The sequence below is a fragment of the Tenrec ecaudatus genome, chromosome 11, assembly GCF_050624435.1.
Source record: "Tenrec ecaudatus isolate mTenEca1 chromosome 11, mTenEca1.hap1, whole genome shotgun sequence".
NCBI lineage: Eukaryota > Metazoa > Chordata > Mammalia > Afrosoricida > Tenrecidae > Tenrec > Tenrec ecaudatus.
In genome coordinates, this window is record NC_134540.1 from 6,368,619 (window position 1) to 6,512,797 (window position 144,179).

Sequence of the window (144,179 nt, forward strand, 5' to 3'; positions counted from 1 at the left end):
CGTTTGCCTCGGTGAAGATCAGTTTTGGAAACCCCATGGGGCAGTTCTACTCTGTCCTACAGGGTCGCTATGAGTCAGAATCAATCCAATGGTGGTAGGTTTAGGTCACCTCCCTTCTGAATGCCATCTTTACGCCTCTCACGCAATGCTCGCCCTTGCCTCCCCTCTCTCTACCCCCACAGCAAAGGCCGCTCCTGTTCTGCCTCTTCCTGCTATCTTCCCAACTGCACCTTCCACCAGGAGGCCCTCCCGGCTGGGGCGCCAAAGCCACCGACCAAGGGCTGCGGAATTCGCTATCTCTGAGGGGCAGCAGTGGAGCCTGGGAAAGTCAGGGTGAGGGCTGGGGGGCTGGGGAGGGTGGAGGTCATCCACACTGCACACCAACAGTGGTGGGTGGTGATGGCAGATCAGCTCACTCCATTCAGCACTTCCCATGTCATCCATGTGCCGTTTCCCCATGCCAAGGCTGGATCGACACCCACCACTCCCCACGGGGAGGTTAGATTTTAGATCAAAGACGCACAGGGTATGAGCTCTTTATAAAACACACTGGCAATTTGCCTTGGCAGGAACTGGGGCGTATTGCGGCACCAAACGACTCCTGCTGCTCCATGGACGCTGCACGCCGAAGTTAAATCAATTTCCTCAAGCCCGATGTTAGGAACCGCCGATGGTGTATTGGTTAGACACTTGGATGCTAACCAAGAGGTTGACAGTTCAAACCTACCCAGCCCCTCCATGGGAGAGAGACCTGGCTATCTGCTCCCGTGGAGATTCCAGCCTAGGAAACCCGGTATGGGCTGGACAGTCTTCTCCATCATCAAGACCCCTCCCTGGATGGGTTGGGACCAACCCAGTGGTACCCAACAACACTGGGGACCAAAGTGTCTGGGAAGAAACCGGATATAAAACAAAGGTCATTTTTAAGCCAAGACTGGCCCCTGAGGGAGGTTGTGTGTCTCCATTTTCCAGATGGGGGGTTTCTTTTGCCTTTAGCCAAACAGCAGTTCGGAATTTTCTCACAGGAGGATCAAGTGAGGCGAGTCTGGCAGGGAAATCTTGTGGGGTGGGGGTGGGTGGGGTGGGTGCTTGCATGAATCGCCTCAGGAGGCTTCAGTTTTCCCACCAGTAAACCAGCTGGTTGGGCGATGCCTCCTCATGGCCATGGGTTCCTCATTGGAAATTTCCAAACAGGAAGGAGTGAAAATGGCTGATGGAAAACCATAGCGCACCAGAGTGGCATGTGACCGTGCACGTGGTACAGCGTCAGGGATGGAGGTGATGCTCTTGTTCCTCTCCACCCACCGCCACGTGACTCCTAGAGGGAAGCGTGGCCTCTCCTGCCCAATGGCAAAGGCTCTGTCCACATGGCTTCTTTGGGCCGATGGAACATGAGTGGAACTGGTGTCTGCCGCGTCTCCTTTGGTTCAAAAGGAATGTGGAAGGGATGACTACCCTGGGGTCCCCAATCCAACCGACGGCCTTCAAGTTGAATCTGACTCAGAGAGACCCTATAGGCCAGAGTAGAGTGTCCCCTGGGGGTTCCAGCCTTGTTCTCTTGATGGGAGCCAACTGTCTGTCTTTCTCCTGAGGAACAGCTGGTATGTTACAGTCCCATGCTTCAGAAAATGCACCACCGGGATTCATCTAGAAGATAACCATTTCTCTCGGAGGAGAAAGTCAGAGGCGAACACCTACGTATGGTTCTGTGCATGAACGTTGACTAAGTGTTATGGATTGAATTCTGTCCTCCCAGTAAGATAGATTGAAGTGTTAGCGCCTATCCCTGTGAAGACAACCTTGTTTAGTGCGTATGTGTGTGGGGGGAGGGGTTCTTTGAAGATATCAGTTAAATCATCTACCAGTGTAATGGGCTGGGATGGCCCTAATCTTACTCTCCCCCAAGTGACGTGTTTTGAAAGGGAAAACAAGCGTTTCAGACGAGGGAGAACCCCATGTAAGAATGTGTCCCAAAGTGAAGGAACACTAAGCGTTGCTACCAGCAGCCACTAGGAGCTGGGAGAGGAACTGTCCCCCAAGCCCTCAGGAATCAGCTGGGGTCACAAGCAAGGAAGCTCATCCCCTAGGTGGACAGAGAGCTCAGTCTCATTGTTGCTCTGAATTGGGACTTAAAAGCTTCCAAAATCTAAAGAAGTTTTGTTCTTTAAAAGCACTTCTTGGGGTGATGGTGTTGTTGTTGTTGTTAGGGTCACCCTAGGAGACACGACCCCATGGTCCCTTCCTGTTCTTCTCCCAATGTCTTGAGAATATGGCTGCTCCTTCATCACGGATCCACTAATGGAAGGGTGCTGAAAGCAGGGCCACAGCCAGTGTGGACAGAAATGTGAGCAAGAACTAACCCTCTGTGTTAGACAGGGTTCTCTGGAGAAACAAGACCAGGACACTGAGAATTTTAGATAAGTAGATAGAACAAAAGAAACAGCTAATTAGTCCACAGAGCAGTACAAATGGCTCAGTGCAACTCACTTCCATGAGACAGCTAATACACTGCAGTCCTTCGACTCATGAGGGTTGCTGGGTGCAAGTCAAGGAAGCTGACAGCTGAGTCTTCTGTAGAGCAACTCAAGTAATCTGGCCACAGGCAGCAAACAGCAGGGCAGGTCACCAACAGTCAGCGAGATGACAGGGTCTGACAGTCCCCAGGTCAAGTGATGTATACACCAGCAGTGTGGTGAAGCAGGTCTTGAAGGATCCTCAAACTACAGCGACACAGTCCATGGGCTGGGTGTCCCACAGGTAGTGTAGCTCACAAGTTGAGGCAGAGAACCAGCTAAGACACCCACACATTGGTCCAATCATCACAGAACAATAGACAGAAAGGTGAGGCTCACCGAGTCACTGATCTCTTAGCCCTTCAATTACCTTGCAACCTTATTAATCCCACATGTGTTTATTGGCCAGGTTGGCACAATAAAGCTACCTATCACACACTCTGTTACTGCAACCCACTGCATCTCAGTCTCCTCACTTTACCTCCCTCTTAACAAGAAAATTATGGCCCTCCACAAGACACACATGCATGTCCCGGGGTTGGCAGATGGCTTGACAAATGTACTCCAATCCATCTGGGGATAATGGTCATGCCCTAGACAACGATGTCCTAGACAGCAGAACTGTACAACAATTCAAAGATGTCATGACACCTGCCTCCCTCAGGAGATGATGGCTGGCAGGGAACAGTCATCATGGCCATCCCTTGAGTCCTCATGTATGTATGGACATACAGATTTCGATTTGGAGAAAAGGAACTGTGGTCTATCACCCAGAGTCCCTAGGGCCCCTTTCTGATGGGTGAGGACATTTTAAAATTTTACTTTATTCATTTTACAGCTCTTATAACAATCCATACATCAATTGTATCAAGCACATTTATACATATGTTGCCATCATCATTTCCAAAACATGTTCTTTCTACTGGCACCCTTGGTATCAATCATCTCTTCTTTTTGCCCCAGGACAGTTTTTTATATCTGCAATAAATCTGCATCACATGCCTGAGGCCAGGTCATGTGACCTTCAACATCTCCCACATTTCCCTAATAAGAGAAGTCATCTCCTCTGGTCAGACTGTGCTTGTGGTCACTGTTTTTCTTGGGGGTGGGGGGTGGGGGGGGTTAGCCGTTCACCTAAATAACAAACTTATTCTTATTATTTAAATTTTCCTAAGGAATATTTAAAATACTGCTAAAAGGACAAACCTGTGTTGGAAAAAGTACATCCAGAGCGCTTCCTAGAGGCAGAGATGGCAAGGCTTCGTCTTCCGTATTTTGGACATGTGTCAGGAGAGACCAGTCCTTGGAGATGGACATATGCTTGGTAAAGTGCCTTAATGAGATGGACTCACACCATGGCTGCAGCAACGGGCTCAAACACGGCAGCGACTGTGAGGAAGATGCAAGGCCAGGCAGGGTTTGGTTCTGTTGTGCACGGGTCTCTACAGCTCGGAACCAGCTCGATGGCACCCAACAACAAGTTTCCTGTAGAGCAGATGGAGCCTCCAGTTCGGCCCGAGAACCTCAGGGTTAAATGACTGGGAAGGGCTCTGAAATAAATTATTCTTAAGGTTTCTCCTATCCTGGTTATCGTTTCCCCCTCATTTCACGGGTGGATACAATATCTATGAATGATGCACAGCAATTTGCAATAAATTAGGGCCAAAAAGAGATGAATTTTCCAAGTGAACTGACAGGAACATTCAGGTAAGATGAACTTCTACCTCTCAGTCTTTGTTCAGAGAGCAATAGGATGAGGGGCCGGGGGAGTAGGAGGAGACTTCAAAGGGCCCATGGAAAAAGCTCCATTATCTTTTAATTCAATTTGTCTATGAACTTTCTGACGCCCCTCTCGTTTCAGAACGGGGAGGGGGAGGGGGGAGCCCAGTGAACTAATTAGATGTACAATCTGTGAACTGCGTCAAAAGCAGCAACTCAAACCTATTTTATATTCTTATACAGCCTGAGGGCAATCGCCAAAAGACATTACTATTAAGTGTGAGTAATGCAAAGTAGATTGTGCGAATTTCAATCTGGAACGTGTGAATTTAATATACGACTGCAAATTAGAAAGTGCCTTTTGATTTGCAAAGTAAGCTGGGCCCACCAGTGGAACAAGTTCCACCCTACACAGGCAATGCCAAGATGCACAAGATGCACGACAGGACAGCGTGAGGCTCAGGAAGAACAGAAGGGGGGGCGGGGGATGTGGCTCTAAGAAGGGCCCTGAGGGCTAGAGCAGTCCCCTCATCTAGGCACAGCAAAGCGAGCCCCCGGAGGAAAGCAAAAACATGGCGACCCTGTAAGACAGGGTATGCCTGCCCTTGTGGGTTTCCAAGACTGGAACCCTTTATGGGAGCAGAAAGCCTGGTCGTTCTCCCACAGAGCTGGCTGGGGCTTTGAAATGCTGACCTTGTGTGTGCCCAGCATGTAACCACCACACCACCAAGGTTCTTAGCAAAAGACTGAGCGCCTATAAAATCAACATACACAAAGCTCAAGGTGACTCTTCCCAGCAGGCATGTTCTAGCTGCAACCAGGGAAGGCTCTGGTGACCTAGTGGTTATGATGTGTTGGGCTGTTACCCCAAGGTCAGCAGTTCAAAACTAACAGGTGCTCTGAGGGAGAAAACGAGGTTTTCTGTGCCTATGAAGAGTTACAGCCTCGGAAACCCACTGGGGCAGTTCGACTCTGTCCTAAACATCGCCGAGTTAGAACTGACTGGATGTCCGTGAGCTATGCTTACTTTTGTGTTTCTATTGAAAGTAGGGAGAATCCTGGTCCTCAGAGGTGGTTCGAACGGGGTGCCACCGCCAACCTAACACTTAGCGGTTCAGGACAGACCATAAACAAGGTGTCCCTTGGGTCTCCCTTCATCTTTGATGAGAATGGCAGTCAAGTTAAACCTTACAAATTTTGTTTGCTTGTTTGTTAGGTGCCTTCCAGCTGGTTCTGACCCATAGCAACCTTATGCAGAAGGAAACACTGCTGGGTCCTGCACCATCCTCTCAGCTGATCCTGTGCCGGAACCCATGGTTGCAGCCGTTGCGTCAATCCATCTCTGTGAGGGCCTTCCTCTTTTCCACCGACCCTCCACTTCACCAAACAAGCTGTACTTCTCCAGGGATTAGTCTCTCCTGACAATACGTCCAGAGGAAATTGGGTAAAGTCTTGTCTCTAACGAGCACTTTGGCTGTACTTCTTCCAAGACATATCAGTTAGTCCTTTTAGCAATCATGGTATATGTTAGTCCGGGTAGACTAGAGCAGTGGTTCTCACCTGTGGTTTGCAACCCCTTTGGCAGTTGAGTGACCCTTTTACAGGGGTCACCTGATTCATAGCAGTAACAAAATTACAGTTATGAAGTAGCAACAAAAATAATTTTATGGTTGGGGGGGTCACCACAATGTGAGGAACTGTATTAAAGGGTCGTGGAATTAGAAAGGTGGAGAACCACTGGACTAGAGAAACAAATTCATGGACGCTTCTATGTGTATAAGAAAGAGCTTTATATACAAGAGCAGTTGAATATTGAGAAAACAGCCCAGATCAAGTCCATAAGTCCGATATTAGGCCATATGTCCAATACCAATCTATAAAGTCAAATTCAGGAAGATCACAGGCCAGTGGGTGGGAAGTCTTGTGGATCCAGTGGCGCTGTAAGCAATTCAGTGCTTGCAGGGGTCTCCACGTGGCTTCTACAACTCCAGAGGTCTGGCTCCATCAGCCTCTCTTCATGTGTCTTCTCCACAGAGATGTCTTGCAGGGAGTGGAGAGAGGGGGGAGGGGAAGAGAGAGCGAGAGAAGAGAGGATAGGAAGAGATGGGGAGGGAGAGAGAGAGAGAGAGAGAGAATCTCCCACCTCCAAGAAGAAATACAGGAGTTCCCAGAATCCTCAGAAGGCCATGCCCACACAGAGGCCTCATTGGTTATACGATGGTTGACAGGCTAGACCCCACCCTTTCACTCATAAGTCTCAAGTTGACAACAGACTATATAGCTACTACAGTGGCACTTTCAATAATCTTCTCCTGCACAATTCAGATGCATCGATTCTTTTTCAGTCTTCCTTATTTTCTGTCCAACCTTGACCTGCCTAGGATGCAATGGGAAAGGCCATGGCTTGGATCCAGCAGGTGTTAGTCCTCAAAGTAACACCCTTGCTTTCCAATATTCTTAAGAGTCGTCTAATGCCACTCATCCTTTGATCTATTTGCCTGCTGCTTCCATGAGCACTGACTGTGGGCCCAAGTAGGACGGATCCTTGACAGCTCCACCCCTTTCTCTGTTTATCATGATGTTACCTATCGGTCCAGTTCTGAGGGTTTTGGTCTCTGTAACACCAAAGGCTGCAATCCTTGATCTTCATCAGCAAGTGTTTCAAGCCCTCCTCAGTTGCAGCAAGCAGGTAAGTAACTGTGAGAACATGTATGTGCGGGTAGCGTCAGGCAACCCATGCTAATGTGAGGGGCTCAGAACCACAGGGACAATTGAAGTCTCCGCCTTTGGCAAAGTCTGGAATCCGTGTGGGCGCAGACAGTATCTGTCAAAGGTAAAGAGCAGTGAGATGTTATTTCTGGCAGCCCTGAGTTTCTGGAACACCCTACTGTCAGGATCAGGCACAGCCTCGTGGAGGGCACCGCACCCAATGCTGGCACACTCACCAAGCTCCATTCTCTCTCTGAGTCAATGCTGGCTCTCTGGAAGTCAAGTGCACTGTACGTCATGACTAGCAAGTGTTGGGAATGTTACTCAGCCCTGTGTCGACCTGCTCCAGAAGGAGTGACACAGCACAGGGCGAGGCATCCTGAGATGACAGGGAAACAGCAAACCAAAAGAAAACACAAAAATGAGAACTGTTAACCACTGCCTTGCTGGTGGACTGGCTGTCCAACAGCCTCTGGAAGTAGGGAGGAACTCCTGACTTGTACCATATGCCAATTTCTGTGGTATAAATACTAGTATTTGTGTTTTCTTTGGCGAATAATTCTAGCCAAAGGGTAGGAATGATGACTGAGCCACAGTGCACATCAGGCCAAATGCTTGGGGCTCGTGTTCACCCTCTTAATTTAACCAACTCAACGTGCTGCCTTCGAGTCGATGCAGACTCATAGCGACCTTACAGGACAGGGAAGAAATACCCCTGTGAGTTTCTGAGACTCTAACTCTTTAAGGGAGTAGAAAGCCCTGTCTTTTTCCTTCAGGGCAGCTGGTCTCGAACTACTGAGCTTTGGGATTGCAGCCCAACGTGCAACCATTACACCACCGGGCTCCTTTTCCTCTAGGCACTGGGGAGAATGTAGCAAGAGGAATTCTTTCCCTTGGACACACCACCCACCTGCACGTCCTTCAGTCCTTGCTCCAATCTGAATCTCCTACCACGAGGCCCTCCCTTTAATAACGAAAACGTCTATTCTTGGGCCATCCTCGAACGCTTCCATGGCCTCAGAAGCATGCCAAAGCTGGAAAATGAGTAAGGGAGACTGAGGAATGGATGTTTGCGGAGTGTGCACTAGCAAGGAATAGTGAACATGTGATGGACTGCCAGCAGAACCACCAAATAAATGTGTGTCGAAGGAAGGACAGCTCAGATGCTCCTTAGAAGGGACGGTGGCAAGAATGCTCTTGTGCTGGTCATGTTATCGGGAGGGACAAGTCCCTGAACGAGCATCTTGCTTGGTAAAGCAGAGTGTCGATGAAAAAGAGGAAGACAGGCCAGCTGCTCCCAGGGAGAAAGACAGGGCTTTCTACTCCAGTAAAGAGCCAGTCTCGGAGAGCACAGGAGCAGTGCCCCCTTGTCCCACGGGGTTGCTATGAGTCGGCACTGACTCAATGGCAATGAGCTGAGGAGCTGACTTGATAAAGAGGATCGGCATGAGCCCCAAGCATTTGGCCTGATTTGTGCTATGGCTAAGCCATCCTTCCAGACGCCATGTCAACCCTTACTAGTGTGAGAATGGTGCAGGACAGCACTGAACAACAACATTCTTCCTCCAGGAGCAAGAACAGGTCAGCTGTACTGACTTAAGGAGCTGGCATTTATGTCCATGTCCCACATTGGACGATGGAGAATCACTGTGCACACTGACAACTGACTTCCTAAAAATAAAAGAAATGGGTAGCAACCTAATGATAGCATGTTATTAGTGGGCACTATTGAGCCAATGCCACTTCGTAGTGACCCTGCAGGACACAGTGGAACTGTCCCATGCGTCTCCAGGCCTGGAATGTCTATGGCAACAGCCTGCCACACCATCTTCTCCTGCACAGTGGCCAGTGGGTTTGCAGCCCCCACGTTTAACCAAGGTGCCTTCAGGTCTCCATCACCTCAGTCTGAGACTAAGAAGAAACAAAAGCTCACAAGAGGCATTAAGCTTGTCCCAAGTCAGCCAAGGATTCTCCTGTCTAGCTTAAACAAAAGCAGGAGAACAAGAAGTGAGCAGAGGGGCTGGATTCCTAGGTATAAGAGATTTCTTACTCCAGACTTAAAATTCTAGCAAAATAGCATGCCTGTCATGATCCAACAAATCCATGTCTTAAATAGCTAATAATTCAAGCCAAGGGGCATGAATGATGGTGTAGCCAGAGTGGGGCCATGAAAGTGGTCAATATTTCTATGCCCCCCCCACACACACACACAAAAAAGGTCTAAGGGGCTTATTGAAGGGCACTTAGTGACGAAGCAGGTTACACACTGAGCTGCTAATTGTAAGGTCAGTAGTTTGAACCCACCAGCCACTCTGAGAAGGAAAGAGGAGGCATTCTGCACCCATGAAGATTCACGGCCTCAGAAACCCACCGCGCTGGTTTACTCCATTCTACCGGGTTGCTGTAAGTCTGAATGACTCCATGGCAGTGGGTGGGTAGAGAGGTTATTTCTTGTCATTAGCCAATATGAAGGGGCGTCAAAAAATGCCATGAAGTTCCCTGTTTTTCCATTTTGTGCCCCCCCACCCCCGAATGTATTGCACATAGTGCCCTAATTAGAACCAACTAAAACATTGTCTAACTTTTAAAATGAAGATTTCAGATTGGATTGGAGCCGCCCTGGTCTGTGGCATTCAGGACAATTCGTTTTCAGCAGATTCTCCTTCACCGTCATCCCAATGGCATTCTTTCCCACAAACACTTCATACACTCAACTGGCTCAAGTGAAACTGCACAACGTTATTCTCAAAGATCAGCTGTCAAGCAGCCCCCCTCCTGGTGCAAGAAATACCGGGCAGAGAGTGTTTCTGAAGAACAATAACAGTCACATGAAAAGAGGCTGGTCATGTAATCCAGCACAAAGTAATGCCGTGCTAGACAGTACATGTGAATAGTGGTAAATGTTGGTTGTCAGCCTCCCAGAACCTAAATGGGTATTTTCACATGTTGTCAGGTGCCGTCCAGTTGGTTCTGTCTCATAGCAACCGTATGGCCCGCTGTACTACAGAATGAAACGTCGCCCAGTCGTATGCCAGCCTCTCAATTGTTCTTAGGTTTGAGTCCACTGCTGCAGCCACGGCGTCCCTCCAGCTCCTCGAGGGGCTTCCTCTTCCTGCTGCCCCTCCCCCTTAATAACTCTGATGTCCTTCTCCAGGGACTGCTCTCTCCTGACATGTCCAAAGTACGCGAGACAGTCTCCCCAGCTGTAGCTCTAAGGAGCCCTCTGGCTGCACCACTTCCTGGGTAGATTTGTCTGTTCTTTGTCACGGCCTGCGGTAATTTTCATAGTCTTTGCCAGCGCAGAATGCAAATGCATCAAGTCTCCTGGGGTTTTCCATAGTCAGTGTCCAACTTCCATAGGTGTACGAAGTGACTGACCATACCTGGACTTAGGCTGGGCATATAGGTGTAAGTGTGCATGTGCAGCACGTGTACATGTATATACACACATACATACATGGTTTCAACAACTTTGTAGAAAAATGGAATTAAGACTGTGGTAGTTACATAACCTGTTGTCAATTTGAGAGGATTAAGAGGGAAGGGGTGGAGTCTAGCCTGTCAATCAGGTGGCAGCTTGATGACCTCATTTGGAGGTACTAAGGAGATAAATAACTCACTGGAGGCGGGACACACGCTCACTCTCTGAGAGACTCTCTACTGACAAGAAACGTGGATCTATGCTAATGGTAGTGGGTGGGCCCTGAACCTGGAGGAGCCGCATGGAGACCCACACCAGGGCTGAGATGCTTCTACTGCCACTGGATCCACAAGACTCTCCACCCACTGGCCTCTGATCTTCCTGCATTGTGTCACTGCATGTGTTTCATGAGTCTGAAGAGGACTTTACAGATTATTATCGGACATAGGGGCTAATATTGGACTTATGGACTTGATCTGGACTGGGCTGCGATGTTTTCTTAATGTATAATTACTCCTTATATAAATATCCTTCTTATACACATGAGGGTTTATGAATTTGTTTCTCTAGTTACCCAGACTAGCACAAAGATAATGGAACTTTTCCAGGAAAATGGCAATACTAAAAACCGAAAACCAAACTCACTCACTGCCATCAAGTCGATGACAACTCATAGTGACCCTATAAGACAGGGCAGAACTGCCCCTGTAGATTTCTGAGACTGTAATGCTTTATGGAAGTAGAAAGCCTTGTGGTTCTCTAGCGGTGGGCTGGTGGATTTGAACTGCTGACCTTGTGGTTAACAGCACATGTAACCACTATACCACCAGGGATAGAGGTATGAATTCAACAGCAGCAGCAGTCCATTGAGTTGATTCAGGCTCATAGCAGCTGCATTTCTTTATGGGAGCAGGCAGCCTCCTCTTTCTCTTGTGGAGTAACTGGTGGGGTTGAACCAATGACCTCTAGATTATCAGTGCAACCTTTACCCCGCTCCTTCTCGGTAAGAACAGGAGGTAAATCTGCAAAAGCCAGAAGCTGTGTGAGGCAGAAACCTATCCCAGGAGGAAATCGCAAGTATTTTCTGCTGCTCGAGAAGCGACAGAAGGGCCCAAAGTAGAACCCTGGAGAGACCCGATCCAAGCAGGCAGTCAAAGCACGCAGCCCCCACAGGGGTCACTGGGAAGGTGGCTTCCAAAGGTTTATGGGGAAATGGACTGAAAAGACAACGGCATTTTCTCACAAGTTTTTGGAAGCCCCCGGGCATGTAGCTTCACCACGTGGGAGGGCCCCAAACCTAACTCACTGCCATGGGGTTGATGCCAACTCATGGTGGCCCTGTAGGACAGGGTAGAACTGCCCCCCCCCCCAAATGGGTTGCCCAGGCTGTCACCCTTTATGGGAGGAGAAAGCCTGTCTTTCTCCCAGCACCAGTTTAGGTTTGAAATGCGGACACTCCCCTCTAAACCTAATGGAGAGGCTGCATTCTTGTTGTTTTATTATGGGGTGGGTGGTGGGTGGGGTAGGGAGTGGGGAGAAAAAGCAATGTTTTGATTGGGGAAATGGCTTTTCTAGTCCCATTCCCGAGGCAGCTTCCCAAGGCTTCTTGGAAACCAAATGGCTCCTAAAAAGAAACAACTGTGATGGGCTAAGTGCAAATGAATCCTGAGACATATGGGTGAGATTTCCCTCACAATACACAAGGGCTTCAGACTGAGAGGAAACGTGCTTGATAAAGGGGGGAAAGAAAGGAAGAGAAAAAAACAACTGTGAGAAATGTCGCAAAACACATTTCAGGATGTTTGAAAAAATATAGCCGGCGGCCTTTCATGCGCCCCAAAGAAAGCTTGATTCATCCACCTCTAATTATATCATAATAAAGCAATCGCTAAATATAGTGGGTGAGCTAGGCGGTGGAAGGCGGCAGTCACACCACGGTTAGCTGGTTGCTTTTCTGAAAAATGGTTTGAGATGCACGCACTGACAGCTATTTTGAGCAGCCTGCACCGAACCTGGCTCTGGGTGAGTGATTCGGGGATGGGGGCCCAGCCCAGGGCCCATCACGGGGGCTGCTGTTGAGGTTACCAATGACAACATCCATTCACTCATGCGTGCGCTCTGGGCCTCCGTCAGCCGGGCAGCTGTGGAATCTGAAAGCTCCCTGAAGTCACGGAGTCGCGATCCAAACCCGGGGGAACTCATGCAGTGATCGGCTTGGTGAGTGGGGCCTCGACCTGCCATCGGCGGCACACCCTGGAATGCTCGTCCAGCAAATGGCAGCCATTGTCGGTATTCATCCTGACCTCCACCCCTGGCCCCCACTTCCTCTCCATCAGTATTAGCAACAGAAGTGCGGGGTCTCGGAAAGTCTCTTGGTAAAAGCGCATTAAGGGCAAGATGGTAAAGCGATGAATCACCGCATGTCTGGGTGCAACGGCGTGGGCATGTGGCTGCTGTTTAGGAGAGCCATCTTGGACAATGGCCCTTGAATGGGATCTGACCCTAAAGAGAACTAGACTAGCTTCCAGGCTGGCTCCTCACCTTGGGAGCCATGCGTCTACATCCTGGGCCTCAGATGTCTCTACTGGCAAAGGAGAGCAAGAGTAAATCCATTTAAGGGCCAACATATGAATTTCCTAAAACAACAAACAATATTTGGCACAGAGTGGACAGGTCCGCTTTAGTTCCAATCCCATGATGCTATTGAATACTTACTGTCCGCCGTCAAGAGCAGCGATGGATGACGTATTGGGAGCATGGTGCATGGTCTTTTCCTCACCGCCAGCAAGTCCATTCCGACTCACAGGACAGTGTCAGGACCCCAGGCCAGTTTCAAGGCTGCGATGTTGACGGGAGCAGACTGCTCCTCTTTCTCCCAAAGAATGACAGGTGGGCTCAGACTGTCCAGACAGCTGAGCAGTAGCAGCTGAGCACTCTAACCACGGCGCCACCAGGGTACCCTTCCAGTGTTCACAGGCCCCTAATGAATGCTTTGCTCTCTTTCTTTCAAGTTTTCCCTGCAGAAGAGTTGATGAGCGTGACTTGCAGATGTAGACGGCCACATGGCCTACTCAAAGGAGAGACTGATCTGCCTTGGAAGAAGTAAGGCCAGGGTACTCCTGAGAGGCAAGGGTGGCGAGACAGCTTTGCCTCCTCTCCTGACTCGTTGTCAGGAGCGACCAGTCCCCTGGAGAAGGACATCACGGAGGGCCACTGCAAAGAGATGAAGGCCCTCCGCGAGATGGACAGAAGCCCAAGAGCCAGTGTGAGGACCGGGCAGGCCCGGGCAGGGTTCCACCTGCTGTGCATATTGTCACTGGGTGCCGGCACAGACTCCATGGCACCTAATAAGATTCTTTTCGAGGTCAGAAATAATCTGAGCGGTCCCATTTCCTGGTCTGACTGTCCTCTTGGTCACGGCCTCTTCAGATCTTTCTGGTTCATTTCTTTCACTGACCCTAGCATGCCAGCAAACCTCCCAAAACGTTTGTGGAAGATCCTGAAAAGATGCTGGGGAAAGTGGCGAGCAGAGTTGGCCTTATCTCCTGGGAGCGGGGAAGGGAGGCACTCTGGACAGGCAGCTCTCATCGTGCCCCTGTCATCGTGTTCCAGGTGTCGTGGAAGCGATGGCTGACACCAAAGGCCAGAGGGAGCCTCACATGAATCCACATGTCTATCTGGGCCAGGTGCAACTGACCAGCAATGTGCAGGCCAGCGCCAGATCAACGTGATCCCATGTTGCCCTTCCTTATGCACCTCCCTCCACCGTCCCGAATCAGCAGAGGCTGAGAGGGAAGGAGCCAGGCAATGCTACCATGTTCCCTCGCATTTCCTGCACTGTGGCTAGCTTCTCTAGGCCCCCAGGCCCACTCATCACGCCACATCACCAGGTAACAAGGCTAGATGCTCAGGAGAGCAGCCAGCAGGGAGAGAGACAGGTGTCTCCAGTGTTGTCCCTCCCCACTCCTTCCCTCAGACCTCATACCAAGGAACGGAGGCGGGCCACGGGATTAAACGATTTCTACGTGTCTTCCGATTGTGAATAATTAGATAACTGCAAGATGCCTTGACCATGTCCTGGCAGGCACCTACTTCACATTTGGTCTACCCAGCACAGTCCTGGGAGCCAAAGGGAGAGGTGAAAGGTCACACAGGGCCCACAGAATGTCCCAGTGCACAGGAGCCCAAAGACCAGTCCACCACTCCTGAGCTATGCTCCTAATGATCCCGAGAACAGCAGGCCCAACAGCTGACTCAATGGGAGGAGTCATGGGTCTGGAGGCAGCAACTCGGAAGAGGAATAAAGGCTGACGCTCACAGCAGAGAAGAGCCAACACCGAAGCTCCGAGACCAAGCACTGAGGGGCAAGAAAACCCTGCTGTGCTTCTCCCAAGGAGCCCTGGTGGTGCAGTGCTGAAGCACTCGGTTGCAAACTGAAGGAGCAGCCGCTGGAGTCCATCCAGGGGCTCCAGAGTACCAACCAGCTGCTCCTAGGAGACGCACAGCACACTTCTTGTAGGAATCCCTGGATGGCGCACGTGGCTCATGTGCTGGGAGAACTGGGAGGTTCGAGGTCTGAGCCCACTCAGAGGAACCTTAGAGGCAGGCATGTTGTTGTTAGGTGCCATCGAGTCGGCAGCGACACTGCCAATCCAGCGCCATCCTCCTAATTGCTCCTATGCTTGAGCCCATTGCTGCAGCCGCCGTGTCAGTCCATCAAGGGCCTTCCTCTTTTTCGCTGCCCCTCTGCCTGACCAAGCATGATGTCCCTCTTCAGGGATGGGTTCCTCCTGCTGACCTGTCCAAAGGACGTGGGACAAAGTCTAGCCCAGCCTGCTTCTAAGGAGCATTCTGGGTGTACTTGCCTCTAACAATTTCTTCTGAATACTCAATATTCCTCACCAAATCGCAATTGAGAGGCCTTCGATTCTTCTTTGGTCTTCCTTAGACACATGTCGGAGAATGGCTAAAATTGGAAGCAGTGACAGCCATCCTACTGGGGCGGATGTGGGCCAACAGCTGGTGGGATTGCACGATGGCACAGCCACTTGAGCAGATCAACTGGTAGATTCTTACAAAGCTAAACACAGGTCCGCCACCCATTCCAACAGTTGCACGTCTAGGCATTTACCCAAAATGGAGTGAAACATTACGACCACACGAACACCTGCGCGCAAATGTTGACAGCAGCTTTACTCAGAGTTGCCCAAGGTTGGAAACCACCAGGATGTCCCTTAATGGGAGAATGCATTAAAACAAGCAAACAAAAGCCTGCAGTGCATCCACACAATGGAATGGAATTCATGGTCACAGAAAAGGAGGTAACAAGCCATGAACCGACATGGAAGAAACACATGCATGCGTATTGCTCAGTGAAAGAAACCAGTCTGGAAACTGTATGATGCAAACTTAAAAAAAAAATTTTTTTTTTAAAGCAATCTGCCCTGGAGTTGATTCTGACTCAATGCGACCCTCGAGGACAGGGTAGAGCTGCCCCTGCAGGTTTCCCAGATGATCACTCTTCACAGGAGTAGTCCTTTCTCCCAGTGAGCAACTGGTGGTTTCCAAGCGCTGATCTGGAAATGAGTCGCCTGCGCCACAACCACTGTGCCAGCAGAGCACCTCTGGTCCAAACTAGAGGCGGTTCAGTCACAAGGCTGTGCTACAAAACCACAGTAACTTTTTATTAACAAAAATTTCAAAATGCAAAGCTGTTATTCTAGACCTATTGTTCATCATTATGTTTGCAAACGCACTGTCCTACAGCTACCTTTTCAGGGCAAAAAATGAGTCGGCACGAGAAACGTTCGTACTAGAGCCTACCATGGGGGCAAAGGGCAGGTACCTGGCTTTGCATGCCTGGTGGCTTTTGGGTTACACGTTGGGCTTCTAAGGGCAAGCTCAGTCGTTGGAAACCGCCGGTCACTCAGAAGGAGAAAGGGCCGTCTACTCCTGCAGAGAATGAGTCTGACACCACAGGGGCATTTCTACCCTGTCCTATGGGATCACTATGAGTTGGCGTCTACTCGATGTCAGTCAGTTTGGTTTTGAGTTTGGAATGTTCCAGAACCCTGATGGTATGGTGGGTTAATTCCTGGGCTGCTAACCGCAAGGCCAGCAGTTTAAAAGCACTGGTCTATCTACAGAAGAAAGGTGAGACTTTCTGAACTCTTGGCAGTTACAGTCTCGGGAACCCACGGGAGCAGTTCTATCTGTTCCTACCTGCAGGGTCCTTGTAAGTCAGAACTGGCTGCAGGTTGAGTGAGCGAGCTCTGGGGAGTGTTCCCGTGCCCTCTGGGGCCAGTATTACCCACTTTGGGAAACAGGAATCTAGGTCTGTCTACTTCTTAAGCAGTCTTTTCAGGTAGCATAGTCCGTTCCACACTGAGCTAGCCACAAGGTCAGCAGTTGGAACCCACCAGTCACTCCACAGAAGAAAGTTGAGGCTACCTACTTCTGTAAAAAGTTACAGCTTCTGAAACCCACGATGGCAGTTCTGCCCTGTCCCACTGGGTCGCTAAGAGTCAGTGAGGTGTTTGAGAACCTTTCCCTTTCGGGGAATTCAGTGCTCTTGAGTAGACACCAAGTGAAAGCAACGGTTGGGGCATCTGTGAGAAACTCAAACGTCCCTTCATGTGGGGAACAAAAAGAAGTCTGAGAGGGGCAGGATCCAAGCTGGAGGGAAGATGGAGTAAAGTTCCTCAAGGAAATCTCATAGGGCAGCCCTTATTTCCCTTGGAGAATGAGCAGGTGCATGGTCACAATGGGGGTAAATTCCTCAGGGCCACCTTCCTGGCCCTTTTCCCCACCAATCCAGTTTTCAATGTTCCTCAGACTCCTACATAATGGACTCCTGTGATTACCCAGTGTCCTTTGAGAAAATCTCACAGGGACACACCCCCCGCCCCCATTGGGAATCACCAAGACAGGAAAGAGTCGCCATACCTTCCTGACCCACCCGCTCTGCCTTGACTTTTGCTGGCCCAGCAGAAGCCACTGCTGTCTGGACCTTTTCTTTGAAGGTGCTCCACTGAGACTAAGACGTGTGAGCTCCTGAGAGGGCTTATCTACAGCCAGCCATCCGCCGATCACAGAAACGTTCCAATAAACCCGAGCATTGTGCACTAGATCCCTGATGGCAATATTTCTTGACTCGACCCTCCTATCATATTCTGGGGAAGGCAAACCGAGTAAAACTCGAAGTAGTTGCCAGAGGTTCAGCAGTTTAGGGGTGCAGGGACGGGCAGGGTGGACTAGTTGGGAGGGCGGATGACTGTTAGGGACAATACCACACAATTCTAGTGGTCCTGTAATGTGGACACATGACATTACATTTTCATCCAAGGCCACAGGACTGAACCACACATAAAACTGAGCCAGAATGTAGCCTGTGGGATTTAGTCAGTGATGACTTATCAGTTGCTGTTAAAGTCCCATCTGGTCCGTTCCGACTTATAACTCCTCTATGTACAAGAGCATGAACCACGACCTGGTGCTGGTCCATCATCGCCATGTGCACACCCATCATTGCGGTCACCATGTCCATCTAACAAGTTGAAGGGCTGCCGCGCTTCCGCTGCCTCCCACTTTACCAAACATGATGCCCTTTCCTGGGGATGGACCTCACTCAAGAAGATGCCCAAAGTATGTGTGACACAGTCTTGCCATCTTCACTCCTAGGGAGCATTCTGGCTGTATCGGTACTTTATCAATATGAGGTTGTAAAATTAAAAAAAAACTACCAGATGAACACAGATGCTGATTGTTGGGGAAACTGTGTGTGCCTGTGTGTGCGTGCGTGCATGTGTGTGTGTGCATGTTGGAAGCGGGCAGTTGGTAAGAACTCAATACTCTGCTCAATTTCCCTGCCAATGTACACTGCTCTGAAAAGATAGATGCTGAGTTGAAACCCAGTCACCTGGGCAGGCTCTCCTGACACAGCGGTCCATTGTGTGGGAGACAGTGCGTGGAGATTCTTCTGTGATGGTGTGCTACCAACACAACTTGGAACTTGGGTGTTGATTAAACCAGTTTGGATTCATTGAGAAGCCACTCTCTCCCACCTGCACCAACTTTACCTGCACCCACTTTGAAAGTCTGAGTTTAAGGAACATCTAACATAAAACATCTGCCCTCATGGGGGGTCATTGGGCAAGAACTCCCAATCAGGGCGAGGCCCTTCCTTATCAGGGAGGGTGTGCTGCTCCCCCTGGCGGGGGCAGCCGCCCCAGTGGCTGTAGATCAAGTGTGGACCGCAAAGAACACACGGGTATCCGGCACACACTGGGGTTGTTATCAAGACACTGCCTCTGCACACACACACACACACACACACACACACACACACACACACACACTCCTTGGCTTGGGAGATCTGGAAAAGGCAGTGAATCAATACAGCTTACGTTCCAAACACTGGGAGGTGAACACTGAAAAATGGTTTTAACTGCCCACCTGCAGACCACTGGATCCTGGGGCAGCTTGCGGGAACATTGTCTAGGGTAGTGCTGACCATGGGCCACCCGGCCACTGTCGCCCCATCTCTGTGTGTCTTTACAGAGCTCTTGGGTTCTCAGAGAACAGTCGGGGCCCAGGGTCTTTCCCGTGGTTGCCTTGGTGTAAATGTAGGGAATGAGGAGAAGATACGGTGAACCTATGAAAACTGGGGGCTGGGTAAGGCGGAAACCTGTCAGAGATGGTTAACTCAAAAATGTCCCACTCAGAGTGACAGAGAAGCCATGAGAATGCAGCTGCCAATGGCAGACAAAACACGTCAGTGCCATCGCCCCCACCCCTGCAGGTTGCACGGCATTAGCGTGTGTATGGTGTTTGGGAACTGCCCCTAGTGAGGCTGCTGATGATACCGATGCGGGCTGGGTACTCACTCAGGACAACATGGATTTGCTCGAGGAAGAAAGGGAAGTGACTTTTAAAGACAAATCCCGGGACTGAAAACAGACAGTCAATGGTCGCCGGACAAAGTGGGAGGGAAAGGGCTGCTCGGTGCCTTTACTTCCTTCCCCACCAAGAAGCAGCCTGGTGATCGGAGGCAGACTCTGGGGACACAAGCCATATCAATCCATTTCCCAGAGAGCAGTCTGTCACTTCTGAGGCAAAGAAATAAAAGTGTATTTTACAGATCTGTACACAATAGCAAATGGGGACCCTTTTAAGGGGGTGTCTTTATGTTCATTCCAACTTGTTGTGCCAAATTTCCAAATGTATAAAAACCTACACACTGGTGACAACGACGAAGCCACGTGTATTCAGGTTTACATGCATACGTGTGTATGTGAATGTATAAATACTCATCAAGACAGAGGACCGTCCATCAAAAAATGAGAAAGTAAAACAATAACTTTTACCATATGACCTTAATATTTTTCTTGTTTTTATTAACAAGTCACCTGTAAATTCAGAAATACCATTAAAACTAAAGATTAGTCTAGAGCCAAAATACCTCATTTAAATTCAAAGAATGATTTTTAATCAGGTGAATATTTAATTTTTTTAAAAGCATCTCTTAGGGATTTGATGTTTTAAATACTCACGTTTCCACATAAAGAAAACAACATTAAAAGAAAATATCTTAAGAAACAAAATAAATAAGCACAAAGACCTTGGCTAACTTAAGTAAATGTTAACTAAGCAAATGCTCGGTTTTCCTGCAGACATCTTCAGCAGAAACAACTAGTGAGACCAGAACAGTTGGGGATTTTCATGCCTGTAACGTGCTCCCCAACTGTAATTCCTACTTCTCTCTCTTGCGACAGACTCCTAGATGCACATAAATAATGTGTGCTTTACAAGTTAACTGTGTGTAAAAAAAAAAATCAATCAAAAGCGCTAAAGGACACCAAGAAGGTCAGAGGGGCAATGCCCCCTCTGTCCTCGTGCAGGTCCAGGTCACGTCCCCTGTCCCCTGTCTCGCACAGCAGGTACACCCTCCGGTGGGGGGGGGGTATCATAAGAGGCAGGGCAGGGGGAACAAACACTCAACCACCGAGCCAAACGTGGAGCGGCCACGCCGCCAACCAGGACAAGGGTCAGCCGCGAGCCCGAGCCCTTGCCTGCGCCGGGAGACAGAGGGGCACGAAGCCGGACAACGAGTCGCTTTTCTGCCTTGCCCCAGGGGGAGGGGAACCCACACCTGCAGGGGGGAGACCGCGCCCAAACGGCAGCACCTCGGGCCCCCGCCCCACGGGGTCCACTCACCGCGCAGCTGGGCCGAGGAGCGCGGCCGGGCGCTGTGCCGGTTCCTCGGGGTCGGTCACTGAGCGCAGGGCGCCGAGGGTGACTCCGCTCCCGTGATGACAGCCAGAGGAGGAGACTCTGGAATCTCTAGGTGCTGTGGACGGAGCACGTGGTGGAAAGTGACCACGGAGGAAAGGCTGCGCATGAATCTAGGTCGTTCCGAGCCTTCCCCGGGCCGGGCCGGTGCGTCCGGCTGCGCGGTGGCCGGTGTCTCGGGAGCCCTCTCCCGCACGGCGCTCTCGGGCTACGCGTGACGGACCGCCAAGCATTTGCTCCTTGTCTGGCCTCAGTGGCCTCGGCCTCGCTCTTGGCCGTCCAACGTCCTGTCCCCGGACGGACGGCAGGCAGTCCCGGTGGCTTTCCCGAGGCCATGAGTCCGCGCTGCGCCTCCTCCACGTGTGTGCTCGCGGCGTTTCCATTCTGCAAACGACGACAAGCCACGGTCCGAGGGAGGTGTCTTCGCTTTCTACTCGGGTCCATTACCTCAGGACTCCTGTCCGCCCCGCAGGGACTCGGAGCACATGTGCTCTACGAAGCACGGCGCTCGGAAAGTCACCGATGGTTCAGGGAACCGGCCAGGTCTGTAGGGCTGAGGTTGGAGCAGTGCCACGTGCTCTCGTTTATGGGACAATCAGGAGGGGCGGAGGGGAAAGCAGGCCCGTCCACACGGGGTCTTTCCACGGCTACTTCCCAGGCCTTCAGAGCGCCAGCGACGCCAACCCTCTGACGCGAGGGGGCGGGGCCACAACCCACTGACGCGAGGGGGAGGGACCACAACCCTCTGACGCGAGGGGGCGGGGCCACAACCCTCTGACGCGAGGGGGCGGGGCCACAACCCACTGACGCGAGGGGGCGGGAAACACAACCCACTGACGCGGGGAGGGACCACAACCCACTACCGCGAGGGGCGGGGCCACAACCCACTGACGCGAGGGGGAGGGACCACAACCCACAGACTGAGGGGGCGGGGCCACAACCCTCTGACGTGAGGGGGCGGGGCCACAACCCTCTGACGTGAGGGGGCGGGGCCACAACCCACTGACGCGAGGGGCGGGGCCACAACCCACTGACGCGAGGGGGCGGGGCCAGGCAGCCCCAGCGAAAGGAGGCCAGGTCTGCAAAATCTCAAGTGCGCATGCTCCCTGAGGCACCGAAGAAGCCCATCTTTCTCACCTGGTGCACACACTGGCGTCTGCCGTCAAGAACGCGCACGTGGGTGCGTGAGTGAGTGTGCCGTGGCCCGTGAAAGGCCGCAAACAGCGTCCTGAGGAGTGTAAGGTCCCCAGCGCAGCCACCACCCAGAGCAACAGAGCCGGGGGCCCTCCTGGGAGCCCCTGCCGCACCTGGCACCTACCAGCACCCCCAAGCCAACCGACAGGAAACCCACAGCGAACAGCCCAGCGGGTTGAGGAGAACCCGATGGCAAGTTTTCATCATAAAAACCCGGAACGCTGTCATGGCTGCCTCTGAGACATGTGGGGGAAAGAAAAAGGCCTTCCCTGGATGCTGGACAGCAACTGCTTGTGAACTCAGCGTATTCTTTGTGGGCTTTCTTCAGTTAAAAACAAATAAATTCACGAGCCGAAGCAAAGTTCTCCCATATCAATTTCTGAGATGCATTAAGCCAATTAAAATCCTCCCAGGGTGTCTTCGGGTTTTAACTTCTGTCATCTACGCTCAGAAGAGAGGCGGGGGGGGGGGGGGGGGGGGGTGATTTACAGCACTGGACAGTCAGCGGATTTGACTTGAGTTGTTGGGGGAGGGGGCAAATGTAGACGTTTCCCTCAGGCAGGATGCTAAGAGGCTTTCTGCAGTGTCTAACAAGCTGCATCACACGTCGTCCGAAACCAGCCACAGCCGGTGGGTTGCAACATAGAGAATCGGGGACATCGTCAAATAAAAATTTGGCTCTACTATTTAAGCCTAGGTGACCCAATCAACATCAGACACGTCATTTGAAAAGGCCAACGCCAAGATAGGCTATGAGTGGTCCCATAGATAACTCTGCTCTTCCTTTTCCAGGCTGCTTCCTTCTGCTTCCTCCCTGCTGAGCTGGGTGCCCACGCAGGACTTCAATCCTAATCTTACTGGGTAGCTGATAAAGCCTCTAGCTCAAAGGCTGTAGCTAATGTTCAGCATGCACAATGCGATTTTTCTTCAGCGCCCCAGCTGAAAACACACGGAGTTCTGTGGTCGGCGTCCATCAAGGGCATGCCCAAGTATTTATTTAGACTATGCTAACAGCAGTGGGGCTGAGAGAAACAAAAGCTGTCATGTAAACAATTCAACAGCTCACAGCAGAGATGGTGGTGGTAGTGACAGTGACAGTGTGGGGAGATGATACTAAAAACTCTAATCATCGAGTGGGCTCCTTCCAGTACATGGTAGTTGAATCCTACAGTGTTCCACTAGCAGATTCAATATTTCACCCAAACTCTGCGGACAAAATAACGAGTACGACGCAAATCCATGTTTGGCGTGAAACTGACGCTGGTCCCTCAGGTTACAAAGACTTGAAGGAGGAGAAGACAAACAGCAACAGATGGGAGTGAGGAGTGGAGTACCATTTTGATAGTCTCGGATGCACTCTCTCTGCCCCCCGCTATCCTGGCCGGAGAGGGAGAGAGTGAACAAGTGATATGAGTGTGTGTAGTGGCCAGGGACACAGGGTTCTTCTCCTCAGTGACATCTAATATCCTTTGAGATTGGTTGAATTTCCCACCCCCTTAAAGTGAAAATCTGTCCAATAAAAAATTCCAAACCTATTTTGAAAAAAAAAAGTGCAGCGCATCTTCACATTTTATAAACAGAACACGAAAACGAGCAAGGTGGCGAGACGTTCAGGCGGATCCAAATTCCACCATCCACTTCTCGTACTTCTCCAGATCGGCCGCTGAGACGGACTTGGCGATCTTCTTGAGGGCCAGCTCGAAGTCCCCTGTGGTGACCGGCATCTGCAGCTCCTCCTTGGACAGCGCACGGATCTCCTCGGGGGTCAGCCCATTGATCCGCCGCCTCATGGCCATCAGCGAGGCGTCCCTGAAAGCACATGCCCGCCCCCGGTCAATACAGGCTGGTGGTGCCAACGCCTTTCAACACTCTCGACTGCAACCACGCTGGGACAGGCATCCATCCCACCGCGAACCCCTCAAAGATCACTGCATCTGTTTTCAGGATGCTGCTTAGAATCTTCCAGAGACTTCCTGAGAGTTCCAGAGTCTAAGTCGGGATGCAAAGGACGTAAACACAAAAGGTAGGCTTAGTGGACCTGGCAGGCTGGGTCAGGCTGCCACAGGGCTGGGTTTTCTGCACCTCTCAGAACGCATTACCCTCGAGTCAATTCTGACTCATAGCAACCCTACAGGGTCGAGTGGAGCTGCCTCTTCGGGTTTCCAAGGTTGAGAATCCTTATGGGAGTAGAAAGCCTCATCTTTGCCCTTGGGGCAGCTCAGACCTCATGGTTAGCAGCCCAACATGTAACCCACTAGAGCTCTTTCTTCTGCCCCTGGACCCCATGAAAGGGGGCCAAGATGTTTGGGAAGCTAACATTGAAATGCGCATCAGGTTTATGCTAGGAGAATCCGGAACAGCGCATCAGTTTGTTGCCAGCCCCAGGGGTGAGGGAAGAGCTGGGAATGTAAACAGCTCCGTGGGGTGTGGACATGGAACTCCTAGACCAGGGACTATGTGGAGCTCTTGGCATAGTGGTTACGTGCTGCACGGCTTTCTGCTCCGTCGGCAGTTACAGTCTCGGAACCCCCCAGGGGCAGTCTAGCCTGTCCTACAGGGTCACTAAGGATCCGCATTGACTCGATGGCAGTGAGTTTTTTAGTTGAGAGGGTTAAACCCTGCTTTCTCTCAATCCCATTTTCAGCTCTGTTCTAATCCGCTGCAAATGATGATAATTCAGAAGAGAAGGGAAATTCAATTAGTGTCCCAACCAAAACCAAACCAACCAAAATAGTAAGTATTTTAATTCTTTATAATCAGAGTGTCGAAATACTGCCAGCTTACTGTATGTCCCTGAATAGAGACACACATAGAAAACTCCGAGAGGGAAACCTCAGGGAAGTAGTGTTCCAGCTTTAAAGAAAAGCTTGCTGTCGTCATTGCTGTGTGCCAGCAAGTCAGTCTGTCAGGTTGTGACCCTCCATGACAGAGTGGAAGTGTCTCCGTAAGGCTTGCTGGCTGTCATATTTGCGGGAGTCGACTGCAAGCTTTTTCCCCCTCGGAGTCATTGGGTGAGTTCGAACTGCTGACCTTTCAGTTAGCAGCTGATTGGTTAACCACTGTGCCAAAAGGTTAAAAAAAAAAGTGAGCTAGGTAAGAACTGAAAGGAAAAAATATTCTTCTTAGCACTAAATGATGTGAATTGGCTAAAAACGATCTCAGTAAATTGAAAGGGAAAGGAAAATGTGTAAGTAAGTTATGAGGGGTGTGATAATTGGGTTTTGTGTTAACGTGGCAGGGTCAAGATTCTCAGTGGCTTGACAGTCCCACGATGTGACCTAGTAAGACGCATTCAGCTCCAGGGTGAGAGCTGCTCTGGGTGGCCAAGCAGTTGTGAGACTAGCTAGGTGTAAGGCAACCCACTTACTCGGGTCGCATCCGTGATGCAGTTGAAAAGGGTGTGGTTTACTTCCCACATAAGGATGCTGTGGGAAAGTCTGTTAGGTTTTGGCTGGATCTGGATTCTGCCCTGGGCTTGTCAATCTACAATTCTTGGACTTGCACCAAAGGCCCGCCATATTGCCTGTCAATCCCAGGAGCCATCGACCTGCCATCTGACCTTGGGTTCATTCACCTACCTCTCCAGTCACGAGCTTGACCTGCTGTCCTTTGATTCATCTGTTTTTACAGCCTGTAGTGTTCCTACCAATCCTAGGTGCATCAGCCCCTGCAGCCTATCAGCCCGGACAGAACCCCAGCCTAACAGCTGACTCACAGACTTGAAACTGGATTGGACTTACTTGCTTCCGCAACTATGTGATTTGTTCTCTTCAGACACACACACACACACACACTCATGATTCTGCTTGTCATGAGAATCCAGCCTAATCCAATCCAAGGGGGTTTCAAAAAGTTCATGAAAACTGACCCTGAGACCTGAAGAACTAGAAGGTGCCTGGCTACCACTACCAACTGCTCTGAAAAGGATCACATTAAAAGGTTCTGGATAGAGTGGGAGGAAGATGTGGAATAAAATTCAAAATGATAAAAAAAAAAGGCTTACTGGTTGGACAGACACTGGCAGAACCCTTGAGACTAGGACCCCTTGGTCACCCTTCAGCTCTGGGACTGAACTCCTCCTGGTGGCTCAATGGTTAGCCAAATAGCAGACATGTCTAAAGGGTCAACGGTAACCTTAGGGGGGATACAGTCCTCAGCATTCTCCACCACTGGAAATCGTGGGGCAAGCATCTGCCCAAGGGCAAAGTTAGCCGGGCTCAGTGAGGAGGAGATGGGGTGGGTGCAGAGCACACAGGAGGAAGTGGGGGAGTGGTGTTGCGTTGAGGGGCTCGCTATGAAGGAGATGAATTGTCCCATGTAAAACTCATGATCTGCCTGTAAATCTCCACCCAGTTCACAGGGGAAAGTTTTCTTTTTAAAGTTTGAGAGAAAAACAGAACTAAATGATAATGGAATTTCTTGCACAATTTTTTGAAGCCCCTCACACTGCTTTCATGAATTTTGTTCATCAAAATAATGCCAACCGGTCCTAACGATCGCACTTTATGGCTCCAATATAGTCCTGACTCACCAGAGGCCATCAGAATTTCTATTCCCTGGAAAAGTATCATAGTTTCTTAAAAATCAAAGGGCCAAACAGGACTAAAGTGATAGAAGTCAGTCATCTAAAGTAACCAGTGAGTTTGCACAGGGAAGAAAGAAGCCCAGTAGGAAAATCACTTCCAGGCATCAAGACACCACCTTAACGGTAACTACACAAACTTGAAGCCCCATCCTCAGGCCAAATCTATAGTGTCTGTGGCAGTTACATCATCTGCCAACTTATGAAGGGGCAGAGTCCAGCCTGTCAATCAGGTCATAGCCAGTGAGGGCTCTGTGTGGGCATGGCTTTCTCCTGAGAATTCTGGGAATTCCTGTCTTCCTCCCTGGAGGCAGGAGACTCTCCCTTGCTTGACTTCCTGCTGATAAGCCACATGCAGACCCCTGATGGAACCAGAGCCCTGGAGCTGGAGAAGCCACGTGGAGACCCACGCCGGCACTGAGATGTTTCCACCGCCACTGGATCCACAAGACTTTCCACCCACTGGCGGTGATCTTCCTGCATTTGGCTTCATTTCATGTGTTGAATGAGTCTGAAGAGGAAATTATACACTGGTATCAGGCATATGGGCTGATATCAGACTTAGGGACTTGATGTGGACTGGGCTGGGATGTTTTAATAAACAACGATTCTGATATAAACTTCTCTCTTACACGGATATGTGTGTCTTGATTCATTTCTCTAGTCAACCCGGGCTCACACAGTGGCTATCTCCGATCAGTCAGAGGCTACCTGCACACGTTCGTTATATCCGCGCCAGAATACCCCTCGATCTTCTCTGCGATGTCGTCCAGTTGAATGTCAGGATCCAGCTCAACCTCTCGAAGATTGATCTTCAGGAGCTCAGCTCTTCCTTCTGCTGTTGGGAGAGTTTGGGTTACACGAGTTACTTCACAAATCATGTCCCCGAGAAACTGCAGATCCACAGTCAGGGCAAGGGTGATGGGTGGAGAAGAGTGGACCAGCATTAGCAGGGTGTCATGGCAGACGCAAGGACCCACTAGGTCCCTTCCCCTGCACCCTGGCTGCTGTAACTGAAAGCAGACCCAAAGCTGAAGCTTCCTTATTGAACGAGAGGGGGCCTGCGATGGGAGCCGAGGAGCTGAGAGCCTTTCTTAACAACAGCAACACTGACATCGCACCATCGTAGATGTTTCCAGAAGAAAGTACTGGTCTAGTTTTATGAAACGGGATGCACCTCAAGGAAGTATCTGTGAATTCTTTGGCTCACCTTCTTGTTTGGCTCAGAAGCCTTTCAGAACTCTGTAATGGGTCATTTTTAAGAGTCGAGTGTCGTCACCTTGTGTTTGTTGGTTTTTCTAGAAATAGGCAATTGGTACAAACGCTTATTAATGCATTCTCTACTCAGAGAGCCAGCCTGTGGGCACTTGCTGTCCAGGATGAATGAACTGTATACTGTGTGAAGTTAAGTCCACTAGATAACTTTGTAAATAACCAACAGTGTTTGGCTAGTTCCCTAAGTTTTAGTGGCAAATTGGCTTCCGGGGGCACCCTAAAGTAACATACAATTGTCTTAACTTTCTCCCATTCCCTGAGACATGAAAAAAAAAAGCCCAATTAGTGTTCCCATTTTTTATTGTGTAAATTTTTGTACCTACAAAAAAGGGGAGTGTACAAATAATCAGTGAACACCCATTTACCTTTCATCTGGATCAGCGGTTCTCAACCTGTGGGTCAAGACCCCTTTGGGGGGTCGAATGACCCTTTCACAGGGGTTGCCTGATTCCTACCAGTAGCAAGATTACAGTTATAAAGTAGTAATGAAAATAATTTTAAGTTGGAGGGGGGGTCACCACAACATGAGGAACCTGGGTCACGACATTAGGAAGGTTGAGAACCACTGATCTAGATCAATGTTTTCCAAACGGGGCAGTACTACCCCCAGCAAGGGGTAGGGGATGGGGGGTGCTGAAAAGATCCGGGGGAAGCTGTAATGCAGAAATTTACCCTTTATCCTAGGTTATGGGTTATAATGTGAAGAGTGTTCAACTGACAGGTCGCCGAGTACTTTTCCTGGCGAGGAGGCCGCAGGCCAGAGATGTTGGGAACCTGTGATCTTACGGAGCCTGTGCCGAGAAACAGCGACTTCACACGCTGAGACTTTCGTTTAATGATTCTATCACAAAACTTCTTTCCTTGCCCTCATTCCCTCGCATATTGAGGATAAAATAAAGCAGATGAACCTAGATGTATATACTTTAGTAACTTAAGTACATAGAAAATTATTTCATATGAGAACAAACCACTGAGATTTTCATTTGAGTGAAAATTGACGCAATTTTAAGATTTAAAATTGACTCAATTGCTGCTTGACATTCAGGAGCAATATTTTAAAATAGTTTATAGGTTTAAACCTAGTAATCTTCATAGCTACTTTAAATAGGTTTATTATGTTATGATCTCTATTAATAACACCCAAACCCAGAGCCGTCACGTAGATTCCAACCATAGTGACACTGGCTTCCTAAGCTGCAGCCTTTCCAGGAGTAGACAGTCTCATCGTTCTCCCTCAGAGCGGATGGTGGGTTTGAACCACCAACCTTGTAGTCAGCAGCCTAATGCTTAATACACTGCATCAGCAATGAGTTCTATAGAGAAAGCCCTATTCTAGAAATGAATGGAAATTTCTGTGGGAGTATCAAAACCTTCATGGAAATATTCCATCTTCTAATTCCATTTTTCCCATTAACTTGTGGATGCCCCTTCATATATTAAAATGAACAGGATACATGTTTTGCTGTTAGATGCCATTGTGTCGGTTCAGATTCAGAACAGCCCTAAAGCAGAGAGAATTGACCCCAGAGCATTTCCAAAACTTTAAATCTTTACAGAAACAGACTGGCAGTTCTATGATTAAGTGGTGTGTGGGTTCAAACCACCGACCCTCTGGTTGACAGTCAAGTGCTTCACCACTGCGATAGGAGGACTCCTTGCTAGGATGTAGGGCAGGCAATATAAGACAACATCCATAGCCTAGAAATCTATTAAGTGTGTTATACAGTCAATGTATAGTCACAAGAGTGAGCAAGAGACATGGTAGAAATTGGTTTAGAAGTGATGAAACAACTAGTACCAGACTTTCCTCCTCTGGTGAACAAACATAAACCTAGACAAAATATAAGAAGCAACTGTTTTCCCTCGTTAAACAACAGGGGACAAAGAATTATAAGATGGCCTTTTCTTAATTGTGCTAATAACGTGCCTTCCACAATAAAATCCTTTAAAGGAAAACCGCACAGCCCAAACTCCCAACAACAGGGAGCTGACAATAGACACTGCTAGACAGGTGACGCAGAAAACAGCACCAATGATCAAGGAAGGGAAAAAATAGTCGAGAGAAACAGAACCTCAGGTGATCCAGATGTTAGAAGTGGCTGACAAAAACCATAAAAGCTTATCAGTGATCTATTCTGTTGCTAAGTAATGAATTGTAAAACTTAGTGGCTGAAAACCCAATTGATTGTCAACCCAGTTTCTGTACACGAGGAATTGGGCAGTGGCTCACCTGGCCCCTTCTGGGTTGGTGTTTCTCAAGCGACTGACTCTTCATGCGAGCTGGGATTTGGTTACAGGTGCCACACTCACCTGGAGGAGGTGGTGCTGATTGGTCGTAGGGGACTCTAGCTGCTCCCAACGTTGGCTTCTCACAGCATGACCGCTGGCTCCCCCCAAAACGGATGAGCTGAAAGCCAGGCGGAAGCTACCCCTTCTTTATGACCTAGACTTAGTGGGTAGACAGCCTCATTTCTGCCTTACTCTACTTCTCAGAAGTACATCTATCCTATGGTGCGATTAATTCCTGTATTTGGCCTCTGGCCTTGGTTTGTGGATCAATCACCTTAACAGATTCCCTAAGGAATAGCCAAGTACGCACACTGGACTTCGACATCAGTGGTTGACACCACTGGGTCCTTCGTGGAAGAAAGAAGAGGGCCTGCTCTTGTGAAGATTTACAGCCTCAGAAACCCGACGGACAGAGGTCTGCTATGAATTGGGTTGACTCCGTGGGGGAGGGTTGGATCTGGTTGGGTCCAACTAGAGGATCCCTGGTGGCCCAGTGGCTTAAGCATGAGGCTGTCAGTTCCTGTAAAGATTGATAGCCTAAGGTTCTCCTGTGTCCTACAGGCTCTCTGAGACTGGATCAAGTCGATGGCAATGGGTTTGGGCTTTTGGTCTGGTTAAGGAGCTACATATTAGGCTACATATTAGGCTGCTAATCCCAAGGTCAAACAGTTCAAAAGCACTCGCCGCTCGTAGGGGGAAAGATGAGGCTCGTACTCCCAGAAAGATTGACAGTCTCAAACGCCGGCAGAGGCAGCTCTACTCTGTCCTGCAAGGGTCTCAGTAAGTCAGAATTGATTCGATGGCAGTGACTGTGATTGGTTTAAGGAACCCACTCGTAATCAACAGTGAACAGTCTTGCTGATGAAAATCCTGAAGCCTGGCACCTTAGGGAGCTTTTCTGTCGCCAGAGAAAGCCAGGTACAGAGCTGCAGGATTGAGAACGAGGCCCGAGGTGGATCCTGCGTTGCAGCCTCTTACCCATTATACACCACGTAAACTGTTCAGTACAGCCTGTGAGCGCTGAGAGACATTACTGCAGATGACTGAACCCAGGAGAGAGAGAGTGCCGTGGACAGTGGGGGACAGTGAGGCTCAAAGATAATGGAGAAGCTGGAACGTGGAGATGTTCCTGACACCTCCGCCTCGGAATAAGCTTCATGATGGCTCTTAGTCATGAAGTTACCCACCGATTTATTCCCGGAAAAATCCATTAAACATTGTCTGCCGAAGGGTGGACTTCGAAAAAGATAAATAAAATCAAGAGATGGGGAGTCCTGGCAAAGCACTGAAAACTATTTCTAAAAATGAATGTTCTTTGTACAGTATCAAAATACATGTGCACAACATCTGAAACGGTCTAATTCTGGACGGGCTACCTACCGGCAGATTGGAGATGGCAGCGGGGGGATCAGTGCGCGGGCATGAAGCTAGATGCGTGGAAACGCTCCCACTGAAGGGAAAGGATGAAAGGGCAGTGAGAAGAATCCCAGTGGCCCGTGGGACCGTAGCAAAAGGCCTACCAGACACGCCACATGGATCAAAGGGAACCCTGGCAGAGGTGCACCCTCCCACTGCCGAAAGCACGAAGGGACACGGAGCAGCTCTGAAGCAGCGGGCAAGGACCCCGGCTCAAGCCAGCACCGACCTGCCTTCCAGCAGGAAACACACACACCACGTGGCCCATTTACAGTGTTTCATTCAAGAGCAAGGAAAATATACGTCCACACATGAATCCTCCTGACAGGTTTACTCACAATGCTCCCAGATAGGAAGTAAGCCAACTGTTCCCGGATGGAGAAATGAATAAACCATCCCCGGCGCATCCACAGGAGGGAATGCTGTTGTACATAAAGACGCTGCCCAGCCCTGCGCCGCTCTCCCAGTGGGGACAGTGACTGAGCCAGCCCACTGCTGTGGCCACTGCATCCACTCGTCTCGTGGAGGGCCGTCCTCCCTCTCTCTGACTCTCTAGTTTACCAAAGAGGACGTCCTTCTCCGAGGACTAATCGCTCCTGATAGGATGCCCCAAACAGGTGAGTCTCACCGTCCTGGCTTCCACGGGTCATCCCAGTTATATCTTTGCCATGACAGATTTGTCTGTTCTTCTGGCAGTTTGTGGTACTGTCAATGTTCTTTCACAACACCGTACTTCAGTATCAAATCGTCTTCCTTATGCATTATCTATCTTTCCCATGCACCCAGGGGGGAGGAGGGGCTTCACAAAGTTTTTTGGGGGAAAATCCATTATCTTCTCATTCCATTTCCCATGAGCTTTTTGAAGCCCCTTGGGATGAGGCAATTGACATGCTCACGGTTTGGGTCAGGCACAGTTTAATCCCTACAGCGATACCTTTGCTTTTTAATACTTGAAAGAGGTCTTTTTTCAGCAGATCTGCTCAATGTTTCATTTGAGTTCTTGACTGCTGCTTCCGTGAGTGTTGACTTTGGATCCGAGTGAAATGAAGTCCTTGACGATTTTACTCGCTCGTCTTTGTACGATGATGTTGTTTATGGGTCCAGCTCTGGGAACGTTTGCCTTCTTTGCATTACAGAGTAATCCACACTGAACGCTGCCGTCTTTGAGCTTCATCGGTGGGTGCCTCCAGTCCTCCTCCTCGTCAGCAAGCAAGGCTGGATCGTCTGCATAACACAGGTTGTTCATGAGTCTCCTTCCAACCCTGATCCTGCATTCTTCTTCATATAATCCAGCTTCGAGGACTATCCGCTGGTCATCGGATCCGAATAAGCAGGTGACCGAGGGTACAATGCCGGTGCTCCATCTATAAATCCTCCTCCTTCCTTGTCCTGCTGGAAACACTGACTCTTGCTCTACCTACAGGTTCTGCTACACAAGCACAATTAAGGGCTGTGGATTTCCCGTTCCTCTTACACTTCTCACTGATAACTTATGATCCGTGTAGTAGGATATGATACCTTTGCGTAGGCAATAAAACACAGATAAACAACCTTCTGGCACTCTCTGCTTTCAGTCAAGATCTGACACCAGCGATGATGTCATTGCCTCATTCCACGGCCTCCTCTGGATCCAGCCGGCACTTCCCTGTCGGTGTACGATTCACCAATAAGAAGTAACAAACCGTGTGGGTGAACTTTAAAATTGGTATGCTGCGTGAAAGTAGCCCGTCACAATAGAAGCCATTCTGTGGGGTTTTTTTTTTTTTTTTTTGTGGATTCAAGATCATGTGCCTTGGACACAGGAAGGTCAGTGATCGCCTGGCACGGGGCGTGTTGGGGGAAGGGGCAGCTGGCCTGCAGGAGGGAACAGGAAATATCTTCGAGAGGCAAGAGTTCTTCTGCACCTTGGTGATGATGTGGTTCCAGGCTGTGTATGACACGGAAGACGTGCCCATGTTCAAATGGACAGAGTTAACTGTGATGGATCCTTTCTCCACAATGCTGATGTTTTTTTTTTTTTTGAAAGCAGCCAGAGAAAATCAACAGATGACACACGAGGGAACACTATTACAAATGGCAGCTGACCCCACATAGAACCACGGGGGCCGGGGACGATCGGATGGCATCATGAAAGTTACTGAAATGTTAGGAAAAGGGCAGCTCCCCCGACCTGGCATTGCTTGCCCATCGTCAGTACCCTTCAGAGGCAAGGGTCACGGCAAGGGCATTTTGGAAGTTGGATGCCAGCGGACCCTGAGTGGGAAGAAGTGCTGAAGGACGGGTGTCCTGGACACAGGGGTGAGATGATCCACTTGAAAACTTGGCTCTTCGCAAAGGGAAGCAGAACATCAGGTCCGGAAAGTTTGTGTGTGATTATCAAAAAAAAAAAAAGTTCCTAATTTTAAAATTCTCTTCTTTAAACTGATTTTCTATGCCCCGTTATATCATGGGGTTTACAGTGTCCAGAGACACAGAATGCTGGACAGAAACGGCAGACTGGGAGCGACATGACGCCTTCTGTTTCACACGAGTTGGCATAATGTTAGTTCTAAGTTGAATGTGATAAGTTACACGTAAGTGCCCATCGTAATTGCGAGAATGACCACTGAAAACATGGCTAGGGACAGCTAATAAATACAACCAAAGAATCCAAATGGATGCTTAATGCTAATGAACCCAAGAGAAAGTAGGGACCGTGGGACAGGGAGACCGACAAAAGGCACCAACGGCCAGATGGAGGCGTAGACATGGCTCGATCGATAGTTACACTGAAAGCGACAAAACACTCCAACCGGCAAAGAGAGGCAAACTGAATACACAGCACAACTCCAGGGACTCGCCGACCCCGTGAACGGAGCCATCAACGTAAAGAAAGCATGAGGAGGGAGGAGCCGAGCAGCTTGTGCAAACCGCTTAAGAAACAGGTGAGGGCACACTGGTATCCAATGAACTAGCTATCAGGCGAGGAGATATTACCAGGGATTTTTAAAAGACATGGTATGTATGTGTGGATTGTGATAAGAGCTGTAAAAGCCCCCAATAAAATGATTTAATTTTTTAACTGTATGATCACAGAAGAATTGATGCTTTGAGAAGAGCCAGCAATAGATGTTTACGGGCTAGTAACTTACCTTCAAAATGCATGAAGCAAAAACTGGCAGATTTCCAGTCAGAGTTGAAGACTTTAACAGTACACGCTCAGAAACCAGCAGCAACCTGTATTGAGCACACAGTAAGAATCTAGGAAACTGAACAGTATCACAGACACTCAGGAACAATATGCCCAACAAGTACAAAATACACTTTCAAACAAGCTTGTCTTAGACAAAGTCCAGCCACAATGCTCCTTGGAAGCAAGGCTGGCGAGAGGTCATCTCATCTACTTGGGACATAGTGTTGGGACTGGGTGAATCTGCTGCACAGCGCCTCTCTAGGGTGTTGTTGAAAAGCAAGGATGTTACTATGAGGCAAACGTGCACCAGCCCCAAGCCATGGTGCCGTCCGTGGCCTCGTATGCATGTGAACGCTGGACACTGAGTAAGGAAGATCGAAGAAGAGTCGATGCACCTGAATGCTGGTGCTGGAGAAGACTGTCCAAAGTGCACCGTGGAAGGCCAGAGAAAGAGCAGAGCTGGTTCAGAAGAGTTACCACCACCATCCTCCCGAGGACCTGGCAGTGTTTCGTTCGGCTGGACACAGGGTGGCTATGAGCCGGGACCGACTCAATGGTGTCCGCCAACAACATGCACCCAAACAGATGCAGCAAGTTTCCAATCTCTCCAGAACATGTTCTTCAAACTTCCATGAAAAACCAGTCCCAAACTCTATCTAGAACGTCCCAAATACCCGGCTGCTAAGCCGTACACCGTAGGCAAAGCACCACAGACTGCCAAAAGTAACAAGCATCTATCTTGGGTGAGTGCCGTCCAGAGGGTTTGTCCCACAGAAGCAAGGACACCCGGACGTCCTCTCGTGTACTTTGGACCTGCCAGGAGAGACCAGGCCCTGGGGAAGGGCGTCAAGCTTGGGAAGGAGAGGGGCGGCGGACAAGAGGAAGGCCCTGGACACGGTGGAGGGACACAGCGGCTGCAACGGCGGGTTCTAACGTAAGAAGAAGGTGGAGGCCGGTGCAGGACTTGGCCATGTCTCAAGGTGCCGTGCCCAGGGTGGTGAGTTGGAACTGACTCGAAGGCACCAAAGGGCAACAACTGCCCAGATACACTTCAAGGACCGTCCCCTCTCAAAGCACAGGCCAAGCCCAATATCCAACCAAGGCACCGAACTTTGCTGTAAAAACGGCATTGAAAATGTGCTGGAAAACACGGCTTATACATGATGCCTAAGGTAACCTAAGGAGCACAGAAATGAATCATGAGAAGACCTGGAAAATAACTTAAACTAAAACATGAAACGTACGGCAACGCCATGCTCGAAGTTAAACCCACAGCCTTAAATATTGACATTAAAACAATAACAGGTTTAAAATCAATAATCCAACTTTCTAACTTCAGAAAAAGAGAAAATTAAATTCAACACACGAGGGAGAAAACAATAGAAATAGAAGAGAGCAATGACATAGGCAAGATAGTAGGAAAAATTAGCAGGAAAGTTGATTTTTTTTTTAATTGCCAAAAAGTATATTAGTAAGACTCTGGCAGGGCTACTGACAAACAACAGAAATCGAGTGCAAGTTACCAGTATCAGGTTAAAGGTGCCATCACTACAAATCCCACAGGCCACAAAAGGGAGTAAGGGTACACGGATTAGCTGAGTGTGACTTAGCCAAGCTGGAATTCTGCTTCCCAGAACTCTCTCCGTTGCACAGTCTGGATTAGTGGGGAAGCATGCCAAGTCGTGTGTGGGAAAGGTGGAAGTTAAGCGCATCAGAAGGCTGGCGCAGAATGCCAGGCACAGCGCAGCTCATGCAGACTGGCATGTGTCCGCCGGCTCACCTTGCTAGCCTCGTTGGCAGCACCTGGGCCTCCAGCTCCTGCCGCTTCTCCTCCTTCAGCTTTGGGGACTCTGTCCTGTCACCGTGACAAACGGCGCCAGATTCTTCTGTTGGGAGTTTCAGGGGCAACGAGAGCCCAACGTGGGTTTCCAGCTCTTCCTCGTGTCTTCCAGCTCGTCCCTGCAGGTTCCAGGGTGTCCCTGCTTCCGCGCACACTGCACATTCGTCTCCTGCTGATTGCCCTCCCTCCGACTTCAGGCTCCAGAGGAGACAGGAAAGCAAGTCCCGCATACGCTGTTTAGCCAGCTTCCACATTTATATTAGGTCAAATCTGTATCTATTGTACGACTTTGTAAACATACACAATGCATGCTATACGCATGTACAGGTGTGTATGAACATGTGTATACGCATACCCACCAAAAGTGCACGCATACATCTCTTGGTGGTTCTGATTCCTTGCTTAAACAAAGGGAATGTTACAAATTGCTCTAGCTTAATAAATATGACAAGTTAGAGAAATGGACAATTCTTTGACAGGCATGACTCACAAAAACTTAGTCAAGACGAAATAGATAGCCTGACGCACCCCAAGTCTGTATTTTAAAATTATACGGATCGATAGAACAAAATAAGAGTTCAGAAACAGATCTATACATATACAGAAAAATAACTTTCAATGGAGATGCCAAGTTTATTCAATAGAAGAATTTTCAACAAGTGGTGATAAGACCATTAGATGGAAAAATACAGAACTTGGTCCCCACCTGACATTCACATACAAAATCGCTTCAAGGTGGACTATGGAACAAGGCACAGTCTAAAGGAAAACACAAGAAGAGAACAATCTTTGCGTGCTTACGACGAAGCAAAGATTTCTTAAGATACAGAAAGTACGATCCATTATAGAAAAACAGCGCAGGTAAGCTTGATCAAAATCAAAACCTTTCATTTGTCAATAAACACGACTGGAAAATTGAAAGGCATGCCACAAACTGAGAGAAAATATCAGCAACGTGCATCTAGCAAAAATCTTACCCAAAGCATTAATGAAAAATCCAAACAATCAACGTTAAAACTGGGGGAAAGACTGGGAAAAATACTGCTCGAAAGATGCGCCGGTGAACAAAAAAAGCACCCAACAGAGGTGCTCTGCGTCCTAAGTCATCCGAGCGATGGAAGGAAGACCCACGAGGCCGCACCTCACACTCACTATAAGGACTGGCATGCAAACACGGACGATGCCAAAATCTGACACAGAAGAGTTTGCAAATTCCCACTCACTGATGGAGGATGGGAATAAGATGCTGCAACCATTTCAAAGCAGTCTGGCGATTTCTGAGAACGCTGATGCCCTCCCATCCATTCTCCTATTTTGTTTTAAGCAAAAGAAGGTAGCACATCGGTCCATAAAGAGATGCGGGCAAGAACGTGTACAGCTTTAGTCACAACAACCCCAAGCTCGCCACAACGCCAATGTCCATGCAAGAGATCACATTGAGTGACGGGACTGCCACACAGAGGGGAAACAACAGATACCTGTAGCCACAGGGGGGACCTGCAAAACAGCCAAGTCTGGAAGCGCACACACACTGTCCTGATTCCATTTGTACTAAATTTAGCATCGAGGAAACCGCCGCTACGGTGATGAACATCAGCAGAGTGAATGCCTACGAGGGGCCGGAGTTACTGGTCATGAGGCTCATGGGAACTTCCTGCAGACAGACGTGACCTGCATCTCCATCCAGGTGGTGGTTGACCAGGTGCACACACGTGTCAAAACGCATCAACGTGCACACTTAAAATCTGTACTCTCCACCGTGGTAGATTCTCGCACTTCCTATCTGAGCTCGTGCACTTACTTTCGTCTAGTCAGATCCTTCTGTCCACGCTTTCATAGTTCTCAACGAGTGATTTATAGCCAACTTGCAAAATTCTAATTGTGAAAATAGTGTAAAAAGAAAGGATGATCCTTCTAAAAATGCCAGCGTTCAGCCACTGGATGAACTAAATTTCCAAAGCAATCTATCTTGAAAAACACTAGAGAATAACTTTTGGGGGGGAAGTGGGGTGGGAGGAGAGCCGAATCCTTTAAAGGAGACCCTGCATGTTTAAAAGCTAAAAACTTTTCATTAGCCTGAATATTTCTCCGAGATGTGGGGGGCTTCCAGAGAGAACGCGCGGCCCGTGTGTTTCCATCGATGGGAAACCTCGGTCTTGTGCTGCTGCGCGCTTCTTTGAGCAAAACGGCGCTGAAAGAAAGACTCAGAGCAGCAGACCCCCGGGGATAAGAGGAAGACACGGGACGCTGAGGACTTCGGGGCGTGGGGAGAGGCCCGGGCTGTACCTGTTGGGAGCGGTATGTAGATCCTCTTTTCTAGCCGCCTGCGTAAAGCTTCATCGATATCCCACGGGAAGTTCGTGGCGGCCAGCACCATCACCATTTTGGAAGGATCGTCGTTCTCCAAAGCTCCGCCAACTCCTACACGCAGTCAGGGGAAGACAGGCACAGTCTTTTTTCCGGACGTCCTGAGTTCTGACACACAACTAGCACTTCCACGTGCCGGCCACCGTGCGTGGGGTCCGGCGTAATGGGGGGCTCAACCCAGGAGCTTAGTCCGTCGGGGCAGAGACAGGCCAACAGATGACTACAAAACGTCGGGCACGCAAGTTCCTGTCACCTCGTCAGGGTTTTACTCCTGCAGAAAAAACTCATTTTTGGGTGGGGGAACAGGTGAGAGAGGAGTGTGTACTTCCTTAGAAAAGGGATGTGGAATTAATCATCTTTCTTTTTCTTTAATCGTGAAGTCCTACAAAAACATTTTATTTCTGTTCTCAGGCCAATTTACTTGAGTTTCATTAAGAGGCGACAAATGAGGATTCACGTTTACTTAATATATTAGGATGCCTTCGTGATTTTGAAAGTCAGGCTAGACTACAGGTATTTTTGTGTTCCAAAGTTCTAAGTGACTTGTCAAAAAAAAATTTTTTTTAAGGGAGAGAAATCTAAGAATGACCCTTGTAATCCTCAGTGCCGAAAAAGCACTTCCTTTTAGAACCAAACAAAATTGATGTGCACAGGACTACTTTTCCAGAACTGAGTATTTTACATAAAAAATAAGAGACATATACCAGGAATCTAGGAAATATATACATACATACATACAAACACACACTATATACAGTATATATGTTTGTGTGTGTGCATATATGTGCATATACATATCAAAAAGCTCACAAACTGTGGATGAGGATATGAAGGGGTACACACAGAGAGTGAACACTTGCTATTCGCTCCCCTATGATTTTCACGGCCAGAGATTAGTGTGGGGAAAAGATCTCTCTTACACGCAGCAGGAAAGAAACCTCAGCAGTCCTCTGACCCTCAGTGTTTCTATTAGCTGTATCTCGGGGGCCTGGAGCCAAACCCACAGTATCCCCAGGCTAAGCCTGCACCTGAGCCAACACAAAAACAAAAGCAAGTGACTTGGAATCCAGTCCGCCTGCCCCCCCCCCCCCCCCCGCCCGCCCCAAGTCTGTAGCCGCACAACATTCGCGCGGGAAGGATGGCAGCGGAGACAGTAATAAATGTCAGTTACCGTCCATCTGAACGAGCAGCTCAGACTTGACTCTTCGACTCGCCTCGTGCTCGTCGGAGGTGCCCCTGCGGCTGCAGATGGAATCTATCTCGTCAATGAAGATCGTGGTGGGGGCATAAGATCTCGCCTTGGCAGAAACGGAAGCATTTTAGAGAAACCATTCATGACCTTACAGCAGTTTCTAAAAGACCTGAGTATTACTTTCAATGCTATTTCTTTCTCCTTTCAAAACAATGTGGAAGGGGGAGTCCAAATTTCTCACTGTTTTAATGTCACCGCTGGCTAGGGGCAGAGGTGAAATTTATTCACATCAGAAAAAAAAGGGGGGGGGATTTCTGAAAATAAAAGCCGTGTCCGGTGGTTGGTGAAGGTGGGAAACAGGTACGTGGGCACACACTCCGCTATTCTACTTTGTGTCCAAAAACTCCCGTTGTGGGGACCAAGAAAACAGCAGCGAGAAACGTCAACCCTCCAACAGGCACGCTCAAGTAGTTGCTGCAAATCCCTCAGGGGAGCCAACGAACTGTACTGGCAGATTAATCTCCAGCTGGTTTTAAGATACATAGTAACAGCTCAGCCAGCTCAACCATTCTCACTCACAGCGCCGACCCCCCCCCCCCCCCGCCACGTGACAGAACAGAACTGCCCCCCTCCCCCGGGGCTCCCAAAGCTGCCATCTCCACAGCAGTGGACAGCCAACTCTTTCTCCTACAGGGCTTCTGAGTGGGCTCAAACCGCCAACCTTCAGCTGAGCGTTTAACTGTGGAATCACCAGGGCTTCTGACAAGCGCATGAGTGATCCAGAAGTTGTCAGTCAACCCGCACACGCACGCACACACACACACACACAGCTGAAATCAGACATTTCTTTTTCTCTAACCTTCATTGGACAAGGCTAGGGCCACCTTCCACCTCAGAGAAAAAGATTACACTGAAAATACTCCAACTCCCCCGCAAAATCCTATCGCCCGGGTCTCTAACCCCTATCAGGAATGACTAAAATGCAACCCACTTGCCTTTTTGAAGAAGGTAAGTGTGCCGCTGTCCTGGGGCGTGCCGCCTGCCCGCACACGCCCCGCTGCCGACCCAGACTGGGTGACCACTCACCATCTCAAACAGCAGACGGACCAGCTTCTCGGACTCCCCCCGGTACTTGGACGTCAGCGTGGAGGAGGAGACGTTGAAGAACGTGGTGCCACACTCGGTGGCCACCGCTTTAGCCAGCATCGTCTTACCCGTGCCTGGCGGCCCGACCATCAGCACACCCTGAAATTTCAAAAGATGTCGACCAGATTAAAATGCTACAAAACCACCCACCCCTCACTCACCAACGTGGTGGTGCTCCAAAGACCAGGGCGCCCGTTGTCTGAGAAACCGACACAGTGCACAACTTCAGCGACCACAGCTCCCCAGGCACCAAGACCACTTTGGGAGCGGCCTCCCGGGGCTCATCCTGCCTCAAGAACCCCCGTGGACATGGTGACCTCTGAGCTGCCCTCCTCCAAAGTGCCTCTCCCCCCTGACAGGTCTTCTCCTGCACTGAAACCCCCTCTGTCCTGAGCTCCCTCTTGTCAGAGCCTGTACTACCCAGTTTGTGTTGTTGTTGATGGAAGCCATCGAGTCAGGATGGACTCATCACAAACCTGTGCACAACAGAACGAAACCACCAGCCGGCCTGGGTCATCCTCACAGTGCTGGAGCTCATTGCTGCAGCCACTGCGCCACTCTGTCTTGTCAAGGGGCTTCCGTTTCCCACTGCCCCTCCACCTTACCACCCACTGGTCTCCCCCATGACCTAAGGCAGAGCTCCATCCGTCTGCCTGCGCACTCCAGCTGCAGGGTCAAAGCCCAGGGGTTGTGTCTTTAAAAATCGATGGATTTTCCCAAGTACGTCAGCTCGGTACCTTACATCTAATCTTTGGCTGTGACGTGAATTCTGCCTCATGGCGACACTACAGGACAGAGCAGCACTGCCCACTGGGGTTCCCAAGTCGACGGCCTCATCACTCCCAAGGAGAGGCTGGTGGGCTTGAAGGCCTACCTATTGGCTCACCGCTGAGCACTTAACCACGGTGCCACTTGGCTCCCTCTCTTCCAAGCCCCTGTCCTCAAGGCCATTCTGACTCACAGTGACCCTATGGGGCAGTGCGCGACCAAACGATCACGTTCCTGGGAGCAGACTGCCTCATCTTTCTCCCAAAAAGCAGTCGGATGGGTCCAAACCTTCTGGTTAGCAGGTGAGCTAACGACTACATCACCAGGGCTCCTTCCATGAGAGAAGCCCTTCTTCACTGAGACGGACACATTCAGAAGGAATCCAGACTGACCTCCCTGCCTGGGAGACCAGACACAGACTCGCCACTTAGCTGCCCAAGGCACACTGGCTCAGGTTGGTTGTTTTTTCTCTGCTGTAATTAAAAAACAGGAGCTGGTGACACAATGCATACTTTAAAAAAAAAAAAAAGGAGGCCTGGTGGTGTGGTGGTTATGGGTTGGGCTGTGATCTGCAAGGTCGGCAGTTCAAAACCACCAGATGCTCCTCGGGAGAAAGAGTTACAGTCTCAGAAACCCAAAGGAGCAGTCCCACCCTGTCTGTCCCACATGAGTCGGTATCAACTCGACAGCAGAGAGTTTATTTTGGTTAAAAAAAAAAGACAAATAAATAAATAAAAGACGTCTATGAAACAAGAAGTTTTCTATTTTCGAAGCGTGTGGACATTTATTTTCAGATTTATAAATGCCACGGCTAATTTAGATTGTCCCTCTGTCTACCTTTCTATGTGTTGTTTGGTAATGTATACATCTTATTAGAGCAAATAAACGCTTTTTAATTACAACATCAGTCATTATAATAAATGCAGCTCACTGAAATATAAAGCAGAACATAAATATTTAATAATAGGAAACATGGCTTTTAAAAGTCCTTTAAATACTTATTTTAAATTGTATTTTCTCTTTTAAATGTTTGAAAAGTCGCAGCAAGGGGAATTTGCGGTTATGTGTTCTTTCAAGACACATTCGGTCTAGGTAACAAACATTTTGAACTGAGAGACCATCAAAGGGAAGGTGCTACAAGTTATTCACATGAACAGTCTCTCTCTCTGTTTTTATCTATACATCTATCTACTTATTAAGATCACTTTATTGGGGGTTCTTATGGCTCTTATAACAATCCATCTATCAGTTGTATCAACCACATTTGTACATGTTGCCATCATCATTTTCAAAACATTTTCTATTTGAGCCCTTGGTATCAGCTCCTCTTTATTCACTCCAACCTCACCCTCTCCACCCTCCTGAACCCGTGATAAATTATAAATTATTATTATTTTCATATCTTATGCCGACCGACTGCTGTCTCCCTTCACCCACATTTCTGTTGTTCTTCTCCCTAGGATGGGGGGTGGGCAGGAATGCATCAATCATTGCGAAGGCTCCCCCTTCCTCCCCTCCTCCCACACCTGACCCTTACCCTCCTGGTATCACTGCTCCCAATTATGTTCCTGAGGGGTTTATCTGACCTGGATTCCATGTGTCGTGAGCTCTTATCTGTACCAGTGCACATGCTCCGGCCTAGCCCTCAGTGGAAGGCAGGACTGGAGTCATGATAGTGGGGGGTGAGGAAGCCTCAAGGAACCAGAGGAATAGTGTGTGTTTCTTTGGTGCTATACTGCACCCTGGTTGACTCACCCCTTCTTTGTGACCCTTCTGTGAGGGGGTGTCCCATTGTCTACAGATGGGAAGTTAACAAGCAGCCAGAGAAGCAACAAGCCCATATGGAAGAAACACACCAGCCTGTGATCATGAAGTGTCAACGGGATCAGGTAACAGGCATCAGAAGACCCCAAACATAACAACTTATTGCCAAGGATGAGGGGGTCGGAGCAGACACCCAAAACCCATCTCTGCTTTTAAAGCTGTCACTTGAGGTGAGGGCGGGGGCACAGACCTCCCCAGTCAGCTGAGTGGGGTCAAAGCAGTGCTTTCCTTTCGCTCTGCTCGTCCACAGACAGAGCCCTGGTGGTGCAGTGGTTAGGCTTTGGGCTGTAACCTCAAGGTCAGCAGTTCAAAACCAACAGCCGCTCCATGGGCTGTCTACTCCTGCTAAGTTATGTCTCAGAAGCCCACGGGGCAGTGCTATCCTGTCCCACAGGGTCCATCGGAGTCGGCATCGACTCGATGGCAGTGTGTCTGGTGTGGGGAGTCTGGTCGGCACCAGGAGCCTCTCAGGGGGACCCGTGCTGACTGGAAGGCTGGAGGTGCAAATCTACCAAACGGCAATGTGGGGAAGGTCTGGCTGTCTCCTTCGGAAAACCCCGTGGAGCACTGGGGGCGCTTCCACAGACGCACGTGGGGCCGACGCGAGTTGGCTCTGACTGGACAGCAGGTGGAATGTCCGAGAAAGGGCAGCTCTTCCCATGGCAGTGGCAGGAAAAGCTGCTCCTGAGAGCTACGAGCCGGGCAGAAGGGCCTCTTAAATCACGTGCACAGCCTTGGGAGGAAGGGCACGGACCAAGGAGGCTCCAAACGCTGGGCCAGAGGGCAACAGGCACTCGGGAGGCATCTGGGTGGAGCAGGGAGAGCGATGCCGGCTTCCAGGACGAGCTTACTGATCACGCTCACGCGCAAAGATCACACCGACCTGCTCGTCACACGCTTGTTAAGATGCTGTTTCCAGAGACGGGCATCTCCTCCTGCCCCTGCACGAGGTGGTTCTAACTGCAGGCGCTGGTCGGTCCCAAACCCCAGCCATCTCTGCGGCGATGCAGACGCAGCACACCTCAACCCCCGGTTCAAGACCAGGTTTCCTGGGGCCCAGTGCTTCCCAGCGTGGCCACCCCTCCCCCTGCAGGGGGTCCCTAGAAAAACCCAGGGGGCTGCAGGAGCAGAGAGCTACCCTTTATTCTGGATGATGGACAGAGGACAGAAGCTTTCTGTGCCACGTCGGGGGCACCGAGTAATTTTTTTTCTGAAAGGGGTGGCAGTCCAAATCAGTCTGGGAACTGTGGTCCACACAAACTTCCTAGAGAGCCTGGTGGGGCTGCTGGGTAAGCACTGGGCTGCCAAGAGCAAGGCCGGTGGTTCCGACCCCCCAGCTGCTCCTCAGGAGAACGACGAGGGGTCTGCTCCCGCAAAGACTGACCGCCTCGGAAACCCCACACGGGGTCGCTGTGAGTTGGGATCGACTCCGAGGCAGTGGGCTTGGGTCTCCCCAGCGGGGCCCTGACGGACCACCGCATGCCTGTGCTAAGGACAGCGGCAGTGGTCACTCGCCCACACACAGGCCAGCCTGCTCACCTTCCAAGGCCTTCGGATCCCCTTGAAAAAGTCGGGCATCCACATGGGAAGCACAACGGCCTCCCTCAGCAGCTTCTTGGCTTCCTCCAGGTCGGCGATGTCATCCCTTCGCAGGAAGAACAGAGGTCCACAGCGGTCACTCAAACACCTGCCTGTGCCAGTGCGCCTCCCTGGGACATTCCGCCCACAGTCAGAGCCCACAGGAGCTCAAAGCCGCTCATTAAGATGAGTCATTGAAACACCGGCATCCAGTCACCTGCCCTGGCTTAGAGCTGAGCTGCTAGCCACGAGGTCAGCAGTTCAAAAGCACCAGCCACTCCGAGGGAGAAAGACGGGGCTTTCTACTCCCATCAAGAGGGACCGTCTGGGAAACCCACCGGGACAGCTCTCCCCTGTCCCACGGGGCCGCTGGGAGGGGCAGGGCGCTTGGGCTGGGCTCCACTTGAGCAGAGCTTCCTGCCACCCATGCTCCGGGGGACTGGGGGTGACCAGGGAGGCTCCACACCAACCACCGTGTGGCTTGCTGTCTTCTCCCTCTAACGCCAGGGCGGGCGGGGTGCTCACCAGTGAATGCCGGGGTTCCTGGACACGATGTCTCTCTCGAGAGCATCCACCAGGTCCTTGTCATAGCCGGCGCCATCAAACTTGGGGGTTTCGCCATCGCTTGCACCGTCCTGCAGGTTTTTTCTCCCCTGGGAAAGGGACAGAGAAGTGCGGTCAGTACCAAGACCCCCCTGCCGCTGCAGAGAACACAGAGCTGCTCCACTGCCGGACACTGCTGGCGGGACATGGGGAGCTCCAACAGCGAGGGCAAGGGTGGAGCGGCATGCTGGGACTGACTGTGTGCTCGAGTGCGACCGACTACTGAAAGCTGGATGTGTGAATCGCATGGTGGAGAAGCTGTTAAAAATAAACAAACTAATTAAAATCTAAACTGCTTTAAATAACTGGGTCATTTTACATAACAGTTTGAAAGAGATAACTCACTTTAATGAATATCAGTAAGCTTTCCCAATGCTGTCCTCGCTTCGCAATTATTTTTTAAGGTGGCCGTGATGTTTTGCGATGACCCAGAGCGCCGCGGCCCTCGGGTGACCGCAGCAGAAGGACAGCAGTACTGAATGGACGCAGTGTGCTTTCGGTGCGCACACGTCCACCAGGACGTTTTAAAGGTGTGGGATCAACGTAAGATAGCAAATAAAAAGAAGATATGGGCAGACTGGTCCATTGTTATACACTTGTGCAAATGAGACTGAAATAGCTTCTGCTGGATTGGGGGTTAGAACCTCAATGGGAGACACCTCTGGCTGAATTTGTGGGCAGAAAACGGCCGTCCTGTCCAGACAGTAGTCAGGATGACAGCGTAGGGGAAGAGAGAAAACCCTTCTACTGGGGAGCAGAATAGCTCACTGAGGTTCCCCCACTTCTTACTGAAGACCTGAGACCAGGCCTTTCACTTGGGCTCCCAGAACCCCCTAAGGCCACCTCCTTTCCACGGCATCTGACTGAGGAGCTAGCCTAGCACTTCCTGTGTCCCCAAAGCACCCAGAAAGAGGCTGTCCATGAGGAAGGAACCTGGACTCCGACGCAGCCTCTTACAAAGCCTCTTCCCAGTAAGCACCCCTCAGGAGCCAGAAGTCCTTCCTAACAAGGCCCTTGAACCCCATCAGAAAGTCGCTGGAAAGACGATGTAAAAGGACCTTTCCAGACACAGTATGATTAAGGCCATTAAAGTAATGTGCTTTACAAACCCAAATTTTTTATTTAATAATAGGGTGGCTTTAACAATGATTTATATGCTCAGGGTTCTGTGGGGGTCTGCCGAAAATTGTTCGGCTCAGAGGGGCCGCACTTCGCTCCCAGAGGTAGCTCAGGGCCAGGGCCTGCCTGGGGCTCCAGCCCCCCAGCTGCTGTGGTGCTGTGTGAAAGGGGAGGGGGTAAGTGGCCCAGTGAGTCCACGTCCTGGGTACATGTTAACCTCTCTTTCAGCCCTGCTGTGGAGGTCAGCGGAAGGCAGGCTGGGTCCACAGAAGTGAGGGAGGTGGATACTCTCTTCCTGCAGTGGCTCTGGTCCTCTGATGACACAGCACCAAGGAACCAACACTGCCCGTGTCTGGGCGGTGTGGAGCAGAATCAAGCTGAAGCTTCAGTCCCAACACAGTGGAAAGGAGGACATCGGCGGCATGCCAGCCCACAAATTCTACCGCCGACAGATTCCACCGCACAGCCTGGACTCCCCTTCAGCAGCCAGCCAGCCAGGGCTGCAACTCCACCGGGGACACTCCATGACCACTCAGAACTCTTCCGGAAGTAGACCCACCAGAGGACGGAACGGAAACCGACACCGCTGGGATGAGGAAGAGCGTTGGAGCGGAAGCGCAGAGGCGTTTGTTCTGCTTGCTTCTGACGAGGGGGCTGTTGGGAGGCCGCTGGGTCAGCTGGGCGCGTAGCGACCTTGCGTGGCAGAGCAGGGCCAGCTTCAGGCTGGAGGCAAAAATGCCTTGGGGACCCCAGAGAACCGACCACGTGAGCACAGAGTGACGGGAGGGGAAGGCGAGGTGGGCCACGGGGCGCCCAGTGCCCAGCTGGAGGGCGGTGGCTCCTTCTCAAAGAGGGGCAGCCATGGGAAGGTGTGGAGCTGGGAGAGGGCCATCTGCCCAGCGTCCCTAACCACAGCATCACAGACCAACCTCGCGCGTCCCGTGGCCCACAACTCCATCCCGGGGTGGATGGTACCAACAGGGAAGACGATCCAGAGCAGCAGCATTCCCAAGCCAAAAGGCACCTAAATCGCCGTGAACAGGAGAAGCGATTTTAACTGTGGTGAGATCCTACATCTCCGTGAAGAGAGCCATCATTGTGCAGACAGGTGCAGCCCCGAGGGCTCTGGAGAAAGAGCCAGACGCAAAGAAACGTCACATTAGCTTTCCAAACGGGAACGGGGCGGGGTAACTAACGGAGGCGTTACAAACCAGAGGCCTGCTTACCAAGGGAAGGTGGGACGTGGCAGTGCCGGGGAAGAGCGTGCAGACAGTCTGAGGATCCTTCTGGACCCGAGTGCTGGTGACGTGGACCCCACGGGGGCCCCGTGGGTCACAGACAGGCGCGCCGAACCCTCTCCCACTTTTGCAAGTGCCACTTACTAGCACGCCCCGCACTTTTGCCAGCTGACGATGGACCAGAGTCATCAATGAAACTTAAATTACACAAATGTGAAATAAGTGACATTAAAAGCTAAAGTGAGAAACACTGGACGCTTCCTACTTAGACAACGACCACAATGCACTCTCACCTGTGCTCCGGAGTCTACTGGGGGGTCGGTGTGCGTCAGAACGCACCAGAAAACAGCGAGCTTGGGATTCATGCATTTGTGTGATGGAGACACCGCCTACCGAGTTCACCAACGTCATGCTGGTTGACCTGACACATGCCAGCCTGGAAATATTGACGGAGGGGCTTCAATAAACCTCGCGAAAAGATTGAATGAAAATATAATGGCCTTTCCCCACAAGCTTCTTAAGCCCACCCCCGCCCAACGCCCCACGGCAATCGTGTACAATGCGACAAATCAGGGCTTGGTTTCTTGGTTTGCTGACGGTCGGGGGTTATCCACTGTAAACGGCATGTTAAGAACTCGGGAGAGATTTTTCTGGCGTTTGAATACTGCCATCTAATCCATTGGAGAAGCTGCTCGGCTGAGGAGCCAGCAAAGTTCCAACACACACATTTGTGGTTTGTGTTTCTCACTTTCACCTTACACAAACAAAAACATTAACCAGCATCCTGCAGAGCTACACACATTCCCCAACTGCGACTTTTGGTTGTCTGCAGACATACTAACCCAGCGCCAACCCCTAGTCCCCCCGGTAGCCCTCCCAGGGCTGTCCATCTCTCTCCCACGCTGACCTGGCAGCCTTGTCTTTCTAATGGGTCTGAACCACCAATCTTAGGTGAGGATCCCAAAGCCTAACCCACAGAACCACCAGGGCTCCTGACAGCTAAGAGTGCAGTGAAAATGAGCCAGAACAGACAAGGGGAGCCCCCCGTCCCGATGGCATTGACCGTGTTGGCGTTGTTGGGCGACCTCGGCAGCCCTGCACTGCAGGACAAAACGCCACCCCGGCCCGTGCCAGCTTCTAGGTTCTTAGACGTGAGCCCACTGTGGCAGCCGCTGTCCACCGTGTTTACCAGAGGGTTAGTGTGTCATTCCTAAAAGGGGGGCACACGTCCTTATGTCAGTAAAATTGATCATGAATGAGTAGACGTTTGTCGTACTAATTGTCTGAGATTGTGTGTGACGAGCTAAATGAAGCACGCCACTTGGTCCTGTGATCACCATTCATCAAGTGACGCATTCCCTTACACTCTGTACGCTCGTCTTCAATGGCAGCTTCTTAAGGCGAGATGGGTAGACTCGTTCATATAACTACCGACCAGCAGCGCTCAAAAGGACACTTCAGTCTGATGGAGTCACTGCTCAGGAAGGACATGCTCAGATGTGGCCATTTGCGGGAGAGTTCTGTAAGTCTAATGACGTGAAAAACGCCTTCTCGATAAACACAAGTGACCCTGCTTTAATCTGAATGCTACTTAAAAGCATATACTGCCTCAATTATGAGATTCTAATTGAAACACTCCTTAGTCCACCGAGAGTTAATCAACCATGAAGCCGCTGTCTGGAAAAACATGTGGGGGAGCAGAGGTTTATGAATTCAATTTGTTTGGATGTGACCACAGTCATATTTTTTGCTTCCTGATATTTCATTTTTAGGCCATTTTTTTACATGAAAAACGCACATTAGTCTTTCTACCCGTATCTATTTCTACACTGACTTAAAACAGCTTAAATATCAAAAATATTAATCGACTAAGTTTTCCAAAGTCCACCGGGTCAGACTGCAGAGTACAGCTGAGAAGACTCACTCCTTTCTTTACTGCTCCCTCTCACCAGGGAGTGAGGCACGGTCACCGAGGGCAGGGCCCACGTCCGGCACCGTTTGCCCTTCGAGGGGTGGGACTGCGCCAAGGCACCCTGAGGCTCGGTGCGCGGGATCAAGAGGGACACCCGGACGTGGTGAGCATCCGTGTGCCTCTCAGGAGGAGGGAGGGCCAGGAGGCCTGAACAGCCACGTGGCTCTGTGAGCTCGGACCTGCCTGGAGGCCGCCAACGGTTAACAGGGATTTTAGAGGGTGGGGGTGGGGTGGCTGCAGTAATGCCCAGGGTCAGAACCAGTCGCCTGAAAGGACCAAGGTGTTGGCGATACATGTTGGCGATTCATCGAGGTGTTGGCGATACAGGATCATGGAGGCTTTCAAATAGGAGTCGGTGCAGCGTAATGACTCAAACCACGCGTTTTAGAGCGAGGTTCAGGCCCTAGCTCCGCCACCTACCTGCCGCACGACTTGGGTGCCTCAGTTTCTTCACATGGGGAGCGGGATCATAAGACTGAGTTCACAGGGCTGGGTCTCGGAGAGCTAAACTCGCCGCCATCGGGTCGACTCCGGCTCAGAGTGGCCCCAGCACAGGAGAAACTGCCCCTCTGGGCTTCCGAGGCTGTAGCTCTTCAGGGGGCGACGGCTTCATCCAGCCGAGCAGCTGGTGGTTTCAAACTGCCGGCCCTGTGGTCAGTGGCCTAGCGAGTAACCAGCGGGGCCACCAGGGTCCCTGCAGGGGTCGACAGGCATCACACAGGAGACAGCCCCGTGGGTCCTACGGAGAGTCGTGTCTGTACACCGTGCCCTTCTCAACACGACACAGAGAAACCAAAACCGTGCGTCTGGGGCCTGGCGCAAGACATGTGGCTTCTAGCCAACCCCAGCCCAGCCCACCCCCCCAGCCCCTGCCACTGCTTTTCTCCAGCCTTCTCTCTAAAGGTTGGCATGAGGAAAAGCAAGGGACTCGTGTGGGGTCACGGCCCAGCAGACGTGCAGGAAGGCGCTCCACACGTTTGTGAACACCGCCCATTCTCTTTCCAGCTCCACTTCTCCACAGACGCTGAGAGCCCCTCACGCACACGTGGGAGCTCTGGCGGTGCAGTGGCTACACGCTGGGCTGCTGACGGCAAGGCCCCAGGTCAGAACCACCAGTGGCTCCTGGAGAAAGACGGGGCTTTCTCCTCCCGTAGACAGTGACCCTCTGGGACACCCACGGGACGGCTCTGCCTGTCCCACAGGGCCCTGGGGGCACGGCATCAACTCAACGGCAGTGCGTTGGGCTGTTATGTCTTTCCACACGTGTGTATGTAGCTGTGTATCTCCATAACGACACGTAATGTAGCTAGATAACTGTTTTCTGAAATAATACTCTCCTGATGGTGGGAGAAAGACGAAGCTGTCTGCTCCTTCCTAGGGAGATGTACAGCCTGGGAAAACACACACACACACACACACACACACACACACACACACACGGCAGTTCCTCTCTGTCCCACAGGTTGCTGTGAGTCACACCAACTCCAACAGCACGGTTGGGGTGGGGGTGAGGGAGGGGGTCAGTTAACGAAGGACACCGCAGCTCCAGGGTACCGGGGGCCACCGCAAGAGCAAACAGTCTGCCTGGGAAGAAGCGCAGCCAGGATGGCTGACTGCAGAGACCGGTCCCTGGAAGGACACCCTGCTCGGCCATGGTCGAGCAGAAGGGCAGTGACGAGGCGGACAGTCGCCGTCGAGGGTGGAGGGACACAGTGGCTCCAGCCATGAGCTCAAACTTCAGGGTGACTGCGAGGGGCAATGGACTCTCAATTGTCTAATCTTCTGCATGTTTTTAGCCTGAAAATTAACTGGACACTCAAACCGGGATTAAAAACGCTATGACTCCGCCCCCAGCAGAAAGGTGGGTGAAAGGAGAATGCGGTCAGCTTAAGACATGAAACAATTATAATTTATAAGTTATGAGGGGGTCATGAGGGGAGGAGGGAGGGGGAAAAAAGAGGAGCTGATACCAAGGGCTCAAGTAGAAAGCAGATGTTTAGAAAATCATGTAGAAATATGTTCAATACAACTGATGTGCAGATTGTTATAAGAGCTGTAGGAGCCCCCAATAAAATGATTCTTTAAAATGAAATGAAAACCCGGTTTCTAAGCGGGTGGTTTAAAACTGATTTTTAAACTACCGACACGAGGGCCTATCCGCATTTCTGAGGACCCTCCCAATACTCGAGTCTGTCTTAAGGGAAGCGGTAACTGGCTGGGCGCCATTCCGCTGACTCCAGCCCATCACCGCCTTGGTGGCTGTAAGAAATGCCCTGACAAGGATGTGGATGCTGACAGCAATGATACCAAGCACTGAGCCACGCACGCTTTTAACATTCTAGTCTTGTTTCCAAGAGTTCTTACCCTTTTGTTTTGCTTCCTGATTTGTAGTCCCTTTTGTTTCTATAGTGACTCGGGGAAAGCATCTTTTCTTTTTAAAGAATTGTAAAATTATTTTTAAAAGAAAAAAAGCAGTAATAAATGGCTTACTTCTCCCAATGACACCCGAATACTTTCCATGACAGTGGAAGACGAACTGAACATCTAGAAAATTATATGGAAATCTTTGTGAATGAAAAAGAATTAAACTTGCCTGGAAAACCTGACATTGAACAAATCATGCCTGGGTTTAACCGCTCTCAGATACTTTTTCAAGTCCAACCAGATTCTTAACCGAATTTAGCAAGAAAACTACAAAATATAAAAATTCCTAAAATAAACACAATCATGATCCTACACGCCTACTCGTTAATCTAGATCGTTGGGGCAGGTACTTGTGGTACTTACATAATCTGTTGTCAATCTGAGACTTAGGAGTGAAAGGGGTGACGTTTACCTGTCAATCAGGTGGCAGCTTGACGACCTCATTTGGAGGCCTTAAGAGGAAACGTAGCTGACTGGAGGCAGGACAATCGCTCACTCCCTGGGAGACATCCCTAAGAAGAAGCCACAAGGGCCGACCCTGATGGAGCCAGAGCCCTGGGAGCTTGAGAAGCCACATGGAGACCCCTGATGCTTACACCAGTGGACCCAGAAAACCTCCCACCCACTGGCCTGTGATCTTCCTGCATTCGGCACCATGCATGTGTTTTGTGAGTCTGAAGAGGACTTTATAGACTGATATAGTAAATATGGGCTAATATCGGCCATATGGACTTGATCTGGGCTGGGCTGGAATGTTTACTCAAAACCAAATTGATTTTGCATATAAAGCTCTTTCTTATACACACAGGAGTGTCTCTCAATTTGCTTCTCTCCTCAACCCAGACTCACATAGTATTTTACTGAGTCTGTTTTACTCATTAAAAACAAAGCATTTGTTACATTTGTTACCTTTTCCGGCCATCATGCCTCCTGCCCCACTGCGCGGTGCCTCATTTTAGGGAAATGGGCGCTAAGTGGCTGTGGTAGTTACATATCCGTGTCAGCTTGCCGAGGGTGGAGCTGAGCCTGCCAATCGGGCACAGCTAAGAAAGAGCCGTCCAGAGAGAAGACCCAGGCACTAGCAGAGTGAGTCCCCTGGACCCTGAGGTCCCTGCACCGACCCACCTCGGCCCAGAAGACAGAGCTGTGACATCGGGGGAGAGTCAGAGCACAACTCAGACCAGGTGCCACCGGCCCATAGAGCGCAGGCGGTTGGTGCCCACAGTGGGTGCCCCTGGGCACTCCACGCGGAAAACAAGTCTGCTCTAGCTGCGCGTCCTCAGGCTGACACGCACGACGGAGGGATGGGATGACGTTTATCAGCAGGGCCAAAAGCGCTCTGTCACACTGTCCAGCAGAGCATGGGCCAAGGGTCCCGGAGCTACAGGACCAGAGTCAGGCCTGTGGGAGGGTCTGGCCGGGATGGCGCTGTCCTGAACATTTCTGATCCTGAATTGTAAGCTATTTCTTCCTCCCTAATAAGGCCCGCAATCACGGGACTCCTCCGTGAGCTCTGTGAGGCCACTGCAGGGAGTTAGCCACACCCGGCAGAGACATGCAGAGCGCCCACTGGGGGAGGCACAGCACAGCGGGGGTCAGAGCCGGTGACAGGGTGGCAGGTGGAGACAGTCCTCACGGGAAGCAGCCTGGGGCTGGCGGTGAGCTGGATTCTCCACCCTTTGTCACGCCAGCATTGGCCAGACCCTGCCTCCGCCTCGCTGTCACCACTCTCAAGACTGAAAACTTCTCACTCGGATCCCAAGGTTTACGTAACGGTGTGTGGCCAGGCAGCGTTGGCATCCATCCCCCACGTGTCTCTGACACACGGACAAAGAGAAGTTAGCGGTGCAGAAGTGGGAAGCAGAGGAAGAGGCTGCGATGGTATGTGAAATACCGTTCTTAACTACCCCCAGATGTGGCTCTGATGATGGGAGAGAATCAGTTCAATCTGATCCACAGGGAAAAAATATTGATTAGCACTCCTCCCTAAATCCACAACGATCTGAACTAAAAGCACCTGCTCCTTCACAGTATAGTTGTGTGCTGCTTCAACGTTCTCTCCAGCTTAAGAAACGTGCACTCATGGAAGAACACACCAGCCTGTGTGATCATGAGGGGCAGAAGGGATCAGGTATCAGGCATCAAAGAACAAAAAATCAAATCATTGTGTTGCTCACCTTCATGATAGGATTGCTGAAGACAAATGGGAGCAAAAGCAAATGTGGTGAAGAAAGCTGATGGTGCCTGGCTATCAAAAGATACAGCATCTGGGGTCTTAAAGGCTTGAAGGTAAACAAGCAGCCATCTAGCTGAGAAGCAACAAAGCCCACATGGAAGAAGCACACCAGCCTGCGTGATCACATGATGTCGAAGGGATCAGGTATCAGGCATCAAAGAACAAAAACTCAAATCATTGTGAATGAGGGAGAATGCAGATTGGGGACCCAAGACCCATCTGAGGCAACTGGACATCCCCTTACAGAAGGGTTGCAAGGAGGAGATGAGCCAGTCAGGGTGCAGTGTAGCAACGATGAAACATACAACTTTCCTCTAGTTCCTAAATGCTCCCCCCCCCCACCCCACACTATCATGATCCCAATTCTACTTTAAAAATCTGGCTAGACCAGAGGGTGTACATTGGTACAGATAGGAACTGGGAACACAGGGAATCCAGGACAGATGATCCCTTCAGGACCAGTGGTGAGAGTGGTGATACCGGGAGGGTAGAAGGAGGGTGGGGGAGAAAGGGGGACCCGATTACAAGATCTATAAGGGGCCTCCTCCCTGGGGATTGGGCAAGAGAAAAGTGGGAAAAGGGAGACGTCAGGCAGTGTAAGACATGACAATATAATAATTTACAAATTATCAAGGGTTTATGAGGGAGGGGGTAGTGGGGAGGGATGGGAAAATGAGGAACTGATACCAGGGGCTTAAGGGAAGAGCAAATGTTTTGAGAATAATGAGGGTAATTAATGTCCAAATGTGCTTTACACAACTGATGTATGTATGGACTGTGATGAGAGTTGTATGGGCCCCCAGTAAAATGATTTAAAAAAAGAAATGTGGATTGTGTTCTTCCGCTTTGGATTGTAGTTGCAGATCTTCACACATTCATTAAGATATTCAAACCTGTCTTCTTGGGTTCTCCTTGGAACCCTCCGTCCCTCCTCGTTGCTCCTGTTCAGTCACCGCCCTCAAGAGCAAGTTTATGTCTCTTCTTTTTCACCCATTTTCCTTCCTTTCTGTCCTTCCAGGGACCGCTCCCTTTCTGGCGGTTCACCCTTCACACTCCATGTCCTAGAGGTCACCCCACGCCCTCTGTCTTCAGTAATTGATACCCAGTGCCTCAAATTTCTTCATCTTTGGAAAGGCGGGCTGGTGCCTACATCATTGTTATTAACTGATCTGCTGGTGGGTGTACGAAGACGACCCTACTGCCGATCACACTAGTGTGCTCTCCGAGGAGGGTCCCCTTCAAGGAAGAGTGCAGCCTGTCTGTCTCAGTGTTGTCCCCAGCATGGTACGGTGTGGCTTCAAACTGTGAAAAGATTCCACGACCTTCTCATACCATCTGGGCCACGATAGTTCCTGAAGCCCCCTGGTGTGACTGTCATTATGTGCTGGGCTGCTAACCTCAAGGTCAGCTGTTCAAAAGCACCAGGGGCTCCTCGGGAGACAGAGGGGACTGTCTCTCCCTGCAAAGAGTTCCGTTCTCGGAAGCCCCCAGGGGCGGTGCTTCCCTGCCCTATAGAGTCACCCTGCGTTGGCACAGGCGGATGGCAATGAGTTTGGTTTGTGTGACTGACACTGTCAGCAGGGCCACCAGCAGTCCCATGGCTCATGAATGCCTAGAGATGCCATCTTTGGTGACTTCCCCTTTTCCTCGACTCTCTACACTGTGCATTCGCACATTCGGTACGCTAACACAGGGGTGTGCGAGCTGTTGCTTTTCATCCTGAGACACGCCATCAGCAAAGGGAAGGCCCCAGGCCTTGACTCCGTCAGCATCGGCAGCGTTGAGGGGCCGCTGCTCCCGGCTCTGAGTGCGTCCTCCCCGGGGGCTCCTCTCCGGCCGCACTGTCAGGCACTGCAGAGAAACCTCAACCACCAGCGCACACCGCACGGGTGGGAATTCAGGATCGGTCATCACTTTCACGCCACGGACTTATAGTGAAGCTAGAACTTACTGACATTAACAATTTTATGCACTCTCTAAGTCGGTCCCCTGCCATCACGCCGAAGCCGACTCAGTGACCCTGCAGGGCAGAGCAGGACCACCCTGGGGCTTCTGGGGCCGTGACTCTTTACCGGGGCAGACGGCCCAGCTCTCACCCATGGAGCGGCCGACGGGTATGAAACGCCGACCTTGCCGTTAGCAACCCAGTGCCTCATCCACGACACCACCAAGGCGCAACTGTAACTTCAGGACACGAAACAGACCAATTTGCAAGACCTCGTGGCCCTTTAGACACCAGTAACACAGAACTGAAGCTCCCTCGTTCACTTTCAATGACCCAGCGAGGGCAAGAGGAGAAGCCCTGGGGAGGTAGTGGCCACCCATCAGGCTGCTCACAGCAAGGTCAGCAGTTCGAAACCACCAGCTACTCCGTGTGCGAAAGGCCAGGGCTTTCTACTCCCATAAAGTTTCCCGTCTCAGAGAGCCGCAGGACTGCTGTCCCCTGTCATGTAGGGAGCGCTGGAATCAACTCGAGGGGGGTTGAGTTTGGCTTGGTGGAGTAAGGTCAGAGACAGACTGCATCTGAATCTAGCGTGGGGGTAGATATACCCAGGAAATTTAAATAAGTTCTTCTTTATGAAGCTATGCATTGGTCTGTGATCCTCTAGGTCCGCAGTTCAAAACCATCATCTGTTCCACAGAAGAGAGACAGGGCTTTCTACGCCTGGAAACAGCTACTGTCTCGGGAACTCACCGGGGCTGCTCTACCCTGCCCTGCAGAGTCGCTAGGAGTTGGCACCGAGTGAGTGATCTTCTTCACAAGCATCCTGGCGTGAAGGTGCTGACCAATGCTGAGTTCCTAACTGTGGACAGGGATGCAAACATCTTCGCAGCAACGCAGTGACATCACCCGCCCTTTCAGTCATCGTGAAAATGGCGAACACGCTCTCTAAAAGCTCCTCTCCCGCGTCAGCCCACCCCGTCTCCGACCCCCTTTCCTCAACTCCGTGCTAGGGGCGGTGGGAATTTCCCACTCAGCAAGACGCTCCAGGAAACAAGTACGTTCCCAGAGGGGTGAGTGTGCACCAGGACCCTGACCCTGACCCTGGGGCTCTTTCTCCTCAAGGGAACTGGGGGGAGGGGGAGTCGATCGACTCTAAAACCAACACATAAATCAAGGAGTCTCTTCTTAACGCTTCACTGCAATAAATCACATCCAACACCTTCTAAGTGCTGTTCTCCAACGTTCAAGGAGAAATGGAAGCGAAAGAGGATGGGACTTGCCATGAGCTCTTTGGAGGTGTGAGCTCTTACATCGACGTCTTTGTTATGTCTCTGTCCTGCGATTATTTTTTCACTTATTGCTTCATTTTAATTCAGAATACCTGTGAGAATGTTTTTGCCAACCCTTTTATATTTTGTATTTTACCAGAGAGAGAGAGAGAGAGAGAGAGAGAGAGCCTGTGTGTGAGCGTCTATGTGCACCCGGGGATTGTTGGTGCACCTTGGCCTCCTACTGCCGCATGGCCTTCAAAGTGCAGAGCTCTTGCGCTTCGAATCGGGCTTTCTTCTTTTTTTAACTCCTCCGCATCAAACCAAGGCACCTTGAAAAGTCTGCAACATCATCATGCCCCCAAGACAAGAGAACGCGCCACGCAGCAAGGGCCTTGCCTTGTCGTCTCTGCCTCGGGCCCTGCACTCCTTGTCCCTGCTCGCTGCGGGCTTCTCGCTCCTGCACGGAGGGTGAGCTCGGCCCGCGGCTCCCCGGGCTCCGGCGCCTGCCACGTCTCTCCTCAGCGGCCTCACTTCTCGGTTGGGACGCCTTATCTGCGGTGGGGCTCTGACAGGAAAACAAGCAACAACAACAACACATTCAGTATTACCTTATTCAACAGAAGCTGTCAGTCAGCAGCTCAAAATCTCCATTCTCTGCCTTTTGCTTGTGGAGGCGTTCCGCCTGCGGACGATGGCTGTCCTTAGGGTCGGTGAGGACCAGGGAGCGGCCGGCTTCTGTGAGTTCTCTTCTCTAAACTCTACTGATGGCGCCATGACTAAGGCCATCGAAGAAGAGAGACACAGGCAGCCCTGATGATTCTGCCAAACGACATTAATAGTCACGAGCCGCGGGCAACACAGATTGTTATCCTGATCTGATCGTGTTCCTCACAGATGGAAAACCGACCCACTGACGCGTCGCAGCCACAACCAAAGAGCGTAGCTTAAAAAGAAAGGGCAGGAATTGCTGCGGGTCCAGGGATTCAAAATCTGTCTATTTCTCAGGCTACTGATTTAGTTTTTACAACCGAAATTATTGTTTCTGCTTCTGTGTTAGAAATCCCAACGTTTTATTCGTCAAAGTACAAATGGTAACCCTTAGTAGCACTTTCTTAAGTATGTGTACAAACGTGTATGTGAGTTATATACAACATATACAGACCCAGATACATACACACACACATATGGGAGAAAGACAGGGCTTTCTAATCCCGTACGCAGCTACTGTCTTGGAAACAAGACACAGGGGCAGTTCTACCGGGCCGAGCGGTTCACTACAGGCTCACCAGGAGTCAGAATCAACTCAAAGGTAGTGAGCTTTTATTTAGACACACACACACACACACACACACACACACATACACACAGCAGTTTATGTGTGAAAACATTCGTGTTTTCCAAATGTCCAAAATTACAGGATGTGGCAGTTAAATAATTCCATGTCAACATGAAATGTGGGGTGGAGTCCAGCCTGTCAATCACCTAATGGTACCTCCCTATGGGCGTGACCCCCTTAAAAGGAGAGACCTGGGAACCTCCCCTCTTTCTCGGCAGTCACCTTCATGCTGGTGAGCCACGGCAAGACCTGCGCGAGCCCTAGAGATGCGTTCACGGCCACTGGATCCACAAGACTCTGCACCCACCACCCTGCGATCGTCCTGCATCATTGCATGTGGCTGCATCAGTCTGACGGGGGATTTAGGGTCTAGAATTAGACTGATGGACTAGTATCGGACTTACGGACTGGAGTTCAACTGGGCTGGGATGTTTTCCAGATACACAATTACTTCTTGATATAAAGCTCTTTCTTATACATATGAGTATCACTGGATTTGTTTCTCTAGTCAACCCGGCCTAACCCACAGGGTCATCAGCACATGACAGGTCCACACGTCTGAATTAAGAACATGCGCACACACAGACATATATAAATTGGCTTCAAAAATGCTCTCACTGTCCAAACACTTTTTGACACGCCCTTGGCTCGAGTAAAACCCTCACCACATAAGAACATTCAGAAGGAAGAGACCACGTTCCAGCAATGAACAGATGTGCTGGTTTTCCGCTGCATGTTCCTTCTAACTGTTCTTTGTGCTTAGGGAACGAGAGGAGCCAGAAGGGGCAGGCACTGCAGAGCTGCAGGGTGGACGGGGCAACGTTCTCTAAGGAGGCCCACCGGGACAGCCCTGGTTACTCACGGAGAGTGAGCAGGACCCTTATCACGACGGGGACCGTGTGACACAAGTTCTCGGCCCCTTTTCTCAACAATACAGCCTTAATTTTCTTAGAATTTGTTCATAATAAGACCTGCTGATGGCCCTGGGTCTGGAATTCCTTTTCCACTATGATTAATCATTTTATTGGGGGACTCGTACAAATCTTGTAACCATCCATCACTCAGTGGAATTAGACACACGTGTGCATATGTTGCCATCAACATTTCAAAAACATTTTTCCACTTGAGCCCTTGGTATCAGCTTCTCCTTTTCCCCCTCCCCCCTCGTGAGTCCTTGATCAATTCTCTATCATTGCTGTTTCATGTCTTACACTGTGCCTTGTCTCCCTTCACCCATATTTCTGTTATTCATCCCAGGGGGGCTATATATCTAACCTTGTGATAGGCCCCCCTTTCTCCCCCTCTGCCCCACCATCCCTGTACCCTCATAATATCACTACTCCCAAATACTGTTCCTGAGGGTTTTCCTAAATTCCATGTGTTGGGAACTCTTATCTGCACCCATGTGGTCCTGCTGGATTTATCAGGTAGAACTGGGTCGTGGTACTGGGGGGGGTGGGGGGGAAGCACTCGGGAAGTAGACGTCTGTAATCTCTGAAGGCAGTGTTTCCGTCTCTCTAGCCCTTCCCTGAAGCATCCTGCACACTTCGATTCACACCACTTCAGAATGAGTGCAGGTGTCCTGGTGGCGTCGTGGTCAGGAGTCGGGCTGTCAGCCACAGGATCAGCGGTTGGAAACCACCAGCTGCTGGTCCAGTAAACAGTTATAATATTGGTAAGAGCTAGCAATAAAAAAAAATTTTTTTAAGACTCAAGTCTCAGAAACTCACGGGGCCAGTTCGACCCTGTCCTACTGGGTTGCTGTGAGTCAGAATTGCGGTGGGTCTGGAGTTTTAAAGACGACTGATGCCGGTACATTGCTGAGAAAGCTTGCCTGCAGCCGCCCACTGCTGACAGAGGCATGTTTAAACACATGTTGTCTGGGCTGAGCCTGTGCACCTGTGAACTGAAGCCCTGGTTGCAGCATTTTCGGTATGCATTTGTCAGTTTGCACCTGTTTAGTCTGGTGCTGTCTGTGGTCCCGGTTTTGAGTCTCCTGGGACCCTAGACCGTCCTCAGGACTGCAGGCCCCTGCTCCCAGCTGTAGTCCCAGACAGGTCCCATTGTGCTGGCGTGTGTCTTGGCTGCGTCTCTTCTGGCTGCTCATCTTGCTCCTGAGCAGCTGCTCTGCTAGGCGGGCCTGCTGCCACCGGCTCTGCACACACAGCCAGCTCAGCAGAGCTGCATGGAGAGGAGGTCGCTGCAATGCGCCGACATGGGCCTCCTGCCAGGAGTCTGTGGATGATGCCCTTGTCCTGTCACTCACCCTGCCGACAGGCTCGCCCATCACAGGGACGGGGCTGTGCTGGTAAGCCTTCTGTTCCACCTTGCTGTCACATGGTACTGCATTTGGGGCAATCTCTCAGCCTCCCAGAAGATGTCTCTAATTCTGTCCTCTGTTTCTCTGTCCATCAGCGCCACGCAATGCCAGCTGTCTGGTTGTGTACAGCCACACGCGTCTGCTGGCCTCCTCTACGGGCCTCTGTCAACAGAGACATCCGTGGGGCTGGATGCAGCCTAGAGGCCCAAGCCCCCCCCCCCCCACCAAACTCTATGGCAGCTTTCTGAACACAGAGCCTGAGAGGCTAAAGGGGTGATAAGAACAGGACCACCTACACCAGACTCTGCCCTCTTATTTTGGGGGTAGCAGGAAGGAGGACTTGTCCCATCTGATTTCCTCCCAAATCCAATACTTGCTCCGTGTCGGCTACACTGAATCTCAGCAGGACCTGTACATGTTCTTTTCAGAAAACATCTTCAGAAAACCCCGCCCAAGGTCCACCGTGAGAAAACACCAGGGCACAGGGACCCTGCAGGACAGAGAAGAACTGCCCCGTCGCATTTCCTCAGATGCCAGCTCGTTCCTGAAGCAGGCTGCCACGTCTTTGTCCCATGGGGCAGTTGGTGGCTTTGAACCACCAACCTTCCAGCTAAGGACCGAGCACTTAAACCATTGCCCCTCATCAGACAGACACATCAACTATGGTCTGTTCCCACCAGGGAGTGCTCTAGGAAAGTGAGCGGGAGTCACACCTCTCTGTACATCTCGGGTCCCTCGGGTTGCCTGAAAAGGTTCAGTTCAGAGACTCCATCCCTGTCGCCCGACGCAGAAGTCGACAACACATGGTTTGGGATAACAATGCAGTCAGCAGAAAGTGTGAAGAAAATAAGTAATGGCACACCCCAAACTCGGGGCCACGCACACCCCTAAAGGTCAAGGGACGTCTCGCATCCATGAAACCTACGCTGCACAGGGACCTCACCCACGAGATGGTGTGTAGCAGGTCACTGTCGGGACGCAGTCTGCTGCATCAATGTAGCGCCGTCGGCATGCGCTGCCATCTGAGGTGGAAGATGGCTTGAAGTTCGTCGACAGAAGACTGCATCATGTACAGACTCAACTGTAGCAGACCTAACACACTCCACCGGACTGAAGGGTGAATCACCTTACTGTGAGCACCAGCAGATGACCACTCTTCCAAGGCTATGGGACTGGTGGTCACTGGATTTTGATTCACATCTCCTGCTTTGAAGGTGGCCTGGAACCACCATATAGTTACTATTGTAATTCCCTCCTTGCTTCCTTATGACATGGATGAACCTGACAGGCATGGCTCTACCTCTGTGAATGGGTGCTATGCAAAGTTTTGCCCTATCACAGGGCTTCAATCAGGTGAATCCTTCGTAAAAGTAAGTTCCTTAGGTCAAATATCTGTTTGCTTGGGTTTTTCTAGTTTTCATTACTATTGTCTTTTTACTGTCAGTACCACATCTTTGCCCTTGGAATATACAGATATATTTTCTGACAGACAATAAATAAATATATACATGCATACATACACGCACACACACAGGTGTGTGCACAAGTGTGTACTTACATACATGTATGTGTATATATAGAAATCAGAAAAAGGTACTGGGGAGATGTGTTAGGTCGGGTTGATTAGCTTAATAAATCCAGTGACCCTCATATATAAATGTGTAAGAAAGAGCTTTATATCAAGGAGTAATTGGATATCAAGAAAACATCCCCGCCCCGTCCAACTCAAGTCCGTAAGTGTGACACTAGTCCTTACGGCCCTCTTCAGGGTCATGTAGTCACAGGCAATGATGCAGACTGCAGGAAGATCACAGACCGGGCTGGTGGAAACATCACCGGGCACCTGCAGCTCTCTGGGTGTCCAGTTAGCAGGAAGGAGTGACGAGAGAGAGAGAGAACCGGCCTCCAGAGAGTTATGTGTCTTGATTGCATCTCCAAGGGAGGTCAGCAGGCTGCATCTTGATTGACAGGCTAAACTCCACCCATGTCTTCCTACAGGGGCCATGTTGGCACAAAAAAACCAACTATCACAGGAGATGAGTTGTCGGATAGCACTGGCCATGGGAACTCCACTTGTCGGAGAGTCTAGATCGTGTCAATAGTCCCTGGTGTGACAGTTACATAATCTCCTGTCAACTTGCTAAGGATGGAGTCCAGCTTGTCAATCAGCTCATAGTCAATGAAGCCTCCATGTAGGCCTGGCCTTCTCCTTAGGATTCTAGGAACTCCTGTATTCCTCCCTGAAGGCGGGAGACTCTCTCTGCTAGACATTCCTGTTGACAAATCACATGGAGACACACTCATAGAGCCAGAGCCCTGGAGCTGGAGGAGCCATATGGAGACCCACGCCAGCACTGAGCTGAGATGCTTCCACCGCCACTGGATCCACAGGACTTCCCACCCACTGGCCTGTGATCTTCCTGCACTCAGCATCATTGCATGAGTCTGAAGAGGAATTTACAGACTGATATCGGGCATATGGGCTAATATCGGACGTATGGACTTGATCTGGACTGGGCTGGGTTGTTTTCTTAATGTACAATGCCTCTTTATATAAAGCTCTTTCCTATACACAGATGAATGTCTCTGGATTTGCTTCTCTAGTCTACCTGGACTAACACACCTGGGAATAGGATGATGTTTCCAGTCAGAAAATTAGCAAGTGCTGGCCACACGGCCCTTGTCTTCCTTTCTCCCTGTATTCTACGGGGATGTCCTATGAGCCTTTAGGAAAGCCTTCAGTGTTTGGGTTCGTGTTGTCCAGCTGCTGAAGCCCCTGAGTCAGTTGTGTGCAAAAATGCAGCTTGGTCTTTTTGCTGTACATTAAGGGGCAACTCCCCACCTTCCTCTTCCTCGTTGTTAGCTTCTTATGCAGCATCCCTTCCCTCTGCTGCCTGGCAACATTTTGAACAGCTATCATCAAACTGAACTACCTGTGAGCTAGCTCCCGGCGATTGGTACCTTCACCAGAAGACATGTGGCCACATTCTGTGTGGTTCGCATGACTGATAAGAGGCGTAAAAGGAAAGGACGGTGCTATCGGCGATTCATCGTAACTGGGGTGTGCCGAGCCTGGGAGCCCTGGTGGGGCACTGGTTACCTGTTGGGCTGCTAATTGCAAGGTCAGCGACTGGAAATCCGAGCTGTGAGGCAGGAGAGAGATGGGGCTGGCTGTGCTCACAGAGAGCTCCTGCCCTCTCACAATACTGATGGTGCTCTTTCCGTTTTTACTCATTGCTTGTCTTTTGCTCTTCATATTACAGCTGTTTTCTCCTTAACGCATGATTTCGTTTTCGCTTTTCACTGTTTTTGTTGGGTTTTCTAGTGTGTGAAGCACACCAGGAGGGGTTGCCTGGAGATTATGAATCGATGCAAGGGTTTGCAAGAGATGCGGTAGGAGGGTGTCGACCAGGGGATTTCAGGAGCACACAATGAAGGTGGTAGGAGGAAGGAGCACCGGAAGTGAATGTGATCACACAATTCATTTTAAAGACAATTTAATCGGGGAGTGGGGAGAAAATGTTCTAAAATTGATTGTGGTAATGATTGTACAAGTCTTCTTGATAGATTGAATGATCGAATCATATGATATGTGGATTATGGGCCAATAAATCTGTAAAAAATTAATTAAAAAGAAAAGCCAAAAGTTCCTATCTCAGAAACTCAGAGGCAGTCCCACCCTGCTCCATAGGGTCACTAGGAGTTAGTAGTGAGCTTGTTTTGGGGGGTTTTATTCTGTCGATGGATGTCCCCACTAGAGCTACTGCGAATATAAAAATTACGTTTGTGGTTGACATAGCCTCTCACTTCCTCGGAACACGGGAGAATTGCTTATAGAATATATAGACAAGACTGGCTTTTGAAGCTAAGGGAGCCCTGGCAGTGTAGCGGCTACCCACTGGGCTTTGGGCTGCGTGGTCAGCAGTTCGGAACCAGCCACAGCTCCATGGGAGAAAGACTGGGCTTTCTATTCCTGTAAACAGTTACGGTCTCAGAAACCCACAGGGGATCGCTATGAGTGAGCATTATGCAGGAAGCTTGTCCTTTGGGTTTAGAAGATAAAATCAGTTTTCTAAAGAGATGCCCTTTTACATGCCCGTCAACACTGTGTGTGGATTCGGTTACTCCATGCTGGCCACCATGAGGGGATGCAGCGGGGCCCCACTGGGGCTTTAATGAGACGTCCCTGGATATCCACAGACACTGGGTGCCTTCTCCTATGTTCACTTGCCAGGGGAATTTCTTCTTTGATGGATTATCTGTTCCAGTCTTCTGTCCTTTTCTAAAAAAAAAATCCATTTGTCCAACTTGTTCTTATTGGCTTATTGATTATAGCTCTTCACATATGCTAAATTCAAGGTCTGTGTTAGATGCATGCATTCCAATTATCTTCTCCAGGGATGTAGGCTGCCTTTCCACCCCTTTAACTGTGACTCTTTCAATGACAAGAAGTTCATATTCTGGAAGCCCAATTTGTCAATCTCTTCCTTTATCTTTAACACCCTAGTGTTTAGTTTAATAACATTCTGTCTACCCAAGATCATTATGGCATTCCCCATGTTTTCGTCTGAAAGCTAATTACTTTATTGCCTTTCACAATTAGGTAGTGGGCTGTTCAAACTCATTTTTATGTATGGTGTGAGGTAAGGTCAAGGTTTTTTCCTCCTACTGTCTGGCTATTCAATTCACCCAGAGTATTTACAAATAAGACCTGCCTTTATTTATTGAATTGCAATCGTGACTTCTTCATAAACCAAGTAATTTCACCAAATCTAATCACTAATGACAAGTTCCAGTTCTACAGAGACTTTAAGTTTTCTAGTTGTTGGCTGTTACAGAAAATAATTAAATATTATGTTAAAGTAGACGCAGGAGTCATTCAGATATTAATTCTTTTGACAAATACCTGAACACTTAGTAAATGCAAGCTCTATGCTAACACATGCAAAAGGCTGCATATTACATTAACCTCCATCCAAGGAAAGCCAATCACACTGAAGAGATAACACAGTCTTGTAATCAATGCCAATGTGGTTTGTTTGGTTTTTAATGCATCCTCATGATGCTATTCATGTAGAAAATATTCTCCAAGGGCTTACCAAAAATTTTCAACATGATATTCCGTGTATTCACTTTAAAAAGATAAAAATTCAGTTCTTCCTTATAGTTATTATATTCAGCCTACAGATCTTCTTCTAGTTAGAAGATGTGACATTTTAGAAGCCACTTTTAAGGCCTCTTGAGTAATGTTTGATTCTATTTTAAAACCTCACTAATTAAATGCCACCTAATTTTTTACCTATACTTATAAATTTAATATATGAGGTTAACTCAGAAAGTATTGGTACAATATGCTTGATACAATGGATGTATGGAATGTTAAAAGAGCTTGAAGAGCCCCCAAGGAAATGATTTTTTTAATAAAATAAAATGTTGAAGAGTAAGTACCAAAAAAAAAGTATTGGTACAAAACCATAGTTAAATAGAAATGTCAAGATGTGATGTTCCTGTTCCTTGCAGAGATTCCCGCTAAGCCAGGGCGTCTCTAGAGGCGGTGTGCCCATCTTTCCAACCCTTTCTAAGGGGAGCCCTGACTGCTAACCACAAGGTCCCTGCAGCTGCCCTGCTCGGGAAAGACGCAGCTTTCTACTCCCATAAAGGTTGACAGTTGCAGACACCCCCTGGGGCAGTTCTACCCTGTCCCATGGGCTCACTAGGAGACAGCGCCAACTCTCTGGCGGTTGAGTTTGGTTTGGAGTTTAACCCTTTCTGAAGATCTGTGCTCTTCAAATCACCCATGTCAAACGTGGCAGTTTGGACATCCTTGGGAGCTCCAATCATGCTCCTTTAAAATGTTCTTGGAGTTTGGGGGAAAGACGGCTGAAGGAGCAAGACCGGGCCTGGAGGGTGGAGGGGTCAGGTGTCTCAGCGAAAGTCTCCTAGGACGGCCCTTGCTACTCGCCAAGACTGAGCAGGGGCGCTGTGGTCATGGGATCGTTTCCTGGTGTAACTTTCTCAACAATGTAGCTCTCCCTCCATCTCTTCAAACTCCTTCCTATGGCAACAAATGTACAAATGTGCTTGACACATGGATGGATGCGTTGTGATAAGAGTTGTATGAGTCCCCAATAAAAATGATTTTAAAAAGAAAAAAAACCCTCTTTCCTAGTAAGTCAAAGTGCTTGTCCTGTGTCCTTGGACAAACTCTAACAGGGACACACCTTTGGAATTAAAGGAAAGGGGGAACAAAGGTGGCCATCGCCCTCTGAGCTGACCCCTCTGCCTGGATTTAAACAGGCCCAGCACAGCCCCCAGAAGCCCGTTTGGACTGGGCTGTTTTCTGAACCGCTCCCATGAGACTCGTGCTGCTGTTAGGTGTCATTAGGCCAGTTCCGACTCAGCGATCCCACGCTACAGACAACGGACTGAAACACTGTCCAGTCCTGCTCCGTCCTCCCACTTCTAATGTCCCAGCCCTGGGCTGCAGCCACGGTGCCAATCCATCTCGAGGGCCTTCCTCACCCTCACCGGCCCTCTGCTTCACCGAGCGTGACTCCTTCTCCAGGGACAGGTTTCCTGACAACATGCCCAGAGCACATGATGATGCCTCTCTCTCTCTCTCTCTCTCTCTCTCTCTCTCTCTCTCTCTCTCTCTCTCTCTCTCTCTCTCTCTCTCCTTCTGTTTCCTGGCCATCTCCACGTGGTGTGGCATCTCTCTTCCCCCACCTCTGCCTGCTCCTCTGTCCTGATCTGCTGTGCTCACACAGGCAAGGGGACCAGCTTGAGGCACATCCTGCATACGGTGAAGGCCTCGTGCCGTAACCACGAAATCCCCACTGTGCGTGCGGACACTACCATCCGTAGCAGCCGTGGTCAGAGGCACCAGAGGCAGTTGGTGAGAAGAGCAGGACGCAGAGACGGGCGGGGAGCAGGGAGGGGAGGGGGCAGGTTGGAGGAGGTTCTCTTCATTCCCATGATTTCAATGAAGGAAAACCAGAAGCGGGATCATCAGTGAAGCCAGCGGGAGCAGGGGAGGGGGCCTTTTCAAGGTCTGGGTTGGGCTCCAGGGTCTCCCCAGGGTGGGAGGACCCTGCCTCTGTCCACATTGGTTTCCTTCTCTGTCAGTACTGGGCCTTGGCCTTGATTTATCCAAAGACGTTTTTTCATTCACAGATCTGTTTCGCCTGACGGTCCCTGCACGGTGAGACTTCACTTCTGTCTGTGAAAGTCACCCACGGGTGGGACTGCTGTCACAGCAGCACGGGGGAGCAGAGACAAAGGTGCTAAGGCCAGCCCCTCCAGAGTGTCCTGCAAAACACCTCCTGGACACTGGTCCTGCCACTGCCACTTTCTCCCTCACGCCAACCATTTCCTCTTCCCCCCAAGCAGTCCCCGCAGCACCGAGACACAATGCATTTCTTTCATCTCTGCATCCACACCAGGGACCTTGATGCCACATCTCCCCCAATGCTTCCCCACAGTGCCATCCCGGATGAATGAGCTCTCCTGCATTAGTCTCCACACCTTCACGGAGGGAGCCTGGTGGGACACCCTGCAGACCTCCCGATGGGTCCTTGGTCTTGGCCTTGAACTACGCAAAGGCACTTTTCATTAGCTGATCTGTTTCACCACACGCTGGGATTTAAAGTACTAACAGTTAACTTAATCTACTTGGGTTCCCAAAGAAGCACACACAACAACTTTAGCACCAAGCCAAAATGAAATTCCTCTTTGCTCGAATTCTACAAGACAGCACTGAGTGTTTTAAGATTCATCTTCCTGCTTAGTCGTCCACAAAAACCCACCTGTCGTGGGTCTCCCTTGCCCTAAAGAGACCATGGAAAGTGAGAAAGGGCCCAGACCTCAACCTGGGCGACAAGCCTTGAGAGCAGCACACCGGCACGAAGCTGCGAACTAACAGAGGTCGGCGTGGCCAGACCCCGGCCCAGCTATGGGACCCCTTTCCCCGAAGAAAGCACTACAGAGAACAGCACTGCGGGTCTGCCCAGACCACACGGGAGCAAACCAAGAGGGAGACCGAGAGAGGGAGAACCACATCCTGGCCCACCAAGCCTCAAGGAAGATACTCCCGCCCGGAGCAGCCACTGCACAGAGAGGACCGCCCTCTCACTGACCCACAGCACTACATGGGACAGCACTGGAGACACCATGCAGGAAATGTTCTCTCTCTCTCTCTCTCTCTCTCTCTCTCTCTCTCTCTCTCTCTCTCTCTCTCTCTCTCTCACACACACACACACACACACACACACACACACCCTACATCAGAGTGAAACACAAAGGGAGTGCAACGGAGCAGCAAGCGGACCAAAGTGATGAAGTCCCCAAGGAATCCTGAAAATAGACTTCAGAATCTGTGGGCAAGATTCAGCACTTCACCAGACCTGATTGGAAAACATTCATAAGGGGTCAGCAGACAGACCTGAAACTATTTATAGGCTTTTTTCTCTCCTTTTATTTATTTATTTTTTGGTCTCATGTACATCCACACAGGATAGGCAGGATAAACAATCCTGAGGAGAAAATAATGGGACCAATGTCTCCAGGGGAGAGGGGAAAGGGGGAGGTGAGGGAAAGGGGGATATGAGGGAAAGGGGGAGGTGAGGGAAAAGGGGAGGTGGAGGAAAGGGACGGGGAAGCCAACAAACCCAGGGCCAAGGGAACAACAAGAAATCTGAACTCGATGGCAAGGAAGGCGTAGAATGCCTGGTGGGTTTGATCAAATGCAATGTAGCCGAGAGAAAGTAGAGAGAGCCAAATACAGTCGAACATGATAGTGGGACAGGAGGAAGTAAAAAGAAATAAAGAACTAGGAAGCAAAAGGCACTTATAGAGGTATAAATATAGGCATATACATAGCTAAATATAAAAATATATAACAATAGGGAAATAGATCTATGTACATATATTTAAATGTTAAGTATTAAGGTAGTAGATGGACAATGGGTCTCTACTCAAGTACTCCCTCATCATAAGAACACTTTGTTCTAATAACCTGCCATCTGTGATGCTCACCTTCCCAACACCATCGCTGAATTCAAACTGGTTGCATAAGCAAATGTGGTTAAGAAGATGGTGCCTAGCTATTAAAAGATAAAGAGTCTGCAGTTTTAAAGGCTTGAAGTTCAACAGGCAGCCATCTGGCAGGGAAGCAACAAAGCCCACATGGAAGAAGCTCACCAGCCTGTGTGATCATGAGGTGTCAACAGGATCAGGTATCAGATATCAGAAGACCCATAACAATCATATTGATGCAAATGAGGGGGTTCAGGTTGGGGACCCAAAGCCTTTCTGTAGACATCTGAGCATTCCCTCACAACAGGTCCCAGAAAGGAATGAGTCGACCAGGGTGCAGCCCAGCACCGACAGAACACACAACATTCCTCTAGTTCTTTGATACTTCCCCGCCACCCACCATCATGACCCCAGTTCTACCTACAAATCCAGCTAGACAGGAGCATGAACACTGGTACAGATAAGAGCTCTCGACACACAGAATCCAGGACAGATAAACCCCTCAGGAACAGTAATGGAAGTAGCGATACTATGAGGGATGAGGGAATGTGGAAGGAGGAGGAGGAGAAAGGGGGAACCAATCATAATGATTGACGTATAACACCCCCCCAAGGGGTGGGGGGGACAAACAACAGAAACATGGGTGAAGAAGGGAGAGCATGAATAGTGCAAGATATTAAAATAATGATGATTTATAATTTATCAAGGAGTCACAAGGGTGGGAGGGTGGGAGAGGGAAGAGAAAAAGAGGGACTGATACCATGACCTCAAGTACAAAGAAAATGTTTCGAAAATGATGATGGCAACATGTGTACAAATGTGTTTGATACAGTTGATGCATGGATTGTTATAAGAGCTTTAAAAGCCCCAAATAAAACAATTTATAAAAAAGCAGCAGCAGCAACCACGGAAAAGCCTATAGTTCTTGTCCACTGCACACAACATTCTCCTCGGGGCCAGTGTGGCCGCTGGAGCCCGTTCTGACCAGCCCCTCTGAAACAGACAGTCAAGAAGGCACTTTAAGAGACCTAACACCTTTAGTTCTTTAGTGATGGAGAGACTTCACCTTACTTACTTTGGACAGGTTGTCAAGAGACACCAGTCCCTGGAGAAGGGCTTTATTTCTGGAGAAGCAGAAGGGCAGTGACAAAGAGGAAGGCCCTCCAGGAGACGGACTGACTCTGTGGGTGAACAATGGGCTCAGGCACAGGAACAATTGTGCAGATGAACAGACGGACAGCGCAGTCCAGGAGTGCTGTGCTCTGTTGTGCATCAGGTGGCTATGGGTCGGAACCGACTGACTCGACGGCACCTGACAACAAGCCTTTGTCGAGTGGAGCAAAGTTGAGCTTATTTATACAAGAACACTTTGTTCTATTAAACTGGCATTCCATGATGCTCACCTTCCCTATCCGATCCCTGGAGACAAAGCAGGTGCATAGGCAAATGTGGTGAAGAAAGCTGATGGTTCCTGGCTTAAAGCTAAGGCTTTAAGGTAAACAAGCGGCCATCTAGCGCAGAAACAACAAAGCCCACATGGAAGAAGCACACCAGTCTGTGTGATCATGAGGTGTCGAAGGGATCAGGTATCAGCCATCAAAGAACAAAAAAATCATATCATTGTGAATGAGGCGGAGTGCAGAGTGGCGACCCAAAGCCCATCTGTAGGCAACTGTACATCCCCTTACAGAAGGGTCTCAGGGAGGAGACGAGATAGTCAGGGTGCAGGGTAGCAACAATGAAACATGTTTCCTCGCCACCCACCCCCACTATCACGATCCCAATCCTACCTTACAAATCCAGCTAGACCAGATGAACACTGGTACAGATAGGAACTGGAAACACAGGGAATCCAGGACAGATAAACCCCTCAGAACCAATAATGAGAGTAGCAATACCAGGAGGGGAAGGAGAAGGGAGGGGGGCAGAAGGGGAGAACAGATCACGAGGATTTACATATAACCCCTTCCCAGGGGGGCGGACAACAGAAAAGTAGGTGAAGGGAGACATCGGACCATTTAAGATAAGTCAAAATAATAATAATTTATAAATTACCAAGGGTTTGGGAGGGAGGAGGGAGGAAAGGAGTGAGGGCAGGGGGGAAGGGAAAAAATGAGGAGCTGATACCAAGGACTCAAGTAGAAAGCAAATGAGAATGATGATGGCAACTAATGTACAAATGTGCTTGACACAATGGATGGATGCATGGATTGTGATGAGCTGTACGAACCCCCAATAAAATTTTTTTTTATTTTTTTTATTTTAACAATTTATTGGGGCTGATACAATTCTTTTCACAGTTCATACATATACATACATCAATTGTATAAAGCACATCTGTACAGTCTTTGCCCTAATCATTTTTTTCTCTTTTCTTCTTTTACATTTTATTAGGGACTCAAACAACTCTTACCACAATCCATACATATACATACATCAATTGTATAAAGCACATCCATACATTCCCTGCCCCAATCATTCTCAAAGCATTTGCTCTCCACTTAAGCCCCTTGCATCAGGTCCTCTTTCCCCCCCCCCTCCCTCCCCATTCCCCCCTCCCTCATATGCCCTTGGTAATTTATACATCGTTATTTTGTCATATCTTGCCCTATCCGGAGTCTCCCTTCCCCCGTTCTCTGCTGTCCCTCTCCCAGGGAAGAGGTCACATGTGGATCCTTGTAATCAGTTCCCCCTTTCCAACCCACTCACCCTCCACTCTCCCAGCATCGTCCCTCACACCCTTGGTCCTGAAGGTATCATACACCCTGGATTCCCTGTACCTCCAACCCTCATATGTACCAGTGTACAGCCTCTGTCCTATCCAGCCCTGCAAGGTAGAATTCGGATCATGGTAGTTGGGGGGAGGAAGCATCCAGGATCTGGGGGAAAGCTGTGTTCTTCATCGATACTACTAAAAGAAAAAAATAGTGCTCTAAAAACAAGCCCACCCACTGCCATCGAGTCACTTCTGACTCACAGCAACTGTACATAGGACTTCCAGGCCTCTGATCTTTATGGGAGCTGAAAGTCCAGGGACAGCTGGTGGGTTTGAACCGCCAACCTGGTGGTTAGCAGCCCAATGTTTACACGGCTTCAAGTTTCACCAGGAAAAACTTATTAACAGCTTCTCTCCTAGAAAAGGTTTACTAAGTCTACATGTAAACAGCTATAAAACCTCTCTGTTAATTCAAAAAGTGTGGACAGGAAGGACGGTCGGGAAGCTCTGCCACCAAGCCTACCTGCCCATTGCCCTTTTCCCACGGCCAAGGCCACCAGTCAAGTGCATTTCGGAAGGCTGTTCTGAGTCACATGAGCAGCTGCTGATGTAAAACACAGTGACGAGGATCGGAGCAGAGGCGTGCCAATGAGAGACGGACTTGCAAGGTGGAGGCCAAGTCACAGTTAGAGATGGGTGACCCGGGCCGGCGGGACGGGAACCGCGTGTGCCAAGAGTCCAGGAAGTAAGGTGGACACAACCACACACGGGGCTCGCACTCGAGGGGCCCCTGGAATGTCATGTGCCAGGCCAGGGCAGTGTGCTTCACAGATGCCCACTGAGAATGTCTGCGGGTGCACCCACCGACTGAGCAGTGTTCCGAATGACACAAAAATAGCAATTTTTGCACTATGCATTTTCCCTTTCCTCATGGTCCAGAGCCCGCAAAAGGATTTCATGGGGTGAACAATGTGCTAGGATACACAGATGAACCCCAAAACGCAGCCACTGGTCCTGAGTCTGAGTGGAAAAGTAACGAGGCAGAGAGGGGGCTTCCAGACGTTCCCGGGAAAACTCCACTGGCTTTTCATTCCATTTTTTCCCACATACTTTTAGAAGCACCACACCCTACCCCCATCCCCGGTGTAATGAATGAAAATACAAAACCACTGTCATTGAGCCCATTCTGTCTCATGCTGACCCTGTAGGACAGCCTCATCTTTCTCCCAAGAAGTGGCTGGTGGGTCTGAACTGCCGACCTCGAGGCCAGCAGCTGATACATAACCCATTGTGCCACCAGGGCTTGTAGACAGTAGACACAGTAAGAGGCCTCACGTGGAGAAGGCCTGGGTTCAGACGTCATCGCTGCCACTTTCCCACTGAGATAGCTTTGGGAAAGTAACAAGTTTTAGAAGCTTCCATTTCCTCCCCCCCACCCCCTGCAAATGAGGCTGCTCGTTGATCGGAGAGCCCAAGCGGTGTGAAGGAGGAGACACGTACGCATAATCCTTCCTGTCACTTCCCTGCCGGTGGCCACTGACTAGTTGAGACTCACACCTTTCATGTGCCAGACTCACTCAAAATGTGCAGGAGACTAAGAGCATGCCTACTTCCAAGGGTTTGAGAGGTTTGATGATGAGGCTCTCTCTTAATGCTGCTATTTTGTTTTTAGGGGGCAACCCTCGTGTATGTGAAATGAGACTCTTGTTTTCCTGAGATGATACAGAGAGGAGTGGGTCCGTGAAAGAAGGAGGCTTTCCATGAGGTGGACACAGCGGCTCCCACACTGGACTCAAACGCAGGAACAACGCTTAGAACAGCCGGGGCCTGGTACTGTCTCACAGGTTTCGAAGAGCCAGAAGCCATTCGACAGCCACTCAGACACCAGGACAGTTTTTGACTTGCGTTTATTAAGGGTCCACTGGCCCACGTGGGGGCAAAAGATGTGTGATGACTATACGATGGAAATCCTTTTTCTTTTTTTAAGTCTGGAAAAAGGAGATTTGTGGAAACCCATTCTGGCCAATCATCTCACCAATGTAAAACCACCTACAGAAACCAATCAGATCCGTGTTTCGGGCAGTGCAAAGTGGAGCAAGGAAGAGAAGTGACTTCCCCGGGAATGTCCAGTGAGGAGACGCCGGGCGAGCACGCAGCACCGCGATAACACTGTCCATGTGGTGGACCCGCCTGAGCTTCAAATGACAGAGCTACGGCCTGTGGCCACCGCTCCTGACACCGCATCGCGGTGCTCTGGCACACCGGAACAGGGAATTCCTGTGTAAGTCAGCGCCGGTTTGGGCTTTAAACCAGAAGTAGACTTCTCAATTGCGGCTTTTGGAAAACTCCAAGGTATGTTATCATACACGCACATCCACACACAACATGCCAGATGTGCAGAGATCAAAATGTGTCTTCTTCTTGGCAGTTCCTGGTAAGAGTCAATCCTGAAACACTACCCTAAAGGTTTCCGGCTACTCTGAGGGAGAAAAGAGAAGGCTGTCTGCTCCTGTAACTGAGTTATAGTCTCAAAACCCAACGTCACAAAAGAGGCCAAGGCTTACTGGTCAGGAAGAGACAGGTGCGACACCCCCCAACATCCCCTCCCCCTGCCCCCCGAAACTATGGCTCTGAGGCACTCTTCAGGTGCGGCGCTGAATGCGCTCCTTTGGGAGAACTTTCAACATTGGCCTCTTTGTCCAGGGACTAGCTCAGAGGGTCTGGAGAGCGGAGGGAAGAAACGGGAGACCTGGGGCGGAAGCGGGTGAGCGATGGCCCATGGAAAGGAGGGCAAAGAGGAGCTGAACCGTGACATGTGCGTGACCTGCTGGACGTAAAGCTGGGGACTTGCCGCCTTGGAACAAACCCCAGAGAATCACGAGGCGCCAGGACTGACTCAGAAGCTGTGGGTTTGGTCCGACACCTGTAACCCCTGCGAGTGGTTCCGTGTGAGGGAAACACTACAGTGCTGTAGGCTGAAGAGAGCTGTAACCGTCACCCAGTGCTGCCATAAGGAGCCCTGGTGGCGCAGTGGCCGAGTGCTGAGCTGCTATCAACAAGGTCAGCAGGTCCAAGCCAGCAGCCGTGAGACAGCGCTTTTATAATGCCCGCCAAGCAAACGGCCTTCCAGACAATTCCAGGGCAGTGATAGGTTTACTGAGCCAACTGGGCTAACGGGAACACGTGGGCGGAGTTTAATCAGGTCGCAGCTTGATCGGAGAATGTCTGAAATCAATACAGATAGCTCGTATCCCATCTCTCTCTCTCTTGCTCCCTGGTGGTCAGACCAGAGGGCTACTGTTTTAGCTAGTTCTCTGCCTCAACCCGTGTGCTGCACTACCTGTGGGCCAAGCCAAGCTGTGGGTCGCGTGGCTAGAGCTGGAGGCTGCTTCGCCACACCACTGGTGTACACATCGCTTGAGCTTGTGCCTGGTGGATCCTGTGGCCGTGCTTCAGCTCTAGATCCCATCAGATCAGGACCTGCTTCCCTAAGCTCCCAAGCTATTGACGGCTGCTGACCCACCCAGCTGTCTGCTCCCTTCCAGCAGACTCTGCCTGCCTTCCTGGCAAAGACTCAGCTGTCTGCTTCCTTGACCTTGGACCCAGCAGCCCATGAAAGTTGAAGGACTTCCAGTACATTAACTGTTCCACAAAAGTGAGTTGAACTGAGTCCTCTATACTGCTGTGTGGACTGATGAGCTGTTATAATCCTTCCTACTGTGTCGACCTATCAATATATATATATGCTTAAGTGTCCTGGTTTTGTTTCTCTAGAGAACCCTGCCATTAAACACAGTGACCCCCTCCCCATATGTGACGGAGCAAACTGCCCCGTTGGTTTCCAAGATTTCCACCTTCTCAGAAACACAGGCACGTCTTTCTCCCCAAGCCAGTGGGAGGTTCAAACCACTGACCTTTAGATCAGCTGCCCAGCACTTAACCCATTGTGCCACCAGGGAACCAGTGGGGGGGGGGGTCTTGACAATGCAGATGAATCGTGTTCACGGTTCTCTAATGCTGTTTGACAAACATCCTGAGATCAACAAGCTAAACAGGAGAGTTCCCACTGCTGACCAAAGGGGAACTGCCTCCCTTTGGTGGCATAGTGGTGTAGTGTGGGGCTGTAACAGCAGGGCCGGCAGTTCAAAACCACCAGCCTGCTCCATAGGAGAAAGAGGAGGCTTCCTACTCCCATAAAGAGCTACAGCCTCAGAAAGCCACAGGGGCAGTTCTTCCTTGTCCTACTGGGCCGCGATGAACCACAAGTAAAGATGAGAAAGCCGGCAAGGCCTAACCAGATGAATCCAATTTTGCCACAATGCCGTTTGACTCTCTCATGGCCTGTGGGACAGAGTGCGCCCACCTACGTTTCCACCGCTAGGACTTAGCAGGGAGATGCTTGCTATCTGACTTTTCGTGCATGTTGGCATCACAGTGTAGGTTGTGGAACTGCAAGAATCTGAAGAAATGGGCCTCATCCCACCAATCCCAGCACCAGACACCCCTTGGGATATGTGTGTCCCACGAACTGCATCGAAATGACTGTTTCGCTTTGTTTTTCATTTCATTCCAAATGCCTTCCATTATTAAAAATGCCACGGTGGCAACAAGATATTCAAAGCAGAAAATAATTCAGTCTTGGAAGAGTTAGAAGTAGCGAGTCCTTTAAAACAAAACTATCCCAATATCAATGCTGTCATTACAAAGCCTAGGGGGAAACATACTCTCAATGAATACATTTTAGGACAAGCATTAAGTTTCTGGTTATAATTAGAGTAATAAAGCAATCTGAAAGCAAGGTACATCACAGGAGATTAACTTCTGCTCTTTGTCCAGTGCAAGCTCCCCCGAGCGCCCACCCACTCTGCTCACCTGTGCTCCGCAGGGACAGGGGGTGGCCACACTGTGGGGTCTCTAAAGGGTTCGTCTTGATAGGACACAGGGAACTCCGGGGGCTTGTCGACTTTGAAACTTTCTAAAGTGCTGACAATGCTTCTGACCTGCTCATATTCTTCTAGCAGCTCCTGCCGAACCTTGGGAGACAAAGTCAGAGTCTGAGTTAGAAACCGTTTACACCTGGTTATAAATGGCAAACAAACACTTTCTGCCTGGAGGTGTGGTTTTGTTGATGTCCCTCAGAGTCAACCCAAAAAAATCCCTCAAAGAGTTTTTTAAAATAATCAGGAAGTGGGTCACTGAGTCAGAATCCAGTCGATGGCAGGGAGCTAGGAGAGGAGACTGGTGTAAAGGTGGGCCGAGTGTTAGACTTCTTCCGGAGGAGAAGTGGTGGTCTCTTCATCATCCGGCCCTGCTTCAACCAAAGGCCGCGGGGATGGACGCTCACACAGTAAAGCATGCAATAGTCGGCCACAAATTAACAAATGCCCAGAAACCATTTCTCTTACATCCTTCTCGTGTAGTCTGGCCGGTCACAAACAATTCTAAACCACCGCAGAGAAACACAAGAAAGATCTCTTCCTGCCCAAGGGAGCAAGCCACTCTGGTTGCCCCACGACAGTCGCCGCTTGTGTCTAATTCTCAATGCGGAGTTTCCTCCGGCTCCAGGTCTCTGAGTGTTCATCTTTGTTCACGAAAAGCTCCTTGGAGAGAAGAAAATAAAAACCGCCAGCAGGTCCGTGAGCCTCCCGCCCTGTGATCCCCATTCGCCTTCACCTAAAGCCTGCCTTCTTCCAGGCCTGGGTCAAGTCCACGCCACGCTCAAAGGCAAGCGCTTCCCAGCTCTAAACAAGGACTCTTGTGGCTGCCTACTATGTGCTGGTTCTTCTGTTTCCAGACCCGGGTCCAGCGTAATTTGCACAAACAACAACGACAGACCAGCTCAAACTCTGCCATGGGAGCCGTCTGACGCACGGACACCCTCTGGGGCAGCACGGCTCCCTCCCTGAAACTGCTCTGCCAGTGCTTCCAAACTTCGGGGCTTGAGGATCGCAGCCCGACGGGTAACCAGCAGAAGCACCCCGATCATAGATGGGAAATTTCATGAAAAACTTCATTTTCACAATGCGATGGTTTAAAAATACAGAATGCATTTCCCTGTAAACAAAGCGTAAGATGTTTCCTTTGCCTTGAAGGATGCCCTAAGCATGAAGATATAAAGGGTTTGGAGGAACAAGAACCCCCCACAAAAGTCAACCAATAATATATGCAATTATATAGTAAAACCCTAACCCACTGCCATCAAATCCACTGGACTTAATCAACCTTACGGTTGTCCCAGAGGATTTCCAAGCCTGTAAATCCTTCATAGACAGTCAGCCTCATCTCTTGCTCCCAGAGGAGCTGGTGGGTTTGAACTGCTGACCAGTCAGCACTCCTATGCTTCATGACTGCACCCCTCAACCCCCCAGGCTCCTTATCACACACCACAGTGGGAGAAATGAGACGCCAGGGCTGACTGGAAAGAGGCACTGACGGAAGACTCACGAGTAACACCAGCTGACGCAAACAATTGAGAGATTTTTCTGGTTAACCAGCCACTGCCTCTGTGAGTAACAGGAAGGATGAGAGTTTGGTAACACTTAAGTTGGGAAATAAGTCCAATTTACCCTTAAAACTCACTAAAGCATCAGCTTTGGACTCATGGGGGGAAAAAAATCTGAAGAAAAACTTGAAAGACACTAATATGTACAATGGAAACTTCAAAGACACTCTCTCGACTTTGAACTTGGAGTTTTAAAAAAGATTGTAAGGCAAATGAGGAAACTGCAATTCCAGTTTTTCCTAACTGTGCTATTGTCAAGAGGCACGGCAAATAGATTAGTGCTCGTTATTAAATCACTGGCTCATTAGTATTGATGAGGAGGCTTTCAACGGATGAGGGCCACTTCTTACGGGAAAACTTCTTCAAAGTGCGTCAAAACCGCACGCGAAAATCAAGAGCGGGAAGGAAGAGCCGAAATCACTGGTTATGGAAAAAAAAATTTTTTTACAGGATTTAAAATAGAATTCCGTGAGAATTGAGTACCTTCAAAATATGCTTCATTAAATATAGCAGCAAAACTCCCAAACAAATTAACCAGGGGAATCACCAGGAAACTTCACTGGGTACCTATTAAAGACAGCTCAGTTTCCAGGTAAATAAGGATCCTTGGTGGCACAGTGGGGCAAGTGCTGAGTGGTTAAGCTCAGGGTCAAGCAGTTCAAACCCACCAGCCGCTTGGTGGGAGAGAGGTGAGACCGCTTGCACTCCCGTAAAGATGTACAGCCTCAGAAACCCTAGGGAGCAGTTTGACTGTGGCCTCCGGGGTCAGTGCGAGTCGAAATCAACCCCACAGCTGTGGGTGTTAGGAGAAATACAGTCTGCTTCCGAATCTCAAGCTGAGCCTCCCCGGTTCTGGCCTCCCGAGTGCTGGTCCTGAGGGACGGACGAGGCACCTGTAGACTCTTACCTGCTGCCACCGGCCTTTGACCGCGGGGTCCCGGACGGACTGGCAATGCCGGTGGATCTGCTGGATGACCCCCTGGTAATAGACCATGGAGGAGTCGTAGTTCCCAAGAAGCGCGTACTCTCGGCCTTTCTTGGCGTTGTCGCAGATCTCAGCCAGATTCATCCTCTCGCAGAGACCTGCAGTCAAACAGGAACACGTTGCTGCCGTGCGTTTCCGACACAGGTTGAACACCCTGAAAGTCATGCTGCCCTCCGTCCCCCAGGGCTAGCCGGACCCATGGGGTGACACGGAGCGAGGTTTCCGGCGCTGGAGGGACGCAGGGGGTGGGCAGAGGGCATTCGGGAAGATGGCGGGGAGTATGCCCACAGCACAGTCCCAGTCAGGGCACCCCTGCTGGACATTACATTCACTTGGGAAAACGGCGTTTCAAAGTAAATGAATGAAAACTGCCCTCTCTTTCCCATGGGGCCTAGTAAAAGCAGTAGAGGCGAGGTCCTACGAACCCTGCTTGGGGCCCAGAGGACATGGTCCCACTGAGGCACCTTTCAAGGCACCGTCGAGAGCAGTGCATGCCGTGTGGACGGGGTGAAGAGTCCTCACCCCGGGAATCACAGCCAGAACCTCGAGAGCTGAAACGACCTGAGCCCCTTCAGCGCTTCACCTTGCCACCTGCCCAGTTCTGACATTCTGTCTGTCGAGGACCTTGCTCCACAGAACGCCCTCTGAGTCAGTCTTTCTCCCCACAGCTCTGCAGCCCCACCATTCGAGTGGCTTTTCTTTCGGGCCTTCCAGAAGTCTCCTAGCCTGAGCCGAATCCTCTGCAAAGAGACCTTCCCCAAACCAGCTCAAACGGCCCCACTCTTGTTTCTGGGTCTGCCAAGGAGGCCTAACGGGCAAGATGGAGCAAGACGGCACGTCTTCCTGTCGGACTCTTCTCTCCCTCCGAATGTCTTTCATACTGTTCAGAGCCTCAAAGGGGCCTGCTCGACACTAACCAGACCTCGTTCCGGGCGGATGCTGGTGCATGACTACGGAGAGAGAGGACCGTGCACCGCCGGAGGAATGAGCAAGCCATATCTGCCTCGGACGAAGGACGGCCAGAATGCTCCTTGGAAGAGAGGCTGGTGAGCCTTCGTCTCCTGTACTTTGGACATGGCATCAGGAGAGTCCAGTCCTGGAAAAGGACGGCAGGGGGAACGACGGACGGGGCTTCTCCACGAGAGGAGGGGCACGGGGCTGCAGCAATGGCCTCCACCATCACAGGAATGGTGCGGATGGTGTTGGACACGGACGGGCCGCTGGGAGTTGGGGCCCACTCCATAGCACCTGCTGACCACCGCAGCGACCTTTCTAGGCCTTCCACACGACCCCGGTCTCTCCGTGGAAGTACAGCTCTTCCAGCCCTCGTTTCAGCATCATCTCAGCCCTTTCGCCATGAAGGCAGCGTCTACGTTGCCTTAACCCTGTAAGAAACACGGCACCCAGCAGGAGACGACTTTGATAAAGTAGGTACTTGTGTGCTTTGAGCATCTACTTACAGAACACAGGCCGGCTATGGAAGACTCTTGTCCAAACGAGCATGTTATCACACAGCCAGAGCCCAAGTACACGCACGCGGACTAAGCTGTGACAGCCAAGGCCTACGGGAGAGCGTCAGCTGGTCTGCAAGTCCTCCTGCAAGGCAGCGTGAGGCAGAAACCACTAAAGCTGCGGACGGGGCAGGTACCCAGCTCTGCGGGATCAAACTGCCTCCACGGACTACTGAGCAAGGAGCAGCTGACTTTTTCTGTCCAGAACCAGTCAGTAAATACGTTAGGTTTCCGGAGCCAACAGGAAAATTATGCAGGTGCCTATAATACACTAAGGCTAAGCAATCTCTGCCGTTCAGCGATGGAATTCAAAATGCTGTAACAACAGTAGCACGTGGGCACCGTGGTTTTACAAGGACATGACGGGTCAGTTAATGAGAAGGGGGCGGGCGCTGTAAGGGATAACATTTCACTCCATGGGGGTCCAGTTAGTGCTTACTAGCATCCAAATGTAACGCTAACCTTCACACACACACCCCATGCTGACCTGTAGTGACATTGGATGTACTTCATCTTTAACTGCTACTTCTCACTAAACGGGGGCTGCCAAACATCAGTACCCAATTCAATGATCTCAGTTCGACACACTCGCTGCTTAAGAGGCACTGAAAGAATTCACTCTTCGCTTGGCCCTTGCCTTTAAGCACATTGAATTAATCGGCTGGAAGCCAGGTGGTCGTGCCTCAGCTGAACAGGTCGATGGGCTTTGCCATGCGGAAATTGCCTTTGAACTTGCATAGAAATGCCTGCCGCGCCTGTGTGTTGAGCTCGGGGGCTCCCTGCAAGCCTGGGTGGGGAAAGAGATTTCACTTCTTTAACTCTGACAGCGCAGGAGGCTGTATAAATCAGCTTGACATTATTTGTGATTCCAGTAACATTATTTGTCACTGAAAATGGCCTTGCTGCGGTATGAGTTTTACATACGACCTTGTTTTGCCTTGTACTGCAGGTTGAATTCATTAGAGAGCATGATCAAGTCTGCTGCAAAAGCTATTTCCCAAAGCTATTAAGTGCTGAGTGATTGAGAACAATTCTTCTCATTTAGAAAAATTTCAGTCTCAAGCCTGAGCTGGAAAAAAAAAAAGAAGAAGAAGAAGAAAGAAAGAAACCCAATACAACTGCATGCTTAGTGGGTAATAGGAGAAATTAAATTTAAAAATTGGTTGAGTCAAATGCGATTGAAAATAACACACCAAACCTCTGTGACACAGCAAAAGGCAGTGCCCAGAAGGCGACTCACAGCAAGAAACACAACCATCAAAAAAGCAGAAAGAACGACAACCAACACCTTAATATAATATCCTCAGCTAACAACTAGGAGAGAACGCAGCAAATGAAGGTCAGGGTCACCAGAAGAAAAGAAATGAGAGAGGTGAGCACAAAAATAAGTGAAACAAAAAACAACAGAGAATCAACAAGACAAGAGGCTGGTTAATAAAATCAACAAGCCACTGGCATATCTAACAAAGGAAGGTAAGAAGATGCCCATAGCCTGAATAATAAATTAAATGGGTGACATCGCAACAGAACTAACAGAAATAAAAAAGAATAATCACATCACAATAATATGAAGAACTAGACTACAACAAAGTTTATAATGTAGAAAAAAAATGAACAAATTTCTAGAAACACTTAAGTCTATCTAAACTAACATGAACTGAAGTAGAAAATATGCCTAGTCCCGTAGCAGAAATAGAAACTGGTCAGGTCCTTGAAGAATGCCCAAAGAAAAAGGCTGGGCGCAGGCAGCTTCACTGATGAATTCTAACAAGCATTCAGGAAACAGCTGACACCAATCCTACTCAAAGTATTCCAAAGTCCTGGAAAGAATGGAAAGCTCCTGACTGCATTCATGAAGCAGGTATACCGTTGATTCCAAAACCAGGCAAAGACTCAGTGTCCCTCATAGAGGCAGAGATCCTCCACACAAATTCTAGCTAAAGCACTCAAACAATATATTCAAAGTTAGATTTCCACCCAAACATCGTTCAACATTAGAAAAATGATCACTTTAATCTACCTAGCAAATATAAAGAACCGCAAGATCAAGATGCTCAGCAAAACAGGGATAGGAGGGAACTATCAAGACTTAATGAAGGGCATATATACAAAAGTAATGGCCAGCATTACTCTCAATAGAGAGAAACTGAACGCATTCCCCTTGTGCACTGGGAGCAGACAAGAAAGTGCTGTCATCACACCCATTTAGTCTTGTACTGGAAGTCTCAGCCAGAGGTATCAGGTAAGAAAGGACAGGCAACGACATCAAAATTGGCCACGAAGTAGACCTCTATTTGCATATGACATTATCCTAGGTGGAAAATCCCAAAGACCGGGCAAGAAAATGATTGAAATTCATTGAAAGATACAGCAGAGTGGCAGGATACAAGATCAACAACAAAAATCAGTTGGATTCCTTTATGCTAACAAAGATAGTTCTGCAAACAATGCCTTCTACAATCGTCACCTAAAAGATTTACTGCTTAGAAATAAATATAACAAGAGAAATAAAGCTGGTACCAAAGAAAGCTACCAAACACAACTACAAAAAATCTAAGAGAGATCTTTGTAAATGGAAGAATATAACATGTTCTTGGATAGGAAGATATGACCTAGTGAAAATGCCAATACTACCCAAAGCAACCTACAGATACGATGCCATCGTGATCTAGATTCTGCCATCATTCTATAAAAAGATGAAAATATTAATCACCAACTTCATATGGAAAGCAACACATAACTGAAAAAGAACAAATTAAGAGGCATATCATTCCTGATCTCGACACCCTACTACACAGTCACAGTAGTTAAAACAGCCTGGTACCGATACAACACATAAACCAATGGAACACAATTGTGAACCTACAAATAAATTCAACTATCAACAGGCAACTAATTTTTTATCATTTTATCGGGGGCTCATACAACTCTTATCACAAGCCATACATATATCAATTGTGTCAAGCACATTTGTTCATCTATCAACAGGCAACTAATTTTTTATCATTTTATTGGGGGCTCATACAACTCTTATCACAAGCCATCAATTGTGTCTAGCACATTTGTACATTTGTTGCCATTATTCTCAAAACATCTTTCCACTTGAGCCCTTGGTATCAGCTCATTTCTCCTCCCTCCCCCACACTCCTTCCTTCCCTCCCTCCCTCACCAAGTCTTGATAATTTATAAATTATTATTATTTTTAATGTCTTACACTGATATCTAACTGCCCCCACTTTTCTGTTGTCCATCCCCAGGGAGGGGGTTATATGTAGATCACTGTGACTGGTTCCCTCTTTCTCCCCACTCTCCCCTAGCCCTCCTGGTATGGCTGCTCTCATTATTGGTCCTGAGGGGTTTATTTGTCATGGATTCCCTGTGTTTCCAGTTCTTATCTGTACCAGTGTACATCCTCTGGTCTAGCAGGATTTGTAAAGTAGAATTGGGATCATGATAGTGGGTGGGAAGAAGCATTAAATAACTAGAGGAAAGTTGTGTTTCATCGGTGCTAAACTGCACCCTGACTGACTCGTCTCCTCCCCACGACCCTTCTATAAGGGGATGTCCAGTTGTCTACAGATGGGCTTTGGGTCCCCACTTTACACTCCCCCCTTATTCACAATGATATGATTCTTTTGTTCTTTGATGCCTGATACCTGAACCTACTGATACCTCGTGATCACACAGGCTGGTGTGCTTCTCCCATGTGGGCTTTGCTGCTTCTCAGCTAGAAGGCCACTTATCTTCAAGCCTTTAAGACCCCAGATGCTATTTCTTTTAAAAGCCAGGCTCCATCACCTTTCTTCACCACATTTGCTTATGTATCCACTGTCTTCAGCAATTGCGTTGGGAAGGTGAGCATCACAGAATGCCAGTTTAATAGAACAAAGTGTTCTTGCACTGAGGGAGTACTTGAGTGAAGGCCGAAAGTCTATCTGCTACCCTAATACTAAACCTATAAATATATGCCCATAGATCTATTTCTCCATCGTCATATATATAAATATATTTACATATGTACATGCCTGTATTTAGACCTCTATAAATATCCTTTGCCTCCTAGCTCTTTCCTCTATTTCCTTTGACTTTCCTCTTGTCCCACTATCATGTTCAGCCTTCATTTAGGTTTCATTAATTCCTCTTGGTTACATTGCCCTTGATCAAGCCCTACCAGGCCTCCTGCACCCTCCTCACCATCTATTTTGGATCACTTATTGTTCCCTTGTCCCTGGGTTTGTTAACACCTACTTCCTTTCCCCCACCTCCACATTTCCCATGTCCTGCGAACAATCGGTCCAGTTGTTTTCTCATCCAGATTGTTTATTCAACCTATCTTATCTAGATAGACCTGCAGAGATAACAATATGCACAAAAACAAAACAGAGCAAAACAAAGCAACAAAAGAACAACAAAACCAACATAAAAGAAAAGCCTGTAAATAGTTAAAGGTCTGTTTGTTGACCTTTAGGAGTGTTTTCAGGTTTAGTCCGATGAGTGCCGTGCCCTGGCCCCAGAGTCTATTTTTGGTATTCCCTGGGGATTTCATTGCTCTGTTCCCCTTGCTGTTCTGTTGCATACCCTTAGTGTTTCGCCTCAGTGTGGTGGGGTCAGATCGGGTGCAATTCCCACACTGACCCCACCACACTGGCCATATGGTCCTCTCTGTGCTTTGGCTTCTCTGAGTGGGAATATCGTCCTCAGGGCTTGGTGGGCCAGGATGTGCTCCATGCTCTCTTCCTCTCCCTTCATGTGCTCCTGTGTGCTCTGATCAGACATGTCCCTCTCCCTGAGCTGTAGCTTCAGTGCTGTCCTTTGAAGTGAATTCTTCTGCAGGGAGGGGGGCCAGACATAGGGCTGAACTACATTAAATAGGGAACTAGTTCTGGCAAAATTGGATAGCTATTTGCAGAGGAATGAAACAGGACTCAAATCTCACATCTCATATAAAAAGAAACTCAAGATGTATCAAAGACCTAAAGTAAAAGGCAGAATTCTAACAATCATCACTGAAAAGTTAAAGACAAACATATGGGCCGTAATGCACAGCATAAAAACACTATCAAGCATAATGAATAACACAGAGACAGCAGAAAATTAGATAACAGAAACTGCCTAAAACACACACCCCAAAATATTTCACCAAAAGAGTAAAGACATAATCCACATTAGAAAAAATCATTTCAGACTAGGGACTAATCTTTAAAATGCACAAAAAGCTTCAACACCTGTGGTAGTTACATAATCTCGTGTCAATTTGAAGATTGGCAATGAAGAAGTAGTCTAGCCTGTCAATCATTGAATAGCCAATGAGGCCCCTGTGTGGGCGTGGCTTTCTCCTGAGGATTCTGCGAACTCCTGGAGGCGGGAGACACTTCCCTTCACTGGGCTCACACCCTGAGACAATGCCCTGTTGACAAGACACAACGTTACGCCCTGGTTGCTGGAGAAGCCACATGGACCTACCCTGATGCAGCCAGACCGCTGGGAACTGGAGAAGCCACGTGGAGACCCCTGTCATCACTGAGATGCTTACACCACCACTGGATCCAAAGACTTCCTACCCACTGGCCTGTGATCATTCTGCATTCAGTGTCATTGCCTGTGTTTCGTGAGTCTGAACTGGGTTTTCTATATTGGTATTGTACATATGGGCTAATATCAGACTTATGGGCTTGGACTGGACTGGGTTGGGATGCTTTCTTAATGTACAATTACCCTTTATATAAAACTCTTATACACATATGAGTTTCTATGGATTTGTTTCTCTAGTCTAGCTGGACTAACACATACCTCAACAACATAAATGATACCCCCCCAAAATATAAATAATACAATTTTAATATGGGAAGAGGACATAAATAGACAATGGAAGAAGATACTCACGAAGCCAACAAACATGAAGAAATTTTCACAAACATTAGCCTTTTAGAGAGAAGCATGAAATACCACCTGAACCAAAGTTCAAAAAAAAAAAAACCCAACAGAAAAGAACAAATTGCGGGGAAAGTGTGGAGAGACTGGAACCCACACCCACTGCTGGTAGGACTGTAAAAGGCACAGTCCCTGGGGAAAGCGGGATGACACGTCCTCCAAACATACGGATCAATCCCTCTGCTTGGTCTATATCCTGGAGAAATAGGGCCCAGACTGTGGATCTATGCATATCCGTGTGCATGGCAGGGCGATGCACAACATCAAGCCATGGAGACCACTCTAATGTCCATCCGCTGAAGAACGGATGAACCAACTCTGATACATAACACAACACGAACCCCACAATAACACTGAATCTGCAAAACACCTCATAACCTGGGTGGGCCTGGTTATGCTCAGTGAAATTAGCTGATCAGAAAAAGGCAAATATTGCAGGAGACCATTACTGTCAGGGGTCAAGAAAAGTTTTTCACACTAAAAAAAACTCTAAAAAATGAATATTTTTATTTAAAAATAAGCATAATAAAAGAAGCAGTCTTTGATGTTTCCCGGGGGGTGGCAGGGACCTGGTGGTATGTTGGTTACACGTTGGGCTGCGATCCACGTGGTCGGCAGTTTGGAACCACCAGCAGGTCAGCGGGAGAAAGGCCAGGCTCTCTACTCCCCTAAATGGTTATAGTCCTGGCAAACCACAGGGGTCACTGAGTCAGCAGTGACTCCACAGCAGAGGGTTAAGTTGCACACCTACAAACGCGTAATTGGCAAAAGCGGGTCATAGTTTCCACAGCTGCAACAACAACATAAAGAGGAGTTGGGGAGGGTGTGCAGCCAAACGCCTAATAAGGCTTGGTTCTTGGTGTCCAGATCTAGCTCAGTTCATTGCCCAACAGCATGTTCAGTGCTTCTGCTCTGCCTCCTATTTAGCTATCTATTGCCCGAGGTCTTCAGAGCTTGTAGGAGACCACCCAAGGCACCGCTGTCGGTGTCCACTCACCTGGAGCCAAAAAGAAAGAGTCGAGAACAGGAAGAGAAACTAGAATGTGAAGCTGACCGCCTCTCCTTCACCGTGAGACCCGGAGGACTGGTGGTGCCGGTCTACCGTGACTGAGCGTTTTGACCAGATTCTACAGAAGGATCGCGACCAAAAGGGGGAAGACCCAGAATTTAAAATTCTAAGGGAATCTGGGCATTCTGGAGCCATGGAAGCTGAAGGAGGCCCTGGAAGTACTGCCCTGAGTTCGTCTCTGCATTGGTTAGGTTTTATGTCAGCCTGCACCTGTGTGAAAGTGTAGGGGCGGAGTCTAAACTATCCATCAGGCCACAGCCTGATGATGCCCCTTGGGGGTGTGGCCTCCATGTAAAAGAGACTCTGGAAACTTCTCTCTCTGGCCTATCGCCTTCCTTCTTGCAGGGACTCTGTGCCTGCCTCCAGGTGTAGGTGGCCCCATAAGAAAGAGCACTCACCTAAAGAGCTATATAAAACGGTCGCAGCATTAGGGAGGTTGAAAACCACCGATATACATACATACATATATACATACACACATACATATACACATACATATACCTGGTTCTCTTCCTCTGGACAAACCAGCCTAACACACTCTCTAAACCTTAAACCAAACATATCCCTTAAGTCTTTTCAAAACCAAACAATCGTTTAGCTCAATGAATAAATAATGTCCTGTGTCCTACATGGGCACCAACTGGCCACCTCAACTCCCAAGATTCCACGGGAACCTCAAGGGGCAGTGTACCCATGTTGTCAGGCAGAAATAACTTGGAAAGGAACATTAGATGCTTCAAGGTAGGAAAGAAAACAGATTTTCAAACTCATGTATGTGGTGGTTTATCCAGTTAGGGGGGGAAAAATGTCTTTCTGCTTTAAATTATTTTCACCGTCATTTTTCCACCTCTCTCCCACACTGTGTGCCCCGGCCTTTTCTGGGAGATACGCTCCTGAGAGCAGATGTCTGTCAGAAACGCGGAAACCACCTCAGCTGTCACTCACTCACTCACACGGTCACTCACTGTCATCGAGCCGATCTCGACTCCTGGTGCCCCAAGATAGGGTAGAATTTTCCAGTGGGTCCCCTGGGGCTGCACCTCTTTTAAAGGACAAGGAAGCTTCAAGCCGCTGGAGGCTAATCTCTGACCTTGTGGTTAACAGCCCGATGCGGAGCCCACTATGCCACCAGGATTCCAACTTCAGCGCCAGTGATGTGAATCATATGATGGTAATTAGAACCACTGTAACTACCGGCAAATTACGGTTGATGGGCAGTATTTTGCACCAGGCTGGGTTGGCTAATGTTCCCAGCCTGGGCCTTTTCTACAAGACGCCGGGTGGTGAGAACAGCTACGTTCTCAGCTACTGACCAGGAGGTTGGCTGCTCAAAGCCATCTAGAAGCACCTCAGAAGTGAGGCAGGAAATCTCTTTCTGCAGAGCACAGTCGAGACAGACCCTCTGGGGCACGATTCTAGGGGCCTTGGTCACGAAGCGGTTACACACTGGGCTGGGATGCAGTTCAGAACCACGAGCCGCTCCCCGGGAGACAGATGGGGCTTTCTACCCATAAACAGTGACGGTCTCGGGAACCCCCAGAGCACAGTCTTAACGCTGGCACGCATGGGACCAGTATGAATCAGAAGACCTGACCGCACGCAACTGGTCTGGTGTCTGGTTTTCACATCTTAAAAAGAAAAAAATTCTCAAAATCACAAGACTTCAGTTTATTTCAGGCCATGACTGCTACCCAAAGAAGCGAAGCATCCCATGAGCGTGAGGGGCGCCCAGTGAGGCTTGACAGCTCCCTGTGAGGTTCAGAGGCACCTCATTCAGGTAGGAAGCACCTTGTGAGAGGTGGAAGCGCTCTGAGGGTGGGAGGCGCCCTGGGAGAGCAGTGCAGGGGTTAGGCATTGAGCTGCATACCCACAGGGTGGCACTCTGAACCCACCAGCTGCTCCAGCAGAGTAAGATGTGGAACTCCGCAGTTCTACTCTGTCCTGCGGGGTTGCAATGAGTTAGAATTAATCCCAGGGCAATGTTTGATAGTGACAGGACCGTCTGCCCATGCAAGACACAGGACCTCTGCCGTTGAATCAATCCCGACTCTTCACAACCGTCTAGGGCAAAGTAGAACTGCCATCACCTTCACAAGGGCTGACTGCCTCTTCTTCCTTCCACGGAGCGGCTGCAGGGTTTGAACTGCTGCTGACATTTGGATGAGCACCGCCCCGCTGTGCTTAACCCACTGCACTACCAGGCTTCCCGACTACCTTGTACTCCTGTGACCTTTCCCACGACCTGGCAGAACATCTGCCTGGCCCCTGGCACACCCTTGGAGCTTGGACAGATACATGAACCCCTCCAGTTCCTGACAGCATGCAACGTATGGCCCTTGTGCTCCTGGGGGGCCTTAAGAACACGGCTTTCCACCTCCCTCTGGTGCAAAATTGCTACTTTAAGTCATATTTAAAGAGGTCCGTTTCATTTTAATTAAGAGGGGAATTGTAAGAGCATCGCTGGCCTTATGTTGTGTTCTTGCTTCCCAACACAGTATCCGCAAGACTACCAGACACCTTTTAGTTCCAAGGCTGGGTAGCTTTCTTCCTAGGAGAAGATGTTGAAGGGGCATTCGAGATGGGTGTGCCAGTCGTGGCCTGCCTGCCTCATGGTCCCCAAGCCCTGAGCCAGCTCGAAAGAAGCACCAGAACACAGCGCTGTTCCTTCTTAGAACACGCTCCTGAGAAACACTAAACACACACACACACACACACACACACACACACACAAATAAGCATTCCTATTACCGAATGCTCAAGACTGGGCTTCCTACACCGTAAACAGTGACAGTTCTCAGAAACTCGATGGGCAGTTTTACCCTGTCCTCTGGGGTCGCTATGAGTAGGCATTGACTCAATGGCAGTCAGTTTTTCTTATTGCCTACTGCTGAATAAGTTCTTTTTAATTGCAGACCACGCTATGCTTTATGTACTAGTGGTGATGGTGTAGCAGGTTATGCACTTGACTGCTAACCGAAAGGCAAGCAGTTCAAACCCTTCAGCCACTCAGAAAGCTAAACCAAACTCACCGCCCCCAGGTCAACAGATTACACAAATTCACTGTCATAGAGTCAAAGAGACTCTATGGATCGGAATAGAGCTACCCCTGTAGGTTTCTGAAGCCATAAATTTCTCTCACTACCAATTCCAAAAAAACAGGAACAACAAGAAAACTCACTGCCACCGAGTCAATATTAACTCATGATGACGCTCTAGGACAGGGTAGAACTGCCCCCATGAGTGTCCGAGGCTGCAACTGTTTACGGGAGTAGAAAGCCCTCTCGCTCTCCTACAGGGCTGTTGTTGGATTTAAACTGCTGACCTTGCAGGTCAAAGCCCAACATGTAACTACTATACCACTAGGGCTCCCACTCCACCAGCCACCACTCAAGAGAAAAATTTACAGCCTCAGAGACCCACAAGGGCAGTTCTACTGTCCTGTCGTGTAGCCATGATTCAATAGCAGTGAGTCTGCATCCTCTAGAAAACACGCCATCAGACTGAAATATGCAGAGGATTCCAGAGACGAGCCTGCTTGCTGACAGGAAGGAGAACTTAGAGCACTCACACCTCAATGGAAAGAAAACAAACAGACCAATAAGCATCAAGCGACAGGAAGAGCAGGTGGGAACTGTCAAGGATTGCATTTCATTTCTATCTGGAATCAAAGCCCACAGAAACAGGAGACAGGAAAGCAAACAATACACTGCACTGCACTGGGCAAGTGGGCTGAAAAAGACCTGGTTAGTGTTTAAAAACCCAAAAGCAAAGATGTCACCTTCAGAACTAAGGTGTGCCTGACCCGAGCCACGGGATTTTCCATCGCCTCCTACTGAAGAACAGACACCTCTACATTGTATTAAATATGCCAGGGGCTCCCGGGACAAATCTGTCTCGAAAGAAGTACAACCAAAACGCTCCTTAGAAGGGAAGGATGGCAGGACTTCATCTCGTGCACTTGGCACATCTTATCAGAAGAGACCAGTCCCTAGAGAAGGGCGGTCATTAAAGGTGGAAGACCCTCAGGGAGGAGGGCTGGCACAGTAGGAGCGGTGACGGAGATGGGCTCAGCGGTCACAATTGTGAGGATGGTGCAGGGTGTGTGGAAGGAGACTTCCCCTAGGGTTTACGGAAGCCAACTTCGCAGCCTTCTCTGGGCCAGTGGAGGGTGAGCTCAAGCTGCCGGCAGATGGGTTGGCAGCCCCGTGCTAGACCACTGCACCACCAGGTCTTGCGGATGTCATTCTAAGGGACAACGGCCATCTAAACCGGAGCTCACCTTTTGAAGGGTGCTGTCATGATGGGTGTCAGGTACTGTGCAGGGGGTTCCGACTCACAGCGATCTCGTGTACAACAGAACAAAATGGAACGCAATTGTTGAAAGTTTGAGCCCATGGTTGCAGCTGCTGTGTCAATCCATCTCATTGAGGGTCGTCTTTTTATCGCTGACCTACTTTCCCAAGAATGATCCCAGGACTGCTCTCTCCTGATAATACAGACGAAATCCCCCCATCCTTGTTCCCAAGGAGCATTCTCACTGTACTTCCTCCAAGAATTAAAGTTTGTTCTTTAATTCTTTAAAAGAAGATAGCCCTGTGTAAGTAGTATTCAGCTTGCTAAATAGAGGGTGTGGGGAAAGAAAACTCATCTTACAACCTGGAGTCTTGAAAAATAAAATGCAAAAAAAATGCAAAATGACTTGTAAAACATGTTAAGAGATACCAACTTGTAATAATAACGATCTCTTTTTAGCGACATCTCCCCGCAATGGGAAACACTGCTGCCCGGGCTGCACTTGTTAACTACTGGCTTCACATGCAAAGACCTATGAGCTACTTTAGAATGAACGTGCTCCATCCACGGATAAATGCTGGGGTGTGACATACGTACGGTTCTGCACCGAGAGCAGCACCCAGGGAGGGCCAGAGGCCGGCAGGCCCAGCCCCTGCAGCCGGTGACTGCTCATCCACAGGGCTGCCCTGGGCGGTGGCCCGCCGGGGTGGGGCCCAGTGCTGCCGCAGGGCGGGCCCACGAATGGCAAGGCGGGAAGCGCCATCTCACCTCCACTTCCCTCGGCCGACTCTCCGAGCCCAGTTCCGGGACCCCCCAGGTGCCCCCGAGAGCAAAGACAGATTTTTCTGGGCTCCCGGGTCCGCTCAAAGTTTATCCGTCTCTCCTAGGGACCGGGGACGCCGGGCTTTGTAGTTCGCCCGTCCAGACCACGCCAGCGCGGCCTCGCGGCGCGGGCGCCACCAGACTACAATGCCCAGAATGCTTCGCGAGCTCACGCTCCCCTCCCCCCCGGCGGCCGGCCCGGGCGTCTAGGGCAGCGCACCGCCGGCCAGGAGGCGGGGCTGTCGCCGCCGCGGGCACCTCACCACCTGCGTGCCCGCTCGCGCCCCTCGCCCCTCGCCCCTTTGCCTCGGTGCCGCTCGTGGCGGACCGACCGGTGGCGCCGAGGTGCACGGGGTGGGGGTGGGGTCCAGGCCGCCGCGGAGTCCGTTAGTTCACGACGTGCGTGAGAAGGCAGCAAGGCGGCGGGCGGTTACCGTGGCAACGCTGGTGGGGGTGGGGTGGGAGGTGGCGAGAGAGGCCTGCGGACGCCGAGGGCTGCGGCACCGGGAGCCCACGGACTGCAGTGGGGAGCCGTGACCCGCCCCCACCCGCTCTAATCCGGAATTCCCTACTGCGCTAAGCCTGCGCCCTAAGCGTCCTCTGTGACCTAAGCCTCCTTCCTGCCCTTCCTCTGGGCAGAACCCCTGCCATCAGGCAACAAGGACTCCTGGCGATCCTAGGGGACCCGGTAGAACTGCCCCGTGAGTTTCCAAAACTGTAACCCGTCTGCGGAGCAGCAGAAAGCCTCGTCTTCCTCCTGCGGGGCAGCTGGTGGTTTGGAACTGCGGAGCTTACACTCAGCAGCCCAAGGAGTCACCGCTGGGCCACCTCCTCTTCTCCTTTTCCTCCCCGGGGAAGGGTGCACACGAGTCAGTTCATCCACGCGAATGCCTGTGGCCGTGAGAATGTGCCTAGCGCTTTGGAAACTGGCACCTTCACCTTTAGGTACCTTCAGCCCCAGCGACCCCCGTGATGGAGTAGATAGATATGCCTCAGGAGGGTTTCTTAGCTGTCATCTAAACAGAAGCAGTGTCTGCCAGGCCTTTCTTCCGCCCTGCTGCTAGATGGGGTCAAACCACCCACCCATTTGGTTGGAGGAAATGTGTTCAGTTCTGAGAGGGAAGAGGGAGGAGCTGGGCAGGTGTAAAGGTTGCAGGTTAGCCCCTCCGGGACCCAATTTTAAGAGCAGTGTTTCTCATCTTCTGGTTTTTGTTACTGCCCCCCCCCCCGGGCATTTTTTTTCTTTCATCGCCGCCCCCACGACATTTTCAGACCATGGCTGTACGTGTAACTGTGTGCGTATTCATAGCTGCCCTTTGTACCTAAAAGGACTCTCCCCTCCCCCCACTTTTTCTGTTGCTGAGTGCCATCAGGTGCATCCCAATTCATATCAATCCCACATGACAGGGGAGAACTGCCCCCTGCGTTTTTCTAGGTTTCCATCTTTACTCTCATAGAGAGTTACAGTCTCAAAGACCCACGGGACAGATCTACCCTGTGCCTTAGGGACGCCATGAGTCAGCACCGGCCCAATGGCAGTACATTGATTACTCCAGTAACAATGTACAGCCTCTGAGACCCTAAGGAGCAGTTCTCTGCCCATTGGGGCTACTAGGAGTCCACCTGGAGGCAGAGGGTTGGGGTCCAGGCATTCTCCCGAGAGAAAGCAGCAGGCATGTAACCGAGCCTGATGTGGCATTGACTAATAGCATTTGGGCCAGCATCTCCCTCGATATCTTTGGTGGCTTCTCCAGAATGATCTCCGAGGAGCAGAATCATGTCAAAGGAGGTTAAGAGCCTATGTTTCATGAGTTCACTTCCTGTCACTGTGCTGGTTAGCTGGCCTACAGGGCCCTCTTACATGCTCCGTGCTTCCATATTTTAAAATGCAGAATTGAAATAATATCTGTCTCCCAGAACTCAGGTGGAACATAAATGCAGAAGTACGGATAAAGCACTACTGTTACTGAGCATTTTGATCTGCGATTCTACAGAAGGACCTTGACCAAAGGGGGGGGGGGAATGAAGAACAGAGTTTCACAGTCTAAAGAGAATCCAGAATTGTTGGATCCACAGAGGCTGAAGGAACCCTTGAAACTTGCTCTGAGATTTTTAAACCTTAAACCAAAACTAGCCCCAATGTCATTTTAAAGCTAGACAATACTCCCCCAAACTCTCTAACCTCCGTTTAATCATGAGGAAAAGCTCAGACAGATTCTAATAGGGGAACGTGCTTCCCAACACCTGACCAGGGTTCCCCACCCCCTTCAAGGTCATCCAAAACAAAGGACGTCTGAGAAACATCACGGCCTAGAGGGCTCAGGTAAATATGAAAGTTGGACACTGAACAAAGAACAATCGATGCATCTGGATTGTGCTGCTGGGGAAGAAGATGGAAAGAGTCACAGGCTGCCAAAAGAACAAACAAATCCGCCCTGGGAAAAGTGCAGCCAGGATGCTCCTCAGAGGCAAGGATGGCGAGACTTCGTCTGACCTACGTTGGACATGGTATCGAGAAAGACCAGGTCCTGGAGAAAGACAACAGGCTTGGTAAAGTAGAGGGGAAGCAAAAAAGAGGACAACCCTCAATGGAGATGGGTTAACAATGGGCTCAAACATGAAAACGATTGTGAAGAGGGCACAGGACTGGGCAGTGTTTCATTCTGTCCTGCATGCTGTGAGTCGACACTAACTCAATGGCACGCAACAACACAAGAGGCCCTCGCTGAGGAGACATGGCAACTAACTGAAGCATGGGATCCTGGGACACGAAAAAGACATGAGGTGAAAACAGCAGAATATAGACTTCCATCCATCAATATTTTACATTAATTTATCAAATGTATCATACTCATACTGTTAAGATGGCAATGAGGCAAAGACTTCGGGTACATGAGAACTCTACTTTCCTCTCAATTTTTCTGTAATTTAAAAACAATTCTAAAATAAAATTGATTACACCAAGTTTATGAAGTCCAGTTAGAAAAAGGGCAAAGCGTGCATAGGGTAAGCATCGGACTACTAACTGCAAGGTCAGCGATTCAAGCCCACCAGTGCCTGTGTGTTTGTATAGTCACTGAGTTTGTCAAATTTTGTGATGATGCAGCTACAAAACTGTGGTAATTCGTATTTGTGAACCTTAGTAATTGTGAACCTAAATAACTTTTTGAGAATAAAGTCAATTTAAAGAAGGCTAAAAATGAACAGACCTCAGCTCAGTAACTAGCACTGTAACTCGATGCAGAATGAGTTTATAAAGCAATTTGCTAATATTCATATCTAAGAAATACCACATTTCAGTAATCTACCACTATACTTACCATACTCCTATATTAAAGAAGACCAAAATCTTCACAAATGATACCAATAGGTAACATCTTGATAAATGGAGAAAAGGTTGAAGTTGTCAAGGATTTGTCTGTCTTGGATTCACAATCAGTGCTTATGGGAGCAACAGTGAAGAGATCAAAAGAAGTGTTGCATTAGCTAAGTCTGCTGCACAAGATCTCTTTAGAGTATTGAAGAGCAAAGATGTTACTTTGAAAGTATTAAGGTGCGCCTGACCCAAGCCATGGTCTTCTCCATTGCCTCATATGCAGGTAGAAGTTGGACATTGGATAAAGGAGACCGAGAAAAATGGATCCTTTGAAGTGTGGTGCCGGAGAAGGAAATGGCAAGCACCATGGACTGCCAAGAGGACAGACAAATCTCTCTCAGAAGTAAGACCAGAGTGCCCCTTAGAGGCAAGGATGGCAAGACTGTCGTATATACTTTGGACATGTTGTCAGGAGAGACCAGTCCCTGGAGAAGGACACCATGTTTGGTGTCCAACCAAAATGAGGACGGCCTTCAATCAGATGAACAGACACAGTGGCCGCATCAATGGGCTCGGTCACAGGAGCAGTAGTGAGCATGGCCGACGACCAGGCAGTGTTTCATTCTCTTGTGCACAGGGTTCCTATGGGTCAAACCAACTTGATGGCCCCTAACAACATATTAGGTTAAAAGTTAACACCTTATCATTTGATCTCCCTTTCAACCCATTTTAATTTTGTTCTAATGTTTAATGTTTTCTACTCTCTTTTTTGATTGAGGTTTTTCTCTGTTTTATTTTGTTTTGGGCTGTTTTGTTTTTGTTGGTCAGGCAGAGATTGGTAGAACTCCTGAGATGATGCCCTATAGACAACCTTCAGCCTTGATAGCTGTGTTAGGCCCAGTTGACTACAGAAACAAATTAAGGGACACTCACATATGTATAAGAAAGAGCTACCTCAAAAAGCAATTTGATATCAGGAAAAGATCCCAGCCCAGTCCAACTCAAGTACATAAGTCTGAAACTAGTCCTTAAATCTATCTTCAGACTCATGCAACGATGCTGAATGCGGGAAGATCACAAGCCAGTGTGTGGAAAGTCTCGTGGGTCCAGTGGCGGTAAAAGCGTCTCTGTGCTAGTAGGGGTCTCCACATGACTCCTCCAGCTCCAGGACTCTGGCTGCATCAGCGTGGCTTCTTCAGGCTCTTCATCAGTAATGTCTCACAGGGAGTGAGTGTGTGTCCCGCCTCCAGCGAGCTATTTATCTCCTTAGCGCCTGCGATACTTTATTGTGCCAGCCTGGCCCATAAACACAAGTAGGATTAATTGAAGGGCAGAGGGATAAATGGCTAGGTGAGCCTCGCCTTGCTTGTTCGGTGCCTCAATTTAAAGGGGTACACTACCTGTGGGATGCCTAGCCTGTGGACTGTGTCGCTGTAAGTTAAGGTCCCTTTAAGCCCACACGATTGGAATGTTCATCTCTGGAGCTGGGGACTGACAGTTGGGGACCTGCCTTGCTGTTTGCTGCCTGGGTATATATAGCCCAGCTCTCTCTACAGAAAGGGACTGGCGACTGGTGGCTCTCAAGATTTAAAGGACTGCTAGTGTCTCACTGCTTTATAATTTAACTGCTAATTTCTTGCATTATATAATTTAATGGTTCATTTATTGTGTTATATATCTATCTTTATAAATATATTTATATATAATTACTAGCAATCTGGTTTTGTCTCTCTAGAGAACCCTGTCCAACACAGCGCCTCCAGATGAGGCCATCAAGCTGCAACCTGACTGACAAGCTAAACTCCACCCCTTCACGCGTAAGTCTCAAGTTGACACCAGATGACATAACTACCACACCAACCCTGAAGACATGGGGGTGGCCCACTGTTTCCCATCATGTCAGTGACTGTCTTAGGAGACTCTGTGTGTGTCTCATCTCTTACCAGAAGGAGAGCTACCCTGTAGAGGTTTTGCTAAGGAGGAATGTTAAACAACCACGCATCAAAAATAGGTATTGTGCTTTTTTTATGCATCAACTTGACAGCAGTGGGTTTGGGTTTGTTGGTTGGTTGTGTTGGCATGTTGGATAAGGTGCCAGGAAGGTGTTGGCGGGAATCTTCAGAAGAGCTTGAAATCTAGTGGGAAAGGACAAAAGCCAAGGGGGAAGCCAGAGAACTGCCTCCAGGCAGTATGACTTCCTCACCATTGGGAGTTTTGGGAGTTACCTAATCTGGTGTTTGTTTGGGACTTGAGAGGCTTCAGAGTGAAGGGGTGGAGTCTGGTCTGTCAACCCGATCCCCTTGAGTTGGTGTTGACTTGGTGGCAAAGGGGCTTTGAGTTTTGCTCGAGAAGGGACCTTGGGAAAGGAAAGCTTCCACATTTAAGGAGCAGGGTTAGGAATCTCTGAGTAGTGCAAAGGGCTAATGTGTGCAGCTGCTAACCGAAAGGTTAGACAACAGGGCCCACCTAGAGGTGCCGAGGAAGAAAGGCCTGGCGATCTACCTCTGCCTGTAAAATCAATCCTTGGAAACCCAATGGAGCACAGTTCTACTTGGGCACATGGGGATAGGGGCAGGGTTGGCATTGATTCCACGGCAGTGGCTTCACAAAAGCTGAGCAATGGCACCATGGAACAATGGGCGGGAGCGCCTCTGAAGAGAACCAAGTCCTGGGCCACGAAAGAGGGCATGTCAGCAAAGTCAGATGTGAGGGGCGCTCAAGAGACAAAGAGACAAATTGGACCTAAGGAGCCCTGGTGGCCTAGTGAGATAGGCATTTGTCTACTAACCACAAGATCAACAGTTGGAAACCACCAGTCGCCCTCCAGGAGAAACACGAGGCTGTCTGCTCCTGTACAGATTTTCAGCCTTGGAAACCCAGAGGGGGCACTTCTACTCTGTCCTGTAGGGTCACTGGGAGTCAGAATTGACTCAGTGGCAGTGAGTGAGTGAGTGAGTGAGTCCATTAGTCAGTCAGTCCAATGGGGCACACACAGTCTCTCTAAGGAGGGCGGTGGCTCTGACCATGTGTCTCTCCTTCCGTTCTGCCCTTGAGGTCTGCACTATGCTTCTCACCATCACCTGAGTTGAGCCAGAGAGGCTGGCGAAAGCAACACACGAACAGGAGTTTCTTGCCCTCACTCTTCCCCGGTGGCCTGGGCCCTCCCTCTGTGGACCGGAAGTCTGTGCTTCAGTGACTCAGGGTGCTCCTGCTCACAGAGCAACTGCTGCAAGCCACTGCCATCGCCCATACTCCCAGAGGGCCGCCCATGGAGCCAGCACGCTGAGAGCCCAGCATCCGGGAGCATCTTCATGGCCTCGGGCTCCATGGCAACCCTAGCCAGCTGCCTCGCCAAGACAGACGACTGATCACCAGGGAAACGAGAGATGGCTCAAGTGAACCGATGGTCCCCAGCAGCAAAACATGTTCGGCTGATAGCTGATCCCTATCGTCACCTCCAGGAGCAAAGGAGAAGCTGTTTATCTGCTCACTGAAAGGCAGACTCGTAATCAAATCGCTACAGGTTGCAGGTCCAGGTGCTGCATCCGTAAAGATGCCATTAGTCCTTGGTATCAGATTTTGTTCTGAGCCGTGTTGCTTCAGTGCTGTCATCTCCTCTGCTCAGTATCACCTGAAGTTAATAGCTTCCAGGTACGACCACCTGCTTCTTCAGCTCAAAACATGTTGTTCGGTGCCGCTGACTCCGCGCACAACAGAATGAAACACCGCCCAGCCCCGCCATCCTCACAGTAGTTGTTACGGTTGAGCCCACGGTTGCAGCCACTGTGTCCGTCCATTCTATCCAGGGCCTTCCTCTTGTTCGCTGCCCCTCTACTTTACCAAGCATGATGTCCTTCTCCAGGGACTGGCTTCTGCTAGTGACATATGCACAGTCGGTGAGATGAAGGCTCCCTCTCCTTCCTCTAAGGAGCATTGTAGCTGTGCTCCTTCCAAGACAGGTCCGTTGGTCCTTTGGGCCGTCCGTGGTCCTTTCAGTACTCCTCGCAAGCACTATCATTCAAATGCATCGTTTCTTCGCCGGTCTTCCTTCTCCAGTGTCCAACTCTCACCTGCGTCTGAGGCCACTGAAAGCACGATGGCCTTGGGTCCGTTGCACCTTCAGCCTCAGAGTGACATCCCTGCCCTTGAACACGCTAAAGAAGTCATGTGCAGATTGACCTAATGCGCTGTGTCCTTTGATCTCTTGACTGCTGAGTCCATGGGCACCGGTTTGATCCAAGCAAGATGGAATCCTTGACAACTTCAATGTTGTCTTTTGTTTATCCAGAGATTTCCCATTGGTCTAGTGAGGTTTGGGTTTTCTATACCTTGTTTGGGCATATTGATAACTGGATATTATTCCATCACTGACAATGTTGTGCTTCAGCATTTTTTTTCTTCCCCCAGGGAATCTCAGCCTCATTTGCACACAATGTGCACCCAGCCCATTGGAGCCCAGGCCATTGGCCCTCCAACCTGGGATTGGCCAGTCCAAAGGCTCTATCCCAGGCAATCGGTCCAGCTGACTTCTCCCTCAAAGGTCCAACTCCTTTAGGTCAGGGCCCCATCTTGACCACAGTGGTGGGTCTGCAAGGCAGCTGTCTCCACCTCCTTCTGCCTGAGGAAAAGTGGATGGTCCTCATGGATGGACAGGAAGTCAAAGGGCCTGTTGTCTCCAGCTGGACCCTTGGCCAATCTGATATAAGGGGGCTGCTTCCTCCATGGGGGCCACCGACACAGTCTGCTTCTCGAGGTCCCACCACAGCATCCCAGGGTCTGCGGCGTTGCGTTTGATTAGGCCTGTCAGGAAGCACAGTGCTCAGCGTGCCCAGAGGGCCCTAATAAAGGTAGGAGATGGCATAGGAGCTGTCAGCTAAGGCCGGCCGGCTGGAGTTCATCCCTGAGAATGGCTCTCCTGAAGTCCATGGCTGCCAATGTTAGACTCCTCGCGTGAGAAATACCTGGGTCCTGGGCTTGCCGGAGAAAGCATTCACACCAAAGCCCAGTTTGTGATTCAAGTGGGTTTTTATAAAGGATGGAAGAAGTTTCAGGTTTTACCACACATGGCTACCTGTGAGAGAGAGAGAGGGAGAGGGAGCCCGCAGCATGACTGAGTGCAAGACAGAGGACCTGCAGGGAAGAGGGTACTTCAGGATTTAAGACCAAAATAAATCCTGCTATAAAGTTGACTCTATCTCATAGTGGCTACAGGATAGATCTCGAAATGTTCTGTTTTTAGTAAGTGTGACAGGATGGCTCTTCAATTTGTCCTTCTCACCCAATAAGCAACACGGTTGTCTGATTGCTAATGGTCAACCCCATGCCATTTCAGCTCACCAGTGCCTAGGAGATCGGCCTTCAAGTGCTCAGTTTCCTGTTTGATGACTTCCGGTTTCCCTGGTCTTCTGCTTCATACCTTCGATGTTTCCATTACTAGTGGATGTTTGCAGCTGTCTCTTCCCATGTTGAGTCCTGCTCCATCAGCAAAGGAGGATCCCGAAAGCTTTACTCCATTCACGTGCTCAGGTTGACTTCACTTGGAAGCAGCAGCTCTCCCCAGATGTATTTTGAGTGCCTTTCGAGGTGAGGAGGTGGGGGCTCATCTTCTGGCACAATGTCAGACTATGTTCCAAAGCTATTCGTACGGGTTTCACTTGCCAGTTTTGTCAGAAGTAGATTCTTCTTTCCGGTCTGCAAGCTTCACTGCACCCTCTCCACCATGGGTGTCTTATAGGTGTTTGAAAGACCAAAGCACAGCTTCCAATATCACAGGCACACACAAGCCTGCACCGTGTGACCCCCTGGAAAGCATGGGGTGGCCACACAGACGAAGCCCTATGGGGCAGTTCTACTCTGTCACATAGGGTCGCCATAAGCTATAATGAACTTGATTGCATCTTGCCTGCATCTAGCAACGTAGAAAAGAACGGAATAGGAAGGGTAGGGTAGGGTAGGGAAGGGTAGGGTAGGGTAGGGTAGGAAAGAGATAGAACTGAAAATTAAATTGAGCGTGTGCTCATAGAGTTTGGGTAAAAGCTTATACCACAGTGGTTACACTCTTGTCCTGTAGCCCCTGCGTTTCCCTCCGGCTTTGTGGTGCTGGGGCTTTGGGGTCCTGTGATTTACTTGCTATGGCTCTTCTGGACATAGTCTTTGTGACTCCCACCGAATGGCTGGGTGGGACCCTGCAGGTTAGGGGCCTTTCCTCTTTCCCTGATGGGCCTGGGTGAGAGACGTGGAGGGAAGGAGCTGATCGCATGATAATTCAGTCCTTCATGATCCTTTACAGAGAGGTCACTGTCCTTGTGCACAACTGGAACTCGAGTGTGAGAGTCGGTCCATTTTGCCATCCCTCGGGGTATAAAACAAGCCAACTCAGGAAGAGGACCCAGGGAAGCTGACTACCATGCAGAAAGAAAAGCCACACGCAACAAAGCCGAGAGCCTGCCGCGGGTCCGTCCATAGACAGCCCCTCTATGTACTCCCCTTCAAAACCACTTTGACAGCGGAGAGCGCATCTCAGCTGGGTCAGTTTCTCAAGACGGGGCAAGGCGAGAAGACCATTCAGTGTCTGCCGTACAACATGATGCTAAGCTCACCCCAAACCAACAGACACTCCTACCAGAGCGATAAGTGAAACACTAGAAATTCAAGTCAAGGTGTGGGGAAGGAGGCATGTGTGTCTCAAAGAAAGAAATTGCATTTCTGCCGGTAGGAAAGCTGGAAGGAGCAACCTCTCCTCAAGCAGAAACGCTCAACACTTACATAGAACCCAGCGGGAGAATACGCCTGGCCCTGTGTTCCTAACTGAACAAGTTTCACAGGGTCTATCCAGTTCTTGGTGACCAGGCCATGGACTACAGACGGCTGGGACTTTAGACTCTGTTCTTTGAGGCCCAGCATCCTCCATAGGCCACACCTGAAGGACTGGATGTGAAAACCCCACTAAGTGAACTGGGCCTTAACCTCAAACTCACCTGTATCCCTTGGACTTGAGGCGGAAACTCCCTAGTGTGAGAAGCAGCAGGTGACTGCCATCCCAAGGTTATAGGACTGGCAGCTATTGAGCTCATGCCGTGATGATGCCCAGTGAATGGAGGCCTGGGATAAGTTGGATAATCTTCATGTTTATATCAAGAGTGTGGCATCAGGAGTGGAGGAAGGCTCATAACAACCTGCCGTATGCAGCTGACACAGCCTTGCTTGCTGAAAATGAGGAGTTGAAGCCCTTGTTGATGACGATAAAGGTTTGCAGCCTTCAGGATGCATTACAGCCCAATGTAAGGGAGACCGAAATCCTCAACTGGACCAGTAGGCGACATCATGGTAAACGGGGAAAAGGCTGAAGTTATAAAGGATTGTGTCTGCCTTGGATTCAGTCAATGCTCATGGAAGCAGCAGTCAAAAGATCAAAAGACGTGTTGCATTAGGCAAATCTGCTCTTTAGAGTGCTGAAGAGCAAGGATGGTACTTTAAGGACTAAGGTGCACCTGACCCAAGTCGTGGTATTCTCCATTGCCTCATATGCCTGTGAAAGTTGAATGAGGAAGATCGTAGAGGAATCGATGCATCTGAATTGTGGTGCTGGAGAATATTGAAACACCATGGACTGCTCAAAGGACAACCCGATCTGTATCAGAGAAGTAAGGTCAGAGTGCTCTTAGAGGCAAGGAGGGCAAGACTGGGTCTTGCATACTTTGGACATAATGTCGGGAGACACCAGTCCCTAGAGAAGAACATCATGTTTGATAAAGTGGATGGGCAGCAAAAAAAGAGGAAGGGCCTCAATGAGATGGACTGACTCACTGGCTACGTCAGGGGGCTCAGACACAGGGACAGTTGTGAGATGGTGCTGGACCGTGCAGCATTTCATCCTGTTGTTCACAGGGCCGCTATGGGTGAGAGCTGACTTGACAACTTCCCACCTCCTCCTTGTGTTTCCTGTTAATATTTCTCCATCTTCCCTGTCCCTTCTGCCTTTGGAACGTTGTCCCTGGGCAAATACTGATCTTGAATGGGTGCACTCTACTTTTCCACTTGCGATATTTTTGTTCCTTATTGGCAAGAGGAGGAAACCTGGACGCACAGTGGTTAAGTGCTTGACTGCCAACTGAAAGGTTGGCGGATCAAACCCGCCATTCACTTATGAAAAGAAAAACGAGGCTGGCTGCTCCTGTAATGATTTAAAATCCCAGAAACCCGAAGGATCAGATCTACTCTGTCTCACAGGATCGCTATGAGTTAGAATCAGCTCAACATCAGTGGATTTGTTTGTTGTTTTGTTTTGGTTTCTGTTAAAAAAAAAAAAGTATGGCAGTTTTCCTCCGTCCTACTAGGGTTTGCAACGAGATAGAATTGACTCAGCATGAGTGGGTTTTTATCAGTCTGAGGGAAGAAGCAATAAAGAAAACCAGGCAATAGTACCGAACTGTGATAGGTAGGTTTGTTGTGCCAACCTGGCCAATAGGAACATGTGGGATTAATTAGGTCACAGTTTGATTGGCAGGTAAAAAGATAAATGGCTCTACAAGGCCCGCCCCTTGTCTCCCTCTAGTGATCAGACCAGCTTTTAACTCCTTTAGCTAGTTCTGTGCCTCAACCTGTGTGCTACGCTACCTGTGGGTCAAGCCAACCCGTAGATCAAGTCGCTAGAGCTTGAGGCCCCTTCAAGACCTGCTTCACCATGATACTGGTGCATACATCGCTCGAGCTTGATTCTGGTGGATCCTGTTGCCTTGCATTGCTGGTCTTCAAAATCCATCTGGGCCTGTTTCACTAAGCTCCTGAGCTACTGACTGTTGCTGACCCACCCTGCTGTTTGCTGCCTGTGAGCAGACCTTTGCCTTGCCTGAGGGAGGACTCTGCTATCTGCTTCCTTGACCTTGGACCTGGCAGCCCATGTGAGTTGAAGGACTTCTAGTACATTAACTGTTCCACAGAGCTACTGACTGCTGCTGACACACCCTGCTGTTTGCTGCCTATGAGCAGACTCTACTTGCCTTGCCTGAGGGAGGACTCTGCTGTCTGCTTCCTTGACCTTGGACCTGGCAGCCCATGTGAGTTGAAGGACTTCCAGTACATTAACTGTTCCACAGAGCTACTGACTGCTGCTGACCCACCCTGCTGTTTGCTGCCTGTGAACAGACTCTACTTGCCTTGCCTGAGGGAGGACTCTGCTGACTGCTTCCTTGACCTTGGACCTGGCAGCCCATGTGAGTTGAAGGACTTCCAGTATATTAACTATTCTACAGAAATTAGTTTAACTGATCCCTCTGTGCTGCGGTGTGGACTAATTAGCTGTTATATTCCTTCTTGCTGTCTAAACCTATATATATATTTTTTATATTTTATATATATATAATCTTAAGTGACCTGGGTTTGTTTCTCTAGAGAACCCTGCCAAACATACAGACCAAAACATCCACTGTAATAGCAACCATCTAGGGCAGAGTAGAACTGCTCTTTCGGGTTTCTGAGGCTATAACTCTTTACTACCTGATCTTTCACTCTCGGAGAGGACTATGGATTTGAACCACTAACCTTGCAGTCAGTAGCTCAGCTTGGAGCCCCCCTATGCCACAGGGGGAACTGGAACTCAGTGAGCCGAAGGAAGGGTAGTGGGTTAGCATCTCCAAAGCCCTTTCCTGCACCTGGGTTCAGAGCCAAGGAAGGAAAGGAAGCGCATCCCCCCCCCCAATGCTCGGGAGGAAGCTCATCTGCTTCGTTCATCAGCTCTCTGCTCTCAGGCTCCTGGGTCTCCCCAAAACAGCCTTTCCTGGCAGGCCAGTGCCATGGGCCTGCCCACCTCAGCCAAGTCAACAGAGAGAGAGAGAGACCCTACTGAGAAAGAGGAACTCCCTGATGAGAGAGACACTCTCCACATCTCAGAGAGAGACAGTCTCCACATCTCAGAGAGAGACAGTCTCCACATCTCAGAGATGCAAAGCAGGCCTGCCATCTGCCAGAGCAAATACCACACCACCCCTGGCTGAAGTCTCTGGGGACCCTCCTTGCTTACATGCAAATTGAAAGACGTGACCAACCCAATCCAACCTGGACTCTGGCTGGTCGATGGATCTGGGCCACCCAGAGGGCGGTGCATATGAAATAGGTGGATATTGGTGATGTTGGGGCTGGTCATCGTTTCACTGAATCATGCAGTCACTGAGCCCTGGCAGCACAGTGGGTTAAGCACTGGGCTGCTAACTGCAAGTTTGGCCGTTCAAACCCACCAGTCGCTCTGCAAGAGAAAGATGGGGCTTTCTGTCGGCCTAAAGATTTACAGCTTCAGAAAACCCTGGGGGCAGTCCTACCATGTCCTTCAGGGCCGCTGTGAGTCGAAACCCATTTGACAGCAGTGAGTTTGGGGCTGATTCTGTTCTGTTTTAACAGGATAACTGGAGGATCTCTGGTGGTGCCGAGGTTAAATCACCCGAAAGTGATTTCAGCCCACGAGCTGCTCCTAGGGAGACCGATGCGGCCAGCTGTTTCTCCAGAATGAACGTGGCAGTGGGGCTGCTGCAGCCACACCTCGTGGAGACCATGTCGATGCCCGCGCATTGACCACCCCTCTTTCCCGGAAATGCCCAAGGACCCTGGGTGCTGAGTCACTGTAAATCCTAGGGGGCACGGTTCTCTGATTCACCCAACCTCGCATCACGCACATCCCAACCCCTCAGGCTGATCCTGCATATGCTAGCCTGCAGATCGGATCATGTCACTCCACTTCCTGAAGCCCTCCGAGGGCCGTGGTGCCCTTGCTAAGTGCCTTCGAGCCCGGTCTGACTCCCGGCGACCCGAAGTCCAACAGAACAAAACACCACGCAGTCCTGCGCCGTCTGTCTGCGCAACCTTCATAGGTCGGAGCCCGTTGCTGCAGCCCCTGTGCCAGTCCGTCTGACTGAGGGCCTTCCTCTCTTCCTCTGACCTTCTGCTTCACCGAGCATGACGCTCTTTTCCAGGGACTATTTTCTCCTGAGCACGTATTCAAAGGACACGGGAAGTCTCCCAGTCCTCCCTTCTAAGAAGCATTCTATCTGCACGTCTTCCAAGACAGATCTGTTCCATGCCCTATTGCAGAGTCTCTTTGTGACTGGAGTCTATGGCCTTGGGTTCTGGGTCTCTGGTGTGATTTAGTTGCCGTTCGCCCCTGAGTCACACTGACCCCATACCCAACAAGGCAGAAAGATGTCCACTCCCAAGCCGACCCAATCATTGCCTGAGGAGCATACTCTCAGGAGCCACAGAATTTCCATTAACTAAATTATGTCAGTAAGGAGCCCTGTGGGCATAGCGGTTATTCACTGGACTGCTCGCCAGAAGGCCAGCAGTTCAAAACCACCAGGCACTCCATGGGAGAAAGACGCTGCTTTTCTACTGCCGTAAAGAGTGACAGTCTCAGAAACCCACCGGGGCAGTTCTGTCCTACCCAACAGGGCCACTGTGAGTCAGAATCAACTCAATGGCAGTGGGCTGAGAGCTTGAACATTTTTGCAAGTAGGCTGTCAGCCCTTGTTTCCTCACCCGGCTCTGCTGAAACTTGTTCATCATCACGGCAACTCCGAAGCCTATATATATGCCGTATCTTACACCATCCAATGTATCTGAAGGGTTATCTTATCTTGGCTTTCATGCATCCAACGCTCTTAATTGTACAGATAAACAGACGCAGGTCTAACAAGATTAATGAGGTAAAACTAAGACCATCACAGTAAGGGGAGGAAGTATTAAAGAACTAGAGGATAGTTATGTGTGTGACCGGTGCTAGTCTGCTCCCTGGATTTATCCCCCCTTCTGTGAGGGACTGCCCAATTATCTTACAGGTGGGTTTGGGGTCTCCACTTTGTCCATGCTCCTTCACGTCAATGTGGTCGCTTGAGTACACGTATCTGTATGTGTTATTGTTGTCCTGTGTCACCAAGTCAAGTCTGACTCACAGCAACACATGGTGACAGAGCAGAACCAGCCCTCAGGGTTCCCGGGCCACTGCCAGGTCTTGCTCCCGTGAAGCCACTGGGCAGATTTGAACCACTGACCTTTGGGTTGGCTGCTGAGAGCTTAACCATGGCAGGGCCAGGGTTCCTTATTTACAAATAGCTGCTGTCATTGTATCTAAGGAGCCCTAGTGGTGGTGCCGTGGGTTGGACATTGAGCTGCTAACCACAAAGCAGCAGTTCAAACCCACCTGCTGCTCTGAGAGAGAAGAATGAGGCTTTCTGTTCCTACAGTGATTTACAGCTTCAGAATCCCAAAGGGGCACTTATACTGTCTTGTGTGGTCACTGTGAGTCACCATTGATTCCGTGGCAGGGGGTTTGGGGTTTGGGTGCTTATATCTACATAAGAGCCCAGGTGGCACAATGTAAGTGACCACTCAGGCTGCTAACCTGGAGGACCGACCACAGTTTGCACCAACCACTCCACGGGAGAAAGAGGAGGCTGTCTGCCCCTGTAGAGACGTCCAGTCTCAGAAAGCCTCCAGGGCAGTTCTGCTCTGTCCCTCTGAGTTAGAAGCCACTGGAGCAGTGGGCTTGGTGTTTGGTTCTGTATCCACGACTAACGTGCCTGGAAGGATGAAAGAGTTTCGGTCTAAATGGAAAAAGTTCTTTCAGCCCAGCTCCTGGCTGGGTCCCCAGGGTCCTTCCTACTGAGAGAAACCGTGGACTTTCCCAACCCCCAACCCAAGTCTGCTCCCCAACAGCGGCCCTGGGCGACAAGGGATGTTTGATGATGTTTGATCGAGTCACCTGATCCCTGGGCCCTCTGAAGCACCTTCAGGAGCCAGAGCCTGGCTTCAAAGACACCACACCCCAGCTGTGTCTGATGCCATCAGAGCCAGAAGATTCCAGAACAGGTGGGGGGAGGCCCGGGGAGAGCCCATCACCATGCCACATGCAGACGCTTCTTGCAGCCCACTTCCACCATCCTGGCTGGTACCTTAATTAATAATCCAGGCTGAGCCCCGACACAGACCTCGGTCCAGAAAGAAAAACACTCTGCACGGTGACACCCGATGCTCGGGGCCTCATTTCCCATTCTGAGAGCAGCGTTATTAACCTGGTCATCTGGAGTCTCTCCCTCCAGCAAATCACCGCCGCGGCAGCTTTCTCTCTTGGCCGGCTTTGATCGTCCGCGGGGTGCTCGCGCCTATTTGCCACGCAGGGTAACTCTCCAGTCGGGGTGTGGTTGGGAGTGACTGAGTGCTCAATGGTGTGCCACTACGGTTCCTGGTGACATAGGGTGGGGGCGGCGTTGGGTGCCCTCCCTCTCTTCCACTCCTCACACCCCTGTGGGCAGCAGAGGGAAGCACCGCCGCGTCCTAGTCCTGCGCCATCTGCCCAAGTGTCGCCCCTTGTTGCAGCCAGGGTGTCAGTCCGTCTCTTTGAGGGCCTTCCTCTTTTCCCCTGACCCTCGACTTCACAAAGTACGATGCCCCCGGGTGAGGTAGGTGGGGAAATTGTGTCAGTCTGGGTACTTTAGAGAAACAAATCCACAGAAACTCATGCAAAAGAGAGAGTTTTATATAAAGGGTAAGTACACATCAAGAAAACATCCCAACCCAGTGCTGCCCAAACCCACAAGTCCAACATTAACCCATATGTCCAACACCAATCCACAAAGTCCTTCCTCCATCTCACAAAACACACACTATGCTGCTGACTGCAGGAGGAAAGCCGAGTCAGTGAGCATGTAAGCATCTCAGCGCTGGCAGGGGTCTCCACACGGCTGCTCCAGTACCCAGGTCTGCATCGGGGTAGGTCCATTCGGCTTCTCCTCAGGGATATCTTGCAGGAAGTGAGCCTTGCCAGCTGAAGCAGGGAACTAAGGCAGCTGCACCCTGGTCTGACCATCACAAAGCAAGAGATCCGAGAACTAGAAAGGCAAGGCTCACTGAGCCATGTATCTCTCTGCCCTTCAATTAACCCCAAATGTGTCTAGCAGCCAGGTTGGCACAATAAATTTTAACTATATCAAAAACCGTGATTCAGAAAGGCTCACTGCCTGCCCATGAGTCCCCCAGCAAGCAGATGACTAGAATTATACGGGGTTTGGAGTGACACGATCAGTTTGTGACGAGGAAAACAAAAGTCACAGAAATTCACTACCCTTGAGTTGATGCCTGATCAGAACCTGTGTGAAGCCAAAGTGTCTAGAGAAATAAATCCAATGACAAGCACACATGTATGAGCGTTCCAGATAACCAAGTAATCGGAGAGCAAAGAAAGCAGCCCAGCCCGGCCCACCTCATGTCCACAAATCCACATGCAGACTCACATAGCTGCAGGCTGGTGGCGCAGCAATGTGATGTGACATGCAGGAAGGTCACAGGCTGGTGGGTGCAGCGTCATGTAGCTCCAAGGTCGGTGGAAACCTGGCAGGGCAAGGACAGCTCTGAGAGTTGGTGGCCCACGTGAGGTCACCCCTGGAGGCAGACACAGAGTTCCAGTGAGGAGAAAGGCAGAGTGACAGAGATAGGCAGTTCCCAGAGTCTCTTATTCTCATACAAGAGGCCACACCCCAAGGAGCTGTCATCAAGCTACCACTTGATTGACAGGTTTGACCCCACCCCTAGCCAGAAGTGTCTAGTTGACATAAAAATCACCCAACTGCCGACTGACCCTTTAAAACAGAGTCGGACTGCCCCTGTGGGTTCCTGAGGCTGTAGATCTTTATGGGATCAGACATCCACTCCTCTCTCCTTCGGAGCAACTGGGAGCTTCGAACTGCTGACCCTGTGGTTTGAAACCTGAGTTATAACTGCAGTCCTACGCCTGCCTTAGCTGTGTTGATCGCGAATATGTGATTCAGCCTTTCTTAGTCTCGTTCCCTCCTGTGTCATAATAATAATTGAATTTTGCTCCCTATATTAGAACTTAAATTGCAAACACCCCATTTTCAGGAGGTTGTGGATGACAGTAAAAACCCAAAAGCCATTTCCAAAGTCCCCACATGGATTAAGCCTTCAATGAATTCCTTCTGCTGATTAAACAAAGGTGCACATCACCTTGTGCTCAGGTAGAGTGCCTTGGAAAGTGGATTCCCTCTACCCCTCTGGAGCCAGCCCTGGGAGAGGCAGTGTCTTAGGGGTCTACCTGGGTGCATGTGTCCTGTGGACCATACTGGGAGTCCCATAGTCACGAGTCATACCCTATCTCTCATGCCCTAGACCAATATTGTAAGTTCTACCTAACATAAGATATGTGTGTACCCCATAGCCCTGTTCCCCCTCCTATAATTCCACCAATACCTGTGATGTATTGATCAGCCACCAGTCAGGAATGGGGGATGGTTTCCTTATTTAACCAGCATCCTGACTGTGAATTCTCAGATCTCACGAAGACCACTCTCATCCAGATGACGTGTCTTTGCCACTTTCGAGACTAAATAAAGATGAGAAAATAATAATTTATAATTTATCAAGGGGTTACGGGGGGGGCAGGGAGAAAGAGGAGTTGATACCAAGGTATCAAATAGAAAGTAAATGTTTTGAAAATAATGATGGCAACATATGTACAAATATGTTTGATACAATTGATGTAGGGTTTGTTATAAGAACTGTAAGAGCCCCCAATAAAAGCTGTGTTTTTTTTAAAAATGACTAAATAGATGTTCCCCTTCAATTATGCTTGAGGTTGGGGTCTCTTTTGTACCCTGAAACACCCCCCAGTATTTGTGTTCTCAATCCCAACCCCTACTTCTGTGATTATAATCCCACTTGGGAATGCGTTGTCTTTGTTACGTTAGGGAAGAAGTATTGATGTGCTCTCTTTGGAGATATAATGCAGACCAGATCTGATTTAGCAACCAAACATGAACAGAGAGGAAGATTTACACCACAGGGTCACCAATGAATTTACAAACAGAAGCTGAAAAGAGACAAAGATACCCTACCCTCCCCGCAAGACAAGAGCCTACAGAGAGAAGGAACCTTCCCCAAGAGTCAGCATCCTGAATTCAGGATCTACCCTCCTCCACCAGGACAGTGAATTTGTCTGGCAAAGCCACGCACATGTGGTAGTCCTAGAAAACTCAAGCAAATGCTTTCTCTGCCTCCCTCACCAGGTGTCGGTGAGGCCAGAGCAGATGGTGGGTGTCCAAGTGCCTTAAAACCAAGATGGCAGGTATGACTACCTTTGTGTCATAAAAGAATGAATGACTCCACAATGCTCACCTTCCCAACACCATCGCTGAAAACAAATGGGTGCATAAGCAAATGTGGTGAAGAAAGCTGATGGTGCCCGGCTATCAAAAGATAAAGTGTCTGGGTCTTAAAGGCTTGAAGATAAACAAGCGGCCATCTAGCTGAGAAGCAACAAAGCCCACATAGAAGAAGCACATCAGCCTTTGTGATCACAAGGTGTTGATGGGATCAAGTATCAGGCATTAAAAGCCCAGAACTAAAAATCATAATGTGAATGAGCGGGGAGTGCAGAGTGGAAGCCCAAAGCCTATCTGTAGGCAACTGGCCTCCCCTCACAGCAGGGTGGTGGTGAGAAGATGGGCTAGTCAGGGTCCAGTGTAGCACCAATGGAACATACAGCTTTCCTCTGGTTCTTTAATGTCTCCTCCTCCCACCATCATGACCCTAATTCTACCTTACAAATCTGGCTAGACCAGAGCATGTACCCAGGTACAGATAACAGCTGAAACACAGGGAATACAGGACAGAAAAACTCCTCAGGACCAATACTGAGAGTAGCCATACCAGGAGGGAAGCAGGGGGGGGGGGGCGGGGGGGAGAAAGGGGGACTGATCACAGTGACCTACTTATAACCCCCTCCCAGGGGGTAAAGGGAGACATCGGACAGTGCAAGACATGAAAAATAATTATAAATTATCAAGGTTTCATGAGGGAGGGGGCAAGGAGGGAGAGAAAAAATGAGGAGCTGATACCAAGGACTCAAGCATAAAGCAGATGTTTTTAGAATGATGATGGCAACAAATGTACAAATATGCTTGACACAATGGATGGATGGATGGTGATAGGAGTTGTATGGGCCCCCAATAAAATGATTTTTTAAAAAGGAATGACTGACGACTCCATGGTGACCTTTATTTTTTGACCGTGCATCTCATAACAGCCATTCTATCCTTTTACACCCGACAGACCCTTCTTCTCGTGCTCCTGGACTCCAGATTCCTGGGGCCATGGAATTGGAGTGACCCACCCAGGCTGTTTGGCCTGAGGTGTCCTTTGGTACCCTGAGGAAAATGGTCTCCTAAAACACACACACACACACACACACACACACACACACACACACACACACACACACACACACATACAGCCATCAAGTCAATGCTGACGCATAGTGACCTTATTGGACAGGGAGAGCTGCCCCTGTGGGCTTCTGAGATGGTAACTCTATGGGAACAGAAAGCCCTGCCTTTCTCTCTGTGGAGGTGCTGGTGGTTTCGAACTACTGACCTTGAGGATCACAGCCCAGCGCTAACCGCTATACCACTAGAGCTCTCTGGTCTCCTAAAGGCTCTCCTTAAATGCAACAATGGTCCTGCTCACCAGTAGGGGGGCTCTGACTCCGACATTGTACTCTGTGGAAGACTTGAGGGAGCAGGAGCTCTGGGGTCTGACTGAAGCTGTGTTTTCTGGTAAATTATCATTATGTAAACACTAGTCCAGCCCCTGTTGCCATGACAATGCCCATGCCACATGGTATGAGGATTTCAGAAGCCCCTCTCACCTTTGGAATACTTTGGGGCTCCCTAGTTGAAATGTAGGTGCCATTGTGGCACAGGGGTTGAAGCATTGGACTGCCAACCCAACGGTCAGCAGTTCAAGCCCACCAGCCACTCCTAGGGGGAAAGATGAGGCTGTATGTACCCATCAGATATGCGGGATCCAATTCTACTCCATCCTGTATTTTCTAGGAGTCAGAATCAACTCTATGGCTGTCGGTTTCTTAGGGATTACCAAACGATATATAATTAAATGCCAATCAACTTCTATTTTTGGTTTAATGTGTGTGGCTTACACATTCATTGGGCCACTAACCTCAAGGTTGGGAGCCACCAGCCGCTCTGCCAAAGAGTCTTTCTCCTCCGTTACAGAAGCACAGCATGGGAAACCCCCAGGGACAGTCCTCCTCTGTCCTGGAAGGTCCCCAGCAGAGTCTGAATTGACTCAGTGGTTTGGGTGTGGGCTTATTTGAGGACTTCAAACCCCTGTGGCTCCCATCCTTGTAGACCCAGCAGCCATGAGCAGCCCTGGAGGAGGAAGGATGCTCTTTCTTCACAGCAGGCTTTTAGAGCAGGCCTGCTAGAAGGGTTCATTCCGCTTCTACCTGCCCGCTGCATAAGACCCGCTTCGGGGTCTTGTTAAAACATAGATCCAGACTCAGGATATATGGAGTGGAAATGGGAGAAAGACAGGGCTTTCTACTCTTTTCCTGTCAACAGTTACTGTCAAATTCAGGGCGCGGTACTGTCCTGCCCCCTCGGGTTGCTATGAGCTGGCATCATCCGACGGCAAGGCGAGACAGAGGTAGAAACGCATCTTCTCAGCAGCAGGTCCAGCCAGAAGAAATGGGCTGGGAGCCCTGCTTTTGAGCCCATTATGAAACGCCTGGGGAACTTCCAAAGAGCCCTGGTGGCTCATGGTTAGGCACTTGGCCGCTAACCCAAAGGTCGGCTGTTTGAGAAACACACGGGAGAAAGATGTGGCTATCTGCCCCCATCCAGCTGGTCATCGGTGTGAGGAGCCCTGGAGTCCAGTCTAACTCACAGCAACCTGATGCACAGTGGGATGAAGCACCGCCCAGTCTGTGCCCTACAGACACGTGTGAGTTATCTATAACGTTATTTATGCCTGGTTATGGGGTGATGGCTGCAGCCACTGTGGCAACCCACCTCACTGAGAGCTTTCTCCTTTTCCCCTGATCCTCTAAGTGACCATGCATGATGATGAGCTTCTCCAAGACCAGTCCCTCTTGAGGACATGCACAAAGAACATGCACCAAGTCTCACCATCCTTGCTTCTAAGGAACATCCTGGCTAGACTTCTTCCAGAACAGATGTAGTTGTTCTGACCGCCCACGGGATGTTCCATCTTCTTGCTCAGCACTATCATTCAAATGCATTGCTGCTTCTTTAGGCTTCTTGATTCAATGTGCATCCAACGCTGACATGCATCCGAGGCCAGCGAAAATTCCATGGTTTGGGTCAGGCGCATCCCCTGTCCTCAAAGGGATCTCTCTGCTCTTCAACTCCTTAACGAGGTCTGTGCAGCAGATTGACCCAGCGCAACGCATCTTTTGATCTCTTGACTGCTGCTTCCGAGAAAGATAAGATCCTGGTCAACTTCAGTCTTGGCTCTGTTTTTAGTGATGTTACCTACTGGCCCAGTTGTGAGAACTTGGGTTTTCTTTGCATTGAGTTGCCGTTCATATGAAGGGCCGCAACCCTTGATCTTCATCAGCAAGTGCTTCAAGTCTCCCTCACTTTCAGCAAGCACGGTCGTGTCACCTGCCAATTGCCGGTTGTTAAAAGCCTTCCTCCGATCCTAGTGCAGCGTTCTTCTTCATATGACACTGCTTTTCAGGGTACCTGGTCGGCACACAGATTGAATAAGTGTCATGAATGGAGAAGACCCTGAGTCCCACCTTTCCTGATTTTAAGCCTTGCACGATCCCCTGACTCAGCCTCGTGTCCATGTACAGGTGCCGCATGAACACCACGACATGTTCTGGAATGTCCGTCTTCACAAGGTCACCCATAGCTTGTGATGATCCACACAGTCGGCTGCACACATGGTCAATAGCACACACGTGACCGTCTTTCTGGTATTCTCTGGTTTGGGCCAAGACCCGCCTGATGGCAGCAACATCACCCCTCCTTCCACATCCTCCTCTGAAGTAGGCTTGACTTCCTGGCAGCTCCCTATCGAGGGACTTCTGCAAGCGGTGTCACATGATCTTCAGCAAACTTAGACTTGTGTGCGATGCGAATGGTATTGTTCCATCATCTCCACATTCTGTTAGGTCGCCTTTCTTTGGAATAGGTCCAATTAGGAGTCTATTCCAGTCCGTTGGCCAGGGAGCTGGCCTCCAAATTCCGTGGCATAGACCAATGAGTGCTTCATCAGCCGGCTGAAATACTTCCAATGATATTCCATCAGTTCCTGGAACCTTGTTCTCCACGAATGCCTTCGGTGTAGCTTGGACTTCTTCCTTCAATAGTGTTGGTTCTTGATCACATGGAAGCTCTTGAAAAGAAGGGGATGGACTGATTCTTTTTTGATCCAGTGACTGTGTATTGCTTCTACCTGCTGTTGATGCTTTCTGCATCATCCAATAGACTCATACTCTTCCGTGTGAGTCTTAGCAACTGCTGAACGCAGTCTCGGTGTTGACAGGACATAGCTTGTGGTTCTGGAAAGACACAGTCATTTGCTCCAGGCCATTTGAGAGAGAGACTGAGTCATACCTTGATCTGCAGCCCGCCACCAGGAGAGTCGCCGGCTTTCTTTCTGAATGGACACTGGGGATGGGTTGGCAGTAGAGAAGATGGTGGCTGTGGAGGAGAATCCTGAGCACTGCTGAGCCCCCTCCCCATCGCAGGTCCTCTGCTATAAAAGCATCCCACAGAGTCTTCCCTATATCTTGTTGTTGTGTGTCATCGAATAGGTACCAACTCACAGCAACCCTATAAGCCAGAGTAGATCTGCTCCACTGTGTTTCCAAGTCTGTCCGTCTTCATGGAAGCAAATCACCAGGTGTGGTAGTTACATAATATCGTGTCAACTTGAGACTATTAAGAGTGAAGGGGTGGAGGTTAGCCTGTCAATCAAGCCACAGCTTGATGACCTCATTTGGAGGTGCTCCGGAGATAAATAGCTCACTGGAGGCCAGACTCACTCTCTCTGCGAGCCCTTTCTGTTGAAAAGACACATGGAGACACGCTGATGGAGCCAGAGCCCTGGAGCTGGAGGAGCCATGTGGAGACCCAGACCAGCGCTGAGATCTTTCCACAGCCACCGGATCTACAAGACCTTCCACCCATAGAAAACCAGGGCTCTCTACTCCTACCAAGAGTTAGCCGAGTAAGCCAAGGGGCAGTTCTACCCTGTTCTCTAGGGTCGTCATGAGTCGGCATCCACTTGTTGGTAATGAGTTTGGCTTTGGAAGGGAAATGTAAGAGGGCAGGGGAGGCTCAAGGGTAGAATCCTTGCCTCCTATGCCGAGTCCCCCGGTTCAATCCCCAGTCAGTGCACATGCCATGCAGCCGTGTCTCTGGGAGTTTGTGTGTTGTGATACTGACCAGGCTGCCGGGGAGCTTCCAGCCTAGGATGAGCTAGCAAGAAAAGACCTTTGATTGACTTCTAAAACCAGCCAATGAAAATCCTTTCGAGAGCCATGGTCCAACCCACAGTTGATCACCATGGGCATGGGGTGGGACCAGGCAGCATTGCACTCTGTTGTGTACAGAGCTGCCCTGAGCTGGGCTGCCTGCTGCCTGACAGCGTGAGAACACGAACATGTATTCAGTGCTCTGTGTCAGGGAGCACTGGGCTGCTCACCAAAAGGTCAGCAGTTTGAACCCACCCACCATCCCCAGGGAGAAAGACTTGCAGCCTCAGAAACCCTTGGTCCGGAGCAGTTCCCCTGGGGCTCTGAGTTGGAGCCAACCCGATCGCAGTGGGTTTGGTTGGATAGATTGCTGTATTTCAGTTCACTCTGTGCCAGGAGCTTTTCCATGGCATGATTGTTTAATCCCCGCCCCCCTCACCCTTGGAGGCAGGCCCTACAATCACCCGCAGGGTAAGCCCCCCAATCCCTTTCCCTCCAGGCGATTCTGACCAGAGTGACTGTACGGGGTTTCTGAGGCTGTGGACGTGTGGTCAGGAGAGACCAGTCCCTGGAGAAGGGCATCAGGCTTGCTAACGTGGAAGGGCAGCGACAAAGAGGGTGGCCCTCCAGGAGAGGGGTGGACTCCGTGGCTGCCACCCTGAGCTCAAACCTACGAACAATTGTGTGGACGGCACAGGGCAGGGCAGGGCAGTGTTTTGTTCTGTAGTACATAGAGTCTCTATGCTTTGGAATGGATTCAACTGCACCTAACAACAATAACAAAGATTTCACAGGGCCCCAACAGCCTTATCTTTCTTCCCTGAGCAGCTAGTGGCTTTGAACCACCAACTTGGAGGTTAGCAGTCCCTTCCTTACCCTACAGTGCTCCCAGGGCTCCTTCCCCACAAACTCCATCAAACTCTCAGCCATGGAGTGGAGGCCGATCATAGTGAGGCAATAGTGCAGGGTCGAACTGCCCCTGTGGGTTTCCAAGACTGTAGCTCTTAAAAACCCATCTTTCTCCTGTGGAGTGGCTGGTGGTTTTGAACTGCTAACCTCACGGTTAGCTGCCCATTGAGAAACCACCACTCCGCCCCACCGCCCATCCTACAGGCAAGGAAACGGAAGCATCAAGTCGTGAAGTCACTGCCAAGGTTAGCACTCCAGACCACGGTGTGGTTGTGCCTGGGGCCTGGGAACGGAAGCTCGTGGCAGGCTCACCTCGACTCCCAGCAGAGCCTGCACAGAGGACTGAGTGACCCCATTGTAATCCAGGGCCGGGGGAGAAGGTGTCTACGGCCAGGTGAAGGTCACGTCTAACAGACGGTGAGATGACACGCTGATTACGAAGGTGCGTTCCAATGAAAACTGACCCCAAACCGGACTCCCTGCCACTGAGCCGATGCCGACCCCGCAGGGCCTGCCCCCGTGAGGTTCTGAGACTGTAACTCTTTACGGGAGTGGAAAGCCCTTGCTCTCAAGGAGCGGCTGTTGGTTTCAAACTGCTGACCTTGAGGTTAGCAACCCAACTCATAACCACTACACCGCCAGGGCTGCTTAAGTGAAGACAGGAAAGTGGGGAGGGGGGGGAGTAGTTCATTATCCGTAGGCTCTAATTTTAATGTTTTTTCCCCTTCAGTCATTAAAAAGAGAGGAGACTAGAAAGCGTCCAATTAGATTCTTCGGCATCTGATACGTATGATCTTAATTATTATTTTAAGCCGTCCTCGCCGAAGTCGGTGCCCTTTGCCGGGTTTTTCTCATTAAAAGCCTCCTTTTCAGAGCCAGCCAAGGCTTCATTGTTTCCACTTCAATAGCCTGAAATTCCCCCTCGGGGGTCCTCAGCTCTTTCAATATTTTTAGGCTGCCAGAGTTCTAAGATTGCCTCTCCGGGAAGCCAATTTTGTACCGAAGCCCTTGAGAGCAGCTTCCTTCTCACGTACCCTGCCTCCCAATAAAATGCTGCCTAATTACCGCCCCGCGGACTCCCCGGAGCTGGGGGTGTCTGTCGGTCTGTGGGCGGCAGTGGCAGACGGGCAGCCCTTCTCCAGGGCACGCGGACACTTCTCCATTAATGAAGGTTCCCCATCTCCTAACAGGAGGTCACCCAACCAGATTGCCCCCGGTCTCGGGAGAGCAGGGATCCTGGGAAAATAACAAGTGCATGAGAAATGTCTACCTTGGCCTATCTTGATTGGTTTCAGGGCGGCTACTCGAGAGGTTGGTGGCCCTTTGAACCCGTCCAGCAGTGCGGTGGAAGAAAGGGCTGGCCATCTGTCCTGTAAAGATGACCCCCTAGGAAGCCCCCTTGCCCCCCATGGGGCAGCTCCACTCTGTCACACGTGGTCACTGTGAGTCAAATTGACCTGCAGGTAATAACCAACAGCACGACCCTCAAAAAGAGCCACCCCTCCCCCATCCTTTGATTTACTTCTTTCCCTTCCGGTCAGGGATGAAGACGGGGTGGCAGAGATTAGGAAATGAAGCGTTACTTCCAGGCCCATGAAGACCAGGTGAAGGGTCTCATCGTAGGGGGACTTCGGCGGATTTTAGCTGGGTCTTTGCTTCCCAAAGTGGCTTCTTTAAGAAAGTTGATCTGAGTCCCCAAACCGGTGTTTTTGACGAGAAAGGAACTTTTTTCCAGAGATCAGGAACACAGCACATTTATTTTAGAGTGGTCACGCGTTGGACTGCTAACCATAAGGTCTACGGTTCAAAAACCACTAGCCGCTCCTGGGGAAAAAAAGACAGGGCTTTCTACTCCCATAGAGTTATGGTCTTGGAAGTTCACGGGAGCAGTTCGCCCCTGTCCTACAGGGTCAGTTCACCCCTGTCCTATAAGAGCCCGCATTGACTCAAAGGCAGTGAGCTGTATTATTTGGTTCACCCTAAAAGCAAGGAATACATGTGTCAGTTTGCCAGAGCTTTGGATGTCAATGGAGTCCTGGGGCTGTAACCAGATGTCCACAGTTGGAAACAAATCCGTGGACACCCATATGTGTATAAGAAAGAGCTTGGGATGAACGGGCAATTGTATTGAGAAACATCCCACCCAGCTGTTCGTTTTGAACTGCTGACCTTAGGGAGCTCGGCCCCGACCCCTAACTACTAAGTCACGAGAGTTCCTGTACTACTGTGGTGGTTACATCATTTCATGCCAACTCAAAAGATGGTTGAAATGAAGAGGTGGTATCCAACCTGACCATCGGGTCACAGCCTGATGGGGCCTCCTTGTGGGCGTGGCCTTCTCATAAGGAGTGCCCTGGGGCCCTCCCCTCTCTTCTTCTCGGCCTTCAACTGCCCGCTTGCTGCCAGGTATCCCACTGACCTTGTACCCACACGACGCTGCACCCACTGGCCTGCGATCTCCCTGCATTCTGCATCAATGCATGTGGCTGCGTGCGTCTGAAGAGGGACGCGTGGACTTGAGTTGGACTGGGCTGGGATGGTTTCTTAATATCGAATTGCTCCTTGATAGAAAGTCCTTTCTTACACATGCATGAGTTTCACTGGATTTGTTTCTCTGGTCCACTTGGCCTAGCACAACCACCCTTCTTTTTAAAAACAAAACTTCCTTGCCAGGGAGTTGATGCCAATTCCAGAGCAGGACTGCCCCTGTGGGTTTCTGAGACGGTCTCTCTTTACCGGAGCTGACAGCCTCGTCTTCCTCTTGAGGAGCAGCTGGTGGTTTTGAACTGCTGACCTTCCAGATCCTGGCCCAATGCAGACCCACCATACCACCCTGAGAACCTATAAAAATAGTGAGCACATTCTTCCACTTTTAAAAAAGCCAAGACACATGACCTAACAAAGGATTATTTTCAGATTCCTGGGTTTATTTATGTGAAAACTTTGGGTAAGTTATTTAGTTACCCATTTAAGGTCTCATTTCCCCGACTAAAACCCAGGAAGTATTCCACACATGGTCCCTGACAGCAAGCAGTTTACCCTTGAAGAAAGACAGGGCGTCCTTCCATGCAAGATTAAAGGAGGCAAAGCTGTTTACAATTAGGTAGAAAGGAGCCTTCTGATCATGCGGACCCCAGCCATCGCACTGAGGAGAGAGATCGCCGAGGGAAAGTGGCGTCTAGAAACGAAAACACCCCTGGCTAATGGCAAGGCACTGCCCCTCCCAGTGACCCTGCAGGACAGAGGGGCGTGCTCCACAACCAGCCTCGTCCTTTCCTTCGGGTGGCTGGTGGGTTTGGAACGCTCTCCTGTGGTCAGCCTGACCTCTGTAGGACAGAGGAGGGGCCCACAGGTCCCCAAGGCTGCGCATCTTTACAGAAGCAGACAGCCTCACCTGTCTTCTGCGAGCGGCTGGTGAGTTCCAACCACCTACTCTCTGGTTCCCCGCCAAACTCCAACCAGCAGGCAATCAGGGCTCCTTGAGCCACGATGCGATGGATGGCAGTGAGTGAGTGGTCAGCCCAGCCCTGACTCCCGCTTGCTCCCTCTCAGATTTCCTAGCGTGTTTGTGCGTGTCCAAGGAACGCCACCCAGCACGAGACAAGTCATAGCCCCACCTAGCTCCCCATCAAAACCACCTGTGGACTTCCTGCAGGTGACTTTTATTCCCTGAGCTTGGTCTTAGCAAACAATTCCGAATTCGTAGTGGTTTGAAAAGGCCAGGTATGCCACGTCCCAAGAGGTGCCCTGGTGGTACAGCGATGATGAACGGGGCTGCGATTCCCCAAGGTCAGCGGTTCAAAACCACTAGCCACTCTGAGTGGGAAAGACGACGTTTTCTACTGCTGCCATCGGTCGGAGACTGGGAAACCCACAGGGGCAGTTCTTCCCTGCCTATCGGGTCACTGGGAGTGGGGATCGACTCGATGGCAGCGTGTCTGACTTGAGGTATGCACTTCCTGACGCTGCCATCATCACACCTGAACGAGGTCTCCAGAAAGTGGGTCAGAGCCAGGTCCGACGCTGAAGGTACAGAGAGGTGAGCATTGCAGTTTGCCGGGCAAGTGAGAAAAGCAGTTGAATTGGCATTAGCTATTTCCTTAGGAGATTAGCAGATGGTATGTGTGTGTGCATGTGTACTTGTGTGCATGCCTGTGTGTTCATGTATGTGTATATGTGTGTGCGGCTGTGTGCATGTGTGTGTGTGCATGTATGTAGGTATGTGCATGTGTGGGAGACAGTAGCATAGAGCTGACTCACAGGAGGCAGAGACCAAGTGCAGTCCTGCTTCTTCCCTTCATTTCTAACATCAGCTCTTCCCCTTGCCTCTCTCCCTCCCTCCTCTCCTCTTCCCCCCTCCTCCTCCACCTTCCCCCTCTCTCCTTCCTCCTACTTCTTCTCTCTCCTTTCCTCCCTCTCCCCTTCTCCTCCCTCTCCATCTCCATCACCTAGGACCAGGTTGAACCACTCCTAGAGCTCATGGACGATGTTACGCTGACAACTGCTGGTGTGGGGATAGGACCCATTTGAGGCAGTTGCATCATCTCCTGTCACAGCCAATCAGGCCTCTGTGTGGGCGTGGCCTTCTGAGGATTCTGGGATCTCCTGTCTTCCTCCCTGGAGGCGGAACACACATGCCTCCTGCCAGGCATTCCTGTTGACAAGCCACATGGAGCTACGCTGATGAAGCCAGAGCCCTGGAGCTGGAGCAGCCACGTGGAGCCCCACACCAGCACAGAGATGCTCCACCGCTACTGGATCCACAAGACTTTCCACCCGCTTGCCTGTGACCTTCCTGCACTCAGTGTCATTGAATGTGTTGCATGCGTCTGAAGAGGAATTTATAGATAGGTATTGAATGTATGGGTTAATATCAGACTTAGGGACTTGATCTGGCCTGGCTGGGATGTTTTCTTAATATACAATTACTCTTTGGTATAAAACCCTTTCTTACATACATATCGGTGTCTCTGGATTTGTTTCTCTAGGCAACCCAGACGAACACACCACTGCCTTCCCCACTCCCATCAAATCGATTCCGACTTACAGTGACCCTATGCAAGGCTCCCTGTGTAAGGTTCCCTATATCGGCTTTCCTGGATACGGTTTCCAAGAAGGACACTGGTGGCGTCGTGGGAGACACGCTAGGCTGGTAACCTCAAGGCCAGGAATTGAAACCACCAGCCGCTCCTCAGGACAAAGACGAGACTTTCCACTCCTGTAAACAGGTGCCGTCTCAGAAACCCACAGGGCCAAGCCGACCCTATCCTAGGAGGTCACTCTCTCGATGGCGTGGAGTTGGGTTTTTCGTGTATATAAACATTGAGTTCTCCTCCAGGGACCCGTCTCTCCAGGTAACATGTCCAAGGTGCTTGAGCTGAATCTTGCCACTCGCTCAGGAGCATTTGGCTGCACTGCTTCCGGGACAGGTCTGCTCCGTGTCCTGGCATTCCAGGGCGTGTATGCTGTTCGCCGGCAGCTCCATGATCCAAAAGCCTGGGTCCGTTGGTGATCCTCCTCAGTCACCGCCTCCCTTTCACGTGCACAGGAGGTGAGAATTGCATGCAGAAGAAGGGCACTGGACCCTAACTGTGTACATTTTCACCGTAAAAATAATAAAGCATTGCTGTTGTCAGGCGACTCGTGGAGACCTGACTCCACAACGCCCTGCACACAATAGAACAAAACACACCCTGGGCACAGCAGAACAAAACACCGCCCGGTCCAACCATCCACACAAAGGTTCTTATGTCCAGGCTCATTGATACAGCCACTGTGTCCATCCATCTTGTTAAAAAAGCATATTTTAAAAAGTGTGCATGGCCTTGAAGTTCGTTTGCTTCTGGAATCTAATCATAATACTCCCCCCCATGATGCAGGGCCCTTTCTACATTCTCCGTGCCTGGGGCCGGCGTGACTATTCGCCTATCTGTGAGTGTTCCCAAGAACCTTGATGGTGTAGTGGTTACCCGTTGGGCTGTGGTCTGCAAGGTCAGCAGTTCAAAACCACTAGCAGCTCTGTGGGAGAAAGACAGGGCGTCTAATGCAGTAAAAGGTCACAGAATTGGAAACCCACGGGAACAGTTGGTTCTACCCTGTCCTGTAGGCTCTCTGTGAGCCGGCATCAACTCGATGGCCCTGAGAGTAGAGAGGGGACGTCCTGCTCTTGCCACCTCGCCAGTAACCCATTTCAACACCAGCCTCCACCCACCTCTTCGACTTTGCATTCTTTCCAAGGGGACCCTCCTTACCAAGATGCCCTGGTGGTGAAGGGGTCACACGTCGGGCCGCTGTCAGTCATCTTAAACCACCAGGTGCTCCACTGTAGAGTCACAGGCTCGGAAGCCCACAGGGACAGGTCTCCTTTATCCTCTACGGTTGCTGTGAGTCAAAGTCCACCCATGGCAGTGAGTTTCATTTGTGGTCCCAAGGGAGCCTTGGCCTGGGCCTGATAGTCCCTGCTTCCATTGGTCATCCAGCCTAGCCCAGCCCAGCCCAGCCCTGCATGGGGCTTCCGCCCAGGAGCCCCAGGGCAGATTTCAGAGCTTCGGTACTTCTCTTGGGACATCCCCCCCACACACACCCACTGGCACCTCTGTGCACAAATCCTCTACTGTCCCTCTTTCGGCTCACGTGCTTAGACTCAAACTTCTCTCCACATTGGACCCAGTCATTTGGGGATAGGGACGCCTGAGTGCTGCCGCCTCGGTCAGCTGGTCTACTGCCCGGCGTTCAGCTTTGTTTGCTCAAGCGCGGCGGATGAGTGGAGGTGTTCTGCCCCAAGGAGGTGTCCAGGGGCGTTCTCACCATTGACTGACCGCACGCGGGAGGGAGCGTTTGATGTGGGGATTCGAGAACCAATGTGGGGAGAAGTCGGGGAGGGAGGAGTGTAGGGAGGAACAGCACAGACTGAGGCAGGGACGAGGAGCGTCTATGGCCTTAGGAACTTTGGTGACGTGGTGGTTATGAGTTGGCTGCTGACCAAAGGTTAGCGGTTCGAAATCACCAACCACTCTATAGGGCAAAGGTGAGACTTTCTACTCCCGTAAAGAGCTGCCATCTGGGAAATCCACAGGAGCGGTTCTTCCCTGTCCTCTAGGGGTCCCTGTGGGTCAGAGGTGTGGCAGAGGTGGGTCTGGAACTGCCGGCGTTGCTGTTAGCAGACATGCACGTCACCAGGGGCCTGACCGAATATGCTAGGCGGCGTGGAAGACTGATATTAAGGAAGAAGTCGGGCAGACACTATGTCTGTGTTAGGATTTGAATTACAACATCTCAACATACTTGGTAAAATTCTAACCCCTTGTGCTGAGCTGAGCCATCTAGAGAAACAAACCCAGTGGCGCTCACAGACATGTACGACGGAGCTCTGGTTCCAGACTTACGTACTATGAAAAGAGCATCCCAGTCCAGTCAACTCAAGTCCACGGGTCCGAGGGGAGCCAGAGCCCTCTCAGACTCACGTAAGCAAGGGCCAAGGACACAGAAAGGTGACGTGAGAGGCAGGGAGACCGCAGGCTGGAGGGTGCAGAGTCAGGTGGATCCAGTGTTGGGTCGGACAGGGCATGGACAGCTCCCGGGGTGGGTCCAAGGGTCAGCAGTCCTCATGGGGCTACTCCCGGCAGCAGGCAGCAGCCCAAAAAGGATGAAGGTGAATGACAAGAGGGGTCCCCAGCGTCTCTCTGATAAAAGGGTCGCAGCTCCCCAGAGGCATCACAGGCTGCAATTAATAGGATGGAATCCGCCCCTACCACAAGCGCAAGTTGACGTAAAATCTAACTGCCCCACGCCCATACCAGTGGACCCTCCTGAATTAAGGTGGTGTACCAAAATATAAAATGTACCCCGGACTTCCCAAAGAACGAAGAAAGATAGCCATAACATAGCCAAATATAGTCTTGGTAGAAGGATAGCCAGAACATTCCTGGGAAGCCAGGGTGGTGAGATGTCATCTCACATGCTTTGGGCACGTGACCAGGAGGGACCAGTCTGCAGAGAAGGAACGTTGTCCGCAAGATGGAGTGTCACCGTGGCTACCACCGTGGCATCGAGCATAAGCACCATGGCGAATGTGGCTGAGGGCTAGGCAGGGTGGCCTTCCATTGTCCAGAGGGCTGTGAAGAGTTGGAAGCGACTTCATGCTCCCTAACAGCAAGCAACATGCCTGTAGGTATGAGCTCATGTCATGTCATCATTTTCTGCAATGTAATCTGATGTTCCCTAATGGGTCGGTTGGGATCATCCGTGTGTGTGTGTGTGTGTGTGTGTGTGTAGGATGGGAATCTTCAGTTCTGAGCCAGATAAAGAGCAGCGTGGCACAGAGACAAGCAACGAGACCCAGGGAGGAGACAGGCCCCGACTGCACGGCAGTAGATGCATCTACAAACCCAGGAACGCCAAGAAATGTCAACAGCTATTAGAGGTTGAAATGGGCCTTCCCCTAGAGCTGCATCCTACACTTGGGCTTCTATCCCCCTGAGCTAAATAAATGTCTGCTCTTTAAAGGCATCCACTGCACAGGTTGTGTGACTGTGTTGTTGTCAGGTGTTATCAAGTTGGTTCCGACCCATAGCCACCTGATGCACAACAGAACAAAACACTGTCCAGTCCTGCACCAACCTCACAGTTGTTCCTGTGCCTGAGCCCATTGTTGTTGCCACTGTGTCCATCCATCTCCTGGAGGGCCTTCCTCATTTCTGCCGCCCCTCCACTTTACCAAGCACCATGTCCGTCTCCAGGGACTGGTCTCTCCTGACAACACGTCCAAAGTACGTAAGACACAGTCTCGCCATCCTTGCTTCTGAGGAGAGCTCTGGCCTTACTTCTTCCACGACAGATGGGTTTGTCCCTCGGGCAGTCCATGGTACTTGCCATCTTCTTCACCAGCACCACGAGTTAAGTGCATTGATTCTTCTTGGCACACTAGTTGAAGGTGAGGTGAAGCCAAACACAGATGTGAACTTTCTGGCGGGCTGACTTTGAGTGCCTACAAATATAACTAAACTTCAAGAGCAGACAGAAAACTCTGAGAAAGCAAAATTCTCAGAGTGCTCTCTGTGTCTCCCCAAGTCCTGAACCCACTGCCGTGCTGCCAACAGCACTCGGGATGCACCAGTGGAAAGCATCGGTGTCTCTTACATTCATCAAAGGAAGTCATTGGGGACCAGTAGAGCTGATCGTGATGACGTATATACAGTTCTTTTTGAAAGCAACTTAACTATGTAAGTGTATGATATATGAATTTCTTTATCAAGAAAACTACTAAAAAAAAGTGTTAAACAATGGTTACTGTGTTGAGCCGGGCTGACTAGAAAAACAAGGCCAAGGACATTGGTATGTATGTAAGAGTGAGTTTTATATCAAGAAATCATTATATATCAAACAAATATCCAAGTCCAGTTGAGATCAAGTCCATAAGCCAGATACTAATCCTTAAGTCCCTCTTCAGACTCATGCAGCTGCAAGCAATGCTGCAAAATACAGGAAGGTCACAGGCCGGTGGGTGCAAAGTCTTGTGGATCCAATGGCAGTGGATGCATCTCCAGGGCGCTGACAAGTCTCAGCTGTGTGGTTCGCCAACAGGAAGGTGAAGCAGAGAGTGGGTGAGGTTCCCAGGACCTTCCTAATGAGAAGGTCATGCCCACAAGGAGATACCATCAAGCTGTGATCTGATTGACAGGCTAGACTCCACCCCTTTTCCTCTAGAGCGTCACTATCACATTCCGTAACTACCACAGTTACGCCATGGGAAGAGTTTTCCTTAGAGGGCATTGAGTGTATGTTAACAGTAATTTGGAAAAAGATACCAACAGTGGCTGGGCAACACAAAGAGTATAACCAATGGCACCGAATTATCCATGTAGACATTGTTGAATTGGAGAATGTTGTGCCGTGCATATTTTTGCCACAACTGAAAAAGATCATTACACTCATAGCCGTAAGCACAAGGAAGAAGGACGCCTTCTAAAATGTTGTGATGGTGATTGTACAACTCTTCTTGACGTGATTGAACTAGGAAAGTATATGATGGGAAGTGCCAGTAGAAGAAGTGGTCGCAGTGGCACAATGGATGAGAACGTAGCGGTTGGCAGAAAGGCTGGTGGTTCCACTCTACCCGGTGGGTTTGCAGGAGAAAGACGCAGTGACCCAGTCTCAGCAAGATGGCAGCCCTGGAACGCCCTCCCACCCCCAGATCGCTCTCTGCCCTGCAGGACCCCTGTGGCCAGAATCAACCCAAAGCCACCCAGCACACGCTCCTCCAAGACGCAAAAAGAGAAGCTCGGACCACATTGGTTGTGTTTCTTTTTCCAGCAGACTGGCCCCCACACACTTCCAAACACTAGTGACTTCTCAGCGGAGGGGCAGCTCTGCTGGCGGCATCATTGGGCCCACGTGCCCACCCGACCGAGCCCTGCCACTCACACAGGGGCCTGAGAGCCAAGGATGTGCAGCAACACATGGTTGGAATTTTCACTTCTCTGCGGGGAACGCCGCGATTGTTTCCGTGCCCTGAAAATGAGCCTGTAGCCATAACCCAGATGGAATGGGCTCTCCCCCGTGGAAGAAAAGAAAGCAAGGCTCCTGAAAGGGAAATGGAAATCTTCAGACGGACCCAGGGCCTGTCGAGGAGGCTGCCTTGAGAGGATGGTGCTCGTGAAACGGGGCCACAAATCGCTGCATTGAGTCATTCGCCTGGCCCGGCTGATGGGATCACATAGCGGGCAAAGCTGTTTTTCCCGGGGGGAGATGCAGGCCGGGTAACTACGTGCCTAACATCTGGGTGTTCTGTGCTGCAACAACACCACCACCCCTCGAAAAAAGACTGCTCCCCCACCTCCCACCTCTAGCACATGGCACCAGCTCCACTTTTGCTTCTTGGATAACAAAACTGCCTTCATCGACAAGGGTGGTCGGAAAGAGGAAAGGCGTAGAAAGGAAAGAGGAGGAAAGAATGTTCTAGAAGGGACCTGTAAAAAGTGCCCGGGTGGACGTGTACACATCTAGAATAGTACATATGTGCTCCATGTCCTTTTCAGCACCAGTTTACACGTGAGCCGTGCAAACAGGGTGAAGGGCTGCCTGGTCCTGCACCCCCTCCTAACGATGGACATTGAATTGTGTTGATCCGCAAGCTTTGGGGGGGGCTGGTGTTTGGAAGGAGATGGCTGGGCCTTTCTTCTGTCTGCTCAATAGTTCATTGCCCGAGGTGCCAACCACTGAGCAGGGAGAGCAGGCTCTGCTCCCACCATCACTGACCTGGACTGGGGGGCTAGTAGGTGGGGTGGCGGGGAGGTTACTGTCATTCCAATCTGGAACAAGCATTTGGCTACATCGGGATCCTACCTAGGCCTGTTCATCCTACCAGTGAGGTGGCAGTTAGGTGGTGCTGACTTGATCCTGACGCAGGGTGACACCGTGTGACAAAGTGGAAGTGCCCCCGAGGGATTCCTAGCCAGCCATCTTTCATTGTGCTCACACAGGAGACTCTACGCCAACCAAGAGGCCACCCTTCCAACAGAGCATGCTTTCAAGTCAGGAACGTTGTATGTCGGGGTTTTAGGCCCTCGCCACACTTCCTGAGTCTGTGTTCCGAGCGAGCACACAATCTGAGAAGCTGGACTACATGCAGAAGGACACAGCATCGGGATTGGGAAAAGGCTAATGAACCACCTGTGATATGCAGATGACACACCTTCTTGCGGAAAGCGAGGAGGACTTGATCTGAGAGTAGAGTCTTGGGTACAGATTTGTGAGATACAGAAAAGTTATTCCCCAGGTTTCTTCCCCGCCCCCCATGATATATGCCAAACCTAATATGCTGCCTGCTAACACGTGGTCAATGTCTATACACTTGGACGTCAACTGCTTAAAGGTAATCTCCCTGAGGGTTATCAGCCATCAAGAGCAATCAGACCCTATAGTCTGTCCCACCCTAGGGGGGGCCCACTCCCTGCTATTAAGGACAGTGGATTGTTCCCCTGAAGGAGAGCCAAGAGACAAGGTCAAGCCAACTTAGGAGGATCAAGGTTAGGCTGCCATCCTGACTTTGGAGTCTGACCATCTTGTCACATGTGCACCCCTAGCTCCCCTTCCTATTGCATGTCCACCCCTAGCTCGTCCCCCTCATGTTGCACATATGCCTATGGTACAACCCCTTCCTGTTATGATGTTATTAGGGGGGCTTGCACATCCCCTGAGTGTATATAAGCCATGATTGGAAATATGTTCTCTCTCTGCCCGGACCTGGATGCTGAGGCCATGGCCATCCTGGAGGTGAGCATTCACATACTTTATCTTGTCTGATGTCTCTTTAATTTTACCTCTCAATTACACAATCACCCCTTGGACCTGTTCGATTGTGGGGGCTGGTACCCCACGCAGATGACAACTCAGCAGAAGAGCAACAAAAACCTTCACCATTGGACCAATAAGCAACATCACAGTAAACAGAGAAAAGCTTGACGTTGGCAAGGATTTCGCTCTACTTGGCTCCTCGCTCATTGCCCGGGAAGCAGCAGCCCGGAGATCAAACACCCGATTGTGTCGGGCAAAGCTGTTCCAAAAGATCCCTTTAACACAGCGGTTCTCCACCTTCCTCATGCCTGACCCTTTCCTACAGCGCCGCATGTGGTGGTGACCCCCAACCATAACATTATTGTCGTTGCTACTTCATCCCTGTCATTCTGCTACTGTGATGACTTGGCGACCCCTGTGAAAGGGTTGGGGGTCGCGAACCGCAGGTTGAGAACCGCTGCTGTAAAGGGTGGCAACACAAAGATGGCACTCTGAAGACTGAGCTGCACCTGGCCCAAGCCATGGACATTTTTTCAATCACCTCGCATGCATGCACCTGGAAGCTGGATAATGAATAGAGATGGCAGACGAGCAGAGACGCTTGAACGACGGTGCTGGTTAGTGACAGTTTCTCTCCCACACTTTGGATGTGTTGTGGGGAAGGACCAGTCCTTGGAGAAGCAGAAGGGCAGCGAAAAGAGGAAGGTCCTCCAGGAGACAGGCTGGCTCTGTGGGTAGAACAATGGGCTCAGGCACAGGAGCAATTGTGCGGATGGACAGACGGATGGCGCAGGACCGGGGAGTGCTGTGCTCTGTTGTGCATCAGGTGGCTATGGGTCGGAACCAACTGACTCGACGGCACCTGACAACAAGTCTTCATCGAGCGGACAAAGATGAGTTTACCGACTGCGTTCTCAGTCAAATACTGTTCTAAAAAACCCACCACGGCCATCGAGTCAATTCTGACTCACAGTGACTCTATACAAGGCTTCCTGGGCCTTCAGTCTTTGAGGAAGCTGAAAGTCTTAGCTTTCTCCCATGGACGGCTGGTGGGTTTGAACCGCTGACCTTGTGGTTAGCTGCCTGAGGTTGACACGGCTTCGGGTTTCACTGGGAAGGACCTAATAACATTTGTGAGGACGGTGTGTTTCCGTCCGTGGTATATGGGTCCCTCTGGGGGGGAATGGACTGCCAAGGGCAACAACTATCTCTCCACGAGCAGACTGCCAAGTTTTCTTTCATGGGGTCGCTGGGTGGGCTCAATAGCACCCTTTCCATCAGCAGCTGAGCGCTGAACTGTTGCACACTCTTGGAGCCCTCCGAACTCAGAAGACAAGGCAGAGCTGTCCCTGTGGGCTCCTGAGCTTGTAGATTTTTAGGGGCCAAAAAGCTTCACCGGAGCATGTACACAGCTACTAATAAGAGATAAGAGCTCAAGACACAGGGAATCCAGGAACAGGATGGGAGTAGCGATACCAGAAGGGCAGAGGGAAGGTGGGAGGGGAGGAAGGGGAACTAATTACAATGATCGAACATAACAACACACACACGCACACGCACACGCACACACACACACGCACCCTTCAGGGGGAAGAACAAGATAAACCATGGGCAAAGGGAGACAGCGGCCAGTATAAGATATGAAAATAATAATAATTTATAATGCATCCAGGGCTCACAAGGTGGGGAGGGAGGGAAAAAAGAAGAACTGATACCAAGGACTCAATAGAAAGTAAATTTCTAGAAAATAACCATGGAAATATGCGAATGTACAAATATGCTTAATACAATTGATGTATGACATGTTTAAGATCTGTAAGAGCCCGTAATAAAATGATTTAAAAATTTAAAAATAAAAAAAAACACCTTTCTCCCAAGGGCAGCTGGTGGTTTCAAACTGCTGACCTTGTGGTTAGCAGCCCAACGTGAAACCACTACACCACCTGCAGGGCTCCCTCTTGCACTCCTGGGGTCCTTTGGATGGTCAGCACTGGCCTGCAATGTCTGTTTTCAGCACGAAGTAAGCAGTCACATCCACACACGTGTATAAACTCACTTGGCGGGCAATTGCCCTGGTAAACTCCCAGGACGGCAAGTCCATTCTCTCTTTGAAGCCAGAAAAATGCCTCAGTTCTCACGAGATGACTCAGCAGGAGCCCAAGGCCAGGTTCCAGTTCCAGGCCACAGGGAGTCACCACCTGGCACTCATTGTAAGTCTGATAAGTTCTCTGTCTTCCTGGGTAGCCACTGGTTCGGTGTTTCTCAGCTAGATCAAAGGGTTGGCAGCTCACGTGCACCCAGGGGTCTCTGGGAAGAAAGGCCTGGTGATCCATGGAGGAAAAAGCAGCCGTGAAAACCCTGTCAGCACCCAGCTCTCTCGCTCTCTCTCTCTGTCTCTCTCTCTCTCTCTCTCTGTCTCTCTCTCTCTCTCTCTCTCTCTCTCTCTCTCTCTCACACACACACACACACACACACACACAGAGTCACCATGAGCCAAAGTCAACTTCACAGGAGCTGGTTCCGGTGTTTTAGCCCCAGCAAACTGTGCAAATGCAGCTACTTAGTGAGCTGCCAAATGTGCATTCTATCCCTATCACGCCTGAATTTTTAATTTTAGGAAAACAATTTTTTGTGTTTATTCTTGACTTTAAGAGTTATCAATATATATTAATATAGACATTTAAGAACGTCGCGCTCAGCGTTACAGGGCTACTCTCCATATCGATTCCCCCTTCGCGGGGGCTAAGCCCACACTGAGACATTTTTGGATTACAGAGGGGCAGGGCTGGGATTAAAGCCACTGCGAGGTCAGCATGGCCCCCTGTGGTCTTTGGAAGCCAGGTGCAGAGTCCAAGTGCATCTCGTGTCTTCTGTATCTTGAAGACCAGGTTTTAAAAGGAAAGAAAAATCGTAAAGACACAATAAGCTCTAAAGACGGGGCTTTCTGCTCCTGTGAACAGTGGTAGTCTCGGACACCCACGGGCCAGTCGCTCTGAGTCGGCACGCACCTGAAGGCAGAGAATCCAGTTTGGGTTTTCAGATACTAGGTTTGTGTCACCTTCACAATGACACAATGATGTCATGCGTCTACTTCCGTGTCTGCTTGAAAACCATCAGTCCTCATGTTTTCAGAGTGCTGCCTGGCAAACATTTGGAGAAAGGCTAAGAAGAGAGTCCACCCGTTGCTTGCCTCAGGGGTAGATCCACGTGTTGGGAGGCTGACAGCGTTTGTAATCCAGGCGGCCCGCCTGAAGAAAACCGGAAGGCACAGAATTCTCTCTGGGCTCAGGAGAGCTAAAGCCAGAGTTTCATCAGTACAGGAATAAGGCCGTCTCCATCACATGTTGCGTGGTCACTCAAAGACTTCTCTTCTGCTTTTTAAAAAACCATTTGATTGTGAACATTTCAAACATGGGCAAAAGACAGAGCTGGAGGTAAACATCTGCGTGTCACCATCAACCAGCTTCATCAACCAACAATCAATTCTTAGCGAAAACGAACAAGCCCGCTGCCGTCAAGTCGATGCCAACTCCTAATGACCCCCTATAGCATGCTCGAGATGACAAATCTTTCCCAGGTTCATCTTTCTCCTGTGGAGCTGGTGGTCTTAAACTGCTGACCTTGCTGTTAGCAGCCAAACACCAAGCCCACAGTGCCATAGCGCGAGTCTCAACCCAACTACAACGTCGCGCTCAATGGTTTGTCTCGAATCATATCCCTAATCTATCATTTCACCTCAAATATTTCAAGATATGTCGCCTGTAGGTTAACAGGTGAGCCTGGGACTCTCCTAAAAAGATAAACCCACTGTCCCCCCAAAATTAATTAATTTAAAAAAAAACCACTGCCAGTGAGTCCATTCCAACTCACAGAGATCCTATACAGGCTTTCCGAGGCTGTAAATCTTTCCGGGAGCAGACGGCCTCATCTTTCTCCCAAGGAGTGACTGGTGTGTTTGAACTGCTGACCTTTCCATTGACAGCCCAACACATGAAACACTAAACCACCCCCTGGAATCCAAAATTGAGTCAATGACGACCCATAGTGACCCTGTGCCAGGTTTCCAAGGCTGTGAATCTGTAAGGGAGCGCAGGGCCTCATCTTTCTCAGGTGGAGAGGCTAGTGGGTTTGAGCTGCCAACCTTGCGTCCCAGTGGTTACCACACCAGGGCCCCTTGACTTCTTGTACATTGGTAGTTCCATCTTGACACCATCAGTCTAGAGATCTGCCATCTTTTCATTTCTGCTACCTCTCTCCTTCCCTCCTGGAGGCTAGGAAGTAATCGGAGGACTAGAGCTGAGCTTCTGCCATGGACAAGGGTGAGCAAGGTGTAAGCCTTGTCCTGAAAGTGTCCTGAAGACTCCAGACACAAACACATGGGTACACAGTAGCAACAGCGCCAGGAGGTGGGACAAATAAGTCCCTCTGGGAACACAGAGAAGGATGATGGAGACTTACTGCTGTCTTTTTCCATTGAAAATAGACTCTGGGGTTGACCACTGCTCCATGCTCCCAGCTGCAAGTAGGGGGTCCACCCCCAAGCTCCCTGTTGTAACAAGTCCATTCTTGTCCCCTCTGCTCACCAGCAACAAGTTTCAAGGTCAGGTTGTCCGACTCCCTCTTGACTACCCGCCCCCTGGTGGCCTCACCACGAATTACAACATATTTTCCAAGTGGGAAGGGACCTCCTTCCTTCCAGCTGAGAGGCTTGGGGAGAATTCTTTCTTGTGTCTCCTCAGGCTTCATCTCTCTCAGGTGTCGAGCTGTGCTAGACACCTCCCCTTGGGGCATCGTTTTACATCTCCAGAAGCAGCAGATGCTGGTAAGTTCTTCCCCAGTAGCGACACGCGCCACCTCTCTCTGACAGAACCCTGGTTTTGTTCAGAGTGGCCAAGTGCTTCTCCGGTACTCCCCTTCCCAGACTCCCTTGGAGCAGGAGTGACCCCCTGATGCCGATCTGACCCATGGGTTGAAGCTGGAAGTTGCCTGAGGATTTCTGGGAATGATCCTTGCCTTCCTAGTGAAGATAGGCACCATGGGAGCGCTGGTGGTTCACTGGTCGCTGATTGGGCTGTGATCTGCAAGGTTGGGAGTTCAAAACTACGAGCTGCTCCTCGGGAGAAGGTGGGGCTTTCTACTGCTGTAAAGAGTAACAGTCTCAGAAACCCACAGGGGCTGTTCGACTCCGTCTCATAGGGTCTCTGTGAGTTGGAATCGACTCCGTGGCAAGGAGTGAGGGGACACCCTGGGGGTGCCCTGGACTATGAGTTAGGTTGCTGACCACAAGCAGAGATGGTGCCCAGTCCCATGAGGAAGTCCCGAGGAGAGTGAGAAAAATGTGGATGTGTCTGTCAGGGTTGACTAGAGGAACAACTTCATAGACACTCATATATGTCTAAGAAAGAGCTTCACATGCAAGAGCAATTATATATTGAGAAAACATCCCAGCCCATCCAGGTCAAACCTAGAAGTTTGATATTAGCCCATATGCCGATACCAGTCTCTAAATTCCTCTTCACACTCATGCAAAACATGCAATGACGCCAAATGCAAAAGGATCACAGGCCAGAAGGTGGGTGGAAAGTCTTGTGGATCCAGGGACGGTGGAAGCATCTCAGTGCTGGCAGAGGTCTCCACGTGGCTTCTTCAGCTCCAGGACTGTAGCGGAGCTCCATGAGTCTTGTCACCAGGAATGTCTCGCAGGGAGAGTGTGTATCTCCTCTCCAGCGAGCTATGTATCTCCTTGGCGCCTCCAAAGGAGGTCATCAAGCCGCAACCTGATTGGCAGGCTAAACTCCACCCCTGCCCAAGTTGACAAGTAACCACCCCAGTGAACTAGTGAGCACAGTGAACTAGTAACCACCACAGTGAACCAGAGCTCAAAATCCTGAAAGAGACCCGATGACTGGCCAGGCAGAGACTGGTGGGACGCCCAAGACTATGGCCGCTGCCCTTCAATCTACCGCTGAACGTCCCTCCATGTAGACAAAGCAGACATTTAAGATCAAAGGGACGCCATTCCCAAAGTTCCGAGGGTTGGGAAAGATGGAGGAAAGCAAAGAGGAGGCACAGGGATGATGATGCATCGAGAGGCTGCCACAAAGGAGCCAAATCAGAATGTGTACGAGTTACTGAATGTAAAACGATCATCTTCTCAGTCAGTCTTCTCCTAATCCTCATGGAAAATGTGTCTTGTTTTGACGTTCATAGCCTGGGAACCCCAACTGGATTGTACTGTATGACATGGATCACGAAGAGACGACAAACAACCCAACTGCCCCAACCGCACCTAGGACAGTACCAGCAGTCCCTCAGTGGTGCCAACAGTTAACACATTGGGGCTGCCAACAGTAGGCAGACTTGGAGGTTTGAGTCTGCCCAGAGGTACAGCGAAAGAAAGACCTGGCTCTCTGCTTCTAGAGAAAGCAGCCATCGTAGACCCCATGGAGCACAGCTTTGCCCAGACACACGTGGGGCCACCAGTAGCTACAGTCAAAGGAACCACAACTGGCTTTCTATGGGGCATCAAGGATCACTATGTGGAAGAAGCACACAGCCTGGGGGATCCAAGACTTGTCAAGAACAAAATCCAGATCTGAAGGAGGGAATGGTATCAGAGCTTAAATTCTGAAACCCCGTTTGCAGAAGGCTTTGGATGACAGTGGAACAGGGTCCCCTCATGGGTTTAGCCACCGGTGAATGCCCTCTGACCATGGGCCAGGAGTGGGAATAACCGTGCAACCAGACAGAGGGCGTTGCAGTCAGTTCAGGCCGATGTCCTTAAGCTAAACTGTAATGCCTCATTGTTTCATCTCCCTCTTGACCCGTGTTGAAGCTGTGATGGTTTTTAATAGTCCCGGCTTTCTTTTCCACGTAGCTTTTCCTGTGTTTCTTCTAGTCATTGCTGGTGGGTTTTGTTTGTCTGCTTCTCGTCTGTGTTAGGTATGATTTTCTGCGTATGGAATGCAGAACAGGTAGCTCTACAGAGAGTAACTGGACAGAGGCGTGGCAGAGGAGGACAGCAGGAAATGGGAAACTGACTGAGTCTGAGGAGAAAATGTTCTGAAATTGACTGTGATGATGATTGAGCTCACCATCATCAGGTCCATTCTGGCTCATGATGACCCTACAGGGCAGGGCAGAGCTGTCCCTGTGGGCGTCCTACACTGTCGCAGTTGATGGGGGTAGAAAACCTTGTCTTTCCCCTGCGGCGTGGCTGGTGCTTTCAGACCACCATCCTCCCAGTAGCCCAACTCAAAAGCACTACATGTTGAATGAACGGTCAAATGATATGATGTGTGAATTCTATGCAAACAAAATGATTTTTAAAATAATTGTGAAAAGATGAGTGTGCCCACTACATACCCACCTGAGGGGGCCCTCCTGGCACCATAGTGGGTGGGAATCCACTCAGTAGACATGGGTTGGTCTCTTTTATGGTACTTATACACCAGCCACCGAGCAGGCACGGCCCCCAAATCCACCTGCCCCAGTCGGTATGACTCACCTGCCTTTACGGCTGTATAAATGGAAGGACAGGATGTTAAGTAACTTGTTTGGGCCCAGACCTGCAGCCTGAGGTGGAGCCTGGCTGCCAGCCCGGTTCTATCTCTGAGCTTCCCTGCCTCCCAATCTGCCTGCCCAGGGCTGCCCCGCGTGGAGTGGACCCCCCTATGGCTATGGCATGGATCCTTTTCTTTCTCTGAGGCTCTTCCCTCCTCTTTTTAAAGGGTCACTGTGTCTTGTCCCTGCACAACCCCAACCTGAGAGAACATTTCCAAACCTGGGTCTTTGCAGGATGCCGTTTCCCTGCAGCTGGGCCGGCACAGCACGCTGCCTTTAAGGATCGCCTGTGGGGTGGCCCTCCGGCTCTGCAGACCCCTTGTAAAGACTAGCTTAAGAACGCCTTTGGGAGTGGGTCCACATCAGGCTGCTGACCTAAAAGACAGCAGTTCAAAACCACTGCCGCTACTTGCAAGAAAGATGGGGCTTCCTACTCCTGTCAGTCTCTGAAACCCGCCGGGGCAGTCCTACCCTGTTCTACCGGGGCCCTGTGAGTCAGAGTTGACTCAATGACAATGGCAGGGAGTTTCATTTTTTGGTATGTGTGTTTGTTTGTTTGTTTGCAGGGGATGGGGGGAACAACACCTTCATAACCCATCAAGTTCAGATCCTCTAAATGTCTTCAATCCTTCCCCTTCTGTTGAGTTGTTGATAACATGTCCCCAAATGAGTGATGTTAGAACAAACTTGTTGGTTGTTCTTAGGTGCTGTGGAGGGAGGAAACACAGCCTAGTCCTGCCCCATCTCAGCTCAGACCCATAGCAACCCTGTGCCCACCAGAAGGAAACACGGCCTGGTCCTGCCCCGTCCTCACAGTCGTTCCTATGCCGGAGCCCATGGGTGTTGCTGCCTTTGCTTGGGCTCTCGGGATCCTTTTAGGTAGACACATACATAGGTGGTGTGTGTGTGTGTGTGTGTGTGTGTGTGTGTGTGTACACATACCCAGAGAGACAGAGAACCTTGGGAGTGCATCACGCTGATAACTAGGAGTCCAGCACTTTGAATGCACCGGCCATTCCGTGGAGAAGGCTGAAGCTGTCGGCTTCCGTAACAATTCACGATGGCAGAAGCCCTCTGGGCACTTCGACTCTGAGTCAGAATCAACTCGATGGCCATCCATTTGTTTGCATATATACATATGTATATGATGTAGATATATCGGCATCCATATACATATGACAATCAAACTTACCTGGCCAGCGAGTCCATATATTTCCTTTCACTGGATTTTTGTTGTTCTTGTTCTTTCAGAATTTTTTTAAATCTTTTTATTAGGGGCTGATACAACTCTTATCACAATCCACACATACATCAATTGTGTAAAATACATTTGTACATTCATTGCCCTCATCATTCTCAAAACATTTGCTCTCCACTTAAGCCCTTTGCATCAAGTCCTCATTTTTTCCCTCCCTCCTTGCCCTTGATAATTTATAAATTATTATTTTCTCATATCTTGCCCTGTCCAACGTCTCCCTTCACCCCCTTTCCTGATGTCCGTCCCCCAGGGAGGAGGTCACATGTAGATCCTTGTAATCGGTTCCCTCTTTCCAACCCACTCTCCCTCTACCTTCCCAGTATAGCCACTCTCACCTGGATTCCCTGTGTTTCCAGTTCTTATATGTAACACTGGATTTTGTTTTTCCTGAGAAATTCTCCAAGAGAATAATCGCAGTCAGAGGGAAAAAGTGAAAACAAAAACATCTGTTGCCATCAAGTCCTAGCGAGGCGGCAGGACAGGTTGGAGCTGCCCCTGTGGCTTCTGAGATTGCAGATCTTTATGGAAGCAGACAGCCTCGCTCGCTCCCTCGGCGCAGTTAGTGGGTTTGAACCTCAGACTTTATTCAGTGGCCAAAGGACGAACCATTGAGCACCAGGACTATGTATGCGTGAGAGTGAAATGGTCACTGGGGGAGCGGGAAGTGTTAGTTAGTTAATTGTGTTGTTTGCTCTTTTTTTTAAGTAAGTGTACACGTGACTTAAAAGGAAACGCACTGTTGCCAAGCCAGTTCTCTGACCCTGCGAGCCTGGGGGACAGCATAGCCCTTCCGCGCGGAGTTCCAGGGCAGCCATCTTTACGGCAGCAGGTGGCTGCATCCTTCTGCCTGCAGCAGCCGGTGCAAGTGCTTGGGCGCTGGGCGGGGGAACGTGGGACTCTCGTGTCTCGGCCCGCCGGTCGGCCCCTGGATGCTCTTCAAACAGAAGAGGCTCGCCCCTTCCTCTCCTCGTCTGAGGGTGGGAGAACCGGCTTCGTTTCCTCCCGTCGTTTCCCAACCTCTCGCGTGCACCTTGGATTGTGGCCGAGTTTGCCTCCTGTCCACACAGGCAGCCAATGGTGGGATTCAAATAAGTTAACAACTGGTTCGCTGCCCTGATGACCGGACTGAGTACACAAAAGAAAGCGATGTACCGAAAGGTAGTTCCTGATCGCAGCCAGTTAATACCGAAATGGGAGCACCTGAAGAGCTACACAAAACGACGCTCGGAAGGAGTTTTACAGTATTAATGAAGAAATATGAAATAAAGCAGAAAAACTAATAAAGCCATTACTTAAGATCTTCCCCTCTTGCTTCCTGATTGGCATCCTCACTTGCAATAATAGCCTTTGCTTTCATGGCAAGCAAACTTCTGTCTGATTTTTCGCACGCATGGACGGAACGAACTTGACTATGCCGCTTAGGACCCACTGCGGCGCAGATGAACGTGCAAAACCGGTGAGGAATGAACTCCGTGATTTCCACCACCGCAGAGAGAACCCTGACTACAGGTGCCATTTTAACAACTAGTTCGCCGAACTCATCAAAAGAATGAGGTACCGGGTCTCACGAACCCGTGCGAACTGGCTGGGTCGCAGCCCTGCCCACATCTGAGTACAGGCTACACATCTTCAGAAGTCCTTGTGCTTCTAAACCAAGCCAGAAGTCTGAAAAATCGTGCCGCCGTGCTGGCACGGGGATGGAGCCCGGGTGGCGTAGTGGGTGACTCATTGGCTCACTGCAAAGTCAGCAGTTTGAACCCACCACCTGCCTCCCGGGAGAAAGATGAGGCTGTCTACTTGTAAAGAGGTACAGCCTTGGAAACCCCGGGGGATGGGGGACAGCTCTGTCTCATCCTGCAGGATCACTACAGGTCAGTATGGACTCAATGGCGGTGAGTTTAGTTTGGGTTTTGGGTTGGTGGCAAGGGTCTGAGGACCATGACCCATTCATGGATGTCCGTGAGCATGAACTAGCATGGCCCTTCCGGAAGGTAGTTTGGTGATCTGTATCAAACTGCTTGTGATATGTGTGTAGATATACTTCAATCCAACGATTCTCCTTTACCTATCTTTCCTGACAGGAGAAACCCAACATCCACTGACACAAAGGCCCCAGGCCTATGGCCCACCGCATTATTCCTAATAGCAAGGACCTGGGAGCCAATGTCTGTGAGAACCCAGGCAATTAGCTTAGTAAATGGTGACATGTATTTGATGGAGTACACACTGTGGTAGTCTGGCTTGAGCAGAGAAACAGATTCATAGACACTCATATGTGTCTAAGAAAGAGCTTTATATACAAGAGCCATTGAGCATCGAGAAAACATCCAGCCCAGCCCAGATCAAGTCCACAAGTCCAATATTAGCCCATCTGTCTGATACCAGTCTATAAATTCCTCTTTAGACTCACACAGCCATGCCATGGCGCCGAATGCAGGACAATCACAGGCCGGTGGGTGGAAAGTCTCGTGGATCCAGTGGTGGTGGAAGCATCTCAGTGCTGGCAGGGGTCTCCGTGGCTTCTCCAGCTCCAGGGCTCTAACACAGCTCCATGTGTCTTGTCCGCAGGAATGTCATACAGGGAGTGAGCCTGTGTCCTGCCCCAGCAAGCTATTTATCTCCTTAAGGAGTGCCTCCAAACAAGGTCATCAAGCTGCGACCTGATTGACAGGCTCAACTCCACCCCATTCACCCTTAAGTCTCAAATTGACAACAGATGATGTAACTTACCACATGCAGCTTCATGAAATCATGGTTGCAGATAAATATTTAAGAACCGGAACACAAGTTAGCAATATGTTTAATGTTTAAAAGACCCACAAAACCACACTTGGAATATTACCTACGTGTGTACATTTGAAGGAGTCCTGATTACAAGTTCAACCACTAAGCACAAAGTCAGCAGTTCAAAACC

At 50.1% G+C, this 144,179-nt stretch overlaps 1 protein-coding gene and 1 long non-coding RNA gene across 5 annotated transcripts; one reads left to right on the forward strand and one right to left on the reverse strand.

Annotated features, from left to right (window-relative positions):
* Positions 1–3,402: 3,402 nt before the first annotated feature.
* On the reverse strand, positions 3,403–94,731 carry KATNAL1 (katanin catalytic subunit A1 like 1). Of its 4 annotated transcripts, XR_012786853.1 has the most exons (12): positions 94,568–94,729; positions 80,918–81,093; positions 78,381–78,541; positions 58,500–58,668; positions 45,821–45,948; positions 45,257–45,362; positions 41,066–41,224; positions 39,959–40,085; positions 38,707–38,841; positions 27,140–27,266; positions 20,578–23,655; positions 3,403–7,056 (listed from the first exon to the last, which is right to left on the reverse strand). XR_012786853.1 is itself a non-coding variant. In XM_075562812.1 (11 exons), the coding sequence occupies exons 2-11, from the start codon at positions 81,077–81,079 to the stop codon at positions 23,457–23,459; spliced, it is 1,473 nt and encodes a 490-aa protein (XP_075418927.1). In that variant the 5' UTR covers positions 81,080–81,093; positions 94,568–94,729; the 3' UTR covers positions 19,603–23,456. The 4 variants fall into 4 exon arrangements, 1 of the variants encoding a protein (XP_075418927.1); XM_075562812.1 differs by lacking the exon at positions 3,403–7,056 and having other exon boundaries at positions 19,603–23,655; XR_012786854.1 differs by lacking the exons at positions 3,403–7,056; positions 20,578–23,655 and adding an exon at positions 34,540–34,624 and having other exon boundaries at positions 27,144–27,266; positions 36,361–38,841; positions 94,568–94,731.
* A 94-nt stretch (positions 94,732–94,825) lies between these two features.
* LOC142461161 (uncharacterized) lies at positions 94,826–109,818 on the forward strand. Its single transcript, XR_012786856.1, has 5 exons — positions 94,826–95,566; positions 99,673–99,754; positions 103,270–103,520; positions 104,227–107,149; positions 108,330–109,818. It is a non-coding gene; the product is annotated as an uncharacterized LOC142461161 (long non-coding RNA).
* Positions 109,819–144,179: the final 34,361 nt, after the last annotated feature.

Coding starts and splice junctions, on each gene's coding strand:
- KATNAL1 (XM_075562812.1), bottom strand. CDS start 81,079: ATGAATCTGGCTGAGATCTGCGACAACGCCAAGAAAGGCCGAGAGTAC. Junction 58,669..78,380: donor CCTGTCCCTGCGGAGCACAG/GTGAGCAGAGTG, acceptor TTTTCCTGTCAG/AGCCCCACCGCAGATAAGGC. Junction 41,225..45,256: donor GGATCCGAAGGCCTTGGAAG/GTGAGCAGGCTG, acceptor TTGAAATTTCAG/GGTGTGCTGATGGTCGGGCC.